Below are 144,179 nucleotides of genomic sequence, written 5' to 3'. Positions count from 1 at the left end.
ACTGGTGGAAAGTTTTGGCAGATTTACAACTAACTTCCAGAAAATAAAATCTACTTTGCGACTACAAATAAATTACCAGTAAAATATTTTCCCATTGATGCCAAAATAACAATAGGAGGTTCTAAACAAAACTCAGCAGAAATGCAGATTGTTAAACAGTGCAGCATTCTCACCCTTTTTCATATAATCGTGGGTTCCAGCACTCCTTAGGTGTAGAATTATTTTCTTGGTAGCAGTACTGACAGAGAGTTAAAAGTACAGAAAGCATCTTTTACTGGCTGACTCTTTAAAAAAATGTCTTATCTGTCTTCATAAAAGGATGCCCTTTCATAACAGTATTCTAAAAGAAACTTATAGTTTCTCCTTGTGTTCTGAGCAATATTACACCAATATGCAAAAGCAGAAGGTCTGTTTATTTATCTCTGTTGTTTCTGAAGCTGTTGTGCTTAAGCAGGCAATATTTTCCAATTACAACAGTAACTCTCTCTCTCACATACTTATTAAATATAAAAATGGAAATTTGTTAAGCAAGTACTCAGGAATACAACAATTTCAGAAATGTTTAAGTGTTGCTTCCAAGGTGTAACATGTAATGAAATTCAGAGCAATTTATGATTGAATATAAACACAAAAGTTTAGGCTGTTGCACTGCATTCTGTGGAAGTGTTTCACTTCTGGAAAGATCTTTTTTCCAGGTGAAACATTTCCCAAATGAGACTCTGTAGAACAGTTCCAATGAGCATTAGGACAGTTATCCCCGGTGTTCTGTCCGATACCTATCTCTCAAACAAGATCTAAACAGCATCTGAGCACTACCTCACTGTGGTTTGTGGAAGCTTGCTCAGTGCACATGGCTACTACATTTTCTGTGTTGCAAATGTAGCTGTACTTCAAAGGGCTTTTTTTTATAAAACTTTGGGCTTTTCTGAAAAGGATATAAAAGATGCCGTACAAAAGCTGGTGGATTGCTCAATTTAAGGCAATCATATAAACATATAACATGCAAAGTATATATTTATGCATTAAGCTAATAATAAATTTAAATCCAGTTATTATACATGATAAGTTTTGTCTTAAATGTAATGGGCAATTTTTAATATCACACTTAGAAGTTTAATTATTCAAAACAAGTTACCTGATAGATCTATAGATCACTTGTATAGATTACAAGGAGGATTTTTTATGGTTATTGTCACAAAAATATATCATCCAGAATATTAATCCCATTTCACTTTTTTTAAATGAGCCAGTTTCTTGCCACCTGACCACTGAATTATGTGAGAAATGCAGACCAAATTATTACAAAATCATATTGTTACTACCAATGCTATACAAGACCAGAAGATATAGGAGCAGAATTAGACCATTTGGCCCATCAAGTTTGTTCCATCATGGCTGATCCAATTTTCCTTTCACCCCCAATCTCCTGCCTTCTCCCGATATCCAGTCATGCCCTGACCCATCACAGGGGCTGGAAGATCGATCCCAGAACAACCTTGCCCACAAAACAGCTAAAAAATTTTACAGCTGTCTAAGCCACGCTTTAATTGACTGTCAAACCTATCAATAACTTTGATGCCGGGGAAATTCAGCCCCAAAAGTAGCCCTAAACACACCATATAATACCATAACGTACACTGTCTGTAAAATTTATTAACCAGTGGAATGGATTTCAAGGGCAAACTGGTACACTTTAGCCCTTTCATGACATTCAACAGTCAATGGTTATTAAAATTAATGTTATGTTAAAATTATTCTAATTATTAAAATTATTAAATACTGATAAAACAAAAAATACAATTTAGAACAGATACAGGCCCTATTTTTAAACTTCATAATACAAAATGATTAACATTATTCAATTACTTAATAATGTAAATTATATCCTGCTCCTTTATTGTTATTCCTGCAACAGGTTTAACGTTGTGTGGGTTCAGGAAGCAGATTCCTTAGCTTGGTTGCTACGAAATTCTTTAACTTTTCGCTCCATCACAAGGCTTCATATTTAGTGTAGAATCCCAAATTTCAATTATATATTTGAAGAACCTCAAGCAGTTTGCACTGATCTGTCAAGAAAGCCCTGCACTGTGGGCTGGTTCATTGTAGGCTAAAGCCCATGGGAAGCTGATGGTTTGGGTCCAGAAATAGCTTGGTAATAAGAGGCAGAAGCTGGTTGTGCAGAGTTGTTTTCCTGTTAGGAAACATGTGACCAGCATGTACCACAAGGATCGGTGGTGGTGTGGATAGCAAGGTAGATTGTCTTAGGCTATAGCATGATATCATATCAAAGAAAGCAAATCAGGGTGTTTAAGGAAGTCTATAAAAGTCTTGCCTTTTCAGCCATGGCACAAAATATAGAGCAAAGATGACAAATTACAATTTTATTAAACACTGGTAAGACCACACCTGGAGGACTGTGTCCAGATCTGGTCACTGCACCAGATGTGATTATGCTGGAAAAGGTATGCTGGAAAAGAGATTCACCAGCGTGTTAATTAGACCAAAACATTTCCGTTATGTGGAGAGATTGAGTAGGCATGAGGGGAATAGATCAGGTAGGTAGTGAGAATACTTTTTCACTTGGTGTGGTAGTGAGAGTGAGAATATTTTTCACTTAAATACGAGAGTATGAGTATAAGATGAGAGGCAGGAGGTTTAAGATGAGATGAGGGGAGTTTTACACAGAGTGGTTGGAACCCAGATCATGCTGACTGAGGAGATAGCGTAGGCAAGTACTTTCACAACATTTAACATGTAGCTAGACAAACAATCGAGCTACCAAGTTGGAAATTTATGGGTCCAAGTGGGGGTAAATGAAACAGAAAAAGCTAAATAAAATGGTTTGTATGGACATGGTGGGCTGTTTCTGTGCTGTACAAATACATCACTCTATGGTAATTCCCAACAATTTCTGACCTGGTTTAGAAGTCACTGGGTTATTTTACTAGTATTCTGCTTGTTTTTCTGTAAACCTGCAAGAATATTCAAGATCAGGATTCAAGAACTTGAATCCCTCCACACCCCAACCACCACTACTTTATCACATAATGTACAGACTCTCCTATGCCTAGTGTCACCCGATGGAGATACAATCAATCTGTGTATAAAAGCTATCTTATGTGTTTATATTTATTGTGTTTTTATTATTATTACTATCTTCTTTATCCTTTTGTGCTTTTTTGTGCTGCATTGCATCCAGAATAACAATGATTTCATTCCTCTTTACACTTGCCTACTGGAAATGACATTAAACAATGTTGAATCTTCAGGAATATGAGTAAAGAATGAGAAAGTGGGTCTGATTGGATTGCTCAGCATAGGAACCATACAAGTCAAAGTCCAAATAGCCTTTTTTAGTGCAAACTATTCTAAGCTTCTACTTTATTTACTGTGTCAATAAGAAAAAGGGAACAAAAAACCATGACCTTTTTATTGGAAAGTTGTACAATAATAATTAGGACTTAATCTGTCTGTTTAGCCTCCCAGTACTTGCTTCATTCAGTTAGAGATATCTAGAAATGCACCTTTTTGTGTTGAATTTTATTATGTTTTCCTTTGTCTCTAAAAATAGAATTAACTACTTCTGAATACTTTTGTGAAGTCAAATATGAAGGTGATACAAAATATTATTTATTTACAAATGTAAGAAATAGTAGAGGTAGACCGTCCAACCACAGATGCTTGCTCTGCCGTTTAGTAAGATCACGGCTGATTTTTCATCTCAGTGCTTCCTTTTTGCATTAAAGTGCCACATACAGACTGTCTTGTAAATTGATTTCAATTGTATTTATGTATAAAACATCCACCTTGCTCTGAAAAGTGTCAACTTCAATCTCTCATCACTTGAAACTACGATGCCTTTCTCTTGTTCCACCAAAGCAGATGACCTCACATTTATCCATCTGCCACATATTTGTTCATTCACTTAACCAATCTACACCCCGTGGCCACATTATTAGTTAAACCTGTACACCTGCACATTAATGTAAATATCTAGTCAGCTGATTCTGTGACAGCAACTCAATGCATAAAAACATGCTGACATGGTTAAGAAGTTCAGTTGTTGTTCAGACCAAAGATCAGAATGGGGAAGAAATGCGATTGAAGTGACTTTTAACCGTGGAATGATTGTTGGAGCCAGATGGATGTGGTTTGAGTATCTCAGAATATGATCTCCTGGGATTTTCAAACACAGCTATCTCCAGAGTTTACAGAGAATGATGCAAACAACAAAAAGCATCCAGGGAGTGGCAGTCCTGTGGGTGAAAATGCCTTGTTAATGAGAGAGATCACTGGAGAATGGGAAAACTCATCCAAGCTGACAGGAAAGGGAAATAACCACGTGTTACAACGGTGGTGTGCAGAAGAGCATCTCTGAAAGCACAACACGTTGAACCTTGAAGTGGATAGGCTACAACAGCTGAGGACCATTGGGTTGCATTCTTGTATTTAATAAAGTGGGCATTGAGTTTATATTCCTCAACCTACCTTTCCATCCACTTCAGGGCCTGCCATGCCACCCAAAGTTGTAACATCAGGATTGTGACTATATTACACTTAATCTCCTCACCCAGGCCAACAAATAGGAAAGTGTCCTTGCAGTCAAACGTGAGTCCTTTTCACATATTCATAACACAACAAAGAGACAGATTTCAATCTATTACACAGGCAGAATCAGAAATTGGTCCGAACAGAGAGGAGTGAAGTCTAAGTTTGATGGGGATACAAAATTAGCCAAATGTCATGCAACCACCCGATTACATATTACCCATTGACTTTAATGGAAAAGAAAATCAAATGATGTCTAACATGAAGCTGTTCATCAGTGACTCCTCAATGAGAACGGATGTGTGTTATCCCAACTTCCCCTTCCTGAAGTATATACTCAGTTCCTTGGTCTTGCTGTTGTTGAGCTCAAGGTTGTTGCAACCATTCGATCTATCCCACTCCTGTAGGATGAGAGGAGACACGATAGAGGTGTACAAGATATTAAGAGGAATAGACAGAGTGGATAGCCAGCGCCTCTTCCTCAGGACACCACTGCTCAATACAAGAGGACATGGCTTTAAGGTAAGGGGTGCGAAGTTCAAGGGGGATATTAGAGGAAGGCTTTTTACTCAGAGAGTGGTTGGTGCGTGGAATGCACTGCCTGAGTCAGTGGTGGAGGCAGATACACTAGTGAAGTTTAAGAGACTACTAGACAGGTATATGGAGGAATTTAATGTGGGGGGTTATATGGGAGGCAGGGTTCGAGGGTCGGCACAACATTGTGGACTGAAGGGCCTGTAATGTGCTGTACTATTCTATGTTCCTCGTCACTATCTGAGATTCTACCGACAATACTGAAGGCACTGCCGATTTTATAGTTGGCGTGTGAGCCACGTTTAGCCTCACAGTCATAAGTGTAGAGAGGGTAGAGCAGTGGAGGTGTTTTATGTTGATTGCACGCAAAAAAGGAATTGCAATTACCGATCCAAACTGACTGTTATCGTCCAATAAGGAATTTGAAGATCCAGTTGCAGAGGGAGGTACAGAGGTAAAAATTTCCTGCTTGGTTATTAGTACTGAGGCAATGATGGTGTTGAATGCCAATCTGTAATTAATACCAACAGCAGCCTGATATATGTTTTGCTGTTGCCTAGATGCTCCAAAGCAGAGGGGAGAGCAAGTGAGGTTGTGTCCACTGTGGACCTGTTGTGGCAGTAGGCAAGTTGCAGAGAATGAAGGTCCTTGCTCAGGCAGAAGTTAATTCCAGCAAAGACATACCTCGCAAAGCATTTCATACAGTAGATGTGAATGCTACTGGTCATTAAGGCAGCTTATCTTGATCTTCTTGGGCACCAGAATAACTGCTGCTCTTTTGAAGAAGGTGAGAATCAGTTTTCATGGAAACATAGAAAAGCTACAGCACAATACAGGCCCTTCAGCCCAAGAAGTTTTCCTCCAAGAAGAAAAAAAGTTTGGATTTTTCTTTCTCAGATCCAAAGTAGCAAATTCTCTCCTCAAAGAACTTATCTGCCATAGCTTTTCCCCATGTACATTTTTTTGGAAAACAACAACTGCGCTATATGTTAAATGTGTTCTTGCGAAAACAGATTCACTGGTCATGAAGAATCACATAGTCTGCTGATTTATCTTTCCTCTCTCTACCCTCTACCAGTACTAATGTATAATAGAGCTCTGAATGTCACCCAATTTTATCTCCAGAAAACCACAAGTAAAATTTCACGTATGCGTATCTGTGCTCCTTTGTTTAAACTGGAAGATTATGTACTAGATAATATTCTGAGAGATAGCTTGCAAATTCTGTACATGGCATTTGGTTTATTCTTACACAAGAAAATGTTCATAATGAGTAATATTCATTCATTGTCAATATATGCTCTAATTTGTACTTTGATTCTATTGAATAAGCAGAAAATGCTTGCACTTGGAACACACAGCTTTGCATTTCCTTCAATTTAATACATTGTGGGGATGAAATCAATATCTTTTTAATGATACAATAATTTTTATAGTATCACGGTTTAAATTGTTGAGTATATGCAGATTATATGTTTATTTGATACTAAAGATCCCATTCTTTCAGATTTTTACTTTTAAGCAACTCAACAAGATTTCAGATAATGAATAAACAGGTTCATGTCTTAGGTTCCTTTCAAAAATCTCATCTGTCTTTTTAGTCTTATGAATTTTGATGTTCTGGCAATGAAGTCACTTTTTAGATTTTGAGATGCAATGGAAGATTTTAATGTGGTCTTTTGTGTGTTTCTTTTTGCATCTGCTAATTAAAAATGCAATCTCAGCGACTTCCAAACACTTCAAATTTTTTAGTAATTGTAGATGGGATAGAGACACAAGGCATGGAAATAGGCCCCAATAAATCCATTAAGCACCTATTTATGCTAATCCAGCAGTAATCGCATTGTATTCTCAAAACATTCGCATCGTCTTTACTGCTCACCCACACACTGAAGGCAATTTACAACGGCCAATTAGCCACATCTCTTTAGGATGCGGGGAGAGATCAAACCATCCAGAGAAAACCCACGTGTCACAGGAAGAATATGATGTTAGGATTGAACCCTGGTCACTGGAGTTGTGAGGAGGTGTTATTTCTAGATGTACCACTGAATCTCACATTGGGGAAGATGGGAGAAGAATCTAAATTGTAAACAGAAATTATATGACTCCAGTCTAAACCTTCATTCAACCTGCAAGAAATAAAGACTACTTATGAGTGGCATTAATTGAAACTCAGTGAAACTTTGGGTAAATAAAGCAGAGCCAATGGAGTGAGGGAAATTTACAGGGGACAATGGAAGAGGTCTATAATTTCGTTCAGATATTTTATGTAGATCTGTATGTGTAAATTTTATATGATTTTATTTCACAATGAATGGATCTAAGTTTTCACTAGAATATGTAATGGATCTGATGATAGATTTTTGCCATAACTGGGCAATTCTCCACAGACTTCCGCTTGAAAGTAGTAAAGCCTCAGATAATATGGACTATCTTGTTGAACTCACCCTGGAGTCCATGATTCACAGTGATCTTCTGCTGATTCCCTAGTTTTCTGTGGATTGAAATCTTGTACCTGGCATATGTGCAGCCCACTGAAACAAATCCATGAAACCAGTTGCTGGGAATAAATGAAGCTAAAGATATTATTATTTGGCTTACTTTCATTCAATTACTTTCACATCTATTTTAATTGGATATGCATTTTACTCCCTAAAGTTTCTTCTCTAATTTTTAACATCTTTTGTAACATTGTGTCATTGAAAATATTTGTGGAGATCAAAACATTTTATGTAGATTGATAGTTTGACAGTTGTAAGTTGGGTCAGGGCCTCATTACTACTGATCTGTCTAGTGTGTTGGAAAGCAGATAGTATTGCTTGCCTTTATTTCAAATGTGTCAGAATTAGAACTGAGATAAGCCATTGGGCTTCTTCAGAAGATTGTGGGTGTTTATTTACTGTTTATTCATGACTGCGATTGATTGATTCTTGGACACTAAGGGAATATGAAAACACAGAATTGGGTGGGAAGTTAGCTTGCAGCACAGGATTAGTCATGATTGTTATAAATAGTTGGGCAGTCTTCAAGTGCTATTCAGCCTGCTTGCAGTGGTGTCGCAGTAACAGCCTTGCACTCACTGTCAGTAGGAAAATGGAACTGATTGTGGACTTCAGTGAGGGATAGTTGAGGGAACACATACAAGTCTTCATGAGTGATCAGAAGTGGAAAGGGTGAATGGTTTCAAGCTCCTGGGTGTCAACATCTCCGAGAATCTATCCTGGGCCCAACATATAGATACAATTACAAAGGAAGCACAAGAGCAGCTTAATTTCATTGGGCCTTTGAGGAAAATTGGCATGTCTCCAAAGACATTTGCAAATTTCTACAGATGTAATGTGGAGAAGATTCTAACTGGTTACATCACCATCTGGTATGGAGGGGCTACTGCACTGAATCGGAAAAAGCTGCAGAAAGCTGTAAACTCAGCTAGCTCCATCATTGGCACTTGCCACCCTACCATCCAGGACACCTTCAAAAGGTGGCATCCATCATTAAGGACCCCCATCACCCAGGACGTGCCCTTTTCTCACTGCTACCATCAAGGAGGAGGTACAGGAGCCTGAAGACACACACTCAGCATTTCAGAAACAGCTTCTTCCCCTCCACCATCAAATTTCTGAGTGGACATTGAAAGCATAAACACCACCTCAGTAATTTTCCTTCTTTTTTGCACTACTTATTTTTAAATATATACTTGTTATTGTAATGTATAGTTTTTATTATTATATATTGCAATGAACTGCTGCCGCAAAGTTCATGACATATGCCAGTGATATTAAAGCTGATTGTGATGCTGATCCTTTTGCTCTTTATGTTCTTATTATATGCTATTAACTCTTCACCAATAAGTAAAGGCAAGATAGTTTAATGTTCTTAACTTTTTATTACATATATTACAATTTATGTAACAAAAATGCATGTTACTACATTTTTATCAATGAATAGAAGGTTTAATTCTTTTCAGTGAAGTGTTTAACTACAAGTTAAGTTTTTGTTGCAGCATTGTCCCCAGCTATCATCTATGAACCCCTCTGTTGGCCAGGCTCGACCACAGACACCATGTCCCAGCTGTCTACATGACGGTGTGCAAGCCAGCTTGGAGCAATATGGAGAGCAATCTACTGGTCTGCAGCAGGCTCCCTCTCTCCATGCAGCTGATGAATCCAAAGGAATGGCAGAGACCGATCCAGTTTTGCAGCAGTGGCATCACAGGAGATGCCAGTCAGCAGTGAACTCAACATAGGACCAACTTAGTGACTCCAGCTCCAGATTTTTTCTTAGGGGTTTACTCCTGAAGCTTTCCCATGCGAGGAAATAGCGGCAGGGCAGCAGAGGTTTGCGATCAGAGTTTTCCTTCTCCTAGATGAGCTGCCAACCTGGCCTGATGAATCTCATCTGCCCAAAGCAACTGGTTTTAAAGCACTAGTAACCCACATTTGCCCCTATATATCATCTATAAACTTTACAATTTAAACATATTCAATATTTTTGCATTCAATTTGCATTGTGGTTAACTAAAAATAAATTAATGTTAAGCAAGATGTAAATAATTATTACAGGTTACAAGCAGTTATTCTGGGGTATTTTAGTGTTATGCGTTTTTGAAATTTTACATTTCATTCCACTGTTTTGATTTTGAAAATAATTATAAAAATGGAGTTCAGATTTTTGCACAAAACTGTTTTGATCTCCTTTATACTTGTGTACTGGAAATGACATTAAAAATCCTGATCTTGAATTAATCTTTTAAATGAGCATTTTTATAAAGCGTAAATGTATAATAAATTGGTTTGCAATACATTATCCAGTCAGTAGTATCATTGCAATTTTTTTTCCAAAAACATTTTGAATATCGATTTCTGATAATGATAAACTTAAAGCTATGTTAGATATTTTATAACCCAAAGTAGCATCTATTATGATTGCAATTGTAATACTGAGGTGGAAATTCATGTAGTTAAGAACTAATGATAAAGCATAATTTTTCCAGTTGATATCCTCTACATAAGAATACACTTGAAACTCTCAGATTTTTCATTTTCCTTGATAGAGAACGGAGACATTTTGACCCATTATGTCTGTACTGGTACTTAGAGCAATCATGTTCCTCTCTGTGATTGCTTGTGCCCACTCCTCTACGCACTAAGGATAATTTAAAGTGGTTAATTAATCTACCAACCCATTTATCTTGGAATGTGAGAGGAAACTGGAGTATCTGGCGAAACTAATGTGGTCACAGGAAAGACATGGATATATTTACAGCAAAAGTTGATAGGTTCTTGCTGAGTAAAGATCTCAAAGGTAGGCCAAAAAAAGGGGCTAAAAGGGAAAATAAATCACGTGATCAAATGGGCCAAAATGCCCTACTTCTGCTCCTACGTCTTACGATCCTATGGACATGACGTTCCTCACTGACAGCAGTGAACATCACGGTTGAACCTGGGTCTCTGGAACTGTGATGCTGCAGTTCTATTAGATTCACCACAGTGCCTTTCATCTCAATTAAGTTCTGTAATGATTTATAGTAGCTCCACATGATCACAAAGTTCTGTTCAACAAAACTTCAACATTTTAACATTTCTGTATAGTGAGCAACAGATGTTGATGGAGTGGGTGGGAATATGCAGAGTAAAGATTATAGGGAAAATGAGTGGGGAATGGGATTGCAGTGAGAGCTGCCATAAACTTAATAGGCTGAAGTGCCCCCTTCCATAACATAAGGAAATACGGAAATAAATTTCAATTAATTATTCATGTGCTCACCTCACTATCACATTGTGAAGTGGATACTAGCAAGTGAAACTAGAAAGAATAATATTAAGAGATACAATATTCAGTCTATCATTTGACATTTTAAAGCTTCTTGTAAAGTCTCTTATAAAATATAGTTTTATGTTAGCACTGCATTGCCTCACTTCCCACTAATTTGCACTTGGTAACGTTATTTTTACAAAACTGGCTTCTTTCTGACTTGACAACATTAGCAGGTTTTAATGAGATTTAAATAATGGTGTGTATTAATTACAAAAGCTGACCTTTGTAATCAGTATATTGCTGTTTATTTGAATAACACCAAAGAAAATCAGGACAGTCTAATTCATTCCTGTAGAGGCATTGACAACTTGTCAATAGATGATTTGTCCAAGCAGCTGGTGATGATATAAGTTTTCCAAAAATCTCTTCGCATTCAAAGCTGAAAATTAAAATAAACATGAAAATACCTTTGCTATAGACTGGATTATTTTGATTACACATACCTTCATCTACAGTTCAATAAATAATTAAAATAAAATTATCTTTGCAGCACAAACACAATGGCAAAAAGGGTCCGAACCTGCCATGTGAACACTGCACAACATAAAAAGATTCTGCAGAACTTAACTAAATAAATCATTATGCATGTTGGAGCTCCTCCAAATAGTTGGTAACACTACCTGCATGAACTTTTTCAAAGTTTTTTTCCTCTGTGGATGTTGCAAGATTCATGTTTGTTAGAAAGCATACTAATTATATTAATATCATGATAAAATAAGCCATTTTACATTTGGGCCAATAGTGTTATTTTTATAGCAATACAATACCAACTCATTGTCAAGATTTTGTTTACTGGTAAATTGGTTTACTATTGTCATACGTACTAAGCTACAGTGAAAAAAACTTACCTTGTATTTCGTCCATACAGATCAATTCATTAAAACGGTGCATTGAGATAAAACAATAACTGAGTGCAGAATAAAGTGTTGCAGTAAAGGGAGAGTGCAGTGTAGGGAGACAGTAAGGTGGAAGGTCACAATGAAGTAGATTGTGAGATCAGGAGTCCCATCTTATCATACTTGAGAAACATGCAATAGACTATTAACAGTGGGACTGAAGCTACCTTTGACCTGTAGTGCATGCTTCCAGGCTTTTGTGTCTTCTGCCCAATGGGAGAGGGGAGAAAAGTGTAATGTCTGAGCATGTAGGTTCTTTGATTGTACCCGGGCTTTACTGAGGCAGCAAGAAGTGTAGACAGAGTCCATGGAGGGGAGATTGGTTCCTGTGACGGGCTGATCTGTGCCCACAACTCTCTTCAGTTTCATGTGGTCATTGGCAGAGTGGTTGCCACACCAAGCCATGATACAAAGGAAGAGGTGGACACCCACGTTTAGAAGTATGGTGATGAGTTTGCACGGTATTATAGTATTGAAGGCAGAGCTGTGGTCAACATAGGTGTCTTTACTGCCCAAATGCTTCGGAGATATGTATAGGGCCAGGGAGATGGCATCAGGCATAGACCAGCTTCAACAGTAGGTGAATTGCAGTGGGTCAAGTTTGTCTGGGAGGATGGATTTATTATGTGTGAGGATCAGTCTCTGATGGTGAATGTCAGAGCCAATGGGCAGTCATCATTAAGGCAGGTTGCTTTGTTTTCATTAAATACTGGAATGATTCTTTTTATCACAAAGATTTTCTCCAGTGGATTACTAATTTGTCAATGTGTATGTTTTCAATTTGGCACTTATTGAATGTTGTATTAAATAAAATTATTGGGAAATGAGAGAAAAATGATGATAAATTAGTACAAACACGAGGAAATCTGCAGATGCTGGAAATTCAAGCCACACACATCAAAGTTGCTGGTGAACGCAGCAGGCCAGGCAGCATCTCTAGGAAGAGGCACAGTCGACATTTCGGGCCAAGACCCTTCATGACGAAGGGTCTCAGCCCGAAATGTCGACTGTACCTCTTCCTAGAGATGCTGCCTGGCCTGCGGCGTTCACCAGCAACTTTGATGATAAATTAGTGGTCTGAAATTAGCAATGACACTTGATGCATGTACTCATTTGATAATCAATCAAGAAGCAAAATTTTGTACAAGTGATGACCATAGGGCTGGAAATTCTTGTTTTAAATTTCACATAGAATATTGCTAATGTGTTCCACAACTAAATAGAATCACTTATCACTCAAAATTGATAGAGGTGTATAAGACGTTAAGGGGACCAGATAGAATGGACAGCCAGAGACTTTTTGCCAGGAAGAAAAGGCTAATACCAGGGAGCATAATTTTAAGGTAATCAGAGGGAAGTATAGGGGGAGGTGTCAGAGGTAAATTCTTCACACAGGGAGTGGTCAGTGCATGGAACGCCCTGCCAGGGGTGGTGGTAGAGGCAAATAAATTAAGGGCAGTTGGGAAACTCTCAGAGACATGGATGATAGAAAATGGAGTGTTATATAGAAGGAAAAGCTTTGATTGATTTTAGGGTAGGTTAAAAGATTGGCCCAACATCATGGGCTGAAGAGCATGTACTGTGTTGTAATGCTTTATGTTCTATATTCTAAAATTGTACTTTAGTTTCCCTTTTTTAGAAATCAAACTATATAGCGTGTGCCCTGCAAAATTTATAAGAGAGGCAAACTATTAGGTAAAACAAAATGAACTCTAGAAATTTGGAAGTCTGTAAGATCTGTGTTTCAGAGCCTTCATGTATCTAATTGTGATTTCCATTAATAGCTTAAGTAGTATAATTGCTCAGTCGTTAGGTACATTAACTGAATGAGACTGGTTATGGGATATGCCGGACAAACCCCAAATAAGTCAAATAAAAGCAAACAAAATAAGTGGTTTCCTTTTCAGGCCCCATAAAATGTCTTGTCGCTTTCTCATGCAGCTACCGGAGATGTAACATCAGTTCTTTCACCTATTCCCTTCCTGATATCTAGGGACCTGAATGGTCTTGCCAGGTAGTGTGGTGGTTCTTTTGCATTTCTTGCAATCTGGTGTACTCCTTTCACTCTTCACATTGTGGTCTCCTCCACACTGGAGAAATCAAACAGGGACTGGATGATTGCTTTCAGTCCACAAGCACGGACCTGACCTTCCGGTTGTCTACCATTTTAATACTCTGCGCCAATCTGTGGCCTCCTTCTGTATTACCCTGAAGCCCAACACAGGCTTGCGGAATAAAACGTTATCTTTAGCCAGGGCATATCAGAACCTTCTGCAGTTAATTTCAAACTCTCTATCTTTAAGTGTCTCATTTCTTCTTTTTACCAATGCCAGATCTGGCCATTTCTACTTGCTTTTGATAAAAGCTGTTTTCACTCACTACTAGTATAGCCAGGCCTGTTTGATATATCTTAAAAGAATCACCTCAGTAGCATTTAGCAGAAGCAGCATAATCTGTCTCAAATTTCCACAGTACTCATTGTGACCTCATATTTTACTGCCTATCCGTATTACACCTCCTCTGCACTGTTATTGTTTTACCTTGTACTACCTCAATGCATCATTGTAATGAATTGATCTGCAAAGCAAGTTTTTTACTGTACCCCGGTACATGTAATTATAAAACAACTTACCAATATATTTACCATAGAACATAGAAGAGTACAGCACAGGAACAGGTCCTTGGGCCCACAAAGTTGTACCGAACCAGCTAAAAACAAAATCAAAAAACTCCCAAAAACTAATCCCTCCATCTTCCTTACATCCATTTGCCGATCCAAACATCTTTTTAAAGCCTCCAATGTATTTGTATTTACCACCATACCCGGTAGTGCATTCCAGGCATCTGTGACTCACTGAGTAAGAAATTTACCCCTCACATCCCCTTTGAACCAATGCATGTCCTCTGGTATAAGACATTTCAATCCTGGGAAACAGGTATTCTCTATCCATTCTATCTACGCCTCTCATAATCTTGTAAACCTCTATCAGATCTTCCCTCAGCCTTCGGCACTCCACAGAAGACAATCCAAGTTTATCCAGCCTCTTGTAATAGCACATCCCTTTAAAACAGACAGCATCCTAGTAAACCTCTTCTGCACCCTCTCCAAAGCCTCAACATCCTTCCAACAGTGGAGTGACCAGAACTGTAGGCAATACTGCAGATGTGGTTTAACAAGAGTTTTATAAAGTTGCAACATAACCTCTTAACTTTTGAACTCAGTGCCTCGACTAATAAAAGCAAGCATTCCATAAGCCTTCTTAACCACCTTACTGACCTGTGTAGCCACTTTCAAGAAGCTATGAACTTGGACCCCAAGATCTTTCTGCTCAGCAACACTGTTAAGGATCATGCCCTTAACAGTGTACTGGCCCCTTCCATTTGCCCTACCAAGGTACTACACTTCACATTTATCTGGGTTAAACTCCATCTGCCATTTCTCTGCCCACATCAGCTACTGATCTACATCATGCTGTATTCTTTGCCAGTCTTCTACACTATCACCATGGATCCCATGCATCTTAATCCTCTGGATTAGCCTCCCATGAGGGACTTTGCCAAACGCCTTACTAAAATCCATGTAGGCAACATCCACTGCCCGACCCTCATCAATCTCTCTCATCACCTTGTCAAAAAGCTCACAGATTGGTGAGGCATAACCTGATGGCTCTCCCTGATTAAGCCATGGGTCTCCAAATGCTCATATATCCTATCCCTAAAAATTTTCTCCAGAAATCTCCCTACAACTGACATGAGACTCTCCAATCTAGAGCTCCCAGGATTTTCCTTTGTTTCCTTCTTAAATAGAGGTACAACATCAGCCACTCACCAGACCTCTGGGACCACACCTGTGGCTAGAGAGGACATGAAGATACTGGTCAAGGGCCCAGCAATCTCATCTCTTGCCTCCTTCAATAACCTGTGGTAAATCCCATCAGGTCCTTGGGACTTATCCACTTTATTACTCATTAGGGGTCACAACACTTCCTCCCCCTTGTACTATAATTATCCTAACGTATTTATACACTCAGCACTGATCTCCATGACCTTTTCCTTAGTAAATATTGAAGTAAAATACTCTCTATGGACCTCACTAACATTCTCCACATCCAAGCAAATGCTCCCCTCTTTATCCTTGAGTAGTTCTCCCCTTTCCCTAGTTATCTGGCTCTTGATGTATGTATAGAATGCCTTGCAATTCACCTTAATCCTACTTGCCGAGGGCTTTTTATAGCTCCTCCTGACTTTCCTAATTCCCTTCTTGAGTTCTCTTCTGGCTTCTTTATAATCCTCATGTGCTCCATTTGATCCTACCTTCCGAAGCTTTTACATACTTTTCCTTTTCCTTTTTGACTAAATTCATCGCCTCTCTGGACATCCAAGCTTCTCTTACCTTTCCATCCCTGTCCTTCCTTCTAACAGGAACATACCTTTCCTGTGCTCAGTGCAAATGAGCTTTAAACACCCTCAATTTAACTCTGTTTTTCATTCTACGGCTGATGCCAGATTCGTTGAATGTTTGCAGCATTTTCAGTATATATTTTCAATTCAGCATTCAGTACAAACTCCCTGAGCTGATATCAGACAGGTCCTGAAGGTGGCGCTCAGCCTGAAATGTCGACTCTTTATCCTTTCCATAGATGCTGCCCAACCTGCTGTGTTCCTCCAGCATTTTATATGAGTTACTCTGGATTTCCAGCATCTGCAGAATTTCTTGTGTATATGAGTTGCTATCAATTAGCTATACATCATACAATAGAGAACATGTGGCATCTATTTTCATTTGCACTATAGGATTCTCTATGCATACTTTCAACTATCAATGCACACTTTCTTTGCCAGAAAATGTTTTAATCTTCTATTCACTGAAAAAGCCACTGAAATGAAAATAAAAAGTCAAATGATTTTTTAAAAATCTTGGAATTAGAGATGTTGCTAACTGAGCCTTTAAAAAGTCAGGCTAAACAATCACGTTTCACCCATGGTAACTTTGGACTTAAAATATTCAATGCCACGTAATTTCTCTTTGATCAATTTACTTCATAAAAAGGAGTAAATCTTAAACTAAAGCAATTAATCTCTGAAGTTACCAGAAGAGTTATAATATGAGGGATGTTGTCCTACAGCTTTTAAGAATCTGCATGAGATCCACAACCTGCTGAGGCATTCAAGTCTGTCGACCAAGAAAGTTACAAATGGTCCAGGTACGATCTCCAGAAAGCCAACTCATTGGTGAAGTGACAATACCAGACTAAACTTCAATCAATGAAGGATGCTTGACAGTTGTGGCAGGGCTTCTGTCTGTCTGTATCTTGTTTTACAGCAGTTGGCATCCAGCTTAATGGTGCATTACCGCCATGCGGCAGGGCTTGAATGCTACCACTTCTTTTACAGTGGTCCCCAACCACCGGGCCGCAGAGCATGCGCTACCGGGCCGCGAGGAAGCGATATGATTTGGTCAGCTGCACCTTTCCTCATTCCCTATCATGGCCACTGATCAGCCATTACACTTGCGAGGTCATGACCCGCGCGTCATCCGTGTCAGGGCGGGAAGGTGATCAACTCCTCGAGCTTGCAAATGACGACGGGCTGAAAAATATGTTTGACATAACATCTCTGTCGGCATTTTGGATCAAAGTCAAGGCTAATTATCCTGAGATAGCCACAAAAGCACTGAAAACGTTGCTTCCATTTCCAACATTTTTCTACGAAGCGGTGTTTTCTGCAATGAATGCAACGAAAACTAAATAGACTGGACATCAGGAACCCCCTTCAAGTATCGATGTCTCCCATCACCCCTCGATAGGACGGTGTTGTTGCAGGGAAACAAGCCCAGGGCTCCCACTGATTCAGCGATATTGGTGTGTTGCAATGATTTTATATATTCATACGGGGAAAATATGTGCTGTGTGTTTAATATCCAAACATTACTTAAAGTGTTATGATGCTATTGACTTATAAGTGACCCATATAACCATATAACAATTACGGCATGGAAACAGGCCATCTCGGCCCTTCTAGTCCGTGCCGAACGCTACTCTCACCTAGTCCCACCGACCTGCACTCAGCCCATAACCTTCCATTCCTTTCCTGTCCATATACCTATCCAATTTTTCTTTAAATGATCATATCGAACCTGCTTCTGCCACTTCTACTGGAAGTTCGTTCAACACTTCAAACTCCCCTGATATTGACTTATTATATCCATGCGAGGAAAATATGCGCTGTGTGTTTAATATTAAATTCGTTAGATAAACCCTTTTAGAAACAAAATTGAGTGTATTACCCACTTATCACCTATATTCCGATAGTGATTAACACCCACCCCCACGAACAGAATCGCCAAAAAAGATTTGCTTGGGGGACGGAGGAATCGGCAGGTCACGACGCGCAAGGCTTCACGGTCATTGTAGTCTTTTGGGTAAACAACGCATTTGACTGGTACTCTTGTTCGTTCGCAACCCTACTCCCCGGTCGGCCGGTCCGCAAGAATATTGTCAATATTAAACTGGTCCGCAGTGCAAAAAAGGTTGGGGACCCCTGTTTTATAAAGTTAAATCAAGTGACGTAGGCGACAAAAGGTCTTTGCTTCCAGATGAGCTCAATGCCTTCTAACAACAGGAATTCTGCAGATGCTGGAAATTCAAGCAACACACATCAAAGTTGCTGGTGAACGCAGCAGGCCAGGCAGCATCTCTAGGAAGAGGTGCAGTCGACCTGAGGTCGGCCTGAAACGTCGACTGCACCTCTTCCTAGAGATGCTGCCTGGTCTGCTGCGTTCACCAGCAACTTTGATGTCAATGCCTTCTAAACTCATTTTGATCACTAAAACATGGAGGAACCATCACAGACTCCCACAACCCCCGATGATCCTGTGATTTCAGTCTCTGAGGCCGATGTGCCAGTAACTTTCAGGAGAGTGAACCTACAGAGAGCATCCGGCCCAGGTGGGGTACCTGGCCAAGTGCTGAAGACTTATGCTGACCAACTGGCTGCAGAGTTCACTGAGATCTTTAACCTCTCGCTTCAGCTGTTTGAGGTGCCCGCCTGCTTCAAGCAGGCTTCAATTATACCAGTACCTAAGAAGAATGTGGTAACCTGCGTCAGTGACTATTGTCTAGTCTAGTAGTACTTACATCCACAGTGATGCAGTGTTTTGAGAGGTAGGTGATGAAACATACTGTGCCTGCGAAGTGATTTGGATCCGCTCCAATTTGTCTACTGGCACAACAAGTCCACACCAGGTGCCACCTCACTGGCTCTTCTGAACAGCAAAGATGCCTACATCACGATGCTCTTTATTCACCACAGCTTGGCATTCACTACTATGATCCCCTCAACACTAATTCATAACCTCTAAGGCCTTGGCCTCAATACCTCTTTGTGCAATTGGATCCTGGATTTCCTTGCTTGCAGTCAGTTTGGATTGGCAACATCTCTTCCACAATCTCCAATGTGGGCTGCCTCAACGACTATCACCCGGTAGCACTCACATCAACAGTGATGAAATACTCTGAGAGGTTGGTTATGACTAGACTGAACTCCCGCCTCAGCAAGGACATGGACCCATTGCATTTTGCCTATCGTCACAATAGGTCAATGGCACAATCTCCATGGATCTTCACATGGCTTTAGACCACCTAGACAACACAAACACCTACGTCAGGATATTGTTCATCGACTATTACTCAGCATTTAATACCTTCATTCCCAAAATCCTAACTGAGAAGTTGCAGAACCTGGGCCTCTGTACCGCCCTCTGCAATTGAATACTCGACTTCCTAACCAGAAAACTACAGTCTGTGTGGATTGGTGATAACATATCCTCTTCGCTGACGATCAACAGTGGCGCACCTCAGGGGTATGTACTTAGCCCACTGCTCTAATCTTTTGTATGCACATGACTGTGTGTCTAGGCAGAGCTCAAAGACTATCTACAAATTTGATGACGATACAACCACTGTTGGTAGAATCTCAGGTGGTGATGAGAGGGTGTACAGGAGTGAGATATGCCAACTAGTGGAGTGGTGCTGCAGCAACAAGCTGGCACTCAACGTCAGTAAGACGAAAGAGCTGATTGTGGACTTCAAGAAGGGTAAGATGAAGGAACACGTACCAATCCTCATAGAGGGATCAGAAGTGGAGAGGGTGAGCAGCTTCAAGTTCCTGGGTGTCAAGATCTCTGAGGATCTAACCTGGTCCCAACATATTGATGTAGTCATAAAGAAGGCAAGACAGCGGCTATACTTTATTCGGAGTTTGAAGCGATTTGGCATTTCAACAAATACACTCAAAACCTTCTATAGTTGTACCATGGAGAGCATTCTGACAGGCTGCATCACTATCTGGTATGGAGGGGCTACTGCACAGGACCGAAAGAAGCTGCAAAAGGTTGTAAATCTAGTCAGCTCCATCTTGGGTACTAGCCTACAAAGTACCCAGGACACCTTCAGGGAGCAGTGTCTCAGAAAGGCAGCATCCATTATTAAAGACCTCTAGCACCCAGGGCATGCCCTTTTCTCACTGTTAACCATCAGGTAGGAGATGCAGAAGCCTGAAGGTACACATTCAGCGATTCAGGAACAGCTTCTTCCCCTCTGCCATCTGATTCCTAAATGGACTTTGAAGCTTTGGACACTACCTCACTTTTTAAATATACAGTATTTCTGTTTTTGCACATTTTTAAATAATCTATTCAAAATAAGTAATTGATTTACTTGTTTATTTATTATGTTTTATTTTATTTATTTATTTTTCTCTCTCTGCTAGATTATGCATTGCATTGACATTGTTAACTTAGCAGCAGCAGTTCAAATTTCATGTCACATGCTGGTGATAATAAACCTGATTCTGATCAGCAGAGATGCACCACAGGGCCGTAGTCTAGCCAGCCCACCACCCCACTCCCGTCCTACTCACTTTGCACTTATGACTGTGTGGCAAAGCACAGCTCCAACGCCATATTGAAGTTTGCTGACAACGCCATTGCCGTAGGCCAAATCAAAGATGGTGATGAAGCAGCATATAGGAGGGAGATTGAAAATCTCTCTGAGTGGTGCCATAACAACAACCTCTTACTCAATGTCAGCAAGACCAAGGAGCTGATTGTTGACTTCAGGAAGAGGAAACCAGAGGTCATTGAGCCAGTCCTCGTCGGAGGATCAGAGATGGAGAGGGTCAGCAGTTTTAAATTCCTGTGTTATCATTTCAGAGGACTTGTCCTGGGCCCAACACACAAGTGCAATTGCAAAGAAAGCACAGCAGCGCTTCTGCTTTCTTAGGAATTTGGGAAGATTTGGCTCCACATCTACACTTCGACAAACTTCTATAGATGTGTGGTGGAGAGTATATTGACTGGCTGCACCATAGCCTGGTATGGAAATACCAATGCCTTTGAACAGAAAAACCTGAGAAAAAAGTGGATACAGTCCCGTCCATCACTGGTAAAGCTCTCTTCACCATTGAGCACATCTACATGGAGCATTGTTGCATAAAAGCAGCATCCGTCATCAGGGACACACCACCCAGCTCATACTGCTGTCATCAGGAAGGTGGTACAGGAGCCTCAGAACTCTCACCACCAGGTTCAGGAACAGTTCTTGCCCCTGAGCCATCAGTCTCCTCAACCAAAAGGGATAACTTCATGCAACTTCATTTGCCCCATCACTGAACTGTTCCCACAACCCATGGACTCATTTTCAAGGACCCTTCATCTCATGTTCTCAATATGTATTGCTTACTTATGTTTATTATTATTTCTTTTTTCTTTTCCTGTTTGCAGTTTGTTGTGTTTTGCAGCTGGCTGCCCTGATGGTGCGGTCTTTCATTGATTCTATTATGGCTATTGGATTTATCGGGTATGCCCACAAAAAAATAAATTTACTTTGAACTAAATGTGATTTAGCTCATTTATTAATGTGACTGGTGGAAGTAAGTCAACTTTATATTGTATCCTGTTCTCAACATATTCTAAATCGCTTCAGTCAATTTCTTTAAACTGTGTTAAATGTTACTAAACTGGCAAATGCAGCAGCAGGATGTAACACACAATAAATGCCATTTAGTAGCTTTGGTGGTCAATTTCTTCTTGAGAACTTGCCACTGTGTTTCAACAAATAGAAACCTCAACAGAAACAACAATTATGCAACACTTCCTCAATAGTTGTTCAGCAAATCTTGCTTAAGTCCTGGTATGCAACTTCATCTCAGATCCCTCAGATTCAAAGTTCACTATTACTGACATCATTCCATATATCTAACAAAACATTTTGCACATAACTTTCCAAGAATGCAACACAGATCTTGTTTGCAGAAGGGGGAGCCACTCTGAGGAAATTTTGTCTATTAGGAAATAATATCATTATACACCAGTCATTGAAAGTGGGCATGCAGGTACAGCAGGCGGTGAAAAAGGCGAATGGTATGCTGGCATTTATAGCGAGAGGATTCGAGTACAGGAGCAGGGAGGTACTACTGCAGTTGTACAAGGCCTTGGTGAGACCACACCTGGAGTATTGTGTGCAGTTTTGGTCCCCTAATCTGAGGAAAGACATCTTTGCCATAGAGGGAGTACAAAGAAGGTTCACCAGATTGATTCCTGGGATGGCAAGACTTTCATATGAAGAAAGACTGGATGAACTGGGCTTGTACTCGTTGGAATTTAGAAGATTGAGGGGGGATCTGATTGAAACGTATAAGATCCTAAAGGGATTGGACAGGCTAGATGCAGGAAGATTGTTCCCAATGTTGGGGAAGTTCAGAACGAGGGGTCACAGTTTGAGGATAGAGGGGAAGCCTTTTAGGACTGAGATTAGGAAAAACTTCTTCACACAGAGAGTGGTGAATCTGTGGAATCTCTGCCACAGCAAACTGTTGAGGCCAGTTCATTGGCTATGTTTAAGAGGGAGTTAGATATGGCCCTTGTGGCTGCAGGGGTCAGGGGGTATGGAGGGAAGGCTGGGGAGGGGTTCTGAGTTGGATGATCAGCCATGATCATAATAAATGGCGGTGCAGGCTCGAAGGGCCAAATGGCCTACTCCTGCACCTATTTTCTATGTTTCTATCAGCATGAATATATCACAGAAAATTTCATAGAAGAGGTTTACATGCTTCAACCACCAACCAGATGCAACTTGGAAACCAAATATGACCAAGAGCATTTTTGATTAGTAAGGATGGCAAATTAGACATATGTTCTTAATACTGGTTTGTTGGTAAAATGAGAAGGTGAACACTAGAGTGCACTGGTTATGGCTTTGTTTTGGTTGCAACTTATTTGTTCCAACAATTAACTTGGACCATCTTCATGCTCAGACAAAAGATAAAGGTAACGATTTACACTGAATGATAGAAAATGTTCAGAAAATATAGACGGATTGTGTGAATGTATGCAAAGATCTTTTGATTAAAATCAGTTCACTTGACTAAAATAGAAGCCCATGACCAAGGCTAGTCATTATTTTTTTTGGTCAACACCATGGCAGTGAATTTGACATCATAGTGAATTTCCAAAATTTAATGTTATTCCCAGATAATGTGTGAAAGATTTATCACCACTGGATGTAGCTATATCTACATTCCAAGTGAACTCCTAGCAACACACACAAAATGCTGGAAGAACTCAGCAGGCCAGGCAGCACCTATGGAGAAAGAGCAGTCGACATTTCAGGCTGGGACTCTTCATCAGGACAAGTGAAATCCTGCTATTTAATGAATTTCAAATAAAGTTGGGGGTGTACAGTTTGACAAGTAGCACAATGTATTCAGATATTAAGAAGTGAAGTGTAAATAGGGGGGTATCAAAAGGTTCAGATACCCTATGGTTGCAACAAGGAGAGGGCATTTCCAGGATGGTAAGAGCCTTTAGTGATGGACGCTGCCTTCTTAAGGTACCACCTCTTGAAAATATGCTGAATAGTGGAGTGGATTGTGTTTGTATCAAAAGTCATTAATACAGAAAAATATGCATCAAAAACACCCTGGGTGTTATTTTTCTTGGGATAAAATTTAGAAGCAGAAATAGTAGAGTCATAGTAGTGTACAGCACCAAAACAGCCCCTTTGCACCGCAATGTCCACGCGGATCATTTTTTCCCCATCTATACTAATTTTATTTTCAAATATTGGGTCTATATCCTTCTATGCCTTGCCTACTTAGTGCTTCTCTATATGTCTCGTAAACATGGCAATTGCATCTTTACCATCTCCTCTGGCAACACATTTCACATATAAACACTCTCACAAAGATCTGTGAAACAATACTGAATTCTAATTACTCTATTTATCTGCCTTTAAAAAAAAGCATTAAAACGTGTAATTTAGCCTTACATTCTTCCACACACCCAAGTCTTTTCTACCTACTGGAATGACTATTTTCCTTTTACATTTGACAATACTTCTCTCCAACTGTACATCCACTCCACGTTTCATTCGAGTTAACAAATTCTCCCCAAGAGCATTAGCAAACTTCCCACAAGGATGTTGATTTGAACTTAAATTTGCACTAGCCGGTCTTACAAAGCATTTCCACACAATTGCAGTATATGCAATACCACTGCTACATCTGCTCCCCTTACACCACTATCCAGTGACATGATGAAACAGCAAATCACTGGTACATCTTTTACTTTAGCACACTACATTCAATACTCATGATGTGATCTTCCCTAAATAGGAAACCTCATAGTGTCCATGACAACTTGTGCATTGTGTCTCCTGACTAATCTAATGGAAGGTCATCAACATGAAATTTTAACTCCATTTTTCACTGAGAGTGAAAAATTGCCTGACCTGATCTGCTAAGCTCAGCTTTTCCAGCATTCTCTTGTTCTTTCATTTTTCCATAAACTGAAGTGATCTGTATCTCCAGCACTGCATTTGCTTCTTTTCCTATTCTCTTTCATTTTCTATTACATCTTCTCCAGGTAAATCGGTTGCCATCAACAGGCTTTCATCATCTCCTTCAGCCAGCATTCATCTTGCTTGGATTTGGCTTTATCGGAGGCATTCCCTTTGCTCCCTCCTCACCCCCCACCTCAACCATTCACTCTCACTTAATTAAAAACATGCTTACTTTCTAACTTTCCATAGCCCTGATGAAAGACCATTAACCCAAAGCATTTAATCCCTTTTCATATTCTGACCCACTAAGTACTTGCAGCATTTTCTGTTTTATTAGATTTCTGCATTGTGTTTTTTTAAATTATTGCAATGTGTTGCAAATAAACTTGTGGAAGAGGGCAGTTTTTAACATGCTAAATGAGTATTAATAAACTATTAAAACTTCAAGGAAAGCCCACTTAAAACAATTTAAGTCATTTTTAAAAAATGTACTGACAGGATTTTAGGATTTCTGCCTGAACGTAAAATGTCTTGAATTTGCTGGCTGACTTGGACTGGCAACTTTCCAGTTGCACTCCCCACTTTATTCTCTCATCCTGTACTTGTACACCCTGATGACACCTTCAAGTACTGAACAATGCTGGAAATGCACCAGGCAACTCCAGACCAGCACCCTCCACCACCCACGGCCATTCTCCTTTTGTAGCGGGAAGGGCTAGAATTGGTTCTTTTGCTGGTGTAACGGAAGATCAAAAATTTAATTAAGAACCATGTAGTAACATTAAAAAGTCCATTAATGCTACTTTTCTAGTCTTTTACAACTACTGTTAAGTAGACTAGGATTTGCAAATGCACAATTTACAAGCCAAGTTTAAATAGGGAAAAATAAAAATTATTTAATGTACTTTTAGAGTATACCAAAATTGAGTACTTCTGTTCTATTATAATCCATTTACTTGTCTACTGTTCTACTAAAAAGATCTCTAAATATATTTGTTACTAAGTATCGTCACAGAAATGAGCTCATTTGGTGGTGCATGCAGTGCTCACAAAATTCACAACCTTCTTTATAATAATTTCTTTCTAATGAACTTTCTCCACATCAGTTTTTCTACTGAGGTTGTTGAACACATTGCCTCCCAGGTTTCTCTATTTGATCTGAACCCTTCATTGAACTTTCACTGCTTATTTAAAGTTTATCATACCGTTATCCTTCAATGCTTGCTATCCAGATCCAACTGTACAACTCCCACGTTTTAATCTAAATCTTTGCTTGAAGGTGCACCAATACCGTGATGACACTTAACTCATTTCACTTAAAATGAGGTCCCCCTCCCCCAAAACTGATTGCCATTAAATCTTCAAGGCATTTCTGTTATGGTTCACTCTCCTCTATCAATTTTCTCCTTGGCCAGTCCTTTATCTTTTTCAACCTATCACCTCCCAGCTTCTTACATCACTCCCCCTCCCCTACCCACCTGGTTTCACCAATCACCTTTGAGATTGTATGCCTTCCTCTCTCCCTGCTGCCTATCCTGGCTTCTTCCCTTTTCCAGTCCTGCTAAAGGGTCTTGGCTCAAAATATTGACAGTTTATTTATTTCTATAATGAGTTTCTACAGCACTTTGTATATTACATTTAATGTTCAAAATCCTTGCCACCACCAATCCTGCTCTTGCTCCTCCAGTTCTTTTACCAAGACCAAACCATTTGTAATAGAACATAGAATAGTACAGCACATTACAGCCCCTTCGGCCCACAATGTTGCACCGACCCTCAAACCCTGCCTCCCATATAACCCCCCCCACACCTTAAATTCCTCCATATACTTCTCTAGTACTCTCTTAAATTTCACTAGTGTATCTGCCTCCACCACTGACTCAGGCAATGCATTCAATGCACCAACCACTCTCTGAGTAAAAAACCTTCCTCTAATATCCCCCTTCAACTTCTCACCCCTTACCTTAAAGCCATGTCCTCTTGTATTGAGCAGTGGTGCCCTGGGGAAGAGGCGCTGGCTATCCACTCTATCTATTCCTCTTATTATCTTGTACACCTCTATCATGTCTCCTCTCATCCTCCTTCTCTCCAAAGAGTAAAGCCCTAGCTCCCTTAATCACTGATCATAATGCATACTCTCTAACCCAGGCGGCATCCTGGTAAATCCCCTCTGTACCCTTTTCAATGCTTCCACATCCTTCCTATAGTGAGGCAACCAGAAATGGACACAGTACTCCAAGTGTGGCCCAACCAGAGTTTTATAGATCTGCATCAATACATCGCGACTCTTAAACTCTATCCCTCGACTTATGAAAGCTAACACCCCATAAGCTTTCTTAACTACCCTATCTACCTGTGAGGCAACTTTCAGGGATCTGTGGACATGTACTCCCAGATCCCTCTGCTCCTCCACACTACCATGTATCCTGCTACTTACTTTGAACTCTGCCTTGGAGTTTGTCCTTGCAAGGTGTACCACCTCACACTTCTCCGGGTTGAACTCCATCTGCCACTTCTCAGCCCACTTCTGCATCCTATCAATGTCTCTCTGCAATCTTCAACAATCCTCTACACTATCTACAACACCACCAACCTTTGTGTCATCTGCAAATTTGCCAACCCACCCTTCTACCTCCACATCCAGGCTGTTAATAAAATCACGAAAACTAGAGGTCCCAGAACAGATCCTTGTGTCGGCACCACTAATCACAATCCTCCAGTCTGAATGTACTCCCTCCACCATGACCGTCTGCCTTCTGCAGGCAAGCCGATTCTGAATCCACCAGGCCAAGCTTCCCATGCCTTCTAACTTTCTGAATAAGCCTACCGTGTGGAACCTTGTCAAATGCCTTACTAAAATCCATATAGATCACATCCACTGCACTACCGTCATCTATATGCCTGGTCACCTCCTCAAAGAACTCTATCAGGCTTGTTAGACACGATCTGCCCTTCACAAAGCCATGCTGACTATCCCTGATCAGACCATGATTCCCTAAATGCCCAGAGATACTATCTCTAAGAATCTTTTCCAACAGCTTTCCCACCACAAATGTAAGGCTCACTGGTCTATAATTACCCGGACTATCCCTGCTACCTTTTTTGAACAAGGGGACAACACTCGCCTCCCTCCAATCATCCGGTACCATTCCTGTGGACAACGAGGACATAGAGATCCTAGCCAGAGGCTCAGCAATCTCTTCCCTTGCCTCGCGGAGCAGCCTGGGGAATATTCTGTCAGGCCCCTGGGGACTTATCTGTCCTAATGTATTTTAACAACTCCAACACCTCCTCTTCCTTAATATCAACATGCTCCAGAACATCAACCTCACTCATTGTCCTCACCATCATCAAGTTCCCTCTCATTGGTGAATACTGAAGAGAAGTATTCATTGAGGACCTCGCTCACTTCCACAGCCTCCAGGCACATCTTCCCACCTTTATCTCCAGTCGGTCCTACCTTCACTCCTGTCATCTTTTTTTCTTCACATAATTGAAGAATGCCTTGGGGTTTTCCTTTACCCTACTCGCCAAGGCCTTCTCATGCCCCCTTCTTGCTCTTCTCAGCCCCTTCTTAAGCTCTTTTCTTGCTTCCCTATATTCCTCAATAAACCCATCTGATCCTTGCTTCCTAAACCTCATGTATGCTGCCTTCTTCCACCTGACTGGATTTTCCACCTCACTTGTCACTCACGGTTCCTTCACCTTACCATTATCTTCCTGGTGCCCTACCAGTCTTTATCTTCCTCACTGGGACAAATTTATCCCTAACATCCTGCAAAAGATCTCGAAACATTGACCACATGTCCATAGTACACTTCCCTGCAAAAACATCATCCCAATTCACACCCGCAAGTTCTAGCCTTATAGCCTCATAATTTGCCCTTCCCCAATTAAAAATTTTCCTGTCCTCTTTGATTCTATCCTTTTCCATGATAATGCTAAAGGCCAGGGAGCGGTGGTCACTGTCCCCAGATGCTCACCCACTGAGAGATCTGTGACCTGACCCGGTTCATTACCTCGTACTAGATCTAGTATGGCATTCCCCCTAGTCGGCCTGTCCACATACTATGACAGGAATCCGTCCTGGATACACTTAACAAACTCTGCCCCATCTAAACCCTTGGAACTAATCAGGTGCCAATCAATATTAGGGAAGTTAAAGTCACCCATGATAACAACCCTGTTATTTTTGCACCTTTCCAAAATCTGCCTCCCAATCTGCTCCTCTGTATCCCTGCTGCTAGCTACCAGGGGGCCTATAGAATACCCCCAATAGAGTAACTGCTCCCTTCCTGTTCCTGACTTCCACCCATACTGACTCAAAAGAGGATCCTGCTACAATACCCACCCTTTCCGTAGCTGTAATAGTATCCCTGACCAGTAATGCCTCCCCTCCTCCCTTCCCCCACCCAATCAAGCACTGAAATCCTGGAATATTGAGAATCCATTCCTGCCCTGGTGCCAGCCAAGTCTCTGTAATGGCCACTACATCATAACTCTATGTATGTATCCTAGCTCTCAGTTCACCACCTTTGTTCCTGATGCTTCTTGCATTGAGGTACACACACTTCAGCCCTTCTACCTTTACACCGTTTATTCTGCTTCTCTTTCCTCAAAGCCTCTCTATATGTTAGATCTGGCTTTACTCCAAGCACTTCTTTCACTGCTCTATCGCTCTGGGTCCCATCCCCCTTGCAAATTAGTTTAAACCCTCCTGAACTATGCTAGCAAACCTACCTGCAAGGATATTGCTCCCCCTTGAGTTCAGGTGCAACCCATCCAATCGGTACAGGTCCCACCTTCCCCAGAAGAGATCCCAATGATCCAAAAACCTAAAACCCTGCTCCCTGCACCAACTCCTCAGCCACGCAGTCAACTGCCATCTCCTCCAATTCTTACCATCACTGTCACGTAGCACTGACAGCAATCCTGAGAACGCCACCCTTGCGGTCCTGTTCTTTAGCCTTTTGCCTAGTTCCCGAAACTCACACTTCAGGACCTCACCCCTCTTCCTGCCTACGTCATTGGTACCAACAGGTATCACGACTTCTGATTGCTTTCCCTCTCATACCAGGATGTCGCGCACCTAGTCAGAGACATCACGGACCCTGGCACCTGGGAGGCAACAAACCATGCAGGTGTCCTCACGTCCACAAAATCTCCTGTCTGCTCCCCTGACTATAGAGTCTCCAATGACGACAGCTCTCCTCTTCTTCGTCCCACCCTTCTGCACCAGTGGGTCAGACTCAGTGCCGGAGGCCCTGCCACCGTGGCTCACACCTGGTAGGTTGTCCCTGCCAACAGTATCCAGGACGGTAAACTTATTATTCAGGGGAATGGCTACAGGGGTGCTCTGCACTACCTGTCTGCTCACCTTCGCTTCCCCCCCTCTGACTGTCACCCAATGACCTGCTTCCGACAGCCTAGGTGTGACTACCTCCCTGTAGCTCTCATCTATGACTGCCTGTTTCTCCCTGTAATGTTTTACAGGTTGACCATCCCTTACCTAAAAAATTTTTGCACTTGCGTGACATGAAATTTTCCATTTGTGATAAGGCACTGGGAAGGTTCCCAGGTGATGCACATATCTGCACCAGAGCTCTGAGAAGTGACCTCACATGTAATAAACACCTAATGAAAAATAAAAACTGAATAAAACCAAAAAAGATCTCAATCTTGTACTTACCGAATGAACATCAAAATAGTGAACATATGCCAGTTAACAGTATGCTGATCATGAAACAAGCAATGATCTATGACAAATTGAAAATTGAAGGTAATTGTGAATATTCAAAAGGCTGGTTGCAGAAATTTAAGGGAGGTTAATTTTTAAAGATTTGTGTCAGTGTCTGCTAATCACAAAGCATCAGAGAAATTCATTAAAGTTTGTCAGAATTGTCCGTGATGGAAATCTAACATGCTGAATGGCTGCATTAGTACACGTGTGATGAATGAGTGTAAGACAAAGACTGCTTACCAGTAGCACATAAATTCAGTCAGGAATGACAGCAATGCAAAACAGCCAGACTGTCAATCTGGCCAGCAGAGGCAGTGATGATTCAATGTACACAGTGCTTCATGTACAAAATTATTAAAAATATAAACCTAACTCTAGCATCTATGTACAAGTTGCATATGTAATGTCCTGTCCCCAAAGTATCTTATTATATGGATGCAAATATTTCAAAATCCAAAATCAAAATTGAACTCCAATTTATTCCTTCATCACATTATGTTCATTTTCCTCTTGCATTTTGTAACCCCTTTGTCTTTGAAGCAGTTGTATGTGCTTTTGCTATTTGCAGAATCAGTTATTCTACTGGAGACACAAGAAACTGCAGATGCGGAAGATCAGACCAACAATCTGCTGGAGAAACTCAGCAAGTCAAGCAGCAACAGGAGGAAAGGCATTGCCCAGGTTTTGGGTCAAAACCCTACATCAGGATTCCCTATAACAATTATTCCTGTGCTCTCATTCTCTTTCACCTCTCTTCATTGTGACGCCAGGCAAAGCTATCGGACGATTGATGCTAATGAGATAAGAAAGACAATGGAGAAACATTCAAAATGCTAATGAGAGAGAGGGATTAACAGAAAAGAAACACAATTCAGAATACTGACAGACCGGTTGCTTTGAACCTGAATCGTTTGAAGTTTGATGGACAGGTGATACCCCAGCAGGGGGATAAAAAGAGCAGGTTTGCTAAGGCACACAACACACCACCAGACCCTGGAAAGAGCAGTGTACCCCCACAAGTGGTGGGAGTTTGGAGGTCCGGTTCACAGGAACCAACCAGAGGCTCACAGGGTGTAAAGGTACAATCGGTGGGAACCTGGGGTGTGTGTCCACCCTTGTCTGGGTGCCGGGTTCACCGTGGAAGAATGATCATATCCGGAACGGAGGGGTCACAGTCGGTGACCACAGCTGGGATTAGAAGACATGAGGGTCTGCCCGAAACCAACTGCGAAGACATCAAAGATCTGTCTGAACCAAATTGCATCTCTCTCTCTCTCCCCCCAACGGTACAACAGCGATTACTGCAAACTGCACTAAACTGAACTGAACTCTGCTTCACTTAAGACTGATCATTTTACCCCTAGACTGCGATAGAACTTGGTTGATTCCTATTACCCTATTTCTGTGTATATGTGTGTATTATCATTGCTAACCTGTTACATTGATATCCTTACGATTAGGGTAGTATTACTTATGTCTTTAATAAAACTTTATTAGTTCCTAGTAATCCAGACTCCAACGAGCGTTCCATTTCTGCTGATTTGGCAACCCAGTTACGGGGTATGTATCATAAACTACAATCAGGCTGCAACCGTTTCTGTTCTAAATCCTATTCTAAATCTAACTGAGGGAAACTAAAATCATAGGGACCAAAAACAGTTCCAAGAAGAATCACTCAACACTTCTTACTACACCCTATTTCAGTAAATGATGAGACCTCATCTTTCCTGAAAGTAGTTTCATTTTTCATTAGTCCAATATTCCACAAATGAAAATCTCTATTGACATACTTGTGCCTCAACTTTTCTCTACCTGTAAATGCTTCAAAATTCTTGATGTGATGCATACTCTGTTTAGAAAAGGACTGTTACTAACGTACTGCTATAGTGAATAAACACAGCAAACAAAGATCGAAATAGATATACAATTTATTGTCCAAGCTGTGAGTAGGAAAAATACACCTGTGCACGGGAACAAGCAGACCCTGTTTATGGGAAATACATCGTGCTATCAACTGCTATTCAAGCCAAAAAGTTCACATAACATTTAAAAAGCTCTCGTTTACCATCCCAAATTTAACTTTAGAGCTGCCTAGGTAGCCGTAATTTTTTTAAAAAATTACTTAGTGCAGATGTCATTGCTGGTTTGATCAGTGCACCCATGAAGAATGGTAAACAAGAGAGTGGCTGCAGTGCATTATATAATGAAATCTGTAGAAATAGGTTTAGCACAGAACTGAAAATGTCCTTCTATCCTGAGTTGTAATCACTAGTGAAATGTGGAGAGGGTTCAAATTCATGTAGCCTACAAGATACCATCAAGGACTCATTGGAATAGACTATGTACGGGGGAGTGCATGTACACAGAAAATAAAACAGGTTTATTGATTTCCTGAAGAGATGTAAAAAGGGGGGCATCTTAATCTTACATAAAATGTACACTTTTTTGCATTATGTAAAAATCAAACATTTCTACATTTGTAGGATTATGCAAAAATTACTGCATGTAAAAATTCCTACAAATATCCTACCAGAGACAAAATGTAATTTCAGTACAGCAATTAAATAATACACATTTTAATCACAGAAATGAAGAATACAATAGCATTTGGATTTGGTCTGTGAAGTAATATCCCCTTATAATTGTGTACTATATATACCAATCCCAAGTGACCACAAAGCTGTAACAATGAGATCAATACTGATAGGTCACTTTTTGCCTAATTTACTTTAGATTGGGGTTTTATGATGTACATTAATAAAATGGTAAAGCAAGGAAAACATGAGCAAACACCTTTTATTCACACTTTACAAAAAGCTACTCATTAAATCTACTACAAACAATACTACCAATAATTAGTTTACTGATTATAAATCGGACATGTTTGCTAATAGTACAAACAAAAATGACTGCAGGTCCCAGACAAGGGTTCAAGATAAATCTATTATGGGTATTTATTACATTTTCAACTTAGCAAGTTAAACCTCAAATTCTCATTGCATCCTGGTTTTGTCTGCACCAATTATTATTTAAGTGCTTTGTCTTTAATTAAATGTTTTAAAATAATTAAAATTTGTCACACTCAACTTAGCTGCATTCCACATTAACTGTAAACCGGAATGAAGACTGGTCCAATTTTTTTTGAGTGTCATGTTGTGTTCTTTTGTCTCCCTGCCTGCAGTCGAAACTAAAGAGCTAGATCAAACTATACCTCTGGCTCATTCAATGCATAATATAGTACAAGCTAATTCCAAAGGCTCCCCCTTAGCACCTTAAACAAAAGCAGAGCAAAAGCTAACCTACTAAAGCTTGCACACTTGGCTTTAAGAATATGCTACCAATGGCACAATGAACAAAGAGGAGAGATATAGCTCTGGTCCAGCTGAAAAACACAAAACCATGACCATTTAAAAATTAATGGATTTGAAACTTTGTCTGGAAGACCTGCGCAGAAAACATAGCTCAGTTCTAAGTTTACACTGCTTCAGAACATTAAAATTCCTACCAAGGAATGCTACTTCTTTATAAGATCAAAGCACACAACATTGAAGGTGTATGGTCTCAAATGATGCAGCTTTCCTTGGTGAAAAGTAGCACTGTGCAAAGAGACAGAAGCAGTGCTAGGATACAAAGGGTTAAAGTTACACTCTGTACCCAACTGTACCCAACCTGATCAACATGTGTGGTGTTCATTGCTCCACAAGAAAAAAATGCCACAGAGCTTATACAAAAGTGTCTTCATAAAATCTCACAAATCTTTTAACAGTTTTTATTTTTTTTAAAAAATCTCAAAGAAGATGCTCAGGATTTCTCCGCGTGCACAGGCAGTGCTGGTTCCAAAAATCCCCTCAAAAATAAAAAAGTTGATGAGGCACATCATGTAAAAAAAATCAGAGGAAGTTGGGTAGTTCAAAGATCATAAGGTTCAAATGCTGATACCAAATCCTGAGGAGTGAAATTCTTGAATTTAAATTAACTGTGTCCTCAACTGTAAAAGTAGTACATGAGTTACAAACCCAGAACAGTGCAAATAATAGCAGAGGAAACCTGTTGCAACTTCTTTTTTTTACAAATGTTTTTAAAGCATGAAACAGATAAAAATTTAGCCTTAGTTTACAATACAATCATTTTTTTCCAAATCTGTTTTAAATCTTTTTAGTACAAAACACCTTAAATCAGGTCTTCTATGGTTCATATACAATCATTAAAGGCTAAATTCAAATTCAAATTTATACAAACACTTCTCAAAAGTGTGGAGTGAAGTATGGAAATAAAGGTCCTCAATGGCTACTACTGGCCTGAAAAGTAGTGCTATACAGATTTTTTTGTGCAACAATACACAGTTGGTTCCACTTTAGCAAATTATTTTTGTCAAGTAGGCGATTCTAAAAAAACTCACAATTCATTTGCACTTGTATATTTTGCTTTCAATGGACATGCGGAAAGGTAGGGTAAGACTACACAGAACTGCCAAACTTTGATAATGTTTTCAAGGATGCTTCTTGGAAACCTAGTATCTGTTTAACTTTGGCTTGAAGTATTCTCATTTCTTTTGAAGGTAAGAATTGAAGACTACTGGACAAAGGCAGAAATGCATTTCTTAACAAAGAAGTGGGATGGGAAATTGTCAATATTTCAAAACCCATCTAATGCAGTGCCTAAATTTAAAATGCATTCAGGAGAATATGGAGTATATTGATTCATCTTTGATATGCCAAATAATTACTGAAAGTACTTTTAAATGTTCTTGGTCCAATTATAGTTCCCTCAGATTTTCATTCATACTGCATTCCAATACACTCCAACTATGTAGACTTCCCTTTGTGTCAGAAAAAAACCGACATTGCCACCTTAACTTGAAATATATAATTAATTGCATTGCAAAATGCACTGTTGAAGTTTGAAATGAGTTTCTATTCTGTGAACATTTCTATACAATAAAACAGTGAATTTCACCTCCTCCCCTAACCATCACACCATCCCAACCACCACTCTGACTCTAAAAGGAATCAACTGTTTAATCTTGCGTAGAGAGACTAGAGACTTTGCTTAATTTTCCACTAAAAAAAATGCTGAAGCATAAAGCAGAACAAGTTTTGTGAAGAAACCCATTTTCAGCATGTCTATAGTATACAAAATAGGAAATAGGGCTCAATTTCATTATCTGTAAATAGCACCAGACTACTATTGTTTATTATTTAGATAAGCTATCCAAGAAACAAATTTAAAACTGATTAAGAACATAATTTTGACAACAATCCTATTGGCCATACTTCACTCCTCAGTACTTTGATTTTACAATTTTACAAGATTAAGAGGCTTCCCTCCAGAGTAAACACACAACTACCTTCTGCCTGGCAGATGGATACCATTTACTGGTGACACAAAAGGCAGTAGAAGCTCTAGTTGTGCAAAAAGTGAGAAATGGTCTGACGGGATGTGTGGATGTGGGCAGCCAGTTATACTGTTTTCGATCAGCCAATTAGGATCCAAAGGTCCAAGAACACCCAGTATGTTAATGTGAGGCTTCGAGTAGAAGATGTAGTCAATAATACCCTGCAGTCAAATGAAAACAAATTAACTTTAAATATTTAATCTTAAAATTCTCCTAAAATTCGTACATTAGGTTAGCATCTTCATTTTGTTAAAACAAGCAGCTGCATTCAAATTAAAATCAAAACAAAAGGAACATCAATTGTAATTGTAATAAATTATCAAGATATAATTGAGTTTCTCAAATTTTCACTACCACATAAACCTTGATTGAATCAATCCATGCAAACAATAAACACACTTATGAATATTTTGAATACCTTACAACCAGAGAATTGAAATAGTAAGTTTGCAGTCAGAGTCTCAACCCAACCTTGGGAGGTAAGCATTAATTAATTAATGTTTACTCAAGCTGAAAACTCCTTTCCCGGATCCAGTCTATCCTCCCTACTCTATTCCAAATAAGACCATAAGACATAGGAGCAGAATTAGGCCATTCAGCCCTTTGAGTCTGCTCCACCATTCCATCATGGCTGATCTCAGATCCCACTCAACCCCATACACCTGCCTTCTTGGCATATCAAGAACCTCAACAATGAGTTGTGATAGGAAAATGGTGCATAAAGGCAGTGTACAAAGAATCCAAGATAGAGACTGGGGAACAGGTTAATGTGACATACTATGTACATACATTGAATAACTGGGATAATGGAAAGTATTCTTACAGGAAGCAGAATAAGTGGAACAACAGTCATGGGAGCCTATGGGATTGCATATAAACTGGTTATTAATCTATCCCCTGAAATACAGGTGGAGAATTTGAAGTGGAGGTGGACTATATGAAGGTTACAGCAGGATGGATATTGGCAGAAAACATATTGAAATTTTCTAATACAATGAGATAGCAGAAAGCAAATACAATGACAATGTACTAGAAAAAGAGAAGAGGGACCAGAGAGTGATAAGAGTTTTCCCACTTATCCCCATACACAAAAGTTAGACCATTAAGGCTGCTGTTTCTACAGCTTTGGTTGGGAATTAGAGAATGGAATACTTATTATGCTTGCAAAGGTGTTGAGAATTTATTCTTTGAACTATCCAGGAATACAAGGGAATTAGGAGTGCAAAAGGGGTTACAAAATATTCCTGGCTGACAAGGTAAAGGAGAAAAAGGTTAAGTATATTAAAAACAAAAGGAAAGCGCATGAGGGCCATTTAAGGATCAGTGTGGTGATGTGTGTGTAAAACCACCGGAAATGAAGGTTTCAAATGAATACCTCTCATCCGCAAGGAGAAAGCAGCTCAAATTAAAATAAGGGAAGATTAATATCCTGGAGCATATTAACATTATAAAGGAGGCAGTGAGAGAGGACTTGCGTAAAGTTGGATAAATCCTTGAGGTCTTACCAGGTGCATGCTAGGATATTATGGGAATCGAGGGGAGATGTCTGGAACCTTGGCAGAGATTTTTATCACTATTAGCCACAAGTGAGGCATTAGATGACTGGACGATAGCTAATGCTGTGCCTTTATTTAAGAAGGGTAGCAAAGACACTGGAAGAGATTCTCATTGAATGGTAATGATAAAGGACAGTCAGCATTGCTTTGTGTATGAGAAATCAAGTCTCATGAATTTGATAAAAATTTTGAAGAGATGACAAAGGGCAGGGCAATAGCTATTGTCTACATGGACTTCAAGGCATTTTCCTGCATAGCAGATTGGTTTGCCACAAGAGATCAGGATTGGGTTCCCCCATTGTGTGCCATTTATATTAATGATTTGGATAAACATGTAAGTGTCACAATGAGCAAGTTTGCAGGTAACACCAAAATTGATGATGTGATGGACAGTGAAGAAGGTTGCTGGAGATTACAGCAGGACATAGATCATCTGGGAATGTGGGCAAGGGGAGCGGCAGATGGAATTTAACTTAGACAAGTACAAAATGAGGGATTTTAGGAACTTAAACCAGGGCAGGACTTGCACAGTGGGTGGCAGGACCCTGGGGAGTGCTGTAAAGAGACACTGTGGGTATAAGTACATAGTTCCCTGAAAATAGGAACAGAGATGTGGGTGGAGGCAGCATATGCTTGCTTTGATCAGCTGAAAAAGAGTAGCACAGTTGGGATGTCATGTGACAGTTGTATTAAAAAGCTGGCTAGCCACTTGCTGATACTATGAAGTTAGAGAAGATGCAGTAAAGATTTACTAGGATGTTGCTAGAATTGGGTTTTGGTTATCAGGAGAAAAATAACCTCTTCTTGCTCCTCCTCCCAATATAACTGAATATTGCTCATCTGTCATTAATCATAATTAATCTGTCGTAAGGGGGTCATCAGAATCTAATACAGAAGATAGGATACATATTATCATTGAACTAAAACCAGCAGGATAATATACATTTACATGAAAGGAATAGGGGAATAAATAACATTAAGATATCACCAAAGATGTGGGAAAAACTGAAATAATTTGCTTTACTCTATAAAGATTGTCCCTTCAAATGTCAAGATAATTCAATATAAAATTTAAACCGATAACTTAACAATGAACACGTTTCCTGATTGTGTTGTTAAACATGTAACAGTGACATACATACTTTGAAATCAAAGGTGTAGTTTGTATAAGGCATCAGACCATTCTCATAGGCACTCTTCAGGTTAAAGCCATGAGTGATCCTTGCAGTTGGAGTCCCATTTTTTCCAATATTACTGAATTTCATTAGACAGTCACTATATCTTAGCTCCTTGAAATCCTTATGGTTTGTATCAACTCCTCCAGTAGTCAAGTATTCCACAACACCTGAAGGAAAATACAAATCAATCTGAAACCAGTACCATCTTGTGCAAAAAGAAAATGTAAATGACTATGTCTTTGCTTTCAACATAAAAAAATACACAATTACAAAATACGACAGGTGAGCCAGTGTGAGAAGGAAAACTGGCTGGTGTGACAAGAGATGCAGACTTCCAAAAGTGAAGTACATTGTAAGTGAATTAGTACCAAAGCTTTCATCAGAAATGTCAGCCAATTTTTGTTTTGCGATTTAAACAAGATGCATTTAAGTTAAAATAAGTAGATAATAGCAAAAGACCATTTGGATAGCTTGCTCATAATACCTCCTCTATGATACACCAATTCTTAACTATCATTTTAGTAATTCAATACTATTCATTCTGTTCAAAAATTATGTACAAGTTTAACCAGCATTTGGCCAACTATGAACACATGTTCCACTAATTTAAACACTTGTATCTTGAATTTGCCTACAGATGCAACAGACATACGGAAGACCTACAGGCTCAACAGATTTCCAATGGAAGTATACAATTAATCGAATTTTATACGATCATAACACCTGGGAAAATATTCGAGAGAAATGACACAGAATAAAATATTAACCAGTGAAATTACTGTTAGAAAAAAAGAATGACATTTAATTTCCCCGGATATTGTTGATTATGATTTAACACCTCCTGATTTCTTGAAAATACCACATTAAAAAGTCAAATCAATACAGGGTGCAGTGAAGTGAAACTGAATTTAAAAAACCATAGTACGTAGAAACAAAACTATTATATTTTGAATTTTTTTTTGCACCACTTTGTTCTTATTTGAACATTTGTACTGGATGGATAACACGTTCAAAGCCACAGCTGCACCATTGTGGCCACGCATCTGACAGATGTTAAATGTTAAATTATTTAAATTAATAACACAAAACTCATCTAGACAATTGATAAAATTTCTGGGTAAGAAGTAACCCAATTTGAATTAATGGACATAATATTTGAAGCTATAAAATATTACAATTAAAAGGCAGATTTGTCCTCCTTACCCGAATCTGGCAGTGAATTGAGATCTGCACAAAGCACAAGTGGAATGACATTATGATCTCCTGAGACGGCACCTGGTCTGAGTGTTCGAGAAGCCTTTTCAATTATATTTTTCACTTCAGATAGGAACATCATGGTTTGTATCAGCTTTACATCAGAATACTCAGGATCCCAATGCATATGTGCATTTGCAACAAGAATGAGCTGTTTTTCTATTCCATGAAACGACTTCCCAGCTAGGAATTTTTAAAAAAATTATAACGGTTTAAAAAGTAAAAAATAGTGTATATTAAATTGATGGATTTCTCAGATATATCTAGAATACAAAAATATTACATCTGTACACATTTCTAACTGACACACCTTAACACTACATTCTATTTTTACATAGAAAATACAGAACAATACAGCACAGTATGGGCCCTTCAGCCCATGAGGTTGTGCCAACTTATATAAACCTACAACATGATCAATCTAACCCCTCCCTCCTACATTGCTGATAACCCTCTATTTTTTTTCCATCCACGTGTTGGTGTTCATTTAGGTGTTGTGAAATACTGCCATTCATTCCTAAGTCTCTTAAATGTTCATGTTTCAACCTCCCCCACCCTCAGCAGTGCATACCAGACACTTGCCACTCCATTTAAAGAAAACATCTCTGACATCTCCCCAAAATTTCCCACCACTCACTTTAAGGATGTCCAATGGTATCAGCCATTACAGCCCAACGAAAAAGGCATTAGCAGAGCAGTCTCTCAATGCCTCCTATAACAATTGTGTTTAGTGTGGTCAACTTTATCTCAAACACCTACATTCTCAGGAGTTTTTGCACTTCATATGCAGTCAAGTTCTGCCAAGCTCAGTGGTGAAGCAGCACTTTTATTTTCTGAGTAACATCTATGCAATGTAACTCAGTTGTATTCCAAATCAACAGTACTTTACAGCTTTCCCACCATATCAAGCTGTTTACATGTCACATAAGGTAGACCTTATATTAACACATGTAAATGCTGGAATGTGGAATTCTTTAGAATACAGCAATTCAGTATTTATGTTAGGCACCAGGTTTATAGCAGAACACACCTCATACAAAGGGCTACAAACAGTCCCATGGTATGTCCCAAATCTGAGAGGGACATCATCTATTCTTCATGACAGCAATGCAATGTATAAATTTTGTCATACATCTAATAGAAGCTGGAGGGATCAGAACCTCCAGGAAAGTTACAACTTCAAGAGGAGTGACCACTGACATCATCTCCCAATTTACACCAATGACCAAAGACTGATGTCTGCACTGAAAATTTCTGTAGGCTTTCACAAATAAAACAAAGTGAGGCGTTTTATGTTTAAGGAAACCTGTAAAACATTTTATTGAACTCCAAAACCTATACACAAAAGCACGCTAAAATTCCTTAAATCAGACCAACCTCTTAAAATGAAAACCCAACTCAATGTCGGTGGTTGTGAATTATGTACGTTTCTCCCAATTATGTTACCCTACACAGGACCCTCCCCGCCCCCCCCCAAAAAAAAACAGAATTCACTGAAACCAGCATTGTGAGCCCGTCTGGAGCCCAGATCCTTCATTCCATGGGTAGAGGAACAGCAGGTGCCTCTGGCTTTCCAGTGGTGCACTGACATGCTCGTGGTCATTTGAGATGCCAGGGGCATGACAGCAGAACACTTGAAATCTTGGTGGGCCAGCTTAAGGCGATCTGCCAAAATACATTCAGGTTTACCCCTCGTAACTATGACAAGTTCCAAATCGCAGAACGGCCATCATAAGGGCCTAAAAGGATGCTGGCGTGCATCACGTCGGACGAAAACAAACGAGACTTAATGTAGGTGAACAGAAACCCAACAGTACTGTATGCCATGTTGGGAGACAGGAATTGAATCCACCGAGGAGGGTGGAACTGTGTTCAGAGCCAACCAGGTGGTTTTAGTGTCAGGAATGAAACCACCTGACACTCATAACAGCTGCCAGTCTACTAAATCTTTAGGTCCTCTTCTGCAGCAGTTCTGAGTCCCAGCAAGACTCATGGGAGATGATCATGCTAATACTCATCCACCAGGGAAGCCCTTAGAGCAGCTTTTAAGGAGCAGTGAAACCACTCATATAGGGCATTGGACTGTGGGTGATAGGCCATGGTGTGATGTAGGTTCTGGGCCATCGCGGTCCAGAGGTCTGAAATGAGTTGGGGTCCGTGGTCAGAGGAACTATCAGATGAAGTGCCAAATTGAGTAACCCAGGAGTTAATGAACACCTGAGCCTGCCTGAACATGACGGTTAATTTCTGCCTGCTGGTACCCTATCAGGCTACAGTCCAATCACACACGTCACTTCTGAGGCTGTGGCAAACAAAATTTAGTGCAACCAGTTTCTGTGAGGCCTTCTGGCCTGGATGCAGGAGGTCACGTATGGAGCCAGTTTGCGGGCACAGTGGAGCAAAGGCCACTGGTTGACACATCACACAGGAGAGAAACCCCAGCTTCCCTGAACTTACTATCAGCCAACTGCAGGCCCTTGACTGTTATTCAGTAAGCCCGGAGCCCTAGGTCAGTAACTTAGTTGGCTGCCGTGCCAGCATTGTCAGCCCTTCTGTGTACAGCCTCAATGGCTGGCCGTGACAGACAATCAACCACAGCATTATTTTTTCCCTTGATATGATGTATTTATGTTTGAAGTCAGATATGTAAAAAATGAAGATGGTGGACAGCCAGATAGAGATCAAGAAGCTCACGGTCAAACGCGCTGTACTTCCTTTCGAGGGGATAGAGCTGTCGGCTGAAGGTGACCGGCTGCCCCTGGCCTCCAACCAACTGTTTGTGCACAGCCACACCACATAGTCCGAAGTATCAGTAGTAATGGCTATGGGTGCATTGGGTGAGGGGGTGTGCCAGGATTGTCACATTAGAAAGAGTTCATTTGGTATCATCAAATTCCCTGGTCATGCCACTGACCAGTCAAGCACTTGATTAGGGGCATTTCCTTTAAGCACACTATACAGAAGTATAAATTCAGCAGCTCGCAGAATGAAGCGGTGAAAGAAATTCATCATGCCTGAAAACTCCTGAAGTTTCTTTTAGTAGTGCAGGGCGGTAGGAAATCCATATAGCAACTACCTTCGATTGGAGGGGTTTTATAGCTTCTGCGGAGATGTTATGGCTGACAGAGTCAGTGGTTAACAAAAAGAAAATCAGTCTTTTAATAGAGTCCATCAGCCATTGGAAAGTCTGTGCTGCATTTTTCAGTCCAAACGATATGCACAGAAACTCAAAAAGGCCAATCACGGGACTTCCGCCTGTAGCTCAATGGAGTAATACATAAATTCTGTGGCTGCCTTTAATTCTTCCTTTTCCCCAGTCTAAACCTTGAATTACTCAACTTTTATTTTTTGAATCTTGGAGGGAAATAGCGGTCATTATGTCGTATCCTTTAAGAAGTGGAAAACAGCATTTTGAACCTAGCAATAGAAAGGGAAAAACTTCAAAAGAAAAATCTGTCTGGGCTGAGCGTTTGGAATGTGCATTGATGGTTCTCGATAACAAAATGGACAATAACACTTCTGAGTTGAAAGTCGTTCCGGCAGAGTTTACGGACTATTGAGGAAAATATTCTTTCCTTGAATACTGAGTTTAAAGAATCGAAACGTCAGATTGCGGATATTTCAACCTGATTGGAACAGGCTCAATGCAAAATTGTCGATTTAGAGGCAAAGTCTCGTCGGAATAACATTCGTATTCTGGGTCTTCAGGAAGGCTCCGAAAATGGGAATTTATTGGATTATTTTGCCAATCTGTTGCAATCTCTGTTCCCGGATATTCTATCTCAGCTTCCCGATATTGAAAGAGCTCACAGAATTTTCACTTTGTCAGGTAAAGCTCGACCAATTTTAGTCAACTTTCTTCGCTTTAAAGTTAAAGACCAAATCATAAAATGTGCAAGAAAACAAAGTTTTTAAATTTAACGGTTCCGAGATCCGTTTTTATGAAGATTATCCACGGGAAGTTATGGAACAACAGATCAAATTCATACCCGGTCATGAAGATCGCTTACAAAAAAAGTCTTTTTCCATCCTTGAGATATCCAGCGAGACTAAAGTTATTTCCTAAAGATTCTACCCCTCGTGTCTTCTTGGATCCCCAAGCGGCATCAGATTTTGTCAATTCTATTGTGGAATCGGCTGATGTATGAAGGATATTAGAGTCTCTAAATAATTTTCTGAAAGAAAACAGGTTTTGAAGATTTTGGTATGCTGAAGATATCTTTTGATCGATGGATTACTTAAAGAAGAGATGGTCTTCTTGGTTTGACTAAAGGCCAAACACAGCATCACATGTGTTTTAGAAATGTCCTTCGAGTACACAGGCAGCTGATGGTAGCCCCTAACTAGATCAACTTTGGGAAAAATTAACTTTCTGGCTAAGCGTGCCGAAAAGTCTTGAATGTATGGGACCGGGTAATGATCAGAAGTGGTTGTCTTGTTAAGGTGTCTGTAATCGCCACATGGGCAGCAACTTGGGGACCATATGGAGGGGTGAAGCCCAGGGGTAATTTGACCGGTATACAATTCAAAGTCTTTACATGTTAACATACTCAGCCTTCACAGTTGCCAGCTTTTCTGGGTCCAGTCTATGCGCACAGACATGGACCAGCGGGCCAGTTGTGGGAATGTGGTTCTTAATCCTATGTTTTGTGACTGTAGTGGAGAATGTGGGCTTGGCGAGGTCTGGGAATTTGCTTAGTAGTCAAGTAAACTCACATGCAATGGTGCATGCGCTTGACAGGGTCGTCGTGGGGAACTTATTGGGAGAGCAAGGTTATGACCCGAAGTCCTTGATGTCTACAAGTCTAGTCCTACAGGAAGTCTGCACCCAGCAGAGTCTAGCCACTTTAGCGAGGACTAAGAGCTACCTTTAATGTCACCCGCTGAAGCAGAGTATCACCTGTCATGTCCCGCAAGTCTTTAGCCTGCTGCCATTGGCAGCCTCCAGCACACTCACTTGAGCACCCGAGTCAAACAGGAATGTCACCCTGAAAGGGTGTCTATAATGAACAGTAGATGACTCAGGCAGCTGGAAGCCATGATGTTCACAGACCGCTGATATCCTGATGCACTAGCACCGAAGCTGCAAGGCAGTTGGTATTTCCTAGCATTAGTAAAAGCACAGGCCTGGCATTGCCTGTTTTGCCACCTGGGATTCCTTATGTTGGGGGCCTTGTGGACTGGATTTATTGAGATAGAGAGAGAAGGAATGATGCACCACTGCCCGGCTGAATGCAGCTATCAGCCATTTTAGCAAGCTCCATATAGTCGACCACAGGTGCATTCGCGAGGGCTATAGGAACTTGATCAGGTATTTGCTGCATGAAGAATTTTAAAAATAAAACAAGGATGGTGATTTCCCAGGTGAGACAGCATGTGGTCCATTAGCTCTGAAGGCCCAGCAATACAGAGACTGGGTAAGGAGAACAACTGTTTGACACACCCAAGATTCCAATAGTACAGAAGTCTGTAAAAAGTGAGTTTTCAGTGATTGGTATTTATCACGTTCAGGCTGGTGTTCTAGTAGACTCACCACTCTCACAGCCGTTGAATTGCTGAGTGACGCTACCACATAGCGGAATTTGGTGTCATCCGCCGTGATTTCTGCAGAGCGAACTGGGCCTCAACCTGTACGAACCAAGAAACAGCATTTTGCTACCTAAACTGCGGCAGTCTTTGTTGGCCACGTTCAATAATTCCGGAATTGTCCCAGAGCATCGAGGTCACCAATGTAAGTTTTCACAAATAAGGTGAAGCGAGGCGTTTTATATTTAATGAAACCCGTAACACAGTTTATTAAACTCCAAAACCTACACACAAAGACGCGCTAAAGCTCTTTACATAAAAATCATCATGTCAGACTAGCTCTTAAAGTGAAACCCCTACGCAATATCAGTGGCTGAGAATTATGTACGTCTCCCAATTATGTTACCCTACATGCCAAAAGACCCAATATATCCCTCAGTGTCTGACCTCATCCCAGTTCACAGCTGCATCTTCTGGTTAGAGTCCTGATAATGAAAGAAGTTTTCTTAAATGCACTTATCGATACCTTCATTGACATGGATGAGTAAAGCCAAAACTTGCAGTACTGCAGAACTATGAAAAAACCTCAAACTATCCTGCTTTAAATCCTCTCAAGTCTGAGTCAAATTGCTGCAGTTGCTAATATTTATGTATCTTCATCACTGATGCCATTCTGGAAAAATATCTTCTGAAAATTCTTCAACTTAGCCAACTGTCTAAGAGCCTTAGAACTGACTACAAAATGGCAACTGAGATACAGCTGGGGATTTTTATTGGTTTAGCATAAGATTATAAAAGAAAATAAAGTTTGTTTAATTATTCAAAGCACACCTTTAAAATTTATTGGTGACCCAATTAATTCAACTACCACTATCAACTGCCATTTTGTTGCCATCATTTATCTCACAGCTGTAATTGCTACATTACAAAAAAAAATGCCCATGAACAAAGAATAACTTGCAAAGTCTAGACTAATAAAGTAACATCAGCTATTCCACTTCCACCTCAAAAGCCATCCTGAAATTAGTGGGTACATACAATAATTTGCCAGAGAAGGTGGTAGAAGCTGAAACAATCACAGCTTTTAAAAAGTATTTAAACAGGTACAAGGATAGGAAAGGAATAGAGAAATATTGGCCAAATCCCTGTTATCTGACCACAGCCTGCAAACTCAACAAGGCACTAAACCTTTGAGATGCAGTGCTACAACATACATCTATAAGCAGCACTACACAGAACAAAATAATTCAGCCAAGTCAGCAAATACGAATCCACATTCAAAATCAAGAGGCAGCAAGTTTTTACATGTACGGAGTCCTAATATCTACACCAGCACATTAAATAAGCACTTTAACATTTAGTTCACATTGACATCCATTTGTCAACTACAGTGAGATCCCATGTGATTCAAAAAGCATTCTTTTATCAGTCAAGACTTTGGTTTGGCAACCTGACTAAACCATACCACAGATTTCCCCCAAATCATCTTCCCCTGAGCAGAATTATTCTATTCTTTTTAAGTATAGATATAGTTATACAAGGCTTCTGGGAACTGTCTTCAAACCAAAGTTTCCTATGTCAGAAAAGCTGTTGGCTGAGTTAGCAAACATTATGCTGGTAGGTTACTTACATATAGGTTAGTACAGATATTAGTTAAACTGAGATCTAACTTAGATCTTAGTTAGAATTAGTTAGTATGGATCAGATTCAAAATATGCTGAACAATGACAGTTCCAGACTAGAGTTGCAACCTGTATCATTATGTTCTGTCCAATTGGAATCAAAACTACATGAAGGGGACAAAAACATTACTTTAAAATGAAGTACATAATTAACTGTTAAAACCTTAAAATAATAATTTTCCATTGCGGTAGACAACTGAAAATATCACTTAGGTTTGAAGGCGCAAGAAGAGACAACTATAAAGAATCCAGAATGCAGCAAACTAAAAGCACAAAGGAAAAGCAGAGATCAACACAACAGCACTTGTTTCTGAAAATAAGGGAATGGGTAAGAAATTCTGATTCTACTTCATCACAGGGAAATGGTTTAATATATGCATTAAAGAGGAAGGACGTAAATGGTACTTCAGATTAGTTACTAGTAGCAATACGCAATAAATAGTTTAGAGAGAAATACTTACGGGATAGTTCAAAAGAATCCTTCTGCAATTCCAAGAGTACAGCAACACCAATGTTGTCTTTTGTCATAACTCTGTTCAACATAGCTTCTGAGCCATCAGAGTTTGCCATGGCCAACTGGTTGAATTCGACTGTATGGTTCTGAATCAGACTAAATCTAAAACAGTAATATTACAATAGAGTAAAAATAACTAAAATATAATTCTAGCTATCCCAAATAACCAAATTTCTAAGTATCAACCAAAGTATGGATTATTTCCATTGTAATCTCTTCTAATCAAATTGAAATCAATAATCCACAAATTTACATCCCACTAAAAAAAACAAAGGGCAAGTTAGAAGGACTATTTCCATAGCTGACTTTTGCAACATGGAATAGTATGATGTTTTTTTTCAAGAAATTACAGAACAAAATTTAGATAGGCACTTGACAGGAAACATTAGAGGACACAGTGAAGATTAGCAAAACTAGCTCACAGAATTAAATTTCTTCTGTGAATTAAATTCTGACCATCATAGTCCATCTCAAAACTTGTTCTGATGCCAAGGTTTTCTAGAACTAGTTTATTGGAATGAAGAATAAGAAAAAAGATACAAAGAAAGCTTTTAGGCCATTAAAAACTTACTTTTCAGTTTTATAGAATATTGCACAACCATCTACATGCTTTCGATCAGATTCTGACATTGTCCGAGCTCTCGATTTAGGACTAAAGAAACCATCATAGCCATGCTCTTTAAGTTCAACCAGGAAAAAGGCGAAGTACTGTTCAGTCTCAACTTCCTGCAGAGAAAAATAAATTGATTAAAATAACAAATTACTTTAAACATTTCCTTACAACATGTGAGGCAACTATTGGCTAACTGAGTCTGTATTTGCTCTCGGCAGCTCTCATTCCTGCACCCATTTCACTGGAACTTATTCACGCACAAGCTTATTTACATTCCCACAAGCCCTCCCTCCACACACTTCTCCCACATCCATCCCACCAGGCAAACCTCCCCACCCCCCACCAATACCACTCCACACTGGGAGTAATTTACAATACTCTAATTCACCTAACAACCAGCACATCTTTGGGATGTTGAAGGACACTGAGCAGTCACAGGAAGAACATACAAGCGCCACACTGAAGGTCAGAATTAAACTAAGTCACTGCAACAGTAAGAAAACTGCACTTCCTGCAGCACCACTGTGACACTGCTCATGTTCCATTGCAAGTAGATGGTATCTAACTGGTATGGAAATGATTCCACAATCACTGCACCATTAATTGGGAGGATGCAATTAGGAGGCGGGAGGAGAAGATGGTGGCGCGGCGCGCGTGCGCAGTTCTCCAGTGAAAATGATATCGTATTCATTAAATAGGGGCCGTGGACAATTCTGATTTGATGGAGAATGGACGTGAAAGTACAGAGGAACATCTGGAGAAATTTCTGAAACACCCGTTCGCTGCTGTCGTTACTGTGTGGTCGTGAATCTTTTGGAGGGTAGGCCTCAAAATCCCCGGCCTTGCCTGCTTCTGGCGACTGAGAAGGAGGTCGAATCACTCGGACAGAGATGGCGTTCAGTACTCGGAGTCGGAGAGCTGATCGGAGCTCGAAGTTTTCCGATGACTCAGAGTCAGATTGTGGTCGGCATAGCAGGGAGAGTTTTTCTTCCTTCTCCCATCTGCGTGAGATGTGGGACATTTGAGAAACTTTGAACTTTACTGTGCTCACTGACTTCTTCATCAAGTTATGGTATTGTGCACTGTTTGTAACTATATGTTATAATTATGTGGTTTTGTCAGTTTTTTCAGTCTTGGTTTGTCCTGTGTTTTGTGATATCACACCGGAGGAAATAATGTATCATTTCTTAATGCATACATTAGTAAATGACAATAAAAGAGGACTACCTGTCTTCATAATCATAACTTCAACTCATACTGTTCATTCTCGATACATTTGGAATGTCATTGAAATGAAGGAACTTATTAGAAATTATGCAGGTTCTGCAATTTCAAAACCTCCATGGCAAGTATACTAAATGATAGTGTACAAATAAATAATTTGCAACCTTAGGACACCAAATTTTAGTCATAAAATACCTCACCTGAAGACTGATGATATCTGCATTGCAATTCAAAATTTCTTGCATAATAGATTTTTTCCTATATTCCCAGTTCAACGCCCACGGTGGACAGTACCCATACAGTTGTCTCGTGGCATATTTGTCACATAGTACGTTGTAGCACATGACTGAGAATAAAGCTGTTTTAATTTAAAAAACACAGACAATTCAATCATTTCAGAACAACTGCAAATGCTGAAAATAATGCAAAAAAAAGGCTAGAATTACTCAACATGTATGGCAGCATCTGTGCAAAGAGAAACAGAACTAACTTTCAGGTCCAAGACCTTTAATTAGATTGGAAATGTTTTAAGTGGCTTGGAGAAAAGAAACAATTAGAGATTAAAATAAAATTTAACCTAAGATATTTTCATTCCATTGGCAAGTTAAAATGATTCCCCAACTCTCCCCCCACCACCCCAACTACTTTGGGCACTGCCTCTTTTCTGAAAGCCCACTTAGTTTTGACCTCTCCAATTTCTTTCCCTTTTTTAAAAAATATAATGCAAGGACTTCCCAGCATTACTGTATTATACTGATACACCATCCCAAAACATTTCTACCGTCTAAAGCCCACAATACTCTCCAGAACCCAGAAGACTGCAAGTCTCAACTTCAAAAACCTCATCACTAGGAGTATGACATTATTATTATTAGAAATATGCAAATGAGGAAGGGAATAACCATCCTCAATAGTTATTCCCTTCATCACCGAGCAGAGTGCCTGCAATGTGTGACATTGCAAAATCTACTGCAGTTACACATCTACAGCAACAGATCTTCTGTAACATGCCACCTATTAATATGAAGAGGGATAATGGTTATAAGGGTACAGCAACACTACCATCTGCACTTCCCCTCCAAGTTGCATGTCACTCTAACCTGAAAATACATTGCTACTGCTCCGTTGCTGGTCTAAATCCTGGCCAAAACCATTGTGGAAGTACTTCCACCAGAGGCATTGCAGCAGCTCAAGGTGGTGGTTTATCACCACCTGCTCAAGGGCAATATACATCGGTCTTGCAATCACCTAGATCAAAAAAAATTTAAATTGATTCAATGCAGGTTCTAAGCTTGCAGAATAAAAGGCAAAGTAGAATCCATTTTAAAAAAAAAGTATTAATTCTATTTCCTTGAGTGTTTATAATTAACTTTATTTTTTAATTCTCTTCAAATTGAAGTATTAATGTCATGATGAAACTTCAAAAGGCATTTAATATCTGATAAAAGCCATGACAAATTTGATAAAGGTACACTAAGCTTTCACTGAACAGGTGGTGTTCAGGACCTTTGTTCTGGGCCATCCAGAGATAAACTGCCATCTAGACAACTGTGGATTCTGCAAGGATTTTAACATTCCGCTGCAGTTGGTATGATATCAAGGATCTCTCAAGAAATTTCATATTACTAGTGTCATGTTGGTGACCCTCAGACAGTGTTTTGAGCTGTCAATTTGGTGCTTCTCTTATATGTCAGCTCTTCACTGTTCATCTAAAGTTCACTTGCTGAAATATTGTTCATTTATTCTGTTTTATCCAAAATCACAGATAGCATTGCTTGTTTCCAGGTTGGTTGAGAAATATTGCACACTACTGAAACTCTTCCAACTCTTTTTCACTAATACTTTCCTGTTGTATATTTGGATCATTATTTTTGACATTTTTCTACATTCTATTTGCAGATTTCCTCTGTATCTTCCAATCACTTCCTTCTTAGTGACACCAATGTTGCACATTTTTTGGATCACCAGATAGACAGCCCTAAACTTTGCTTGAGGGCCACTAATGTGAAGTCTATAACGTTCCAAGTGATTCTCACTGCTGTCATTCCAACTGCATTCTTATTTTAATAACTTGTGCAGTGATGGAATGCCACCTTCCCTCAGTTATAATGGAAATCTAAGGCCAGTGCATTCTGGGTTAGATCTAGTGCGAGTTCAATAATTCTATTCTCTTGGACAGCAATGCCTCAGAAAGATTAATTAGTGTGGCAGTCATTTAATTTTTTCCAGCGGCTTTAAGAAATAGAGATATTTAAATGCAATTACTCAATCATTTCAGTCTTAAATTTTTAAGTATTAACATTAAAAGTGCTTTCAATTTATGACTAATCTTTTTGGTATTTTTGGATGCTGGCAATTGTCGGCATGCCTTAGAAGGATGGGAAACTTCTACAGGGACTCGCTGATTAGGGCATCTGACATGTTGGAATTACTCTTTGTCCATCCAATAGCAACTGCACTATGACCTCCCTATTCAGAATGTGTTGTAGTTAAATATGTAGTATTAGCAGCAGCATGCTCGGATGTCTTGCAATCTCATGTACTGGTTTTGTTCATGTTGTACATCAAAGAACACATTATCAGAATAGCTGAATTATTTCTAACAATTACCATGACATCAATGCAACAGTCTCCACTCTTGAAGATATGGACTACGGTATGGTAGCATAGTGGCTAGCACAACATTTTACAGCACCAGTGATTAGGATTAAATTCTTTCCCGTCTGCAAGGAGTTTGTATGTTCTCCCTGTGATCACGTTTCCTCTGGGTGTTCTAGTTTTCACACACACTCAAATGTGTACAGATTAATAAGTTTTTAGCACGCTATGTTGGTGCCGGAAGCTAGGCAACCCTTGCAGGCTGCCCCAAGCACATCCTCAGTCTGTGTTAGCTGTTGATGCAAACAAATCTTACTACTTTGACATATATTTGACAAATAAATCTAAATCTTTAAATGATTCATCTGACTGAACTTGCATTGGGTAGACACATTTCAATTTCTCAAACTGACTACACTTATGTGCTATCCACTGCCTAACCTTACTCATAGACCCTCTACACGTCACATCTACCTTTCTATGAACTGCTTCATACAGTGACCCATCACTCTGGTTCCCATCCCCCTGTCAACCCAGTTTAAAGCCTCCCCAAAAGCTCTAGCAAACCTGCCCGTAAGAACATTGATCCCTTTGGAGTTCAGGTGTAACCTGTCCCTTTCATACAGGTCATACCCTCCCCAGAGATCACAATGGTCCACATCTTTTTGAAATTATTTTTAATTCCAATTGCTAATTACTCTTACTCCACTAAAATTCAACATTTTACATCAAGTTAAGACAACTCATTTACCTGAGGGGCGTGTCCGTTCTGGTTCTTGTAAGACAATCCATGATCGAGGTGGCGGCTGGTCTGGCTGAACTATTAAAAAAAGAAATCAAGCAACTCAATTCAGTACCATTTGTAAGTAAATCAAATAAAATCTCCAGGTTTTGTTACTTACTTCTTTTTGAAGTACCTGACAAATTATCAAGTAGGTAGCTCAGCAGCCTGCGTGTCCCATCTGGTTCCTGATGGATGCTAAGGATTTCTTGTGCCAGAGGGTTGCCTATAAATCATATTAAATTTTCAGATAAATGATTCACAAATTGACTGTGTACAGCAACTTCATTCACTTTCGCTGAAATTAATGTTTTTAACCACACAGGTTTGTAACCTTTTGCTTAATCAAAAATGTAGTTAAGTAATACTCTATTTCAGTTCAGGCAACCACAATACATTTTACTTTACTATATTGTTTACTATTTTATCATAGTTCCAAACTGCCTCCATCTAAATAAGAGTTGCACTAATTGAATCACCTGGACTTGAAACGGTCAACTTCAAAAATTTATTTTAAGTAATGAATTAACGCATTCTCTCTGGTCTGAAGCACCATCTACTGGAGCTCCATCATACTTCAACTTTAATAAAGGCATCATGAACCCTGGCGTAGCGATTTGAAAATGCCCATCTTGTACAGATCACCAGACTAAAGGTTAAACAGTTTAAGCCTGTTTTCATTATCAAACAAAATGTGGAGCAGCAAATGAAGGATCATCACAATTCACTTTGTGCTGATGGTAGAAATGGACTTGGGCAACAGATCCTGATAATCTTGGCAGTTCCCCTTTTCCCTCAAGCAACACACATCAAAGTTGCTGGTGAACGCAGCAGGCCAGGCAGCATCTCTAGGAAGAGGTACAGTCGACGTTTCGGGCCGAGACCCTTCGTCAGGACTAACTGAAAGAAGAGCTAGTAAGAGATCCTACCTCCACCATATAGTTTCATATAGTTGCTGATCAGACTCGCAAAACAGCGAGAGGAATTTTAGACCATTTCTCCGTACAAAACTGTTTCAGTTCATCAATATTTCTGAGATACCTTGTATGAACAGCCCTCTTTCAGGTCATGCCATAGCATCTCAATTGGGTTAAGGCTGGACTCTGACTTGGCCATTCCAAAATACAAATTTTCTTCTCTTTTAAACCATTCTGTTGATTTACTCTTGTGTTTTGGATCATTGTCTTGTTGCATCATCCAACTTCTACTAAGCTTCAGTGATAGACTGCTGCCCTGACATTCTCCTGTAAAATGTCTTAATATGATTTTGAATTCATTGTTCCCTCAACGACTGCAAACTGTCCACACCCTGAGGCAGCAAAGCAGCCCCAAACCACGATGCTCCTTCCACCATGCTTCACAGTTGGGATGAGGTTTTGGTATTCATGAGTGCCCTTTTTCCTGCAACATGACAGTGTATTCTGTCCACAGAATTGTGCCAGAAGTGTTGTGGAACATTCAGGTGGCCTTTTGCAAATTTGAGGTGGGCAGCAATGTTTTTTTTGGAGAGTAGCTGTTTCCTCTGTGGTGCCCTTCCATGAACACAATTCTTGTTAGTGTTTTTCTTATAGTGGACACATGAACAGAGACTTCAGCAAGTTCTAGAGATTGCTGTTACCCTTGGGTTCTATTTCACCTCCTTCAGCATTACACATTGTGCTCTTGGAGTGAACTTTGCAGGACACCCACTCCTCGGCAGAGTAGCAACAATACCAAGTTTCTTCCATTTGTGGGGATCACGTGATGTCGTGCCATTGATCGGGCGCTTCCCTGAATAACTCCTACAAAAACTTCTTCACAACCAGTTTATAAGGCTCACATATAACCTCAATAAAAGCAATGGTTAAAAGGAAAAATCGTGGAAATCCTACTGGCGCTATCGCTGCCGGCCTTGCACTCCCGGGAGCCTCTGGAGTTGAGGGACGCAGGAGCAATGGTGAGGAAGTCTGCTTGTCGGATGGTTCCTCTGAGCCTGCGGAAGGTCCGAGGGTGGCAGCAGTGCAGCGCGGTGGTCTTGCCGCCGCGATTCATGAGTTGGCCGATGCAGTCCGGACTTTAACCGGCAGGATGGACAAATTCGAGAGTCATTTAGACCTTATCATGCAAGAATCTAAGGAAATGAAGCAGACTTTGGAATCTTTAAATTTGTGAACTTGGGATTTAGAAAAAAATACGAAGGATGTTGTGAAGAGATTACAAAGCCTGGAAAAAGAAAGATTCCTGGAGGACTGAGAAAGTAAAAATAATGGATAAATTGAACTCCCTTAAAAACTATAGCAGAAGAAATAATATCAAAATAGTGGGTCTAAAAGAGGAACACACATAAAAGTTGCTGGTGAACGCAGCAGGCCAGGCAGCATCTCTAGGAAGAGGTACAGTCGACGTTTCGGGCCGAGACCCTTTGTCAGGACTAACTGAAAGAAGAGCTAGTAAGAGATTTGAAAGGGGGGGGAGGGGGAGATCCGAAATGATAGAAGACAGGAGGGGGGAGGGATGGAGCCAAGAGCCGGACAGTTGATTGGCAAAAGGGATATGAAAGGATCATGGGACAGGAGGCGTAGGGAGAAAGAAAAGGGGAAGGGGGAAAAACTAGAGGATGGGCAAGGGGTCTAATGAGGGGGACAAAAAGGAGAGAGAGAAAAGAATGTGTGTATATAAATAAATAATGGATGGGGTACGAGGGGGAGGTGGGGCATTAGCAGAAGTTAGAGAAGTCAAGGTTCATGCCATCAGATTGGAGGCTACCCAGACGGAATATAAGGTGTTGTTCCTCCAACCTGAGTATGGCTTCATCTTCACAGTGGAAGAGGCCGTGGACAGACATATCAGAATGGGAATGGGATGTGGAATTAAAATGTGTGGCCACTGGAAGATCCTGCTTTCTCTGGCGGACTGAGCGTTCCCCCCCCCCACCCCGCCCTTTCTTTCTCCCTGGGCCTCTTGTCCCATGATCCTCTCATATCCCTTTTGCCAATCAAACGTCCAGCTCTTGGCTCCATCTCTCCCCCTCCTGTCTTCTCCTATCATTTTGGATCTCCCCCTCCCCCTCCCACTATCAAATCTCTTACTATCTCTTCTTTCAGTTAGTTCTGACGAAGCGTCTCGGCCCGAAACATTGACTGTACCTCTTCCTAGAGATGCTGCCTGGCCTGCTGCGTTCACCATCAACTTTTATGTGTGTTGCTTGAAATTCTAGCATCTGCAGATTTCCTCATGTTTGTGGGTTTAAAAGAGGGATTGGAAGGAAGAGACGCAGTAACTTTCTTTCAAGAATGGATCCCCAAACTTCTGGGGGGAAAAGTATTTTGATGAAGAATTATAGAAAGGGCCCACAGGACTTTAATCCCCCAACCATCTCCAGAGCAAAGGCCACACTCTATAGTTATAACGCTTTTTGAAGTATCAAGATAAGCAAAAAGTATTACGAGCTGCTGCAATTGAGGCTAGAGAGAGAAATGGGCTACTAGATTTTGAAGGTGGAAAGATATTCTTCTTTCCGGATGTTAGTGTGGCCTTGTTAAGAAAAAGGAAAGACTATGACTTAACAAGGAGGTTATTAAAGAATAAAGGTCTTCAATATTCTTTATTATATCCAGCAAAGCTGAGAATTACTCTGTCGGATGGAGGGAGGAAATTTTTTACTAACCCCCAGGAGGCGATAAACTTCATTCAAAAAATATCTGCGACATTGTGATTCAGAATATTCTTCTGGAACAAGAGGCCTAGAAAGATGTATCTTGGTCAAAATATATGAAGTTATTTGATTTTCTTTATTAATATAGATTAATTATAACAACATTATAATCTTGAACTTCGAATCTGTATGATTATGGATGAAGACTTATCATTTAAAATATTGATCATGGATAGTCTTTTTGAATTATACTACTTAGGAACCATATAGTTCATCTAATTTTGTTATAACTAGTATGAATAGTTTTGATTATATAGATGTCATCTTTTGATATGTTTAATTTTTGGTATGCTGGATAAGTATTCAGTTACAGTATTTAGGGTTATATTTAGGAAGTTTCTTTGAATTCTATTCTTTATTCGGATATATTGCTATATTAATGATATTTACTTTCAATATTATAGATTGTTAGATATTTAGTAATAACGGGTGTGGAATATAATTTATTTTTACAGGTGTTTAATTAAGGAGTTATTGGGGAAGTGGATAATTTTTTTGTCTCTTTTTTAAAAAAAAGATTAATTATGTTATATGTTAAAGAATGTCCATCTTTAGTGCTATGTTTATCGGACCCCACAGTAAGAGGGGTTAAGGCGCTGTGGACTTGGAGCACCAATTGGGATGGTTTTTCTCCCTTTTTTTTTCGTTTTATTTTCTTTCCTCTTTGGTTTCCTTTCTATTTTCTATACTCTATTGAGAATGGCACCAAATATCTCAGAGTCACTCAAAGAAGTGGGATTAATTTATACTTTTCTGTGGGCAGGATTTATCAACTAATAAAATCTAACTATGAATAGAGCAATTAAATTTTTAAGCCTTAATGTTAATGGGATAAATGACCAATAAAAAGGAAAAAGGTACTGGCATATTTAAAAAAAAATCATCTTGATATTACCTTTCTTCAAGAAACTCATCTTACAGTGACAGAACATAACAAATTAAAGAGAGGATGGGTTGGTCAAGTAATAGCATCCTGCTTTAATTCTAAAGCCAGAGGAGTGGCAGTAATGACAGGGAAGAATTTGCCAGTGAAGGTGGAGGGTACTACCACAGATCCGGCCGGGAGATTTATTATGGTCAATTGTCAAATATATTCAGAATCCTGGACACTTGAATTTATATGCCCCCAATTATGATAATGAGAAATTTATCCGAAATATTTTTTTGAAAGTTGCTCAAGGATATGAATACGAGGGCAGCAAAAACCACCCTGGCCTTCATGAAGGACTTGAATATAATAGATGCTTGGGAGATGGCAGCATCCAAAGGAAGAGACTACTCTTTCTATTCAAAACAATATGATACCTACCCTAGAATTGACTTATTTTTAATATCAGCTAAATTAGAAAGTAGGATCATTCAAACAGAATATGCCGTTAGACTACTATTCACCTTTAATTATCAATTGAAATGCCTGATAAACAAAAGACATTATATAAACGGCATTTTAATCCTTTGCTGTTGAAAAGACCAGAGTTTCGCAGTTTTATTAGAGCTCAAATAGAATTGTTCTGTGAGACAAACTCACCCTCTACTACCAGTCATTTCTTATTATGGGACACATTAAAAGCATACTTAAGAGGACAGATAATTGGATAAGTTAAGGTTATAAAAATAAATATGTAACAGAATTAAATGAATTGGAGAAAAAAATAACACAATTAGAAAAAGATTGTCAGAATTTAACAGAAAAATTATAAAAAATTAATAAATAAAAAATTTGAGTATAACACAAAACAAACCTATAGAATAGAAAAAATGATACTAAAATCAAAACAACAAGATTATGAATTAGGAGAGAGAACCCATAAAGTATTATCTCGGCAAATGAGGGTGGAAGAAACCTCCAGAACAATAAATGCGATTCAAACAGGGGAAGGTAAGATTTCATATAAGCCAAAAGAAATAAATGATACTTTTAAGCAGTTCTGTTAGGAACTATACAAATCAGAATCAGTGGATGACTCACTGAAAATTGATGATTTCTTGTCTAATTTACAGCCTCCCAAATTGAGTCAACAAGATCAGGAAGAATTGAATGCCCCTTTTTCTAGGGATGAAATTGAATGAGCCCTAGGCTTATTACAGGCTAATAAATCGCCGGGAGATGATGGTTTTCTCCCTGAATTTTATAGAGAATTTAAGGATCAATTAATGCCCCTTTTTATGAGGGTTGTGACTCAGGTTGAGGAGACCCATACTCCACCGGAATCCTTTTCAACAGAAATTATTACGTTAAAAGTCATTGAAAGTGGGCATGCAGGTACAGCAGGCGGTGAAAAAGGCGAATGGTATGCTGGCATTTATAGCGAGAGGATTCGAGTACAGGAGCAGGGAGGTACTACTGCAGTTGTACAAGGCCTTGGTGAGACCACACCTGGAGTATTGTGTGCAGTTTTGGTCCCCTAATCTGAGGAAAGACATCTTTGCCATAGAGGGAGTACAAGGAAGGTTCACCAGATTGATTCCTGGGATGGCAGGACTTTCATATGAAGAAAGACTGGATGAACTGGGCTTGTACTCGTTGGAATTTAGAAGATTGAGAGGGGATCTGATTGAAACGTATAAAATCCTAAAGGGATTGGACAGGCTAGATGCAGGAAGATTGTTCCCGATGTTGGGGAAGTCCAGAACAAGGGGTCACAGTTTGAGGATAAAGGGGAAGCCTTTTAGGACCAAGATTAGGAAAAACTTCTTCACACAGAGAGTGGTGAATCTGTGGAATTTTCTGCCACAGGAAACAGTTGAGGCCAGTTCATTGGCTATATTAAAGAGGGAGTTAGATATGGCCCTTGTGGCTACGGGGATCAGGGGGTATGGAGGGAAGGCTGGGGCGGGGTTCTGAGCTGGATGATCAGCCACGATCATAATAAATGGTGGTGCAGGCTCAAAGGGCCGAATGGCCTACTCCTGCACCTATTTTCTATGTTTCTAATTCTTAAGAAGGATAAGGATCCGCTAAAACCAGCACCTTATAGGTCTATCTCACTTTTAAATGCGGACTATAAAATTATAGCAAAGGCATTGGCTAATAGACTAGCTCGATATCTGCCAAAATTGATTAAATCCGATCAAACAGGATTTATTAAAAATAGACAATTATCTGATAATATTGGCAGACTATTGACTATATTACATTTAGCTAGGACGAAGGTGGACCCAACTGTAGCAGTGGCTTTAGATTCTGAAAAGGCCTTTGATAGACTGGAATGGGACTTCTTTTTATTTAAAACAACGGAAAAATTTGGTCTAGGCCAAATATTCATAAATTGGATAAAAGCACTTTACCATCAGTCTAAGGCCAAAATAATTATGAACCGGCAGATTTTGCCAGTTTTCTCTCTACATAGATCCAGTAGACAAGGTTATCCACTATCTCCAGTTCTATTTGTTCTGGCAATAGAGTCATCGGCTGAGGCTATTAGACGGGATCCAGAGATAAAGGGGTTTAAAGTGGCCCAGGAAGAATATAAAATTAATTTATTTGCTGATGACACTTTAGTATATTTGGCTGACCCGACACACTCTTTGGTAAGACTTAGGACCTTGCTGGACAATTATGGTATAGTCTCGGGATATAAAATAAATTGGAATAAAAGTGAAATTTTACCTTTAGGTAAAGGAGACTATGCCCAATAACAATATAGCACTCAGTTTAAATGGGTTAAATTCAACATGAAATATCTGGGGATTAAGTTTAATAGTAACTTGGATGATCTTTATAAACTAATTATCTCCCCTTGCTGCGGAATGTCGAGGAGGACCTACATCGGTGGATAAACCTTCCCATCACACTGATGGGCAGGGTAAACTGCATAAAAATGAAAATAATGTCAAGACTTCAGTATTTTTTTCAGTCTTTACCATTACCCATTACCCAATAATTTTTTTAAGATTCTCAATGGACGTATTCATTTATTTTTATGGTCGGGTAAAATATCTAGAATCTCCATGGAAAAATTGACCTGGGACTATAAATTGGGAGGGTTAAAATTACCAGATTTTAAAAAATATTATTTAGTTGCACAAGCATGTTTTATTGCTTCTTTTTTTGATGAGACAACTATTCCTTCTTGGGTTACAATTGGCTTACATATGGTAGGAGAAAAGATGGCAGAAAATTTTATATATAAATGGGATTCTAAATTAATTAAAAAGAAAACAAATAATCCTCTACTGGGGAAAAAAATTAAACAATTTATGGGTCTAAAAAAAAGGAATATCCTCAAAGACACCTCTATCTCAGAACAGATTAATACCCATGACTCTGGATAATAAATTTCTAGTCACCTGGTATCAACATGGTATCAGGCGCATTGAAGATTGTTATAATCAGCAGAAGCAATTTATGTCTTTTGAGGGACTTAAAAATATAATTTATCTAATAACCGCTCTTCTGCTATCTCCAATTACGATCTTTTTTGAGGGACTGTTTGGATCCATCACTGGTCCTACCAAGGTGCTCAGACATGGAGGTTCTAATTCGAAAGGGGAATACAACTAAATTTATTTCTAATATGTATTCTTTATTCCGGGACCAATGCCCAAAGCTAGGTATACACAGATCGAAGGAGAGATGGGAGTCGGATTTGGGCATTGTACTTGATCATCAATGTTGGTCACATCTATGTTTGAATAGTGTTACCACTCTTATCAACTCTAGATACAGAATGATACATATTAATTTTTTTTTACATCAGTTGTATCTCACACCTGAAAAAAATACATAAAAATAAACCAGAAATTTCTGACGTGTTTCAGGTGTGGCATAGATGTTGGTACCTTTTTGCATTCCACCTGGCTATGCATGAAACTGAGATCTTTTTGGATAGATTTGGGGGAAGTACCGGGGAAGATTTTGGGGATGGATTTCTCTCTAGACCCAGAATTATTTCTTCTGGGGAACTTAGCAGTTTTGAAAGTTAACCTCCCCAGGAATAAATCCAATTTTATTAAAATTGCATTGTCAGTGGCCAGGAAATGCATAGCGGTAACATGGAAATCCGATTCCCTTGTACATATTGATCGTTGGAATAAAGAAATGCAAAGTTGTATGCCCCTTGAGAAGATTACTTATACCCTTAGGAATGGATACACTATGTTCATTGAGAATTGGCAACCATATTTGGATTACTTAAATGCCCCGACTGTTTAATTTATTTATTTTAATTTTTAAAAAATTAATATATCCCTTATTATAAGCTAGTTTCTTTAATTTGTATTTTAAACTGACTGAGAGCTGGATGCCTACTCTTTTTCTTTTTTTCTCTTTTCTTCTCTTTCTTTCCTCTGTCTTTTATGTTTTTTTTCCCTTCCTTTTTTCAAATGAGGGGAAATGGTGTTGGGATAGGTGTTTTTTTTCCTCGGACTTATTAATGTATTTGAACTTTTTTTTTCATTATGTATTAATTGAGTCCTTATATTTCTTCTTTAAAAAATTAAATAAAATATAAAAAAAAAGTTTCTTCCATTTGTAGACAATCTCTCTTGCTGCGGACTGATGAACACTCAAGTCTTTAGAAATGCTTTTGTAGCCTTTTCCAGCATCACGCATCTCTACAATTCTTTTAAGGTCCTCTGAAAATTGTTTTGAGGCATGGTGCACTTAAACAGATCTTTCTTGAGAAGAGCAGCCTCTGAAAGTAACCTGACTTCGTATGTCTTTTTCATAGGGCAGCCACACCTCCAATCTCATCTCTTTGATTGGAACAGTTGACTCCAAATAGCTTTTGTAGAAGACATTACCCCAGAGGTTCACACCCCTGGACTGTGATTGCTTGAATGGTGTACTCAATATTGATGAGTAGTAGTACAATTGTTTGTGTTACTAGTTTAGGCAGATTGTGACTTAGATGAAGGTCAGACCACAATTTATGAGTAATTAACGCAGAAAACCAGGTAATTCCAAAGGGTTCACAAAACCTTTTCTTGCAACTGTACAATTGATATACAATTTTCAAAATCAGAATGAGCACTATTATCCTACCCAACTGCAAGTAACAAATACAAAGCATAGTTACCACTTGTAATCTGCTGGGCAATGTCCAACTTTGTCCAGATTATAACATCATTAAAATATTTTAAAGATACAACCTTACATTTCTGAACCCCTCACAATGCAAGTATCATTCCGCTTATGATTTTATTCTATTTAGGTGCAAGACTAACTTTTGAGCAAGGCATTCATTTCTTTCTTTACTGGCATTCCTCAACCAAAAAAAAGTCTAGAAACAGGCTCTATCCCTTTAGCCAGAGGTCCCCAACTTTTTTGCACCACAGACCGGTTTAATATTGACAATATTCTTGCAGACCAGCCGATGGTGGGGGGGGGGGGGGGGGGAGGGGTGTTAATCACAACTGGAATATAGCTGATAAGTCAACAACAAATCACTTCTAAGTGGCTAAGACACTCAATTTCATTTCTAAAAGGATTTATTTAATGAGTTTAATATTAAATACACAGCGCATATTTTCTTCGCATGAATATAGTGATAAGTCAATAGCATAACATTTTAAGTAACGTCTGGATATTAAACACACAGCGCACATTTTCCCCATATGAACATATAAAATCATTGCAACACACCAATATCGCTGAATCAGTGGAAGCTCTGGGCTTGTTTTCCTGCAACAAGGCGGTCCCATCAAGGGGTGATGGGAGACAGCGATACTCGAAGGGGGTTCCTTATGTCCAGTCTATTCCGCAATTTAGTTTTCGTTGCATTCATTGCAGAGATACATTGGAAATGGAAGCAACGTTTTCAGTGCTTTCATGGCTGTCTCAGGATATTTAGCCTTGACTTTGATGCAGAATGCTGGCAGAGATGTTATGTCAAACATACTTATCAGCCCACCGTCATTTGTAAGGCTCGAGGAGTTGATGATCTTCCTGCGCTGATATGGATGATTCACTGGGGACATTCACAAATGGGTCACGGACCCATTTTTTTCCATGTCTTGGGTCATTTGCATCTTGGGTCACTGATGACCTCACGTGCATTCAAGTTCAACAGCGGACGTGACAGGGAATGAGGAAAGGTGCAGTTGACTCATATTGTTTCATATCGCCAAATCATATCGTTTCCTTGCAGCCCAGTAGCACATGCTTTGCGGCCCGGTGGTTGGGGACCACTGCCTTTAGCATTCAAGAGGAGACCTTAACTGTAGCTTTTTCCCTGGAACCTTCAACACAACTGTACCAAATTTCAATACATATTTCAGAATAAAGTTTCTGATCCTTGGAATGCAATTCAGTTATTGACAGCTCCTTATTGTTTAAATAACCAAAATGAGGAAAGGGCATGCAAAGGGACAGCAGATTAAAGATCAACTTTATCTGTCACACGTACAAAGAAACAAACATCGAAGCATACAGTCAAATACATAATTTGCATCAATAACCACAGTCCAGGATGTGCTAGAGACAGTCTGTGTCACCATCCTTCAGTGCCAACATAGCATGTCCACAACTTACTGACCCTAACCCATGGTTCTTTGGAATGTGAAATCAGCAACAACTCAGAATGCACTCTGATCTTTCTCACAAGTCTGCAACTGACTTTGAAAAACTGTTGAAAAGTAGATCTGTTCCAAAGTTGCTTAAAAGCAGCTGCAAGAAATACCGTGGGGAAGAGTTGTTTTAGGTCGGATTGAAAATAAATAAGCCAATTCTATTTTGGATGTCCTAAAAAGGCAATAGGGAAGCTTTGTTGGGTTGTCAGTTTATTTCTGAACCATCTGCTAATAGAAGCAGCTGCTTTCTTGTTCACTTATCTAAAACAATCGTGATCTTGTACGCATTTATCAAAACATCCATAATAGAATTGACCAGGGATTTTGATCAATTTAACTGAAGAGTTTTTATTTGTGAATCACATGCCCCTTTTTTCACAGTAGAGTGCAAAAGAAAAAGGAAAATTGTGAAGTATGAAGAATTAAAAATTCAAAAACTCTAACGTCAGCAATTCAAAAGTATTCATCCTCCCCCTCTGCTCAGCACTTAGTTGAACCACCTCTTGCAGCTATTACAACCAGTAGTCTTTCTGTGTAAGTCTCCATAAGCTTTGCACTATGTGATGCAACAAAATTTGCCCATTCCTCCCAGCAAAATTGCAAGCTGTGCCAGGTTGGTTGGGGGGAGGTGGCAGTGGACAGAAAGGTTTTGCCAGAGATGTTCAAATGGGTTAAGATCAGGCCTCTGACTGGGCCAGTCAAGGACATCAATTTTCTTCATTTGAAGCCACTCCATGGTTGCTCTGGCAGTGTGCTTTGGGTCATTATCTTGCTGAAGGACAAACTTCCTAGTCAGTTTAAGTTTTCTGGCAGAGGCAAGTAGGTTTTAAAATCAAGGATGTCTCAATATTTAGCAGCATTCATCTTCCCATCAATCCTGATCAGATTTCCAGTCCCTGCTGCTGAAAACCATCCCATAGCATGATGCTACCTCCACCACACTTTACAGTAAAGATGGTGTTACACCTCTCATGCACAGTCTTAGATTTACGCTACACATACCACTTACTGTTGAGTACAAAAGATTCCACTCTAATCAAGGCACTGTACATCTACATCATTAGGTCCTCATGTTCTTATAAGCAGGTTTGGCTGCCTTTTCATGCAATTCCATCTTGTTCATTCACCCAGACTATCAGGTAGCCTGTCAACAATCATACTATTCACACTTTCAAAACAATCATTTCGCAGATTCCAGAAGCCAAGTAACAACAGTGGGCTTATTCTACACTGACAATCGATGAAACACAGAATGAAGGATACAGATGAGGAAAATAAGGAACGAATATTTATAAAGAATATATGATTAACTTTGCATTTATCCTCTTACCTTTCAAACCCAGGGTCTGTAATTGAAACAATTTTCCAAGCTCAAATGGTAGAACCCGTAACAGGTTATTATTCAATAGCAGCTCCCTGAAAAAAATGAAACAGGTTATTATTCAATAGCAGCTCCCTGAAAAAATGAAGATTACACAGTTTTTTTTAAAAGACAATGTGTGTAATTATCTGCAGCTTAATGTGAAAAAGACTAAGGAGCTGGTGGTAGACCTGAGGAGAGCTAAGGTACCGGTGACCCGTTTCCATCCAGGGGGTCAGTGTGGACATGGTGGAGGATTACAAATACCTGGGGATACAAATTGACAATAAACTGGACTGGTCAAAGAACACTGAGGCTGTCTACAAGAAGGGTCAGAGCCGTCTCTATTTCCTGAGGAGACTGAGGTCCTTTAACATCTGCCGGACGATGCTGAGGATGTTCTATGAGTCTGTGGTAGCCGGTGTTATCTGTTTGCTGTTGTGTGCTGGGGCAGCAGTCTGAGGGTAGCAGACACCAACAGAATCAACAGACTCATTCGTAAGGCCAGTGATGTTGTGGGGATGGAATTGGACTCTCTCACGGTGGTATCTGAAAAGAGGATGCTGTCTAAGTTGCATGCCATCTTGGTCAATGTCTCCCATCCACTACATAATGTATTGGGTGGGCACAGGAGTACATTCAGCCAGAGGCTCATTCCTCCAACATGCAGCACAGAGCATCATAGGAAGTCATTCCTGCCTGTGGCCATCAAACTTTACACCTCGTCCCTTAGAGGGTCAGACACCCTGTGCCAATAGGCTGGTCCTGGACTTATTTCACAATTTACTGGCATAATTTACATATTACTATTTAACTATTTATGGTTCTATTACTATTTATTATTTATGGTGCAACTGTAACGAAAACCAATTTCCCCCGGGATCAATAAAGTATGACTATGACTATGTAAAACTAAAATATTTCCTTCTATCTACCTTAGTGGGGAAGGTAAACATCTGTTGCTTAAGGTTTCTAGATGTGAATAAAGCAGTACTTCTGTCCGCCAGAGAAAGCAGGATCTCCCAGTGGCCACACATTTTAATTCCACATCCCATTCCCATTCTGACATGTCTATCCACAGCCTCCTCTACTGTAAAGATGAAGCCACACTTAGGTTGGAGGAACAACACCTTATATTCCATCTGGGTAGCCTCCAACCTGATGACATGAACATCGACTTCTCTAACTTTCGCTAATGCCCCACCTCCCCCTCATACCCCATCTGTTATTTATTTTTATACACACATTCTTTCTCTCACTCTCCTTTTTCTCCCTCTGTCCCTCTGACTATACCCCTTGCCCATCCTCTGGGTCCCCCCCCCCCGCTCCAGACCTCCTGTCCCATGATCCTCTCGTATCCCCTTTGCTAATCACCTGTCCAGCTCTTGGCTCCATCCCTCCCCCTCCTGTCTTCTCCTATCATTTTGGATCTCCTTCTCCCCCTCCCACTTTCAAATCTCTTACTAATGCTTCCTTCAGTTAGTCCTGACGAAGGGTCTCGGCCTGAAACGTCGACTGTACCTCTTCCTAGAGATGCTGCCTGGCCTGCTGCGTTTACCAGCAACTTTCATGTGTGTTGCTTGAATTTCCAGTATCTGCAGAATTCCTCGTGTTTGCAAAAAAAAACTATCATGGTTTGCTACTAATCAGGCAAAATAATAGGAAAAGTAGGTGTGGGAGACTTATCAAACCAGCAGGAGATAAGTACATGATCAAGGATACTTTTCAAGTTTCAAAGAAACTCTTCCAAGACAGCAGGTGAAAACTCTGCCTTAAAAGTCAAGACAAAAGGAGCTACACAGTGGGAGGAAAAAGACCCGTTACACAGACATGGATGGGTTTTCAATTTGCTCTCTGGAAGCAGAGTAAGCAGTATACATAAATATTTTATTTTATCATCAATCTGCTTACAAAGTAAATGACAGAGTTCAACAGATTTTTTGAATATTAGTGGCAATTTTGCCAATGTAGAACAGGAAATTTGAAAGGCACTGACAAATACAGAAATGAAAACATTTGTTTGCAACCAAAATTAATTACTGATCTAAAGCTCTAAATACAAACTCACTTATTCATTGAACCATGTTGACTTTTGGTCTGGATTTTTTAAATCCACATTAACCAGTCTTTCCAGAATCTCCCATCTTTACAAATTCTTTTATCCCCAAGTCACCATCTAGTCCCGATGACATGGTGATGCACAGTTAAACAACAAATGAGAGGAGACAGTTCTCCAAACATCAATCTTAACACTGAAAGGGTCCAACCTGCTCGAGCCAAGCAGTTGAACTATGAAAATTCCATTAACAAAAATACCTTTCCTCACAAAGAACAATGTCTGTAATACATTGCAGTATTCACTGATGCGTGCATTTATCAAACCTGTGAGCTACACAAAGAGAGCAGGCTCAACAACAAAACTGACTGCATGTTGTTCAGTCTAAATACAGGAACTATCTACAAGACCATAAGATGTAGGAGCAGAATTAGGCCATTTGGCCCATGGAGTATGTTCCACTATTACATCATGACTGATCGATTTCTCTCTCAGCCTCAATCTCCTACCTCTCCTGGTAACTCTTCATGCCCCGAATAATCAAGAACTTATCAATCTCTGCCTTAAATATACCCAATGACTTGGCCTCCACAGCCCTCTGTTGCAACCAATTCCACAGATTCACCACCATCTGGCTAAAGAAATTCTTCATCTCTGTTCTAAATGGCACATTCCTCTATTCTGGGCTGTGCTCTCTGGTCAGAGAATTCCCCAACATAGGAAACATCCTCTCCACATCCCCTCTATCGAGGCCTTTCAACATTCAACAGGTTTCAATGATATCCCCCTCATTCTTCTGAATTCCAGTGAGTAAAGGCCCAGAATCAAACACTCATGTGATAAGCCTTTCAATCCTGGAATCATTTTCATGAACATCCTTTGAACCATCTCCAACATTAGCATGTCCTTTCTTAGATAAAGGGCCCGAAACTGCTCACAATACTCCAAGATGAGGCATCATCAATGCTTTATAAAGCCTCTTCATTACATCCTTGCTTTCATATTCTAGTCTTCTCAAAATGAATACCAATATTGCATTTGCCTTCCTCACCACAGACTCAACTTGCAAATTAACCTTTAAGGAGTCCTGCACGAGGATTCCCAGGTCCCTCAGATGTTTTAATTTTCTCTCCACTTAGAAAATAGTCTGTGCTTTTATTGCTTCTATCAAAGTGCATGATCATACACCTCAACACTCTATTCCATCTGCCACTTTTTTTGCCCTTTCTCCCAATCAGTCCGAGTCCTTCTGAGACTCCCTGATCCCTCAACACTACCTGCCCCTCCAGCCATCTTTGTATCATCCACAAACTTGGCAAAAAAGCCATGAATTTCGTCATCCAAGTCACTGGCATAAAACGTAAAAAGTGGCACAGACAGCACAAACCCGTCACTGGCAGCCAAGAAGAAAAGGCTCCCTTTATTCCCACTTTGCCTCCTGCCAATCAGCCACAGCTCTATCCATGCTAGTATCTTTCCTCTAATACCATGGGCTCTTAACTTGTTAAGCAGACTCATGTGCAAAACCTTGTCAAAGGCCTTCTGAAAATCCACCAATTCTTCTTCTATCCTGCTTGTTATCTCTTTAAAGAATTCCAATAGATTTGTCAGGCAAGATTTTCCCTTAAGAAAACCATGCTGACTTCCATCTAGTTAGGGTGGGTTTAAACTAATTTGGCAGGGGGATGGGAACTGGAGTGATAGAGCAGAGGAGGGGGAAAAACAGAAATAAATCTAAGATAGTGAGCAGTAAAGATGTCAGGAAGGACAGGCAGGTGATGGGGCAAATTTGCAGCCGTTGGGATGAGTTGCAGTGCAATTAAAGCAAAAAGTACCAAATACTGGTCTTAAGGTGTTATACTTAAATGCATGCAGCATAAGGAATAAGGTGGATGATCTTGTCATACAGCTAGATTGGCAGGTATGATATTGTGGCCATCACTGAGACGTGGCTGAAGGATGCATATCTCTGGGAGCTGAACGTCCAAGGATACATGGTGTATCGGAAGGATAGGCGTGTATCGGAAGGATAGGCAGAGGGGGTGGCATGGCTTTATTGGTAAGAAATGATACTAAGTCATTAGAAAGAGGTGGCATAGGATCAGAAGGTGCAGAATCTTTATGGGTTGAGCTAAGAAATCGCAGGGGTAAAAGGACCCTGATGGCAGTTATTTATAGGCCTCCAAACAGCTGCAGGGATGTGGACTACAAATTACAACAGGAAATAGAAAAGGCTTGTCAGAAGGGCAGCGTTACGCGAGTGGAATGGGAAAATCAGGTCAGCACTGGATCTCAAGAGAGAGAATTTGTAGAATGTCTGCGAGATGGCTTTTTAGAACAGCTGGTTGTTGAGCCCACTAGGGGATCGGCTGTATTGGATTGGGTGTTGTGTAATGAACCAGAGGTGATTACAGAGATTGAGGTGAAGGAACTCTTGGTGGGGGGGGGGGGCGGGTGTGCAGTGATCACAACAAGATTGAGTTCACTGTGAAGTTTGAGAATGAGAAGCTGAAATCCAATGTGTCAGTATTTCAGTGGAGTGAAGGAAATTACAGTGGCATGAGAGGAGAACTGGCCAGAGTTGACTGGAAAGGGACACTGGCGAGAAGGACGGCAGAGCAGCAGTGGCTGGAGTTTATGCGAGAAGTGAGGAAGGTGCAAGACAGATATATTCCAAAAAAGAAGAAATTTTCAAATGGAAAAAGGATGCAACCGTGGCTGACAAGAGAAGTCAAAGCCGAAGTTAAAGCAGAGGGCATACAAGGAAGCAAAAATTAGTGGGAAGACAGAGGATTGGGAAGTTTTTAAAAGCTTACGAAAAGAAACTAAGAAGGTCATTAAGAGGGAAAAGATGAACTATGAAAGGAAGCTAGCAAATACTATCAAAGAGGATACTAAAAGCTTTTTCAAGTATATAAAAGACAGGTGAGAGTAGATACAAGACCGATAGAAAATAATGCTGGAGAAATTGTAATGGGAGATAAGGAGACGATGGAGGAACTGAACGAGTATTTTGCATCAGTCTTCACTGAGGAAGACATCAGCAGTATACCAGACACTCAAGGGTGTCAGGGAAGAGAAGTGTGCGCAGTCACAATTATGACAGAAGTACTCAGGAAGCTGAACAGTCTAAGGGTAGATAAATCTCCCGGACCAGATGGAATGCACCCTCGTGTTCTGAAGGAAGTAGCTGTGGAGATTGCGGAGGCATTAGCAATGATCTTTTAAAAGTCAATAGATTCTGACATGGTTCCGGAGGACTGGAAGATTGCAAATGTCACTCCGTTATTTAAGAAGGGGACAAGGAAGCAAAAAGGAAACTGTAGACCTGTTAGCTTGACATCGGTAGTTGGGAAGTTGTTGGAGTTGATTGTCAAAGATGAGGTTACGGAATACCTGGAGGCATATGACAAGATAGGCAGAACTCAGCATGGATTCCTTAAAGGAAAATCCTGCCTGACAAACGTATTGCAATTTTTTGAGGAAATTACAAGTAGGCTAAACAAGGGAGATACAGTGGATGTTGTATATTTGGATTTTCAGAAGGCCTTTGACAAGGTGCCACACTTGAGGATGCTTAACAAGATAAGAGCCCATGGAATTACGGGAAAGTTACATACGTGGATAAAGTGTAGGCTGACTGGCAGGAAACAGAGTGTGGGAATAAAGGGATCCTATTCTGGTTGGCTGCCGGTTACCAGTGGTGTTCTACAGGGGTCTGTGTTGGGGCCGCTTCTTTTTACGTTGTACATCAACAATTTGGATTATGGAATCAATGGCTTTGTGGCTAAGTTTGCTGATGATACAAATGATATTGTCTCTGTTAAATAGGGGCCATGAACAATTCTAATTTGATGGAGACAGACGTGAAAGCACAGAGGAACATCTGGAGAAAGTTCTGGAACTCCCATTCACTGCCGTTGCTACTGCGCCATCGAGAATCTTCCAGAGGGAAGGCCCCAAAATCCCCAGCTTTGCCTGCTGCTGGCGACCGAGATTGAGGTCGAATTGTTCAGATAGAGATGGTGCTCAGTACTCGGTGTCGGAGGGCTGATCGGAGGCTCGAAGTTTTCGGACAACTCAGAGTCAGACTGTGGTCGGGCATGGCAGGGAGAGTTTTCTTCCTTCTCCCGTCTGCGTGAGATGTGGGACATCCGAGAGACTTTGAACTTCTTACTGTCCCACGGTCTGTTCTTCATCAAGTTATGGTATTGTTGCACCATTGTAACTATATGTTATAATTATGTGGTTTTGTTAGTTTTTTCAGTCTTGGTCTGTCCTATGTTTTGTGATATCACACTGGAGGAATAATGTATCATTTCTTAATGCATGCATTACTAAATGACAATAAAATAATCCTCAATAGCCCTCAAAATCTAAAATATAGGTGGAGGGGCCGGTAGTGCTGAGGAAACAGAGAGTCTGCAGAGAGAATTGGATTGACTGGGAGAATGGGCAAAGAAGTGGCAAATGAAATACAATGTTGGAAAGTGTATGATTATGCACATTGGCAGAAATAAACAGGCAGATTATTATTTAAATGGGGAGAGAATTCAAAGTTCTGAGATGCAACAGGACTTGGGAGTCCTCGTGCAGGATACCCTTAAGGTTAACCTCCAGGTTGAGTCAGGGGTGAAGAAGGCGAATGCAATGTTGGCATTCATTTCCAGAGGATTAGAGTATAGGAGCAGGGATATGATGTTAAGGCTCTATAAGGCACTGGTAAGATCTCACTTGGAGTACTGTGGGCAGTTTTGGGCTCCTTATTTAAGAAAGGATGTGCTGACGTTGGAGAGGGTTCAGAGAAGATTCACTAGAATGATTCCGGGAATGAGAGGCTTAACATATGAGGAACGTTTGTCCGCTCTTGGACTGTAATCCTTGGAGTTCAGAAGAATGAGGGGAGACCTCATAGAAACATTTCAAATGTTAAAAGGCATGGAAAGAGTGGATGTGGCAAAATTGTTTCCCATGGTGGGGGAGTCTAGTACAAGAGGGCATGACCTAAGGATTGAAGGGCACCCATTCAGAACAGAAATGTTTTTAGCCAGAGGGTGGTGAATCTATGGAATTTGCTGCCATGGGCAACAGTGGAGGCCAAGTCATTGGGTGTATTTAAGGCAGAGACTGATAGGTATTTGAGTAGCCAGGGCATCAAAGGTTATGGTGAGAAGGTGGGGCAGTGGGACTAAATGGGAGAATGGATCAGCTCATGATAAAATGGCAGAGCAGACTCAATGGGCCGAATGGCCGACTTCTGCTCCTTTGTCTTATGGTCTATGGTCTTATTTTAAGTTGTTAAGTTGTGCTTCCAAGTACCCCAAAACTTCATCCTTAACAATCAACTCCAACATTTTCCCAACCACTGAGGTCAGACTAACTGACCTATAATTTGCTTTCTTCTGCCTCTCCCCCTTCTTAAAGTATGGAGTGACATTTGCAGCCCTACTAATTCTTTACTAATGCCTCCACAACCTCCTTAGCAACCTCCTTCAGAACGCTGGTGTGCACACCATCTGGACCAGGTGATTTACCTACCTTCAAACCTTTCAGCTTCTCAAGCACCTTTTCTACCTCTCTAGTAATGGCAACTTCACTCACTTCTGCCTGCTGACACTCTTGAACTTCCGGCATACAGATACAAATTACCTATTCAGTTTGTCTGCCATTTCCTTGTCTTCCATTATTACCTTCCCAGCATCATTTTCCAGTTGTCCGATATCAACTCTCACCCCTCTTTTACGCTTTATATATCTGAAGAAACTTTTGGTATCCTCTTTTAATTCCTATTCCATTACTTTCTCCTTTGACTTTTTAAAATTGCCGTATGTTGGTTTTTAAAAGCTCCCCCTCCCCCAACTTCCCACTAATTTTTGCCTTATTACATGCCTTTCTTTGGCTTTGACTTTCCTCGTCAGCCAAAGTTGCACCATACTGCCTTTAGAATACTACTACTTCTTTGGTATGTATCTACTCTGTGCCTTCCAAATTGCTCCCAGAAATTCCAGCCATTGCTGCTCTGCTGTCATCCCTGCTTGTGTTCTTTTCCAATCAATTTTGGCCAGCTCTTCTCTCATGCCTCTGTAATTCCCTTTACTCCACTGTAAAACTGAAATATCTGACTTTAGATTCCCCTCAAATTGCAGGGTGAATTCTATCATTTTATGATCATTATCCCCCAAGGGACCCTTTATTTTAACCTCATCAATTCCAGTTCATTGCACAACACCCAATTCTGATAAGTTCATCCCCTAGTGGGCTCAAGCATGAGCTGCTCTAAAAAGCCATCTCAGAGGCATTCTATAAATACCCCATCTTGGGATCCAGCACCAACCTGATTTTCCCCAATCTACTTGCATATTGAAATCCCCCCCCCCATGAATATAGTAACATTACCCTTTTGACATGCTTTTTCTGTCTCCTGTTGTAATTTGCAGCCCTCATCTTTGCTACTGTTTATAACTCCTATCAGGCACTTTTTACCTTTGCACTTGGTTAGCTCTATCCACATGATCCTACATCTTCCAATCTTATTTCACCGCCAAGGATATGATTTTATTTTTTTTTTTAACCAGCAGAGCCATCCCACCCCCTCTGCCTACTTCCTGTCCTTTCGATAAAATGCGTCTCCTTGGATGCTAAACTCCCAGTTATAATCATCCCTTAGCCTTGACTCAGTGATGCCCACAATGTCATACCTGCCAGTCTCTGTGCTACAGGTTCATTTACAGTGGTGCTAGAAAGTTTGTGAAGCTTTAGAATTTTCCTTACTTCTGCATAAATATGACCTAAGATGTGATTAGATCTTCACGCATGGCCCAAAACTAGATAGAGAACCCAATTAAATAAACATTATACTTGTTCATTTATTGAGAAAAATGATCCAATATTGCATGTATTTGTTGGAAAAGGTATGTGAACCTCTAGGATTATCAGTTCATTTAAAGGAGAAATTAAGAGTCAGATGCTTCAATCAATGGGATGACAATCAGATGTGTGTGTGTGGGAGGCCCTACCCTATTTTAAGAACATAAACCTGGGGCTTCACTATCAAAGTCGGATCTTCACCACAGGTTTTTGGAAGTACACCATGCCTCAATCAAGGGAGATTTCTGAGGATCTCAAACAAAGTTGTTGATGCTCACCAGGCTGGTGAAAACCATTTTTAAAGAGTTTGGGCTTTACCAATCCATAGTCAGATGGATGGTGTACAAATGAAGGAAATTCAATACAGTTGTTACTCTCCCCAGGAGTGGTCGACCAACAAAATCACTCCAAGAGCAAGGCATGTAATATTTCAGGAAATCTCACAGAACCCCAGGATAACATCTAAGGAGCTACAGGCCTCTCTTGCATTGGCTAGTGTCAGTGTTCATGAGCCTACCATCAGGCAAACACTTGACAACAATGGCAGGATTGCAAGGAAAAAACCAGTACTCTCCAAGAACAATGCTGCCTGTGTAAAGTTTGCTAAAGACCACGTGGATAAGCCAGAAGGCTATTGAAGAATGGTCTATGGATGGATGAGTCCAAAATAGAACTTTTTGCTTAAATGAGAAGCGTTGTTTGGTGAAAAGCAAACTCTGCATTCCAGCATAAGAGTCTCATCCCATCTGTGAAACATGGAGGTGGGAACGTCATGATTTGGGCTTGCTTTGCTGGCTCGGGACCAGGATGGCTTGCCATCATTGATGGATCTATGAATTCTGAATTTTACCAGCAAATTCTACAGGAAAATGTCAGGGTATCCATCCATGAACTGAAGCTCAAGAGAAAATGGGTCATGCAGCAAGACAATGACCCTAAACTCAAAGAATGGCTAAAGCAGAAGAAATTTCACATTTTGGAATGACCAAGTCAAAGTCCTGACCTTAATCCCATAGAAATGTTGTGGGAGGAACTAAAGCAAGCAGTTCACGTAAGGAAGCCCACCAACATCTCAGAATTGACGCAGTTTTGTAAGGAGGAATGGCCTAAAATTCCTCCCAGCTGATGTGCAGGACTGATCAACAGTTACTGTAAATGTTCGGTTGAAGTTATTGCTGACCACACAGGGGTCACACCAGTTACTTAAAGCGAAACATTCACATACTTCTTCCCAACAATATATCAAATATTGGAGATCATTATTCTCAATAAATAATTGACCATGTATAATGTTTTTTGTGTTATTTAGTTGGGTTCCCTTTATCTAGTTTTAGGACTTAAGTGATCAGATCTTTATGTTTTAAGTCATATTTATGCAGAAATAGAGAAAACTCTACAGGGTTCACAAACATTCAAACACCACTGTACATTATTCCATCTACTGCCTGCATTCAAATATAACACTGGAAATTTGTCATCCTTTTCAATTTTGTCCCTCTTTTACATTGCAACTCATCGTGCTGACTGCAAGTCTGCCTATCATCAGCCTGTCCTTGTTAAAAGCCTCTCACTACACACTGCTTGTAAAGCAACTGCCCCATCCTCAACCATATCATTCTGGTTCCCAACCCCCTGACAAATTAGTTTAAACCCTCCCTAGCAGCTCCAGCAAACCAGCCCACAAGGATGTTGGTCCCCCTCAGGTTCAGGTATAACTTTTCCCTCTTGTACAGGTCGTACCTTCCCCCAAAGAAATCCCAGAGATCTAGAAGTCTGAATCCCTGCCCCCTCAGCTACACATTTATCTACCAAATGCTCCCATTCTTACTCTCAGGAGCGAGGCATAGACAACAAACCAGAGATTACAAATCTGGTGATCCTGCTTTTCAGCTTTCTACTCAACTCCCTAAAATTCAGGACCTCCTCACTTTTTCTACATATGTCACTAGTGCCAAATGTACCAGGACTTCTGGCTGCTCCCCCTCCCCTCCCCTGGAATGCCATGGACCCGATATGAGACACCCCTAAGCCTGGAACCCGGAAGGCAACTTATCATTGGGTGTCCCTATCGCATCCACAGAATCTCGTCTCTGTTCCTTTAACTATGGAATCTCCTATCACTACTTCAGTGCTCTACACCTCTCTTCTTTTCTGAGCCAGAATGCCAGACTCAGTGTCAGAGAAACAGTCATTGTGGACCCCCTCAGCAGCTCATCCACCTCCCCTCAGTGGGTTGTCTACCTCAACAGTATCCACAACGGTATACTTATTGAGGGGAATGGCCAGGGGTGTACTCTGTACTGGTTGCCCATTTCCCTTCCTTCCCCTGCCAGTCACCCAGTTGCCTGCATTCTGCAACTTAAGGGTTACTACTTCCCTGTAGCTATCTATCACTTCCTCAATGTCCCATATGAACCAAAGATCATTAAGCTGCAGCCCCAGTTCCCTGGGGAGCTGCAGCTTGGAGCACCTGGTGCAGAAGTAGTTATCTGGTAGGCTGCAGGTTTTCCAGAATTCCCACGTCTTACACAAAGAACATTACACTGCCCTGGAGTCATTCTCACTGCTCTAACTACGCATTAACAGACGAGGAATGAAGAATAAAGAAGAAACTTACCTCACCCAAGCTTGATGAGCTAAAGCCTTCCCAGTCTAACACTGGCCCACTCCAACGATGGCCCCAGCCTTATTTTTATTTGCCTTTCCTAATGAATCTACCGGAGTATTTACCAGAAGTACAGCAACAGTGCAAGGCCATGAGTCACTTCCACATTTAAGGGCAGCAAGGGAATAGCAACAAATAAGTGCACAGCACACACAAAATGCTGGAGGAACTCATCAGGTCATGGAGCATCTTCACAGAGGAATAAACAGTCAACATTTCAGGCAGAGACCCTTTATCAGGGCTGGAAAGGAAGGGGGAAGAATCTAGAATAAGAAGGTGGAGTAGAGGAAGGAGTACAAAATGGTAATTGATAAAACCAGGTGAGAGGGAAGGTGGATGGGTAGTATAGGGGATGTGAAGTAAGAAGCTAGGAGGTGATAGGTGAAAGAGGTAAAGGGCTGAAGCAGGAACCTCATAGGAGAGACAGTATACCAGGGAAGAAAGGGAAGGAGGGGCACCAGAGGGAAGGAGTGAGAGGAGAACTAGAATGTGGAATGGAAAAAGAGAAAAGGGGGAAGAGAAAGACATTACCAGAAGTTAGAGAAATCAGTGATCATGCATCAGTTTGAAGGCTACTCAGATGGAATGTGAGGTGTTATTCCACCAGCCCGAGTGTGGCCTCATTACAGCAGCAGAGGCGGCCATGGACTGCTAGGTTGGAATCAGAATGGGAATGGGAAGTCGAATTGAAGTGTGGCCAGAGAAAGCCCACCATCTTTTGGCGGACAGACCAAAGGTGCTTGAAACACATTCAGAAAATATACAAAACATAAACAAGTATAATTTGAATTTGGTTTGAAATCCTTCAGGCTATTTCCAGAAATGCATGCAATTTGTAACTCACAGATCAGAACAGATTTCTGGATGTGAAAACAATATGTAAATAAAATACACAGAAGTACACTGTGGCCACTTTATTAGGTACACTTGGTCATTAATACAAATGTCTAACCAGCCAATCATGTGGTAGCAACTCAATGCAAAAAACCATGCAGACGTGGTCAAGACGTTCAGTTGTCATTCAGACCAAACATCAGAATGTGGAAGAAATCTAATCCAAGTGACTGATCGTGGAATGATTTCTGATGCCAGATGGTTTGAGTATCTTAGAAACTGCTGATATCCTGGGATTTTCACTTACCATCTCTAGAGTTCAGAGAATGGTGCGAAAAACAAAAAGCATCCAGTGAGCGGCAGTTCTGTGAGTGAAAACGCCTTGTTAATAAGGTCAGTGGAAAGGCCAGAGTAGTTCATCTTTTATCTAACTACATTTCAGGAACCATGAGACTGCACATGGATTTTTTTTAAAAATTTACTCCACAGGCATCCCACACTGCTGTATCCCAAGCCCCTCTAGTTTAAAATCAGCATTCCTCAGTATATCAGAGAGTCTGGAAAGCCATACTTCATGATTCCAATCTTTTACAAAATGTGACCAAAGTAATTACTTATTAGTTACAGGGGGCCCATTTAATCCTTAACTCTTGCATCAGCTAGGCCAAAAGGCTGTGCTGTACTTCTCTATGAAAGATCTATTCAAATTAGTTTCCTATTCTTTCCATAAGATCTTGTGAATTCATTTCCTTTCAAGTATTTATCTAACCTGTTTTTGCAAATTACTACTGAAACTCAACACACTGAAGCTCTTTCAATTGGTTCTGGCCTAGTAAAATCTTACAAAATCTTTTTGAAACACAATTTTTCAAGAGTGATGACCTGGTTTAATCACCCAACATGTAAGGACTCATTTATTTGCAACAAAAGTCTTCTATCAATCCTCAGCCCAGATACGCAAGGGATCAAGATCCTCCTGTAATTTCATAATCTGCTTCGCGATCTATACCACCACCTATTTTAGGTATCACATATAAACTTACTAACCATGACTTACAGATTGTCAGTAAGTTACAAGTAAAAGGTCCCTGCACCAACCTGTAGCACCCCACTAGATACAGACTCCCAGTCTGAAAAACAATCCTCAACCATCACCCTGTTTCCTTCCACCAAGCTAATCAAAAATCCAATCTGATATCTGGCCCTGAATCCCATGCAATCTAAACTTTGACTAGCTTGCCAGGAAGGACCTTGTCGAAGGCCTTGCCAAAATCTATATAGACCACATCCACTGCCCTACCCATGTCTACCCTTTTGGTTACCTCCTCAAAGAACTCCCAAGAGACGCCACGCACAAAGCCATGCTGAAAGGTCCAAATCAAACCCTAACCCTCCCTTTCCAAATTTTGGTAATCCTGTCACTCAGAATAATAAGCTTAAGTACTTTGCTTTTGCAAAGTATTTCGCAAAAAGGGAAAGTTCTATCCTATAAACAATCCTCCAATTCCACTGAAATTGTATTTAGTTATTATCGCTCACCTTCCTTCCAACTTATAATTTTTATTGTTTTTGTCTTGCTAATGGCTTATTCCATTATACTATAGCCCAATCACTAGAGAAATAATGTGTACTTTCTTACAGAAACTTTGGAAACACACAGCAAATCAGGTAGGATCTGCAAAAAAGAAAATGAAGTTAATATTTCAGGATGAAGACCATAATAAGTGGGGTAAAGGAGAAAGTGGTTAAAAGAGAGTTGGAGAGAGATGGGAAGGACAAAGGGAATATCACTCACTCAGAGGGGGCAAAGGTTGGAACGTTACGGGGATATGTGAGACTAAGAGAAATATAAATAACACATTTGAAATGAGGGCAGTTAGAGGATGACAACATATACGAACTTAAAAATTATGAAATGCAGTGCTGTGAGCATGCCGAACAGATCAGTCTAATGTTGGGCAAGTGGAACAAAATTCTTAAGGCAGGATGGGAATAACATAGGGTCAGGATAGCTGTGAAGAGTTTAGTTTGTAAACGATGCTTATTGCATGCCTACTGAGACAAACGCAAAAAACAAGAAAAAGTCAGAAGGATAAGGTTGGGTGGCAGAAATCATGGAATTTGAGCTCTGCCAGCACAGGAAGCAACAATGATGCAGTTGCTTATGTGCCAGTAAAAGAATTGACAGGAGACCACAGTATGTCTGAAACAGTCCATGTATCCCATGGAAAAGACAGGGATAGCTTTGGCCAAAACTGAATTACCCTTCCCACAGTCCCCCATCCTACATCCTGTATGGAATCCAATCTGTTGTCCCATTTCTTCCATCTGTTGCATTTTCTCCATAGAACCATAGAAACTACAGCACAGAAACAGGTCCTTTGGCCCTTCTTGGCTGTGCCGAACCATTTTCTGCCTAGTCCCACTGACCTGCACACGGACCATATCCCTCCATACACCTCCCATCCATGTATCTGTCCAATTTATTCTTAAATGTTAAAAAAAGAACCCGCATTTACCACCTCGTCTGGCAGCTCATTCCATACTCCCACCACTCTCTGTGTGAAGAAGCCCCCCCAATGCTCCCTTTAAACTTTCCCCCCCCTCACCCTTAACCCATGTCCTCTGGTTTTTTTCTCCCCTTGCCTCAGTGGAAAAAGCCTGCTTGTATTCACTCTATCTATACCCATCATAATTTTATATACCTCTATCAAATCTCCCCTCATTCTTCTACGCTCCAGGGAATAAAGTCCTAACCTATTCAACCTTTCTCTGTAACTGAGTTTCTCAAGTCCCGGCAACATCTTGTAAACCTTCTCTGCACTCTTTCAACCTTATTTATATCCTTCCTGTAATTTGGTGACCAAAACTGAACACAATACTCCAGACAACATACATCAAAGTTGCTGGTGAACGCAGCAGGCCAAGCAGCATCTATAGGAAGAGGCGCAGTCAACCTTTCAGGCCGAGACCCTTCGTCAGGACTAACTGAAGGAAGAGTGAGTAAGGGATTTGAAAGCTGGAGGGGGAGGGGGAGATGCAAAATGATAGGAGAAGACAGGAGGGGGAGGGATAGAGCCGAGAGCTGGACAGGTGATAGGCAAAAGGGGATACGAGAGGATCATGGGACAGGAGGTCCGGGAAGAAAGACAAGGAGGGGGGGTGACCCAGAGGATGGGCAAGAGGTATATTCAGAGGGACAGAGGGAGAAAAAGGAGAGTGAGAGAAAGAATGTGTGCATAAAAATGAGTAACAGATGGGGTACGAGGGGGAGGTGGGGCCTTAGCGGAAGTTAGAGAAGTCGATGTTCATGCCATCAGGTTGGAGGCTACCCAGACGGAATATAAGGTGTTGTTCCTCCAACCTGAGTGTGGCTTCATCTTTACAGTAGAGGAGGCCGTGGATAGACATGTCAGAATGGGAATGGGATGTGGAATTAAAATGTGTGGCCACTGGGAGATCCTGCTTTCTCTGGCGGACAGAGCGTAGATGTTCAGCAAAGCGGTCTCCCAGTCTGCGTCGGGTCTCACCAATATACAAAAGGCCACATCGGGAGCACCGGACGCAGTATATCACCCCAGTCGACTCACAGGTGAAGTGATGCCTCACCTGGAAGGACTGTTTGGGGCCCTGAATGGTGGTAAGGGAGGAAGTGTAAGGGCAAGTGTAGCACTTGTTCCGCTTACACGGATAAGTGCCAGGAGGGAGATCAGTGGGGAGGGATGGGGGGGAACGAATGGACAAGGGAGTTGTGTAGGGAGCGATCCCTGCGGAATGCAGAGAGAGGGGTGGAGGGAAAGATGTGCTTAGTGGTGGGATCCCGTTGGAGGTGGCGGAAGTTACGGAGAATAATATGTTGGACCCGGAGGCTGGTGGGGTGGTAGGTGAGGACCAGGGGAACCCTATTCCTAGTGGGGTGGTGGGAGGATGGAGTGAGAGCAGATGTACGTGAAATGGGGGAGATGCGTTTAAGAGCAGAGTTGATAGTGGAGGAAGGGAAGCCCCTTTCTTTAAAAAATGAAGACATCTCCCTCGTCCTAGAATGAAAAGCCTCATCCTGAGAGCAGATGCGGCGGAGACGGAGGAATTGCGAGAAGGGGATGGCGTTTTTGCAAGAGACAGGGTGAGAAGAGGAATAGTCCAGATAGCTGTGAGAGTCAGTAGGCTTATAGTACACTTCAGTGGATAAGCTGTCTCCAGAGACAGAGACAGAAAGATCTAGAAAGGGGAGGGAGGTGTCGGAAATGGACCAGGTAAACTTGAGGGCAGGGTGAAAGTTGGAGGCAAAGTTAATAAAGTCAACGAGTTCTGTATGCGTGCAGGAAGCAGCGCCAATGCAGTCGTCGATGTAGCGAAGGAAAAGTGGGGGACAGATACCAGAATAAATACTCCAGATTCGGCCTCACCAATGCCTTATACAACCTCATCATAACATTCCAGCTCTTATACTCAATACTTCGATTAATAAAGGCCAATGTACCAAAAGCTCTCTTTACGACCCTATCTACCTGTGACGACACTTTTAGGGAATTTTGTATCTGTATTCCCAGATCCCTCTGTTCCACTGCACTCCTCAGTGCCTTACCATTAACCCTGTATGTTCTACGTTGGTTTGTCCTTCCAACGTGCAATACCTCACACTTGTCAGTATTAAACTCCATCTGCCATTTTTCAGCCCATTTTTCCAGCTGGTCCAAGTCCCTCTGCAGGCTCTGAAAACCTTCCTCACTGTCTACTACACCTCCAATCTTTGTATCATCAGCAAACTTGCTGATCCAATTTACCACATTATCATCCAGATCATTGATATATATGACAAATAACAATGGACCCAGCACTGATCCCTGTGGCACACCACTAGTCACAGGCCTCCACTCGGAGAAGCAATTCTCTACCACCACTCTCTGGCTTCTTCCATTGAGCCAATGTCTAATCCAATTTACCACCTCTCCATGTATACGTAGCGACTGAATTTTCCTAACTAACCTCCCATGCGGGACCTTGTCAAAGGCCTTACTGAAGTCCATGTAGACAATATCCACTGCCTTCCCTTCATCCACTTTCCTGGTAACCTCCTCGAAAAACTCCAACAGATTGGTCAAACATGACCTACCACGCACAAAGCCATGTTGACTCTCCCTAATAAGCCCGTCTATCCAAATGCTTGTAGATTCTGTCTCTTAGTACTCCCTCCAATAACTTACCTACTACTGACGTTAAACTCACCAGCCTATAATTTCCCGGATTACTTTTCAATCCTTTTTTAAACAACGGAACAACATGAGCCACTCTCCAATCCTCCGGCACTTCACACGTAGACAGCGACATTTTAAATATTTCTGCCAGGGCCCCCACAATTTCAACACTGGTCTCCTTCAAGGTCCGAGGGAACACTCTGTCAGGTCCCGGGGATTTATCCACTTTAATTTTCCTCAAGACAGCAAGCACCTCCTCCTTTTCAATCTGTACAGTTTCCATGGTCTCACTACTTGATTCCCTCAATTCCATAGATTTCATGCCAGCTTCCTTAGTAAATACAGACGCAAAAAACCTATTTAAGATCGCCCCCATTTCCTTTGGTTCCGCACAAAGCCGACCACTCTGATCTTCAAGAGGACCAATTTTATCCCTTACAATCCTTTTGCTCTCAATATACTTGTAAAAGCTCTTTGGATTATCCTTCACTTTGACTGCCAAGGCAACCTCATGTCTTCTTTTAGCCCTCCTGATTTCTTTCTTAAGTATTTTCTTGCACTTCTTATACTCCTCAAGCACCTGATTTACCCCGTTTCCTATACATTTCATACAACTCCCTCTTCTTCTTTATCAGAGTTGCAATATCCCTTGAGAACCAAGGCTCCTTATTCCTATTCAATTTGCCTTTAATCCTGACAGGAACATTCAAACTCTGCACTCTCAAAATTTCTCCTTTGAAGGCTTCCCACCTACCAATCACATCTTTGCCAGAGAACAACCTGTCCCAATCCACATTTTTAGATCCTTTCTCATTTCTTCAAATTTGGCCTTCTTCCAGTTCAGAACCTCAACCCTAGGACCAGATCTATCCTTGTCCATGATCAAATTGAAACTAATGGTGTTATGATCACTGGAACCAAAGTGCTCCCCTACACAGACTTCTGTCACTTGCCCTAATTCGTTACCTAACTGGAGATCCAATATTGCATCCCCTCTAGTTGGTCCCTCTATATATTGATTTAGAAAACTTTCCTGAACACATTTTACAAACTCTAAACCATCTAGACCCCTAACAGTATGGGAGTCCCAATCAATGTATGGAAAATTAAAATCCCATACCACCACAACTTTATGTTTCCTGCAGTTGCCTGCTATCTCTCTGCAGATTTGCTCTTCCAAGTCTCGTTGACTATTGGGTGGTCTGTAATACAATCCCACTAATGTGGCCATACCTTTCCTGTTTCTCAGCTCCACCCATAAGGACTCAGTAGACAAGCCCTCTAATCTGTCCCGCCTGAGCACTGCTGTAATATTTTCCCTAACAAGCAATGCTACTCCCCCACCTTTCATTCCTCTGCCTCAATCACATCTGAAACATCAGAACCCTGGAATATTAAGCTGCCAGTCCTGCCCCTCCTGTAGCCAAGTTTCACTAATTGCTACATCATAATTCCAGGTGTCAATCCACGCCCTCAACTCATCCGCCTTCCCTGCAATACTCCTAGCATTGAAATATATACACCTCAGAAGATTTTTACCACCACTCACAACCTCATAAACTCTCCAATGGTGAGACTTTCTGCACAGAAGCCTCTATTACCTGTCTTCTTTCTGAACATTAATGTCCCTTCTACCACAGATGACCACATCCAATTTATTTCCCACACCTCCGCTCTCAGCCTTTTCCTCCTGAACAAGAGCAAGGACGGAATTCCCCAATCTCTCCACTCAGGTTTAACGCAAGTTTGCCGCAATACATTATACAGCAGTTAAGTTAAAAATTGATGGTGGACTCAAATGGAATATTATCAAACCAGATCATCTCAAGTACCTTTCCAAGATTTTGCAATAGCATTGTTTTATGTTAATAGGATGGCTGTAATTGAACAGAACCATAACATTACACCAATGATTTCTATTTACAACTATTCCTCTTGCATCCTTAAATTGCAAAACACATACATGCAATCTTAAATTAAAAGATAAACAAAGATAATCAACTGAACATCTACCTGAGTGATACGATATTTCCAAGCTCTGATGGTAAACTCCGTATTTTGTTACAAGATAGGTCCAAGTAAACCAGGTTATGCAGTTTGGCGATATCAGGAGGAATACGTGAAAGGGAATTGTCACCAAGATGCAAGGCAGTCAAGTGTGTTAGTGACCACAAGGATGAACTCAAACTTCTAACTCTCCCTGCACAACATAAATAAAAGAATGTTAAAGTGTCTCTCCAGTTTTTTCATGTATCTGAATAAAATAAAATCCTAAAAGGCCATGAGTTCATGAACATTATAATTTTGCTGCTGCTACATAAACACTGTATGCATTACTTAAATACATCATCTACAAATTCAAAAGGCAGAAAAATATACACATAATAATATAGAATTTGAAAGCAAAATTTTAATTTGTGAATAAGAAAGTGGCACACGTATTAGTCTGTTACCAATATTGAAACAAAAGGAGGAATAACTTAAGTTTAAATAATACATTTGATTTCGTGAAATATCCAAGTGTTTCATAGAACTGTAGTCAAATCATATTTGACACAAAATAAAACCAGATCAAACTGCAGAAATTTATAATCAAAACATAAGCAACTTAAAGAACAGGTACTTCAGCAACTGGCCGTTACACATTTCAAACTCAAATTATTCAATTGCAGAAATCAGAGCTTTAGAATACAAGAAAATAATACAAGGTAGGCCTGACAGGAATTAAACATAATGTAAGAATTTTTAAATAAATTATGCTTCTGAGACTAGTATTCAAAGTAGGCCAGCAGGCACAGAGTTGGGTAAACAGCAATAAATAGGACTATTGTTTTACAGTTACTGAAGGTCAAATTCTATTTTAATCAATACTTTGAAAATGCAACCCCATTGTTTATAATCAGACATTATTTTGTGGTGACAAAGTTGTTCAAATTCAATTACTGTTCTTATATTTGAAAGGGTATTTAAGTGGACCAATAAATGAATGCATGGAAGATCAGATTACCTGACATTTAACATGATAAAAATTATATTAAGATACAAGTCAAAATTATCAGATATGAAAAGTAATTGATAATGTTGGACCAAAATAGTTGGATGCTATTTGAACTTTGTTGGAATCAGCAGCACATTTTAATGTTTCATTGTCTGGAATAAATATCCTCAAGTCATCTCAAATAAAGCCTTTCATGAATTTCAAATTATGTTTATTGTAATCCTCATCTCAGCTTAATACCTACTACATTCAAAGCTTTCTCAAATGCAGTGAATTCCTGTTATTTAGGCATTAATCAGGGCAACTATTTACTTGGGACAACTCAAAGAACCAAATCTAATCGAGAAAATAGCCGAGGTTCCCTTCATTTATTTGAGACACCATGCCACCTAACTGGCACAGAAGACTGTTGCCAAACTGCAGTAGTATTGCTCGTGTTCTAATTTGTTCTGCATTTCATTTAAAAGCACAATTCGTTACTCAGTTAAATGACCTCTTGCCTTTGTTATGCCTTTTAACTACTCCCATTAAACTTTAACAAACTGAGACTACCACTTAATTGGGCCAAAATGTACTGGTCCCAATGTGTCCCGATTAACTAGAATACACTGTTTTAATAATTTTAATGCATTTTTAAAAACATAATTGCTACCATTATAATTCAACTTCATTTCCAGGCACAGCACTTACCACTAATCTCCAACTCTGCCCAATACGATTTCTTTCCATTTGCAGCTTCTTCTGAAGACATAATTGTATACATTCTCCGCGGATCAGGCGGATCATATTTTTCCTTGGGCATTCCGGTTACACTGAAACGATACAAATAAATTCTGAAAAAATACAGATACAATTACTAATTACTATTCAATATCCAAAGGATTACAATGTGCAGAGCTGAAATCATGATCCATGATTTTGTCCTTTTATGTTCTATTTGCTAATACCTACTAGTGCATAATAGGCTCACCTTGTGGGATGCGAGTGCAGAAATTGCAGAGGCCCTGGCAGTGGTATTTAGAATGTACTTAACCACGAGTGAGGTGCCCAAGGAGTGCAGGATAGCAAATGTAGTTACATTATTGAACAGAGGCTCTAAGAACGTCAGGAAATTACAGGCTCATGGATAAATTTTTGAAAGGTATTCCAAGGGACAGGATATAAGTATTTGGATAGACAGGTCCTGATTAGGAATAATCAACATGGCCTTGTGCATGGTACATTGTGTTTCTAACCATTAAAAATTTTGCGAGGAAAGTTCATGAAGAAAAAGCAGTGAGCATTGTTAAAGGCCTTGCCATTGTTAAAAGACATATCCAGTCCAGAAGGGTCTTGGCCCCGAAATGTCGACTGTACTCTTTTCCATAGCCTCTTGCTGAGTTCCTCCGGCATTGTGTGTATGTTGCTTTGATTTCTAGCACCTGGACATTTTCTGTTGTTAGTCACGTATGGGAGACTGGTCAAGAAGGCTCAGTTGCTTAGTATTCAGGATGAGGTAGTAAATTGGATTCAACATTAGCTGTGCAGGAGAAGCCAAAGAGTGGTAGTAGATGGTTACATCTCTGACTGGATGCCTATGACTAGCGATGTTCTGCAGGAATCAGTGCAGGGTCTGTTCCAGTCTATCATCTATATCAATTATCTGGATGATAATATGGTAAACTGAATCAGCAAATTTGCTGGTGTCACCAACATCTGATGTGTAGTGGACAGTGAGGAAGACTGAGAGCTTGCAGTGGGATCTGAACCAGCTGGAAAATAATGGCAAATGGTATTTAATGCAGGCAAACCATGGTAGGACTGGCACAGCAAATAGTCGGGCATTGAAGAATGTGGTAAAACAAAGGGATCTGGGAAACAGGCCATAACTCCTTGAAAGTGGTGTCACGGGTAGGTAGTGTCATAAAGATAACTTTTGGTACATTGGCTTTCATAAATCAGAGTACTCAGTGCAGGAGTTGGAATGTTATGTTGAAGTAGTACAAGATGCTGATGAGGCCAAATTTGGAGTATTGCATGCAGTTCCAGTCACCTACCTACAGGAAAGATGTCAACAATCTTGAAAAAGTGCAGAGAAATTTACAGGGATGTTGCCAGAACTTGAAGACCTGAGTTATTAGGACTTGTTTTCTCTGGAGTGTAGGAGAATGAGGGGAGATTTGACAGAGGTATACAAAGTTATGAGGGGTATAGATAGTGTAAAAAGCCTGCCTGCATTTACCCTAAGGTTCGTTGAGACTAGAACTCAGTCATAGGTTAAGGGTAACAAGTGAAACATTTAAGGGAGCAGGAGGGGAACTTTTTCACTCCACGGGTGGCATTGAACAATTGAACAAGCTGCCAGAGGAAGTGGTGGATGCGGGATTGATTGCAACATTGAGGAGGAGTTTGGATAAATACATATATCGGTGAGGTTTGAAGAACTATGGTCAGGGTGCATGTTGATGGGACCAATTCAGCACAGACTAACTGGGCCAGAGGGCCTGTTTCTGTGCTGCAGTGCTCTTTGACATCCTGGTCAAATACAAGGATGATTTTCTTACATTCCAGCTAACAATTTGTCACTTATCACGTTCAGCCCCAATTCCCATTCAGCCTGGATTCATTTAGTGAACAGACCACACAATTCAAAAGCTGAATGTAATAATTATAATTACCAAAATTTATAACCTTCAAGATGTGACTAGTCAATGTTAAGAACCCTATATAAAAACCGAAAGGGAAATGATTTCACAATATACAACAGTTATCCATGTGTCATGTGTCTGTTAAGTAAGAGGTTACTGATGTTGCAATTTAAGGGCCCAAATTTAAATAGAGGGAAATGAAAGATGAATAGAAGTAGAATTTATGAATCACCAATAATGGTTAGATTGATGCATGCATGTAACCAAAACTATAACCAATTTTTTGATTAGATTGTATAAATCAAGATACTTTATACAGAAAAGATGGCCATTAATATTTAACATGATTCTGCACATGATCTTGCTTTTAAGTTTATAAATATTTCAAATTTTCTGGTCAACAATGCAATTTATCCATTGCATTGCACTGGTTTCTATAGTTGAACCGATACTCAAAAAACTCTAAGCTTAGTCACAGCAATTTGATAAATTGCATGAAATTTAAAAAATCTAGTTAAAAATAGCTCAATACTGGCAAGGGTGCCCAAGCTAATAGATTTGTAAATATCCAATTTCAAGAAAACAAATCAGCTATCTTTGTAATTATGCACAACATACAAATCCATGAGCTATTTCTAGCCCTGGGGATGATTCCATCCAGTAACCTTGACAAGTTGCAAGCCACTAGTATTCACTGCTCAACTTCACACAGATAACAATGGTCAGAGATACAGATAAACAGCAACAGTTAGTCACAACCCCAAACTGGTGCACTCAGGCTGTCAGCAAGTTAAAGCAAACATTAAACCTCCCAACATCTTTACTTCTGCTGAATGAAATCCTCTCAGACGGGGGAAAAAGAACTGCTTTTTAAAGTAATCAATTTGTTAATTTACTGCTCCCAACCAGACTTGTCATTGTTGCTTTTACTGGTTACAGATCACAGAAGGTACTGTTTCTGAAACTCCTTGTAATGCAACTTGCCAACAAGCTGGTGTTCCACTCAACTTGAGCCAGAGTAACATGGCATGGAACAAGCCCAATTTGTTCATGCTGACTTCATCACCCACCAAACTAGTCCCAGATTTCTCCAAACACCTCCTAACATGTATTTATCCAAATGTCTTTTACATATGACATGACATCTAAAACTTTGATAAACTTTTATAGATGTGTAGTGGACAGTGTATTGACTGGCAGCATCACGGCCTGGTATGGAAACACCAATGCCTTTGAAGATCCACAAAAGATAGTGCATTCGGCCCAGTAAATCATGGGTAAATCCCTCCCAAAATAAAAAAAACTACATGAATTGTTGTAGGAAAGTACCATCTATCTTTTTGAGATTTCTCCCCTTCCCCCCACCACCGAGGCCATGCTCTCTTCTTACTACTTTTACATTCAATGCTTGCAAAAAATTAAACCAGCATGTCTTGTTTAATTTTTTTTAAATGGCCTTGCCAACATATAGCAAAATCTTTAATGATTGGAGCTTTCCTTCATACAGGTAGATTTGCACTTGACAGTGATCTCACTATTCATCCTACCAAAGTAGAGCCAACTTGACCAGTAATTGATTTACCATTTTATGAGTTAACAACAGAAGTTTGAAAAAGATTTGTGCTGTTGCTGAAAAGGCCCAGATTCTAATCTCTTGGTAGTACAACAAGCATAATCTCATTGTTTTGATGCCTCGTCCTATTAAAAAAAAATCATATGATCCTCCAAGTATAGTTACAAACCCCTGAAAATGGAAATAGTGCAATTTTGATACAACTTGATGGTCAGGTTCAAATTGAATACCTGCATATGTTAAACTAATGCTTACCCAATTTCTTTTTTAGTGAAATGTGATCACATCCGCAATGTCAGAAATTGTAATATAATGAAGTATGCTTATTAGGAGATTGACAGGTATCTAATTAGTCAGGGTATCAAGGGATACGGGGAAAAAGCCGGAAATTGGAACTAGATGGGTGAATAGTTTAGCTCATGGGGGAGCTGCGGAGCAGACTCGACGGGCCGAATGGCCTACTTCTGCTCCTTTGTCTTGTGATATGAAATTAGTGTACAGATTATCTGATTTAAGATTTGTTCTTCAACTGGTGTATCTGGACATAGTACTTTACTTACTTAATGCTTTACAGCAGGGGTCCCCAACCCTTTTTTTGCACTGCGGACCGGTTTAATATTGACAATATTCTTGCGGACCGGCCGACCCGGGGGGGGGGGGGGCGGCGGGTAGGGTTGCCAACGGACAAGAGTAGCAGTCAGATGCGTTGTGTTTACCCAAAGAAAGACTACAATGACTATGAAGCCTTGCATGGACACCAGTGTGCATGCCTGACCTGCGCATGTGTGTACCTGCCGATTTTTTTTTTCTGCAAATCGTTTTTAGTGATTCTGTTCGGGGGGGGGTGTTAATCACAACCGGAGTATCAGTAATAAGTGGCTAATACACTCAATTTCGTTTCTAAAAGGGTTTATCTAACGAATTTAATATTAAACACAGCACATATTTTCCTCGCATGAATATAGTGATAAGTCAATTATCAGGGGAGGACAGGGGAGCTTGAAGTAAGTGTTGAACGAACTTCCAGTAAAAGTGGTACAGGCAGGTTCGATATTATCATTTAAAGAAAAATTGGATAGGTATATGGACAGGAAAGGAATGGAGGGTTATGGGCTGAGTGCAGGTCGGTGGGACTAGGTGAGAGTAGCGTTTGGCACGGACTAGAAGGACAGAGATGGCCTGTTTCTGTGCTGTAATTGTTATATGGTTATACAAGTCACTTATAAATCAACAGCATCATAACATTTTAAGTAACGTTTGGAAATTAAACACACAGCACGTATTTTCCTCGTATGAACATATAAAATCATTGCAACACACCAATATCGCTGAATCAGTGGGAGCTCTGGGCTTGTTTCCCTGCAACAACATGGTCCTATCGAGGGGTGATGGGAGACAGCGATACTCGAAGGAGGTTCCTAATGTCCAGTCTATTCCGCAATTTAGTTTTCGTTGCATTCATTGCAGAGATACATTGGAAATGGAAGCAACGTTTTCAGTGCTTTCGTGGCTGTCTCAGGATATTTAGCCGCAAGAGATGTTACGTCAAATATACTTTTCAGACTACCGTCATTTGCAAGCTCGAGGAGTTGATCTCCTTCCCGCACTGACGTGGATGACGTGCGGGTAATGACCTCGTGTGCGTTCAAGCTCAACAGTGGTTGTGACAGGGAATGAGGAAAGGTGCAGCTGACTCATATCACCAAATCAGATTGTTTCCTCGCGGCCCAGTAACACGCTTTGCGGCCCGGTACTGGTCTGTGGCCGGGTGGTTGGGGGACCGCTGCTTTACGGCACCAGCAACTGAAATTTAATTCCCGCCACTGTCTTTGGAGTTTGAACATTCACCCCGTGACTGGGTGAATTTCCTCTAGTTTTCTCCCACATTCCAAATACTTGCAGATTAATAAGTAAGTTGTGGGCACATTATGATGACACTGGAAACACGGCGACACTTATGGGCTACTTCTAGCACATCCTCAGACTTTGTTGGTTATTGATGCAAATGATGCACTTCACTTTATGTTTTGGTATTTTGAAATATGATAAAAACTTAAAGATCTGTATCTTCTCAAAGAAAATACAATTTATCATGCGTGAGAACCAGAATACAGGTGGCCCCCGTTTTCCGAACGTTTGCTTTACGACACCTCGCTGTTACGAAAGACTTACATTAGTTAGCTGTTTTCGCTAACAGAAGGTGTTTTCACTGTTACAAGAAAAGGCAGCACGTGCCCGAACAGCCAAGCTCCTCTCCCGGAACTGCATTCTATCCGCCATTGCTTAAACACGTGCTTTATCTCAATTTATCTGGCGCATCCATTAGCAAGATGAGTTCTAAGGTATCGAAAAAGCTTAAAAGAGCTCGTAAGGGTGTTACACTTAGCATAAAACCAATTAAGTCCTTCGATCGTGGTGAACGAAGTAGGGGCATTGTCCGCGCGTTGAACTTGCCTGCGTCCACCATTCGCACTATTTATACACAGAGAGAAAGAATTTTGAAAGCTGCCGATGTTACTATTGGTTCTGCTCGTAGCAAAGTGGTCTGTCTTAGTCGGCATACATAATGGATAAAATGGAAAGTCTATTGCTTGAGTGGATTGATGGGTATACAAAGCGTGGTGTTCCGTTAAGTTTTCTTATACTTAAGGAGAAATCAGTCAGTCTTTTTCATAAGCTGAAACGGAAAGCACTGGACAATGGTGACGAAAGTGTTGCGAAAGTGGAATTTAAAGGTAGTCATGGGTGGTTTGATCGGTTTCTGAGGCGAGGGCAGCTTCACAGTTTAACGTTTACCGGAGAGAGTGCTTCGGCTGATACCGAAACTGCCGAAAAGTTCCTAGTAGAACTGAAGAAAATAATTACAGCAGGTAGTTATTTGTATAAGCAAATGTTAAACTGTGATGAAACTGCAATTTATTGGAGTCTTCCCGATTCCAGTAAGTGAATCTACACTGTACATACATTATTTAGGCTTTATATAGGCTGTGTATTTTTATGTGTTACTTGGTATGATTTGAAAGCTTCATAGCTTAAAGGTTACTGGAGAGAGTGTTTCTGCCGAGCGCCCTTGTGCCGTGTTTCTGTCAAGAGCGCTTCCGCTGAGAGTGCTGCTGTGAGATTTTCGCTGCGCTAGACAATGCTGCAGAAAAGTATTTCTACTTTATATAGGCTGTGTATTCATCATATAATTCCTGCTTTTACTATATGTTACTGTTATTTTAGGTTTTATGTGTTACAGATGTCCCCTACTTTTCGAATGTTCACTTTACGAAACTTCACTGTTACGAAAGACCTACATTAGTTACCTGTTTTCGCTAACAGAAGGTGTTTTCACTGTTACGAAAAAAGGCAGCGCGCGCCCCGAGCAGCCTCCTCCCCCGGATTCAGAACTGCATTCTCACCGGCATTGCTTAAACACATGCCTGTGAGCAGCTGTTAGCAAGATGAGTTCTAAAGTATCGGAAAAGCCTAAAAGAGCTTGTAAGGGTGTTACACCTAGCATAAAACTAGACATAATTAAGCATTTCGATCATGGTGAATGAAGTAAGGACAAAGTGAGCTTGGCTTGTGGAAGTTGATGAAAATGATGTTGAAGAGGTTTTGGCATCCCATGACCAAGAACTGATAGATGAAGAGCTGATGCAATTGTAAGAGGAAAGGATAACAATCGAAACCAAATACAGTAGCCAACAGACCGAAAGTGAAGACATCCAGGAACTGAACGTGATGCAACTGCTTGAGATTTTCGCTGCAATGATAAAGTACAACTTTAATTTTGAAAGGGTAAGTCGGTTTAGGGCATATTTGCAAGATGGTTTGAGTGCTTACAAAGAACTGTATGATAGAAAAATGCGCGAGGCTAGCAGTCAAGCAAGCCTTCAGCAGACGATGAACCTCGACCTTCAACATCGAGGCATGCAGACATAGAAGATGACCTGCCTGCCCTGATTGACGATGAGATGACACCCCAGTGTCTCACCACCCCAAACCTCGGGCCGCGGACAGATATCGATTTGTGGAGAATGCAGCGGTAGCTGGGATGCACTCAGCGCATCTTTAAGAAAAAAGCCGAAATAAACAAGTTAATTAATTAGGTGCCACCCGGCATGTAAATGTCGGTCCAGATCAGAGGCGATTGCCGATTGCGTCGCCTCTGATCTGGGCCACCGTTTACATGCCGGGCGGCACCTAATTAATTAGCTTGTTTATTTCGGCTTTTTTCTTAAAGGTGTGCTGGTGCATCCCAGCCACCGCTGTACCCAAGCATGCTTCGCAGATCTGTATCGGTTCACTGGCCAGAGGGTGGGGGCCACTGCACCACCCCAACCTCCGACGACTCAGCCTAACACACCATCAGTGTGCTCGATGTCTTCCCGATTCCCGTAAACGATATTACACTGTACATACATTATTTCTACTTTATATAGGCTGTGTATTTTTAGGCGTTATTTAGTATGATTTGGCAGCTTCATAGCTTAAAGGTTACTGGAGAGCGCTTGCACCGTGTTTCTGCCGAGAGCACTTGCTTGAGATTTTCGCTACGGAGAACAGTGATTATAGATAAGAATTTCTACTTTATATACACTGTGTATTTATCATATCATTCCTGCTTTTACTATATGTTACTGTTATTTTAGGTTTTGTGTGTTATTTGGCATGATTTGGTAGGTTATTTTTGGGTCTGCGAACACTCACAAATTTTTCCGATATAAATAAATGATAACTGCTTCTTCGCTTTACGACCTTCCGGCTTACGAACCGTTTCATAGGAACACTCTACCTTCGGATGGCGGGGGAAACCTGTATTTGGCATGATTTTGTAGGTTATTTTTTGGGTCTGGGTACGCTCAAAAATTTTCCCCATATTAATAAATGGTAATTGCTAATTCACTTTACGACATTCCGGCTTACAAACAGTTTCATGGGAACGCTCTACCTTCGGATGGCGGGGGAAACCTGTAATGCAAAGTGAGAACGGCTTACTTTGACAAAATTGTACAAAACAGGCCAATTCTCGTCATTGGATTTTTAGAAATTTTTTACTGACAAAGATCTTGATTTGATACCAAACAACTTGCTCCAAGCCACAGATGTAACAAATGAAGGCTCAAGTGCTGTGCAAATGGAACCAACTCACTTAAGCCCTAACTTGGCCCATTTGTTCAGTCATTATGTGCTGTGTCATATGACATGGGTAATCATGGTCTTTGACCACGATTGTTCTTGGCAAATATTTCTACAGAAGTGGCTTGCCATTGCCTTCTTCTGGACCCATCCATTATCAATACTCTTCTGAGTTTGTCTGCTTGAAGTCAGTGGTCGCATAACCAGGACTTGTGACATGCACCAGCTGCTCACTTGATCATCCATCACATGGCTTCACGTGACCCTGATCAGAGGGGCTAAGCCAAGGGTCAGCAACAATTTTGCCTCTGTGGGCCGGATTGCGTATTAATGAGCAGACGGTGGGCCAGATAAATGCCATAAAAAATTTGAAATATGGGAATTATCCATTTAAATACATCTAGTTATGTTTTGCCTCAAAATAATGATAACGCATGCTAGAAAATCATTTGTGCTTAACCAAGGATGCCAATTAGTAATCAAAGAACTCAGGTTAGTTGCAATTTATTTTAATCAAGGCATCTTTTGAATCTATTAAAAGGACACAAAGAATCTTTAAACATAAACGTATGAACATGATGCATTGAATGGTGGTAAATTAAGTATAATAAAAAAGAAAATTTTAATGCAAACAGTCGATAAATCAATGTGAAACTTGATGCTGTTTGTTGCTCAAAAGCTTCTCAATATTGGGTGTCAGACTTGTTGATGCCAAGAGCAAGAAATTATCCAGATGGACATCAGTCAATCTTGTTCTCAAATGGTTCTTGGTATGCTTCATTTTTGAAAATAATTGCTCACACAGATAAGCGCTGCCAAACAATGATGCCATCTATTTTGCATGGTCCACTAAGTTAGGATACTTCCCACTTGGATGAATATATTTTCTATAGAAGTCAAGCACTGACACATCTTCAGAATGAAATTTCGATCTCAATATGTCATTACACTGCATCTTAATCAATTCCATTTGAAAAATTTCTGATGCAGTGTCCACTTCCACATCAAATGGAGCAGCAAACAGCTTGAACTCATTTGCATGCAAGTGAAAATCAGCAAAACGAGATGAAAACTCTTTCCTCAATTCTTGGACCTTTGTCTCATTTTCTAGGCAAGTGAGACAAACTGGTTTCCGAGCTTGCTCAATGAAGAAGTAATCTAGTGTCCAGTGTCTTGGAAATTTCGGCACTCAGTGTCTACCCTCCTACGTTTTGCATTCATTACCATTGGAATTTTTTTTCTTCGATTTTATTTCGAAACGCAAGTTATTCAACAAGTATAGTAGCACATGTAAATATCTGGATATTTAGCATGGATTTCTTGTTAAAACACAGTGACACTGTTTCTGTTTACAAATTTGAACGATCCCATCTGAAAACCTGGGCGTTCATGAAGAATATCTAATACATATTAATAAGGTAGTCTGCCTTCCCGTCATTTGAATATACCAGTGTTTGGTGTGGAACAAAACAGAACCTGGAGCCAGTGTAACAAGACGTCATGCATGTCCATCAGTGTGGTCGCGTGAAACACTCAGAATAAGGAGAGAAAGAAAAATAAATAAATAAATCGCTCATGGGCCGGATAACCATAGTGTCGCAGTATTTGCTCGGCCTGTCAAAATACCTTCGCGAGCCGTAGGTTGCCTACCCCTGGGCTAAGCAAATGCTACACCTTACCCAAGGGTATCCTGCAAGCTAGCAAAGAGAATGAGCACCTTACATCTCCTTCGACAGATACGCATCTCCACCCGCCACCCCAAAACTTGTTCAACTGGCAGCCGAGATACCCAAAAGGCGAGAGAGAACCACTAAGTTAAACCCAAGCTGGGCCCACAGAAAACAAGTCACTACTAAACTCAATGACAGGGTGGAGTGATACTGAATCCCCAGTAAACACTGTCAATTTAACCCATGCAATCCCAGACACACAGATGACAGGTAATGATGTTTAAATATATAATTACCCTCAGAATTACATGCCTCTCATTATCTTGGTCCATGGAATAAACACAAGCCAGGCCTGGTCAACCCTGGCTGGGTCGCCTCGGACAGGATGTCTAATGATTAAAGACCCGAAACACCCAATGACCCGTGGTTGCATTACTGATGATGTGTCCCAGTGCTTTCTGATAAGTAATTTAATTGGCTTGGCACAAATTTGTGGGCCAATCAGCCTGTTCCCGTGCTGTTCTAAAACATTAAACAGAAACCACCAAGGTACAAGTAGACTAAAGTACACAAACACATAAGCATTGCTATTACAGCAGCAACAACTTGGGTTCAATTCTGCAGTATGTAAGGAATTCGTACATTCTTCCCATGACCACACATTTCCTCTGGGTGCTCCAGTTTCCTCCCACATTCCAAAGGTGCACCAGTTAGTAGGTCAATCGGTCATATGGGTATAATTGGGCACCCTAGTACTTTGCTGTATCTCTAAAAAGGAAAATACCACAGTCTATCCAAACCACAAAGTTTAATAATTTTTCAAACAATTGTACCTCATGAAATTTACAAACAAATTGCCTGCTAGGAATGGCTTTCTCGTTGGTGGACAGTGCTCCCATCCTCACCAATGTCTTTCGCATCAGAATACATGGAACAGGACTTTCAACCCACGACATTGTGCCAAACTAATTACAATAATCATTAAATTGCTAACTAAACCTACGCAAAGCCAATATTGCTTTGAAAGTTCATATGCAGATCTAGAGCCTCTTAAATGCATTGATATTTGCCTCCACCACCATCCCTGGCAGATTCCAGGTGCCCATTACTCTGTTAAAACAAACCTTGCCCAACACGTATCCTCTCTCACCCTAAATGCACACCCTCTAATATTAGACATTTCAACTCCGGGTAAATTACACTGGCCATCTATTCAATGTATGCCTCTCATGATCTTAAAAAAATACAACCAAATAAACAGAGAATATTTAATGATAGAAAGTTCAGTACAACACAAACCACATCTTGCCATTTCATCCCCACCCCAAAGAACTATCACCATTATTTTAGTAAAAAAAACATTAAATATGCACTTGCCATCTCCATTCTAATGGCATTTCATTAAAGTTTGATAACTAAAAATGTACCTTTTCACTGTCTAAATAACAAGAACATTCTAATTCCTATTATAGCAGCATGCAACAAAAAGTAGAAACTGCATTGTCAAAAATCAAATATTTTCCTCAATTACATTTCAAGACTTACAGCACCTCCATCAATAATGCATTACCTTAATCAAATTTAATGCTTAGTTATAAGAGGCTCCAAAATAAAAGTAAACTGTCAAAATACTCAGAACTGTGTCAACATTTCAAGTTCAGACACTGATTAAAGTTAAAAGTACACAGAAAAACAGAACTAACAGGACTAGCTCATTTAATCCCTCATGCCTAATCCACTCTGCAATAAAACTAAGCCTCATCAAGTGCCACCTTCCTGTAATTTCATATGCCTTCATTTCCTTAATATCCAATATGTTTGGTGGAGAGCATTCTAACTGGTTGCATCATAGCCTGGTAGAGGCTCCAATGCACAGGATTGCAAGAAACTGCGGAGGGTGGTAGTCTTAACCAGCTCCATCACGAGTAGAATCAGAGGCATCTTCAAGGAGGCGGTGCCTGAAGAAATCAGCATCCATCATTAAGGGTCCTCACTCATTATTACCATCAAGGATGATATATAGAAGCAAGACAACCCACAGATGATTCAGAAATAGCTTCTTTGCCAAGTCATCCAATTTCTGAACAGTCTGTGAACCCAACAATACTACTTTGTTATTCCACTTTTTGGCACTATTTATTTTGTAATTTATGGGAATTTTATGTCTGCACTATACTGCTGCTGCCAAACAAACCACATTACATAATACAATGATATTAAATTTGATTCTGCTTCTAAAATTCACCTCTCATGAAGACATTCGCCAATTTGCACCTCCACAGCCTTCTTGGGAAGAAATTTCTAAACATTCACTATACCCTGGATGAAATTTCTTCTCTCCTCAATCTTGAATGGTGTTCCTATGACAATGTGACCCTGGCCCTAGGTATTCCAACAGAGAAAAAAGACATTGTCATTAAACTCCTATTGAGCCTCTTAAGAATGCTATTTTCAATGCAACTGGTCCTCATTCTTCCATACAAGCTCAATTTACTTAATCTTTCCACCTGAATCAGATACTGCCCATCCTAGAAATCAATATGGTGAACTAACTTTCTTTTTCAAATCAGATTAATAAACATAACACTAATGATACAAAGAGATCAGTGCGACATTGATAATGGTTAACATATACAAACATAATTCAAGTAAAATATATAACTCAAGCCTCCCAATCCCTGAGTAATTGAACATGAAAAAAAGTGTTTTATAAAAAAACCTCCTAAACTTAAAAAAAACAATATGATGAACTTTCATTGCACTCCCTTATTTTTCCTTAGTTTGAGGAAACCAGACAAACAATATTGTGAGTGACTTCCTGGTCACCTAATCCAACAGAACAAATTAAAAAATTAAATTGGACACATGACAGATGTTAGGATAATTCAAGGAGTGCCAAGCAGAAGGAGTGACAAAGTTACAGAAGAGTGAGGAGGTAGCAAAAGAACTGACTGGCTGTCAGCCCAGGACCACCCCTTACTCCTCGTCCACTGTTGCAGGAAGAGGAACACCATCAAATGTCAGCCCTGTCCTGCTCTTGCGCTTGGGTTCGTCAGACTGATACACGGTTGAAAATAAATCAGGATGTTCATGAAAGAAGACAAAAAAATTACAAGAAAAGACTGAGAGCAAATAATTTAAAGGCAACAAAAGGCAGCACTATTAGGAAAAGTAACCAGTAGTAATGAATGAGTTAAGTTTTATGGAGCATCTTAAAAAGCAGCAAGAGGCTGAAGAAAGGAATTCCAGAGCCAAGTGCTTTAGGGATTTCATAGCACAGCCAACTCATGAAAATCAAACTGGGAAAATGCATAAGAAACAAGCTGAAGTGACATCTTGTTTGTGTTTGGTAGCACTGGTAATGGGACCACTTAATGATGTCCATAGGACTAGAGGAAGTTACAGAAATAGGGGAAGCTAACAAATCAGATGGATTTGAACACAACAATAATCATTTTAAAACTGAAGCACTGACACCTGCTGATTAATTTGGAGGTAATCTTGGCCACCTAATAAACTGGATACATGCCACAGGTGTCCCCCGCTTTTCAAACGTTCGCTTTTCAAAACCTCACTGGTACAAAAGACCTACATTAGTTACCTGTGTTTGCTAACAGAAGGTGTTTTCACTGTTACGAGAAAAGGCAGCGCGTGGGAAAAACAGAGTGCGAAAAAAAGCAGCGCGCGCCCCGAGCAGCCACTCTCCCCGGGATTCGGAACTGAATTCTCACCGGCATTGCTTAAACACGTGCCTGTGAGCAGCTGTTAGCAAGATGAGTTCTAAGGTATCGGAAAAGCCTAAAAGAGCTCGTAAGGGTGTTATACCTAGCGTAAAACTAGACATAATTAAAGCGTTTCGATCGTGGTGAACCAAGTAAGGACAAAGTGAGTTTGGCTTGCGGAATTTGATGAAAATGATGTTGAAGAGGTTTTGGCATCCCATGACCAAGAACTGATAGATGAAGAGCTGATGCAATTGTAAGAGGAAAGGATAACAATCAAAACCAAATGCAGTAGCGAATGGACCGAAAGTGAAGTTGTCCAGGAACTGAACGTGAAGCAACTGCTTGAGATTTTCGCTGCAATGATAAAGTACGACTTTAATTTTGAAAGGGTACGTCGGTTTAGGGCATATTTGCAAGATGGTTTGAGTGCTTACGAAGAACTGTATGATAGAAAAATGCATGAGGCTCAGCAGTCAAGCATACTGCCGTTTTTCAAGCCTTCCACATCAGCCACAGCAGACAAAGAACCTCGACCTTCGACATCGAGGCAGGCAGACATAGAAGGAGATGAGCTGCCTGCCCTGATCGACGATGAGATGACACCCCAGCGTCCTACCACCCCAACCCCCGGGCCGCAGACAGATACCAATTCGCGGAGGATGCAGCAGTAGCCGGTCAGCAATTGCCTCTGATCTGGGCCGACAATTACGTGCCGGGTGGCACCTAATTAATTAGCATGTTTATTTCGGCTTTTTTCTTAAAGATGTGCTGTGTGCCTCCCGGCTACCGCTGTACCCCTGCGTGCTTCGCAGTAATGTATCGGTCGGTGGCCTGGAGGGTGGGGGCCACTGCACCACCCCAACCTCCAACGACCTAGCCTAACACGCCAGCGTGCTCGCCATCTTCCCGATTCCCGTAACTGATACTACACTGTACATACATTATTTCTACTTTATATCAGCTGTGTATTTTTACATGTTATTTGGTATGATTTGGCAGCTTCATAGCTTAAAGGTTACTGCAGAGAGTGCTTTTGCCAAGAGCACTTGCGTGAGATTTTCTGCCAAGAGCGCTTGCGCCGTGATTTTGCCGAGAGCACTTGCATGAGATTTTCGCTACAGAGGACAGTGCAGGCAATGATTGTGGAAAAGTATTTCTACTTTATATAGGCTGTGTAATATCACATCATTCCTGCTTTTACTATATGTTACTGTTATTTTAGGTTTTATGGGTTATTTGGCTTGATTTGGTAGGCTATTTTTGGGTCTGCGAACGCTCACAAATTTTTCCCATATAAATAAATGGTAATTGCTTCTTCGCTTTACGACATTCCGGCTTACGAACCGTTTTGTAGGAATGCTCTACCTTCGGATGGCGGGGGAAACCTGTATTCTGTAAGAAAGGAATAATACTCCAAAAGTAAAGAAATAAAAGCTTTCACACTTGCTATGTCCTTGACTGCCTTGGATATTCTAAAGTCAATAATCCAACTGATACTAAACACAAGATAAAGTAATGAACAAGATGAATCAAGGTCTAACATTAATAATAATGCATAAAACAGTGCACACCCTTAGGCCTACGATGTCGTGCTGACTTTTTAAGAACTAATGCTTCCTTTCTGCAGAGCCCTCCATTTTTAGAAACAGAAAACAGGCACAATACAGGCCCTTCGGCCCACAAAGCTGTGCCGAACATGTCCTTACCTTAGAACTACCTAGGCTTACCCATAGCCCTCTATTTTTCTAAGCTTCATGTATCCATCCAGCAGTCTCTTAAAAGACCCTATCATTTTCGCCCCCACCACCACCACCGGCAGCCCATTTCACGCACTCACCACTCTCTATGTAAAAACTTAGCCGACATCTCCTCTGTACCTACTTCCAAGCACCTTAAAACTATGCCCTCTCGTGCTAGCCATTTCAGCCCTGAGAAAAAGCCTCTGACTATCCACACGATGAACACCTCTCATTATCTTGCACACCTCTATCAGGTCACCTCTCATCCTTCATCGCTTCAATGAAAAAAGGCCAAGTTTACTCAACCTATTCTCATAAGGCATGCTCCCCAATCCAAGCAACATCTTGTAAATCTCCTCTGCACCCTTTCTATGGTTTCCACGTCCTTCCTATAGTGAGGTGACCAGAATTGAGCACAGTACTCCAACTGGGGTCTGACCAGGGTCCTATATAGCTGCAACATTACCTCTCAGCTCTTAAACTCAATCCCACGATTGATGAAGGCCAATGCACCATATGCCTTCTTAACTACGGAGTCAACCTGACCCCAAGATCCCTCTGATCCTCCACACTGCCAAGAGCCTTGCCATTAATGCCATATGAGAGTCTCTTAAACATCCCTAATGTATCTGCCTCTATCACTACTTCCAGCAAAGCATTCTGTGCACCCACCTTACTGTGTACTTACCTCTGACACCCCCCCCCTCCCAATACTTTGGTACAATCACCTTAAAAATAAGGAAGTAGGTTACAATATTGTCTATACACTGTTATTGGTGAATTTGGCCAGTATTGCAAGTTAGATTTTAGAAGCAACTTCTCAGCAGGGATTATTCAAATTTTGGACAGATGTGCTTATTGAGTTGAATCTTGGCACAAAGGGAGAACACAATACTCCTTGGAAACAGAATTAACAATTAAAACATGAGAATTCAATTGAAGTTAAAAAAAAATCAAATATAAAGGCCTATGGGTGAAACCCAATCAAGAGAATCTGTGATTAAAAAAAAAATTCGTCCAAAGAAATAAAAAGATATTTCATTGCTTTATTGAAGGCCATGGTATCATGATAAAGAATGACAAACAGTGTAGCAAGAATGAGTAATCCAAAATAGGTTGACAAATGCACAGTGTGGTCATAGCATTAAGACTTTATTGATGTTTGTGCAGGGCATCAAAATAAAGATGCAAACTGTGAACTGCTGACAGCCCTAGAGGATAGCAAATCAACTGAAAGGTCACAAGAACCACCCATGACCTTCTATTCGAGAAAAAATTAATATTGAATATGCAAAGCTATGTAATAGTAACTTGTTTGTGGGGGAAAAACCTCTTACAAAAGATCAAAAGAAAAGTTACAACTGCCAACTTGACAGCAGGTAGTACTGCTGCACTGGTTAGCTCCAGTGATCTGGGTTTTTAATCTTGTTCCTGGGTACGGTGTAAAGTTTATACATTCTTGCTGTGACCAGTTGCATTGCCCCTGGGTGCTCAGTTCATGCCAAATAACAATTAACTAAAGTGGTGTGTGTGTGTATGTGTGTGTGTGATGCAATCAGTGAGAAATTAGGTCACAGTGAAACAGGTGGGTAACATGATGGATGGGAAAATTCTGACAGTCAACACATGCTGTATGCCCCCTTCCAGATCATGAGAAAAACTTCTTGGAGACATGAAATGCAAGATGACTGTATTAACTGACAGTGGTTGGGGATCAGCTACACATATAATCTATGTTAATGATTTAGATATATGATTAGGACCCATAATCTAGATTTGATGACATAAAAAAAACTTAGCAAAGACAATGCAGAAACATAAGTGAAACTTGAAGACAAGGTGGTGGCAGATGGGGCAGATAGGAAAATGTGACACCATTTATTTTGATCATAAGGATAGGAACAACCTTGTTAAATAGCAAGAAACACAAAATGGTATTCAGATTTAGGTGACCTTGCTAAAAAAAAAACATTACTGTGTGGTACTGCGAACAACTAGGATGTCCAACAACTTGGCCTTAATTTCATGGGATCCAAGCGTTTTTCTGCAATTGTACAGGCCTCTGAGAAAACCATATGTGGAGACCAGATCTCCAGAATTGAAGGGCAGATTTGTCTTAAGGTTCACAAGATTAACCGGCTGAACTTCACATCAAAACTACATTGCACTGAATATACGAACTTTCAAAAATGTACAGAAAGTTTCCTCACCAGAAGCAGAAATACAAAATTGATAGCAGACCAGAGAAAGAGGAAGAAATTTGCTCTATTTTGTTGGAAGCAAGATTTCTAAAAAGCCACACAAAAGCAATCAGGAGTACTCCCATTAGTACACAAGCCTTCTTACCAACCACTAAACTGCTGGTGATGCCACTGACATTAATTAGCCACAAAAAGCATTCATCGTGAATTAAAATGACATGTTTTCAATCTTAACATGATAAAACTTATATTAAGCAAACAGTTCTCAAACTCAAACTACTCCAGAGTAATCATGAAGTGCAGGGATAACCACCTCTGACATCTACTCTCTCTCCTCACCAAATGCTTTAATGCAAACTGTTTCCCATTTTCTCCAAGCAGTTGAAGAAATTCATGATAGCCAACTGCCTTTATTACTCCTTCATCCCAGCCTTGGCACAAGTTTTCACTTTTTTCTTTCAACCCTGCTTCAATGTCTCCTGGTACCTGACATCCTGTCCCAGCTCCTTTATTTCTTTTTGCACTAACAAGCCCTTCTTGGCAGGCTAGCACATTGTATTAACTTTTTGCTTGGAGGTCCAAAGTCCTTTTCTTCTTATCTACCATCAGAACTTCTTTCCCAAAATTCACCTCTACACTTGTAAACAACTACCTTTCTCTTTCTAAACTGATTGTATATCCTACAGCCTCAAATTTATTGGACTACCAATCAGGGTTAATATTCTAGATAAAAGAATTCAAAACATGGTGTTAAATGTAGGAAAATGACACTCAGTTAAAAGATCAGATATGATCTTTGAGGGGCTGAATGATTTACTCCTGCTATTTTAGTTCTTATGTTCACAGTACACACACTAAGTTTTCTAGCATTTCTATTATTACAGTGGATTCTCGTTAATTGGACCATTGGTTAATTGGGGCATACTCTTTTTTTTCGAACAAAAACAAATCGAGAAAATTGCTGGGATTCCCTTCATTTATTTGGGATACTGTGTTGCTTAACTGGGGCTGGAAACTTGCAGAACAGGTTCTAAATAGAGTCATTCATGCGCACTTGTGTGGCCGTTAAGACGCCACTCCGTCCGTAAAGCGGATAATTTTTAAATGGTGTCAGTTGCGTGTGCTTGTGTTCACTGATAGTTGGCGAGAAGTAAGCAGCAAGACTACTCTGAACTGTTTTGCTCACTGCATTTTGAAGGATTCAAGGCTTGGAGATGCCAGAAACAACCAGGAGTGAAAATGAAATACTTTCACTACCATACATTACTTCTACAAGTTAGGAACTACAACAATCATCTTGAATGTTACAATGAAAATGAAGTTTTGGAGGATGCAATTATCAAAGCATTGTATGAAAAAAGTCCATTATCTGCACTAGGTTTCTCCACTGATTTTGTTCATTACATACATTGGATGAATTCCTCCATCAATGACCATTAGGAACTAAAACAAAATTTTTTTAAGTACTGTAGGACTATTGGCAGAGCTCTAATTTGTTCTGTATTCCACTTAAATACATGTTACTCAGTTAAACAGCAGTTTCTCTTTCTTTATACCTTTTTAACTATTTCCATGGAACTTCAGTTAATTGGGACAGACAGAATCCACTGTATTTCATATTTCGGCACTAAGCATTTTGCTTTGGAAAACGCTTGCTAAAATTTTTTTTAAAAATCACTGATCAGATCCTTTCTCAATGTGGCAAAAGTTACAAATTCTTCATCTTAATCCAAGAGCAACGTAACTTGCTGATCACACCAACTTTCTGTAACACCTCATTGCAGTCAATTTTGCTGGTTAAAACCTCTGACACCATTCTTATTTATACAAGTATTGCTGGGAGGGGGAAATCACAACCGTGTTCTTTTCCCACAGTACCTCTGATAACTCCCCATCAATTATTACATGCCTCCATTTCCCATTCATGTGATTCGCCGCGGCAACGTAATCCAAAATCACTATGGATTTATAAGATGACACCATGCTTTACCATGTTCAACTGCTTAACTAAAATCTAGTGCTGAATAAATATCAATTTCTTCCAATTTTCACCAAGATTAAAGACCTCATCTGCTACATCTATCATAAATTCTGATCTCTAACCAACTCTCTAAAACTGAGGATACAACTAATCTGGTTCAATGTTATATTAGTGAGGCTCCCAAATTAGGTTTCAAACCACATATATCACGAAGACTTCATATTTCTGCTTCATAGCATCACCAACATTCCCTGTCCCAGTTCATTTATTGCCAAAATCCTTATGCAAATCCACATTACAACCAGCCTCACCTATTCTATAACACTTGACCAGCCTCTCATTTCACCACTTGTAAACAAAAGGCTGTCCAAACATTCCTACTTGTATCCTAATTCACAGTAAATCCCATTTACCCATCAGACCGGTACTTGCAGACTAATATATAAACCAGATCTTGATTTTCACTCAAATTTTATAATTCTTTCATTGTCTTGTCTCTAAATGGTCAGTCCAACAATCCATTCAACCCTTAGCCATGCCCAATTGCAACTCTGACAAAATTGGAAGAAATATCTCTAGTTATATTCCTCTCTCCTTTTCTTATTCATTTAAAAAGCTCATCAAAATAGAAATCTTTGACCAAGCTTCTTCTGACCAACTTCATACTCTTTGCTTATTTTTATTTGAAAAGCATCTAATAATTGTCCTATGTTTAAAGTCCTAAACAAATATCAATTGGAAATATTCACGTTCATTTACACAAGACTTAATATTTCAGGTCCATGACCACAGGATACTGAAGAATTAGGCCATTTGGCCCATTGAGTCTGCTCTGCCATTCCATCATGGCTAATTACTGTCTCTCTCAACCCCATTATCCTACCTTCTCCTTGTAACCTTTGATGCCTCAACTAACCAAGAACCTATCAACTTCCAGTTTAAATATAGTCAATGAGTTGGCCTCCACAGCCATCTGCAGCACGAATTCCACAGATTCGCTGCCCTCTAGCAAAACAAATTCCACTGTGCCCTCTGGTCCAAGACTCCCCCATTATAGGAAACATCCTCTCCACATCCACTCTTTCTCAGCCTTACAATATTTGATAGGTTTCAATGAGATCCCCCTTTTCTTCAAAACTCCAGTGAGTACAGGCCCAGAGCCAAACACTCTTCATACATTAACACTTTCATTCCTGGAATCACTCTAGTGAACCTCCTCTGGACCCTTTCCAGTATCAGCTCATCTTTTTTCTTAGACAAGGGGCTCAGTACACCAAGTGCAATCTGACCAAAGTGTTGGCATTACATCCTTGTGTTGATATACTAGTCCTCTTGAAATAAATGTTAGATTGTATGTGCATCCCTACCACCAACTCAACTTGCAAGCTAACTTTTAATGAATCCTGCATAAGTACTCCCAACTCTCTTACCACCTCGGATTTCTGAATTTTCTCCCCGTTTATAAAGTAGTCTACACCTTTATTCCTTCTGTCAAAGTGCACCACCATACACTTCCCAACACTATATTTCATCTGCCACCTCATTGCCCATTCCCTCAATCTGTCTTCCTGTTTCCTCAACACTACCTGCCTCTTCACCTCGTTTTATATATACGCAAACTTGGTCACAAAGCCATGAATTCTACCATCCAAATCATTGACATATAACATGAAAAGAAGCTGTCCAAACACCGAACCCTGTGGTAGACCACTACTCACCAGCAGCCAACCAGAAAAGGCCCCCTTTATTCCCACTCTTTGCCTCCTGTCAGTTAGCCAATCTTCTATACGTTAGTATCTTTCCTGTAGTAGCATGAGCTCTTAACTTGTTAAGCAGCCTGATGTGCAGTAGTTTGCCGAATGCCTTCTGGAATTCCAAGTACACATCACCGATTCTTTGTCTATCCTGCCTGTTATTTCCTCAAAAAATTCTAATAGCTTTATCGGGCAAGATTTTCCCTCAAGGAAACCAGGCTAACTTTGGCCTATTTTATCATGTGCCTCCAAAGACCCCGAAACCTCATCTCTAATAATGGACTCCCAATATCTTCCTAACCACCAAAGTCAGGCTAACAGGCCTATAATTTCCTTTATTCTGCCTCCCTCCCTTCTGAAAGAGTGGCAAGGCATTTACAATTTTCCAGTCCTCCAGAAACATTCTAGAATTTAGTGATTTGTGAAAGATCATTACTAATGCCTCCACAATCTCTTCAGTCACCTCTTTCAGAAACCTGGGGTATATTCCATCTGGTCAGGTGACTATCTATCTTCAGACTTTGCAGTTTCCCAAGCACTTTCTCTTAAGTAATACTGCTAATGTCTTCCGCAGTGAAAACTAAATGAAAATACTTATTAAGTTTGCTCATCATTTCTTTGTCCCACATTAGTACCACTCCAACGTAATTTTCCAATAGCCACTCTCCCCCCTATTTTATTCTATATACCTCTGAAAAGCTTTTGGCATCCTTTTTCATATTATTGGCTAACTTACCTTCATATTTCATCTTTTCTCCCAGAGCTTTTTTTTAAAAAAAATTGCTGTTAGTTTTTTTTTTAAAAAAGCTTCTCAACTCTCCAACTTCTCAATAATTTTTACTATATTATATGTTCTCTCATTTGCTTTAATGCTATCTTTGACTTCTCATTAGCCATAGATGTCATTCTCCCTTGAGAATACTTATTCATATTTGGAATGAATCTATCCTGTACCTTCCAAATTACTCCCAGAAGCGCAGTTACTGCCGTTCTGCCATCATCCCCACTAGTGTTCCTGGAATTTGGAGACTGCCTGTTCCATTCCATTCAACTTTAACCAGCTCTTCTCTCATGCCCTTTACTCCAGTGTAACACTAATACATCTGATTTTAGTTTCTCCTTCTCAAACTGCAGGGTTAATTCTATCATTTTATGATCACTGCCTCCTAAAGGTTCCTTTATGGTTCGTTAGAAGTGAAGGTCCATTGGTCTGAAATGTTAGCCATTTCTCTCTGGACAGATGACACTAGGCCTGTTGAGTACTTCCAGAATTTCCTACTTTTCATTCATACTTCCAGCACTTGTAGCTCTGCCTTCCAAAAGATATTTTTGCAATCATTGAAAGCATAAAAATTAAAAATACATTTCCTCTGTCAGCCGTACTCATAAGAAAGCTTACTATTAATTATGAAGAATGTTTCCCAATAACATAATTCCAACAAAAATTGTGCAGATAAAATTTTACTAAGGGATAAGTGGTAGAAGTTATAACTGAGATGGAAGAATATAGCCTCTTTATTGCTAAAATCCAATCAAACAGTAAGTGCATGTACAACACTTTCCAGCCACTGCAACTTTCTGCCTTGTTTTCATTAGGCAGTAAGAGAGCCAATTAAAGCTGTTAACATTTGATATTTTGATAAACAATTTAGCTTACTCTTTAGTGAAACTATAGACATTGAGTACAAAATGAAAAAAAATCACTGCCTTAAAGAGTTAGGAATTTGTTGTCGATCCATATGCACACAAGTGCATTGAATTCAAGCACCCAATCAGGAATATTAATGGAATAATGATAACTTTAAGTAGATAGATATTTAGTGGTAGGAGGGATGGAACATATGAAAATGGACAAAGAATTAGCAAAAGTGAGTAGTGACAGTACATTAAGTTCATTAGTGAAAAATCCAATGCTTCTGATTATAAGCTTGAACTTTGTTTGAACACATGGGGAACAGAAAACAACATCACTGAAATGTCCAATCTATAAAGCAAACTCATGGAAGGATGGCACTTTATGCTTACACCTCACAAGGTTAAGTATTTCTTGCATATTACAAGTCTTAAATTCTGAACAGCTATTTCGATCTGTAATTCACGTTTCCAGAGCAGTTCAAAAGAATATTGAGCAAATGCACGTGGTAAATAAACATTGCGGGGTTTGATTTTCCTTAGAATAACCATCAAAGAATACTGTGAATTACAAATAAAGATTACTACTGTAAAATGCACACACAGCACAAGTTCTTCTTTGTATTGGTTATCTAATTCGAAGTCCGCGTCTATGAAGCAAACACGTAATCTTAAAAACTTAACTGTTATACTAAATCAATACACAGTATAATAAAAACGTGGTAGCAAAGTCAAAGGCTGGAGAATTGAACGGGAAAACTATTATTTTCTCCCAAATGTAATGATTTCTTTTATCTTTCTTTTCTAACACACCAACCGCATTCACTTACCAACCGATGGTATGAAGTGCAATAGCAAACACAGAAAAATATAATAATTTGCTGCCTGGTTGATTACCAACAAATCACGCATCCCTAGTATTACCATTATTAAACTGGGACGCAACAAAAACTACGTTCGAAATCAACCTACCTTCATTGCGGATGTCCTGCCCCTAAACTACAGCCATTGGTGCTGAAAAACCCGCCGCTCACCGCATTGGCGAGCGACCTGCCTTGGAGTGGCATATACGCCTGTCAATCAATCCAATACACACACTTCCGCCACAAAGCTAGGTCACTCTGTCGTTCAAATAAAAGCTCCCCAGTACCAACAACGTGTAGGCCTCACGTTTACTACATAAAAGAAGCGACTTAGTTTTTCCATTGAACCAAGACTCTACAGACTTCTAGAGAAATATAATACTCTAATAAAACGAATGAGGTTGACGATCTTGAAAAAAAACTAAGTTATTTTTAAAAAAAAACTTGAGTTGGAAGTTCTGAATTTAAATATAAAATCTCGCACGATTCAGAGCTCATATGTTTACATACTACAATAAATACCTTTTAATTAAGCAAAGCAGGGAACTAATGAAACCGTATTCCAATAGGTTGGAAGTAAAGAAGAAACATTTTTTGGTACCTGCGAACACATAACAAAAGTTCTAGAGCTTTCTTGCTTTCGCCTATAAACCCAGCAGCGAGCCCGTTCTAAAAGCAAACAATCATCATGGCGCCCGCTTTCCATTATTTCCCGGAGAGTTTCCCCCCACCTCGGGGCGCGCTGATTGGCTGCCGCGCGGACCGTACCATTCGGCCTCGCGTGAAGGAAAACAAACGGAGCGGCAATGGGAGAGCTCGCCGCGCGGTTGTTGGCGGCGCGTGCCGCGGTCACGGCGCCAGTAACCGATGGCGCGGGCGCACGCTCCGCGTTCCCCGCTCGCTCACTCGCACCGTGCTCATCCGGAGGGCACCGAGAGAGTGTCCGCACCGCCGCGCAGCTTGTGCAAGTTTTGAATGGCACCACGACCGGGTGCCTGCCGGAGCAAAATGTCTCGCCAATGCTGCAACGGCCGCGATGCCTTCTGTTATATTTGTGGCGAGTATACACTTAAATCTCAAAGGCGGAGCATGACCCCGCTCATCAAGAAAGCCTATCAGCTCTACTTTGGGTGTAAAATTGGCGACCAAGACAAAGCCTGGGCTCCTCGCGTTTGTTGCGCAACCTGCGCTGTCGTTCTTCGAGCTTGGCTCAGAGGGACTCGGAAGTCAATGCCGTTCGCTGTCCCGATGATATGGCGAGAACAGAAGGATCATGTGACAGACTGTTACTTCTGTCTGACGAGTGTGTCTGGTTTCTCTGCTAAAAACAAGAAATCCATTGACTACCCCAATCTCCCTTCAGCCATGAGACCTGTGCCGCATGATAATAATCTTCCAGTACCGAAGCCACCAGAGACGTGGAGTCTAGAGGAGACAGATGAAGATGCCATGATGCACGAGCCAGGAATAGAAAACGACACTAATACAGGTGCAGATTTTAAACCTGTTATATCAAGTGAGCCTCATTTGTTAACTCAATCCGAGTTAAATGATCTAGTCAGAGACTTGGGTTTGTCAAAGCCAAAAGCAGAATTGCTGGGTTCAAGATTGCAACAATGGAATCTGCTGTCACCAGGTACAAAAAATTCTGTGAAAGATTTCAATACTTGAGACAGAAGTTTCGCAGAATAACCGAGGCCAAGATTAAGGAAGGCATTTTTGTTGGTCCACAAATCAGACAGGTCATCAATCACAGACAATTCGGCGAACTATTAGTGGGACCAGAGAAATTTGCATGGAGGGTATTCGAGGATGTTATTGACATTTTACTTGGCAACTACAGAGCACCAAACTACATGCAGCTGGTTGACAACATGCTTCCAGCATTCAAAGCCATGAAATGCAACAAGTCACTTTTCATTTTCTGCATTCCCATTTAGACCTTTTCCCTTGCAAATCTTGGTGCTGTCAGAGACAAGCATGATGAAAGTTTTCACCTGGACATTACAGTCATGGATAAATGGTATCAGGGCAACTGGAATCGAGCAAGACAAACTAGAGAAAATCTGCAGATGCTGGAAATCCAAGTCCTGATGAAGGGCCTGGGCCCAAAACGTCAACTATACTCTTTTCCATATATGCTGAGTTTCTCCAGCATTTTGTGTGTGTTGCTTGGAATCCATCAATGCTGGCTGATTATTGTTGGACACCTAAGTGAGAAGCTTCAGACACTCTGAGTACAAATGAAAATCATCAACAAAACACTTTATCTTAGATGAACTATTGCAAAGCGTCAGCATCATTATGCAATTAAATGTATTATATTCAATAAAAGTTAATTTATTGTTTCTCCAAATTCCTACGTGATACATGTAGTCTGAGATTATATTTGTGTTCAGCTTCAAGTGACCGATCAAAACCACAAAAAAATTCTGAGGAAGCAACACTTTGGAAAAAATTTGCTGTACAGTGTAATAGGTGACAGACTGTGAAATTTGTAAACAGATTTATAATGGTTAATCTGGTTAATGGTGCTGAAGGTAAGTAAAATACAGGGAGCAGCATTGGTTGCTATTAAATTATGAATGTTTTACCAACAAACAACTGTGAGTTTACAAGCAAGGAAGATCAAAATACAATTAATTTGGCTTCTGTAATTCCAGTCCAAAACTAATCATACCCATTATTCGTGACACTATACTCTCACTGTGACCCACTTGCTGTAACAGCAGACTTAGCGGTACTTCCCTCTGTATACTCTTCCCATGTCTGCGGCACCAAAACTCCGGGTCAAAATAAAGTCAGAAAATGCTGGAACTCTTAAGCAGCTCACCAGCCTGAAACGTTGCCTGTTTCTCTCCCCAGATGCCCGCCTGACCTGCCGAGCATTCCCAGTGGTTAGATCTCCAGCATTTTTGCTGAACTCTATTTGTTGCTGAAGACCTCGCTCCACATAAGTGTGTTAGGTGAAATAGCTGAACATCCCTTTTCATTCCCACTATGCCTTCCAGCTCTCACCACCTATAAATAGTATCTTTGATTTCTGTAAGTCTTGACTCTTACAAAGCAACCCTAATTGATATTTCCACTGCCGCCATGGGAGTTTTTGCCTTTTAGACTATTGATTGTTTTAATTCACATGGTGCCACTTCCCATCCACCTCGCTGGTTTAGATTAAGCAGACTGCAATTTCCCAGGCTTGTGTTTTAATCTATGTCATTACCATATTTGCTATTTTTCTGACCAGTGAAAATTATTTTCCTGGGTTGGTGGAGCACTTCCACAGTACAGTAACTGTTGCTGTCTGTCTTTTCCTCTCCAATATCCTCTTAATTTATTCCTTTTTCCCATCCTTTCACTGAAATTACTTCTGTCTCCAGCATGGTTTTAGAATTACGAAGCTTTGTCCACATGATGTTTTTTGCTTAAGCATATGTGTTCTTCCTGTGATCAAGTGGGTTTCCTTGCACTTCCCAAAGATCTGTGGATTTGTAGATATATTGGTCATTATAAATCGTCCCTTGTGTTTCAATAGGTTGGAACTTTTCAAGGGTGTTGTTGGGTATGTGAGGAAAATAAAATGGGTTAGGGTAGGATTAAACTAAAATTGGGTGCTTGATATAGACCAAAAGGCCTCTTTTCCTGCTGTATGAACTGATGATTTCTAAATAAGGCTTTTGTTAACCACAGCCCTTTCTGTAATAATATTTCCACATCACTTTTACCCCCCTCAGGGTTTCTGTTCCTTGCTTTATATGATTGTTCCTCATCCAATTGTCCCAATGGTAGTGTAGGGTAACGTAACGGATGACAGATGACACATATTGTTCATAATAGAAACTGTTCTACATAATTCACAAACACCATCATTGAGTTGTGTTCACTGTAAGATATGGTGTCTGACGTAATAATGTTAAGTGTAAAGCAACTGCTTTTGGATTGTTCATAATGGAAGTTAAGGGCTGCGGCTTTTAAGCACATCGAATGACTCCCGCTTGTTTTATTCACAAAATCCTACACTGGTGACCCCTTGCTCTCAGACCTTTCCAGAGTTAATTAACAACATGTCGACCAATGCAGTTGCTTCGAAGCTGCCGGAGTTTTGGGAGCAGCACACTACAGCATGGAACACACACAAAATGCTGGGGGAACTCCTCAGGCTAGGCAGCATCTACAGAAAAGAGTAAACAGTTGACGTTTTGGTTTTCGTGTTTTAAACGTCCAGCATTTTGTTTGTGATGCTTGGATTTCCAGCATCTGCAGATTTCTCATCTTTGCGCCACAGTGTGGTTTGCACAAACAGAAGCCCAGTTTGCGCTCAGAAATCACAGCAGACAATACCAAATTTTATTACATTGTAGCATCGCCAAGTACTTCCACTACATCCAGAGTGTTGCGTCTACTAGAAGACCCACCTACACGTACTAAATATGCCACTCTGAAAACTCACCAATTACAGACTTTTGCACTGAGTCTGAGCACACCAAACAGTTGCTTTCCTTGCCCAGCCTGGGTGACGCTAGGCCTTCAGAAGTAATGGATCATATGCTATCTCTCTTGGGAAATCACCATCCTTGTTTTATTTTTAAAGAATTCGTTAGGCAACAAGTGCCTGATCAAGTTTGCATAGCTCTCATTAATACACATGTGAGGACTATAGGGAGCTTGCTAAATTAGCCAATAGTCTACATTCAGCCAGGCAGAAGTGCATTGTTCCTCCTGTTTTCCCTGTCTCAACAAGCCCTGTCAGTGGAACCTTCAGATAACTCATGCCCAAGGCTCCGAACCAGACACCGCCAGGTCTATGTTTTTCCCACGTATGCTTCGACATGAATGGCAAGAAGCAAGGGTTCAGTGCTAATTTTTTAGGTGCAGGAGCTGACAAAATGCTTGCCATTTCCTGAATCCATCCATTCTCATTCATTCTCTCTCTCTCTCTCTCTCTCTAGAGATATATATATATAAAATGTCACACCCAACTTGTGTACCTGCTCATTGGATGTACTGAGCAACTTCTTTGCCCCATGCATGTAATGAGCAGGTACACAAATTGGGTGTGACATATATATATGAATACGGCTTCTTATAATGTCCAGCACTAAACCAAGATGAAAGAAATATATGAATTCCAGAGCTCCACATAAATATAGTGATAGTTAAGACATTACAAGATTATAGCCTATCACTACATTTCAGTGTATAACTGGTACAATAAAACGTATAATACTTAATTTAATAATATGACAAAGTATTGCACGGTTGCATTCACTAATTATCATAAAATATAATTATCATGCAAGTAAAGAAAAAGGTGGTAGTCATGTATTTTACCAATTTAAAAGTAATTACGTACTTACTAAATGCCACCAATGAGAAGTTTCACAATAATTTCCACAAAGAGTCAGGTGTAATATGTGTTCGGGGGTCTGAAGCAACTCTTGTCCTGGTGTCATCTGCTGATCTGTGATACCGCAGCCATAATGTGACATATAGCTCAGGATTCCACTGAACTAGAGGAGGTCCGTGTAGTTTAACAAGCGTAAGTGTTGATACATGATTTATGAGAATTTTGAGCGTGTTGTGTTATTATCAAGTTCATATGACTGAATGCTGTCTCACACTCAGCAGTACTAATAGGAATAACTTGTGAACAGCTCAGTAATGGGCGTAGATCTTGGGGGATGCGGCATCCACAATCCTCCACATAATCTCTGAAGGCATTTATTACAGGGATAGAAGAAAGCTTAAACCTCTTATGTGATGGCTATGTGATGAATTATCTCTGTAGCACCAGTACAGGCATGCAGTCCAATTCCAATGTCAATACCATTTTTTTTGAAGTTCCAATAAGCCAAAGTGACCAGAGTATGGTCTGTCATTCTGAGCTAGATAATATGCAGAATGAAAAATTGAACAAGTTGCCTTTAGATGCGAAGCATTCACGATGTCACATAATTTTCCAAGAGCATCTTCACTAGCTATATTTTCAACACTTAGAGCAGCAGTGTGAGCTTTTGATAGTTTGTGATCAACAATTTTTTTTCTGAGAGACTTCAAGCATGTACTTCGATCGGCTCCATAACAGGATACTTGGTACATCTGCCGTGCCGATTCTCCGTGATCTTTACGCTCTTGAGGCTGCAGCACTTTACATAGCTAGCTAGCCATCCCTTACTAGCCTTAAGCTCCTTCCTCTCACTCTCCTCAACCCCCTCACAGTAGTGCTCATAGAAGCTAAGTGCTTTTTCATGCATAATTTTGCCATCAACAGGGATATGCTTCTGTGACATGTCCTCTAGCCACACACTTAATGCTTTCTCAGTCTTTGTAAGCACCTTATCACGAACCAGAGAGACTATTTTTGCCATTGTAGGGGGTAGCACTAACACTTCCATGAATTTCATCTTCTTTCTGCTTTATTGTGCAAAAGATCAATTCGTTCTTACGGCCCACTTCGGCAAGTGACATGCCACTTTTCAAAAGATCTAAGATTTTTATTTTCTCGGCAAACAATGCTCAAACAACGAGTGCTGGAGAGAGACTGAGGGTCTGTGAGATGGCGGGAGGCTACAGCAGGGTATGCTGGGACAATGAGTCGAGCGAGGAGAATTTCACAAAACAGCCACAGCTCCAGGATTTCACCAAAAACGATCAAATATCCTAATGTTATTAGTGGTATTTTCCCCACCAGCCACCACCCCATCTCCCCAACCCCGCTTCCGTAGAATTCCCTCTATGTAATATGCGGCCGTTGTTAAATTCCCTGCTTGTTTATTATGACTTTTTTTTACAGAGGAGCCGGAGCGGTGCTCCGGTGAGCTCTGGCAGCACTGCACCACTGCCAAAAAGTGCCAACCACCATACAGCTTTGACAATGCCACACATCAGGACATCAGAGCTCTGTGAACACAGTGGGTTCCGGCTGCCAGGGTTGCCTATTGTTCATTACAGACACCCTTTCGGGGCGACACTTCCTGTGTGACACAGGCACTCAACTCAGTGTTCTGCCAGCATCGCCCTTTGATTGTAAGTCAGAGAGTGACGGACCCTCGCTGGAGGTTGCCAATGGCAACAGGATCCAGACTTATGGGGCACAACACGTGACACTCTGCTTCAGTAGATGACACTGCACATGGGACTTTGCCTTGGCTAAAGTTGCTACACCACTGCTCGCTGCAGATTTTCCTGTGCGTCAAAGGACTGTTAGTAGATCTTAAGAACTGCTGGCTAGTGGACACAAGGGACTTTGGGTTGCTTCCCTGTACCCCCAGTAAGTTCCCCATGACAACTCTGTCTAGTGCAGGAGTTCTTAACCTTTTTTATGCCATGGACCCCTTCGGCAGTCCAGTGAAGCCTATGGACCCCTTCTCAGAATAATGTATTTAAATATATTAAAAATAAAATACATAGGATTACAAAATAAACCATTTATATTGAAATCCAGTTATCAAAATACTAAAAAAAACAAATCTGTGATATAGTAATTTATGTGCTTCTTTATCAATGCATTAAATAACAAAACTTAATTTAAAATATAGCTAAGTTTAAATTAAATTTTATTTTCTAAAGACATCAGTGTGAAAGCTGCTGTTGCTTAGCTTGAATAAGAACGTTGAACTGGGGGGTGGTTTTGACATCCAACCAATTCTGGTTTTTTCATTTTAATGGTTACAAATGTTGAAAATCCTGATTCACAAAGATATGTTGTTGCAAATGGAATTAAAGCTTCCATAGCTCACTTGACAAAGCAAGAATATGCTTCCCTCAAGGAACACCAGAATTCTTCAAGGCTTTGTGAGTTAAACTCCCTTGTAGTTAAGTTTTTTGTCCAAAGATCAATGAGTTCATTTTTGGCTAGATCAACATCTTTGATACAGTTTATATCAGAAAGTAAAGGATTGTGGATCCCTGGTTCAACTTTAATGCCATCAAGATGGAAATAACTTTTGAAAGAGTTCTTAAGTGTTTCCAGGTGCTTACAGATGTCTTTTTTCAAAGAAATTGACAGAATTTTCCATCTCAGCTCCATCTTGGTAGAGCACTTCCTCCAGCAGTTGAAAGTTTGCAAAGATGTCTGCCTCTACTCCTATCTCCCATATTGGCAGCTTAGCCAAAACAGCTTGGAATTTTTCAGTAGCATCCATAATGGCGACTTCAACACCTTGAATTGAAAGATTATTTTATTCATACGGTTAAACATATCTGCCAGGTAAGCCAACCCATTGATGCAATCCTTTATTTTCAAACTGCTTCACGAGTGGGTTTTCTTTTTAGAGCATAAAACAGTACAGTACAGAAACAGGCCGTTCGGCCCATCGTGTTGTGCCAAACCAGCCAAAATGCAAATCAAATCCCCACCAAAAACGAATCCCTCCTACCTACATATTCCTCCGTTTCCTCATATTCATGTGCCTATCTAAATGTGCTGGATATTAAAAGCCTTTTGATGTATTTGCCTCTACCTCCATACCAGGCAGCACATTCCAGGAATCCACACTACGAGTAAAACATTTATCCCTTACATCCCCCTTAAACCTGCCCCCACTCACCTTCAAGGCGTGCCCTCTGGTATTAGACATTTCTACAATAGGAAAAAGAGTCTCCATGTCTACTCTATATATGCCTCTCATAATCTTATAAACTTCTATCAGCTCTTCCCTCAGTCTCTGCCTCTCCAGAGAAAACAACCCAAGTTTGTCCAGCCTCTCATGACAGCACATGCCCTCTAAACCAGGCAGCATCCTGGTGAACCTCTTGTGCACCCTCTCAAAGCCTCAACATTTTTCCGATAGTGGAGAAACCAGATCTATAGGCAAGACTCGAAATGTGGCCTAACCAGGGTTTTATAAAGTTGCAATGTAAACTCTTTGACTTTTGAACTTAATGCCTTGACCAATAAAAGGAAGCATTCCATAAATCTTTTTAGCTACCCCATCTACCCCTCTTTCAAGGAGCTAAGAACTTGGACCCCAAGATCTCTCTGCTCAGCAACACTGTTTCCTTGCATTTGTCCCACCAAGTTGCAATAACTCACATATATCTGGGTTAAGCTCCATTTCTCAGCCCATATCTGCAACTGATCAATATCCTGCTGCATTCTTTGCCAGTCATCTGCACCATCCACAACTCCACCAATCTTGCTATCATCCACAAACTTACTAACCCACCTATCTACATTTTCATGCAGGTCATTTATATTCATTACAAACAACAGAGGTCCCAGCACAGATCCCTGTGGAAAACCACTAGTTACAGACCTTCAGCTCAAATGTCCCTTCAACAACTACCTTCTGTCTTCTGTGTACAAGCCACTTCTGAATCAAAGCAACCAACTCACTGCGGATCCCACGCATCCTAATCTTCTAAACTGGTTTCCCATGAGGGACCTTGTCAAACGCATTACTGAGTCCATGTAGACAACATCCACTGCTCTACCTTTATCAATCTCTCATGTCACCTTGTCAAAAAACTCAATCAAGCTGGTAAGTCACGACCCGCTGGGCACAAAGACGTGCCAGCTCTCCCTAATTAGCCCATGGGTTTCCAAATGCTTATATATCCTATCCCTAAGAATTTTCTCCAGCAATTTCCCTACAACTGACATGAGACTCACCAGTCTGTAGTTCCCAGGATTTTCCCTTTTTCCCTTCTAAAAAGTGGTGTAGCGTTAGCCACTCGCCAGACCTCAGGGACCTCACTTGTCCTCAGGACACAAAGATACCGGTCAAGGCCCCAGCAAACTTGCTCTTGCCTCCTGGGGTAAATCCCATCAGGCCCTGGGGAATTATTCACCTTAATCTTCATTAGGAGATCCAACTCCTCCTTGACCTCTAAACTGCCTAACATATTTAACACTGAGCACTGGTCCTCATTAAGTACTTTACTCACATACTCTGCATCAAAGCAAATATTCCCCTCTTTATCCTTGAGTGGTCCTACCCTCTCTCTAGTTATTTTCTTGCACTTGATGTATGCATAGGATGCCCTAGGATTCACCTTAATCCTACTTGCCCAGGACTTTCCATGGCCCTTCCTTGCTTTCCTAGTTCCCTTCTTTAGTTCCTTTCTGGCTTCAATATGGCCCTCATGATCATAACTTCTGAAGCTTTACATACTTTTTCTTTTTGACTAAATTTTTCACCTCTCTGGACATCCAAAGTTTCCTTATCTTTCCATTCCCGTCCTTCCTTCTAACAGCAACATACCATTTCTGTACTCTCTGTAATTGATCTTTAAACACCCTTCACATGTCTGATGTGAACTTGCCAGAAAAAGAGGAGTTCCCAATTAACGAGGAATTCTGCAGATGCTGGAAATTCAAGCAACACACATCAAAGCTGCTGGTGAACGCAGCAGGCCAGGCAGCATCTCTAGGAAGAGGTACAGTCGACGTTTCAGGCCGAGACCCTTCGTCAGGACTAACTGAAGGAAGAGCTAGTAAGAGATTTGAAAGTGGGAGGGGGAGGGGGAGATCCAAAATGATAGGAGAAGACAGGAGGGGGAGGGATGGAGCCAAGAGCTGGACTGGTGATTGGCAAAAGGGATCTGAGAGGATCATCGGACAGGAGGCCCAGGGAGAAGGAAAAGAGGGAGGGGGGGAAACCGAGAGGATGGACAAGTGGTATAGTCAGAGGGACAGAGGGAGAAAAAGGAGAGAGAGAGAAAGAATGTGTGTATATAAATAAATAACAGATGGGGTACAAGGGGGAGGTGGGGCATTAGCGGAAGTTAGAGAAGTCAATGTTCATGCCATCAGGTTGGAGGCTAACCAGACGGAATATAAGGTGTTGTTCCTCCAACCTGAGTGTGGCTTCATCTTTACAGTAGAGGAGGCCGTGGATAGACATATCAGAATGGGAATGGGATGTGGAATCAAAATGTGTGGCCACTGGGAGATCCTGCTTTCTCTGGCGGACAGAGCGTAGGTGTTCAGCAAAGCGGTCTCCCAGTCTGCGTCGGGTCTCGCCAATATATAAAAGGCCACATCGGGAGCACTGGACGCAGTATATCACCGCAGCCGACTCACAGGTGAAGTGTCGCCTCACCTGGAAGTGGGGCCCTGAATGCTGGTAAGGGAGGAAGTGTAAGGGAATGTGTAGCACTTGTTCCGATTACAAGGATAAGTGCTGGGAGGGAGATCAGTGGGGAGGGATGGGGGGGGGACGAATGGACAAGGGAGTTGCGTAGGGAGTGATCCCTGCGGAAAGCCGGGGGGGGGGGGAGGGAAAAATGTGCTTAGTGGTGGGATCCCGTTGGATGTGGCGGAAGTTACGGAGAATTATATGTTGGACACGGAGGCTGGTGGGGTGGTGGGAGGATGGGGTGAGAGCAGATGAGCGTGAAATGGGGGAGATGCGTTTGAGCTCTTAGCTCCATCCCGCCCCCTCCTATCTTCTCCTATCATTTTGGATCTCCCCCTCCCCTCCCACTTTCAAATCTCTTAGTAGCTCTTCCTTCAGTTAGTTCTGACGAAGGGTCTCAGCCCGAAACGTCGACTGTACCTCTTCCTAGAGATGCTGCCTGGCCTGCTGCATTCACCAGCAACTTTGATGTGTGTTGCTTGAGTTCCCAATTAACTCTTCTTAGCTCCTACCTAATGTCCTATTTTGACCTATTCCAATTCAAGACTCTCCCACAAGACATACTATCCTTACCTATAACTATCCCGAAAGTTAAGGAGTTGTGGTCACTGTTCCCTAACTGCACAACCACTGAAAAGTCAGTCATCTGGCCAAGTCCATTACCCATCACCAGGTCCAGTACAGCCCCTCCTCTCGGTGAACCATCCACATATTGATATGATACCCTCCCGGATACCCTTAACAAATTCTGCCCCATCACTAAGAAGGTCCCAGTTTATATTAGGGAATTTGAAATCCCTCATGACAACAACCCTACTATTTTTACACATCTCCTTAATCTGTTTACATATCCATTCCTTAAAGTCCCAGTGGCTATTGGGGGGGGGGGTGGATTTGTAGTACAATCCCATCAGTGCATCTTTCCTATTCTTGAGTTATACTAAATAGACTCAGTGTCTGAACCCTCCATTATGTCTCCCCCGAGTGCAGCTGTGAAATGTCCTTGATTAATTGTGCAACTTCTCCTCTCCCCTCTTTTACCTCTTTTCCTATCTTTTCCAAAACTTTGAAATCCTGGTACATTAATCACCCATTCCTACCCTCTCCCAGCCTAGTTTCAGTAATGGCCACAACATCATGGTTCCATGTACTGTTCCCTGCTCTAAGTTCATCACCTTTACCCATAGTACTCCTAGCATTAAACTACTGATACTTAACACTATCCAACACAACATATCTGTTATTTCAATTTTGCCTTTCAGTATTTTCCCTGACATCTATCTTCGTGTCTGATCCTTCACTTTCTGACCTGTTGCTCCTGTCCCAAGCCCACCGCAAAACTAGTTACAACCCTATTATGTAGCAATAGCAAACCTCCGGGCCAGGATATTGGTTCCCCTCCAGTTCAGATGCAACCCGTCTCTCTTGTACAGGTCACCCCTTCCCCCAGAAAAGGATCCAATGATTCAAGAACTTGAAACCCTGCCCCCTGCACCATCACCTCAGCTCATTCCTACCTGCATTAGCCCGTGGCACCAGGAGTAATCCTCAGATGACTACTTTGGAGGTCCTTTAGGTTCTTGCCTAACTCGATATACTCACTGTGTAGGACTTCTCCTTTTCCATGTCATTGGTGTCAAAATGCACCACAACCTATGCTCCCTCTAAGCTGTGCGCATATGCGCGCACACACGTTTTTCAACTAGCGCACAAAGGAAATTGTGTGCACAAAAGGTTAGTTACCTAAAATAATGTAGTAATTAATAATTATACTTATTGAAAATAATCTTTTAGCTAAATGTTTCTGTTAACCAGTTAGTCGGTTTTTCAAATACCACAATGCACGTCACTAAATTACGTCACCTCACCTTTCCTGTTCTGGTTTGTACAGCTGCATCACGATGGCAGCCATCTTTGGCGGACAGTGTTCATATCGTAAAGTTTACAAAGATCGGTTTCAAATCCTGTAGATAGCTTGCTAAGTTTTCATTGAAACTGGAGGTGCTGGAGGTTTACCGTCTGCGTGAGATGATGGGATTTTCCAGAGACTTTGAGACTTTTACCATGCCATGGTCTGTTCTTATCAAATTATGGTATTGCTTTGCACTGTCGTAACTGTATGTTATAATTACGTGGTTTTTGTTAGTTTTTAAGTCGGTTTGTCATGTGTTTCTGTGATATCGTTCTGGAAAAACATTGTATCATTTCTTAATGCATGCATTACTAAATGACAATAAAAGAGGACTGTGTGTCCTCATAATCTAATCTAATCTAATCTAAAAGATCAGTCAAATAACCCTGTGGATAAATCCGGTCACAAGAAATTGATAAACATCACATACAAAGTAGCTTTGAAGGTTTTAAGTGATGTCTTTGATGAACTGGCTGCACTGTGCAAGATTCTGCAAAAGAGTGGCTTGGCACCAATTGATTCACTTCATTTTGCGCGAGGCAAAATTAACAAGATAAGAAAGCAGTATCTGGGACACAATGTTTCGTGGAGTGACAAAGTTTTGCTAAACCAACAATGTGAAGAAAACGTCACACTAGATACAAGTGTGCTGTTGACTTTTATAAATAGTCTTTCTGTTCATTTAGAAGAAAGGTTTCCTGAAGATGAGGTACGAGAATGGTCAGCTTTTGATTTCTCCGCAATTGCAGATTGTGACTTCACATTTGGCGATGAACAAGTTAATGCCTTATGTTTAAAATATCATGATTTTCTAGCTGAAAATACTGTAATAGTTAGACAGTTTAATGATTTCAAATTTTCCGTGCAAGAAAAAATTAATCCAAACTGATATCAAACTTTGCTCAAATGGTGGCATTTGTACTTCAAAATGAACAGTTTTGCGACCATGCACAGCTGATGGACATTGGGGGAACCTTTCTTGCGTCTAGTGCGGACTGAGAGCGAGGGTTTAGCCTAATGAATCAACTCAAAAACAAGCTGAAAAACCGTTTAGGTGAATGTCATTTGGATATGTTAATGAGAATCAAAAGCTATCAATTGAATGCAAGTTCTATTAGTCTAGATAGAGTTTACAAAGAATGGGTAAATGCCAAAGACAGGAGAGAGAAAAAATAACTGAGTGATTTAAATATGTACGTTATATTGTTGTTACTCTGTGCAGTTTTATGTCAAATATTCTGTAAACCTACATAAACTGTGCCATGTGTGTATTCAGTGTGCACATACTTTTGTCACAGGAAAAAAATTTGTACAACATAAGATTTTTGCGTACACTGACTACTAAAAATTAGAGGGAACGTTGACCACAACCTTTGGTTGTTCACTCTCCCCCTTGCGAACATCTTGCAGCCACTTTAGTACACTCTGGACCCTAGCCAGGAAGCAACGGACCATCCTTCTGTCTCTTTCGCAGCCACAGAAGCTCTTGTCTTTCCCCCTGACTATTGAGTCCCCCATCACGACCGCACTGTCTGATTTTACCCTTCCCTGTTGAGCCTCAGAGCCAACCACAGTGCCACCAGCATCTTCCCAGCGGTATCCAAAGAGATATACTTATTGCTGAGGGGGATGGCTCTGCTTAATCCCCTTACCTCTCCTGGTGTCACCCATCTACTGTCTGAAGCCTGTACTCTGGGTGTGACCACCTCTTCAAATGTCTCATCCATAATATCTTCAGCCTCCTGGATGATGCTGAGCACATCCAACTCCAGCTCCAATTCCATAACCCGGTCAGTCAGGAGCTGAAGTTGGGTGCACTTCCCACGGATGTAGTCATCAGGAATCCAGAACTCCCACATTTGACAGGAGGGCATTCCATCCTGATTACTCTATTTAAAAAAAAGCTTACCTCTTCTTATCTGTGTCTCCGCCTGTTCACACGGGAGCCTGTTAATTTAAAGCCTTCCTACTCTATCACCGGCACACTCGGACAATGGCCTCTCCGCTTGACCCTACCTTCCTTTTATTTGCTGCTGAGTTTAGGCCTTTGATGCTGACACTTACCACGCTTGTGCAGCTGAAAAAGACTGGCCTGCTGCACAAAGCTCACTCTCTCTCCCCAAATCTTCAGAAGGGCAATAACACCGACACTTACCGCACCTGAGATGCCGAGAAAGGACTGGATTTACCCAAATCTGCTCTCTTTATATTCTCACTCCTGCCTTCAGTAGGCCTCCGACAGCAACACTTTCCACGCTTGTGCAGCAGAAAAAGAGCGGCCTTACCCGAAGGTGCTCCTTTTTCATTTTCTCTCCCAACCTTCAGTAACACCAACGCTTACTTTGCTTGAGCCAATGAAAAAAGAAAAAGTGATACTTCTGGCCTTAGTTTGAATAAGTACTTCAAGACCTTCCTCTTGAAAGCCAGAAAACTTCTGTGTGGTAGAGAAGCACCTCATATTCTGCACCCATTTCTTGACAGTCTTTTAGAAATGTGATTACTCAGAGACCTGCTACTAATAAATTGATGACTTTTATGGTTGTTGACAGAACTTCTTCCAGAGTCGTTGGATGACTCTTTGTTGACAGTGCATAGCTGTGTAAAAAAACAATGAGTAACGATGACGTGAGGAGCTTCCTTTATCACTAAAGTAGCAACACCAGATGTATTACCAAACATCACAGGAGCTCCGTCTGTGCAAAGACTATGAAGTTTTTCTTACCAGTCAAAGGTTTGTTTGGAAAAACTTCTTACCATTTCCAAAACCTTAGCAGCCTTCGTAGTTTCCAAAAGGATCTCACAAAATAAGAAACACAAACACAAGGAATTCTGCAGAAGCTGGAAATTCAACAACACACATCAAAGTTGCTGGTGAACGCAGCAGGCCAGGCAGCATCTCTAGGAGGAGGTACAGTTGACGTTTCGGGCCAGATGAAGGGTCTTGGCCCAAAACGTCGACTGTACCTCCTCCTAGAGATGCTGCCGGGCCTGCTGCGTTCACCAGCAACTTTGATGTGTGTTACAAAATAAGAATTCTTAGGTGGCATCAGCATGTGCATAACAGACAAAAACAAGGAGCTAACTACATTGAGAGATCATACTGAATGGGAATTGTGAGGCTGTTAATTCCTCATTGACCTGCTTCAAAATGTTAAAAGAAATATCAACTATTCTAGAAGGTATCACATTATTTGATAAGGGAATCACTTCCAGTTTTTCCCTCTTTTCCACTCCACAAACTAGCTCAACCATTTCCAGTGCACATGGCTTTACTAAAATCTCCCTGATAGCATGGGGCTTCTCTTGTTTGGCTATCTGGTAAGCAACTTTATACGATGCTTCAAATAAAAGGTTTTTGTGAAATGGCAAATCCATGATTTGGAAGTGTCCCAAATTTTTTGAATTGAGCTTACTTTGCACAATAAAAACCCACATCTTTAGATGCACTTCCAGGATGGATAGACATGAGGTGCTCTTTCAGTTTTGCTGACTTCATACTTCCATTCACAAAAATTTCTCTGAACAGAAAACACTGGCTTTTATGTCCCATCCTGCCATTAATGCATGTGAAACCGTATAATATGTAGTTTTCATCGTACTTCCTTTTCTTCAACTTTTCAACTTAAATTGGGTCTGCAAAAAATACAAAATAAATAGTTAAAATTAAAGCAACACACATAAAAGTTGCTGGTGAACGCAGCAGGCCAGGCAGCATCTCTAGGAAGAGGTGCAGTCGACGTTTTGTGACGAAGGGTCTCGGCCTGAAACGTCGACTGCACCTCTTCCTAGAGATGCTGCCTGGCCTGCTGCGTTCACCAGCAACTTTTATGTGTGTTGCTTGAATTTCCAGCATCTGCAGAATTCCTGTTGTTTGAGTTAAAATTAAATATTTGATTAAATTGTCATATTTTAAAATTCAATATTTTATATTGATTTTAAGTAATTTGTTTGGTAAATCTGCAAAGAAGTAAATAATCAGTATGTTAATTATGTAAAATGTAAGATATTCAAGAAATTTGTACGCCAAGTAAGTAAAATAAGGCAGCTTTTACAATTTATCCAAAGTTTTAACACTTATTGGCTTTTACGTATACAGATAGACATGAGGATTACAGCAGTAACTCAAGCATTAAGTCCTTCCTGGAATTTGGCTATTTTTGCACATGGGTCACGTGGTATTACAAAAGGCCGTGCGGCCTTACGTAGAGTTAAAATCTCTCATTTGAACTGTCCAGTTTGGCAAAACTTTAACTAACAGTAAAACCGACTCACCTCCTTCTATGCATTGATCAACAAGCAATTGTAGACAGGGAATAATAGAGAACAACGTAGATGTCTGGGTCACAAATGCGAGAATACGCAACTTCAGTGGTGGCTGAACGACTACTAGGTGCAGAGCTGCCCGATAGTTGGCCACCATCCCCTATGGTTATGTAGCCCCACATATTCAAGACTTTTCAGCACATTTAGGTGGGAAGATAATATTTTCTAAAGAATACTTAGTCAGGGGCTACCATCAGGTGCCTGTGTGCACTGAGGACATTCCCAAAATTGCTATTACAACCCCATTTGTCCTACTAGAATTTCTGTGCATGCCATTTGGGCTGAGAAATGGATCACAGACTTTCCAGCAACTAATGAACACTGTGATAAAAGATTTTCTTTTTGTTTACCTGGATGACATACTTGTCATCAGCACACCCAAAACCGAACACATATCACATCTCTGCACACTCTTCAAGCACTTAAGCCACCATGGGCTGATTATTAACCCCTTTAAATGCCAGTTCAGGGTGTCTCCTACGGACTTTCTTGACCATTGCATCTCCACAGAAGGTGCAACACCCCTGCTGTCAAAAGTTGCCATTATTATGGACTTTCCACTGCCCCGCACTACCAAACCACTGCCAGAGTTTTTGGGTATGGTGAATTCATAGAATTTCTATCATCGTTTTGTTCCAAGAGCTGCTGAACTTACACTCCACTCCTATAGTGCCCTTAAAGGCAGTGCCCCTAACTGCATGCTTGACTGGTCAGCGGACATGACCAAAGCATTCGGCACCAGACGAGCTCTCTCAAACGTAACCCTACTGGCTCAGCTACTTCGCAACACACCTCCAGCCATTACTATTGATGCCTCAGTCTACGCCATGGGTGCTGTGCACAAGCAGTTGGTTGGAGGTGTGTAGCAGCTGCTTACCTTTCTCAGTCAGCAGCTCCGCACCACCACCCCCCCACCCACCCTCGTCCCCCCTGAGAAGAAGTACAGCACATTTGACTGCAAACTTTCTCTGTCCCTATCTGGCTGACCACCATATTGTTTTCTACTGGAAGGCCAGCATTTCACAGCGTTCGTTGACCATAAACCCCTTGTGTTCGTGATGGCAAAAGCATCAGACCCTTGGTCTGCACGGCAGTAATGCCACCTGGCCTACGTTTCGGGACTCACAACTGGCATACAGCACATCAAAGGGAAAAATAAGGCTGTGGCTGATTGCCTCTTGCTGCCTGCCAACGATGCCGTACCCATTGGAGTTGACTATGCCGGCACAGCAGCAGGCCAAGCTCCAACCAAGAGGTCCAGGCTTACAGAGCAGCAGTCATGGGCCTATGGTTGGCTGACGTCAAGTTCGGAGATGCAGGAGCTTCTCTCATGTGTGATGGCTCAACCAGTCGCCCTCACCCCATAGTGCCTGCAAACTGGAGGGCTACCTTTTTTAACTGCATTCATGGCCTCTTTCATCCAGGCAGGAAGGCTTCACAGGAACAGACTGCAGTCTAAGCCTGTTAAACGTTCAAAGTACATTCATTATCACAGTGTGTATACATTATACAACCTTGAGCTTTGCCTCCCAACAGCAGACATCGCACCCTGCAAAAACTCATTTCAGGGAGGTGGCACCACCACTCCTGCCCCCCGCAACCCCACATCCCACCCCCCCCCCACCCTCGGTCGACATCCAAGGGTGTATGTAGAGAGGACATTTGATTATGAAAGAACACAACAATTTATTTGATCACATATTGAAACTATTTACACACACCCATATACATATTCCTTGTTGAGTATTTTGTTGGCAGTCTCTATGCTAATAGCTAAATGCTAATGCAAATAGCTTTTCTATTTCTTTTGCAAACTTTCTTTGTACTGTGACGCGGCTTGCTTGGCAGATTGGAACATTCTGCGGGAAGTCTCAACCTCACAGCAGTCTGTGTCAATGAATTTGTTAATTTTGCAAGACATCAGATTCACAGTGCTTTGTGAGACAGCTGACTTCTGAATTCTGTCTCAATGTGATGCACCATGCTGAATGCCCTTTCTACATCACAATTAGAATTTGGCAGCACCAAAAGCAGCTTCATCAATTGGCAGAGCTCTTTGAATCTCAACTGCCCTGTGCACACAGATGGACAATGAAAGAGAGAGAGAGGTCATAGAAACATAGAAACATAGAAAATAGGTGCAGAAGTAGGCCATTCGGCCCTTCGAGCCTGCACCGCCATTCAGTATGATCATGGCTGATCATCTAGCTCAGAACCCTGTACCAGCCTTCCCTCCATACCCCCGATCCCTTTAGCCACAAGGGCCATATTTAACCTCCTCTTAAATATAGCCAATGAACTGGCCTCAACTGTTTCCTGTGGCAGAGAATTCCACAGATTCACCACTCTCTGTGTGAAGAAGTTTTTCCTAATCTCGGTCCTAAAAGGCTTCCCCTTTATCCTCAAACTGTGACCCCTTGTTCTGGACTTCCCCAACATCGGGAAAAATCTTCCTGCATCTAGCCTGTCCAATCCCTTTAGGATTTTATACATTTCAATCAGATCCCCCCTCAATCTTCTAAATTCCAGCGAGTATAAGCCTAGTCAATCCAGTCTTTCATCATATGAAAGTCCTGCCATCCCAGGAATCAATCTGGTGAACCTTCTTTGTATTCCCTCGATGGCAAGAATGTCTTTCCTCAGATTAGGGGACCAAAACTGCACACAATACTCCAGGTGTGGTCTCACCAAGGCCTTGTACAACTTCAGTAGTACCTCCCTGCTCCTGTACTCGAATCCTCTTGCTATGAATGCCAGCATACCATTCACCTTTTTCACTGCCTGCTGTACCTGCATGCCCACTTTCAATGACTGGTGTATAATGACACCCAGGTCTCATTGCACCTCCCCTTTTCCTAATCAGCCACCATTCAGATAATAATCTGTTTTCCTGTTTTTGCCACCAAAGTAGATAACCTCACATTTATCCACATTAAATTGCATCTGCCATGAATTTGCCCACTCACCTAACCTATCTAAGTCACCCTGCATCCTCTTAGTATCCTCCTCACAGCTAACACTGCCGTCCAGCTTCGTGTCATCCGCAAACTTGGAGATGCTGCATTTAATTCTCTCATCTAAGTCATTAATATATATTGTAAACAACTGGGGTCCCAGCACTGAGCCTTGCGGTACCCCACTAGTCACTGCCTGCCATTCTGAAAAGGTCCCGTTTATTCCCACTCTTTGCTTCCTGTCTGCCAACCAATTCTCTATCCACATCAATACCATACCCCCAATACCGTGTGCTTTAAGTTTGCACAGTAATCTCCTGTGTGGGACCTTGTCAAAAGCCTTTTAAAATCCAAGTATACCACATTCACTGGTTCTCCCCTATCCACTCTACTAGTTACATCCTCAAAAAATTCCATGAGATTCGTCAGACATGATTTTCCTTTCACAAATCCATGCTGACTGTCCGATGATTTCACCGCTTTCCAAATGCGCTGTTGTCACATCTTTGATAACTGACTCTAGCATTTTCCTTACCACCGATGTTAGGCTAACCGGTCTATAATTCCCCAGTTTCTCTCTCCCTCCTTTTTTAAAAAGCAGGGTTACATTAGCCACCCTCCAACCCTCAGGAACTAGTCCAGAATCTAAGGAGTTTTGAAAAATTATCACTAATGCATCCACTATTTCTTGGGCTACTTCCTTAAGCACTCTGGGATGCAGACCATCTGGCCCTGGGGATTTACCTGCCTTTAATCCCTTCAATTTACCTAACACCACTTCCCTACTAACATGTATTTCCCTCAGTTCCTCCATCTCACTAGACCCTCGGTCCCCTACTATTTTCGGAAGATTATTTATGTCCTCCTTAGTGAAGACAGAACCAAAGTAGTTATTCAATTGGTCTGCCATGTCCTTGTTACAAGTCGACTGTAAAGCCTGCCCACAGAGAAAACTGATAGGCCTACTTAGCACAATGAGAGACCAATCAGGATGCTCTTTTTGTCACTCTCTCGCTACGTCTGTCACTCGCGCTCTCTCTCTCTCTCTCTCTCTCTCTCCCTCCCTCTCGGTCACTCGCTCTCAAAAAATCAATTTCCGGGATATTGTATATAACTTGCAGGTGTCAGGGAGCCGCTATCAATATGTGGGAGACTCCCGGAACTTCCGGGAGAGGTGGGATATCTGTAACAGGCAGCCACGAAACAAAAGACACCCAAACATAAAACCACACGCACAAACACAAATAAATATATAAAAGAATAAAATAACCCAAATAGAAGGCCATTGAACACGCAATGTGCACTAAAAACAAAACAGCAAGTAAATAGTGACCTCAAGCAAATAGTGTTTCTGAAATGAAATCTGCAAAGAGAATCCTGTAGTTCAGCACAGAGTTGAGTAAACGTTGTGGGGCAGCGACCTGAACCAGCCTGTATCTTCCCTTGGGCCTCGACACCCTGACCTTTCCAATCTGGTCCAGCACTTAAATGTCCGTCTGAACAACGGATTCTGCTGTTTGGATACGTCGGACTTCGCCGCCTCGATTCGGCCTGTAAATCTCCATCCGAACATCGTGTTCAGTCACGCCGATATGCTCTGGGGGCCTGTGCCCAACCTTTCGCGCTCTTCCATGCTCTCAGCGATGGGCCTGCTGCCTCAACTTGCCTCAGTTTGGCCACATCAATTTGCCTCCAAATCCGAAGGGAAGTTACAGATAATTACTTGTCATGACTGTTTGCCAGAAAAAGTGCGAAGAACAAAGTACTTAGTTACTACCCTTGTTTCGTTAGCCACCAGCCAGAAGTCACTGAGGCTCACCAATGCCATTAGCGGGCGAAAATTAACCACCACGTTCAGGTACTACCAGCACCTTCCAAGGTCTCTGAGCAACGGATTGACCATGTTAATGAGGACATGGTTGATCCTCTTCCCCCCGCTCCCCACAGCTTTATGGACCATATCGCCAGGTGGCCGGAAATTGCCCCTCTAGCATCGACGATGGCTGCAGGCATTCTGCTCCATCAGTGTGTCGGGCATTCATCAACTCCTAGGTAACCCGGTTTGGCACCCCATCTGACCGCAGCCCCTAATTCATGTCAGACCTCTGGACCGCCATGGCCCAGAACCCCAGCGTTAAATTGCATCACACCAAGGTGTTTCACCCACAATCTTCTGCCCTGTGTGAGTGTTTTCACTGTTCCTTAAAGGCAGCTCTAAGGGCTTCCCTGCTGGATGAGTGTTAGCATGATCATCTCCCATGAGTCCTGCTGGGGCTCCAAAAGAGGACCTGAAGACGACAATCTATGGACAGCTGCTACAGGTGTCGGGTGACTTTATTCCTGACGCCACAACCACTTGGTCAGCGCCTCAGCAGCACTCTGCCCTCCTCAGTAAACTCAATTCTTTTACACCTATTTCTAACTCCCACCAGCTCTCTTGGTTTTCAGCTGACCTACGTTCTACCTCGTTCATTTATGTTCACCACGATGCACGTCAACACCCCCTTAAGCCCCTTTCTGATGGCCCGTTCTGTGTTTTGGAACGGGGTGAAAAGACTTTTATTGTAACTAGGAAGGGTAAACTTGAAAATATTTCTGTAGATCACCTTATACCGGCCCACCAAGACCTGGATGGTTCTACTAGCATACCCCCTGCATCACAACATGACTATATCTGTGTCAGCACACCCGTGGATGAACCAGAGGCACCTGTTGTTACTCCAACTAAGGCACGTAGGACTCGAACCAGGCAGCTTGCCCAACCTCTAGTCGTACTCTCAGTGTCTGGTTTGGTCATTTCTGGAAGGGGCCCTGTGCAGGGTTATGTAATGGGAGACAGATGACACTTATTGTTCATAATTGAAATTGCTCTACATAATTCGCAAACACTATTGCTGAATGTTGTACTCACTTTAAGAGATGGTGTCTGACGTGCTCATGTCAGTATCAGGCAACTGCTTTTGGTTCAAAATGGAAGTAAAGGGCTGCGGCTTTTGTTAAGCACTTAAAATGCCTATGGTTTACTCACAAAATCCCACAGTAGTACACCACTCAGTCTGAGATCATGCCTTTATGTTTGCCTTCAATTCCAACAACTCCCTCTCTGCCACACTCATTTTTAATGGTCTTGCCATTTATTCCTTTATTCCAATTCTTTTATTAAAATTGCCTCCCTCTCCAGCACACTTTTAGAATTATATAACGTTATCCACATTATGTGTTTTTTTTATTGTTAAGCAGCCATGTTGCAGCTTCATCTGGTCTGCATATTATTTTCAGTTATGCATGGTGTACACGCTTGAATACTTCATGTTACTTTAATTTTATGATGAGACAGACTCTTGGCATCACAATCTTCCTTGTCATGGCCTTGCATCTTGTCTGCCTCTCTGTCCTTTCTCTGTAACTGTAGCACCTCATCCTGCATTTGGTAGAACACATGCTAATGTTGGAAGAACTCAGCAGGTTACGCAGCATCTATGGAAAGGAATAAACAGTTGACATTTTGGGATGAGATCCTTCATCAGCATCAGAGCAGAATCTTTTTTGTTTATCATTTTCTGATTGATTATTGTTTTTAAGACAATAAGATACAGGAGCAGAATTAGGCTATTTGACCCATCAAGTCTGCTCCACCATTTCATCATGGCTGATCCATTTTTTCTCTCAGCACCAGTTCTCTTACCTTCTCCCTGTATCCCTTCATGCCCTTACTAAACAAGAATCTATTAATCTGCCTTAAATATACCTAATGACTTGGCCTTCACAGCCACCAGGGGCAAAGAATTCCACAGATTCACCATTCTCTAGCTCAAGAAATTCCTCCTCATCTCCGTTCTCTATCCCTCTATTCTGAGGCTGAGGCTGTTCTCTCTGGTCTGAGACTCACCCACCATAGAAACATCCTCCCCATATCCACTCTATCAAAGTCTTACAACATTCGCTAGGTTTCAATGAGACACATCTCATTTGTCTGAATTCCAGTGAGTACAGACCCAGAGCCATCAAACAGTCCTCATGTGACAAGCCTTTCATTTGCAGAATCATTTTTGTAAACCGACTTTGAACCCTCTCCAGTGTCAGCTTTCTTCGATAAGGGGCCAAAACTGCTCTCAATACTCCAACTGAGGCCTCATCAGTGCTTTATAAAGCCTCAACGTTACATCCTCGCTTTTATATTGTAGTCGTCTCAAAATGAATTGCTTTTCCTTTGCACTACCTTGATGTGATAAAACAATCTGTATGGATGACATGCTAAACAATGTTTTTTCACTCTACCTTAATATATATGGCAATAATAAACCAATTTATCAAATTAGTTATCAGGTTTGGTCATAATGGATAAGCATGTGATATTTAAATGAGAGGACATGGAATTTTTAACTTTTCTATCAAATCCAGCAGATCTCTACATATTCCCAACTCTTTTCAGTATTCTTATCCAAATATATAACTCAAAGTTGAATTCCTGAACCACGTTGTCTCTAGCATTTGAACATTTCCATGATATTACCTTGTTTTTCTGGTTATTAAATACTAAACCAAGCATGCCAGTATAACACCAGATATAGTAGTAAAGTAGATTAAGGTACAAGTTGAGAAATTAGTTTGTTGTATCTAAAACAGTTATGTAGATGTCAGTATAAGGATCAATAATTTCAGTGTATTTTTGGTTTGCCTGTGGTTTAACTCTCTGCATTTCATATAACGTAGAATAGTAAAGCATATTATGGGCCCTTTGACCCATGATGTTGGACCAACTAATAGAAACGTACTTCATTATCAATCTACTTCCCCCTCAAACAGTCCATAACCCTCCATTTTTTGTACATCCATGTGCCTATCCATGAGCCCATAAGTCTTTTAAATGCCCCATTTTATCAGCCTCTACCACCATGGTCCAGCAGTCCACCACACTTTATGTAAAACAAAACATTTCCTTAACCAGATGTCCGCTGGTACTGGCAGTTGCCAACCTGAGAAAAACATGCCGGCTGTCCACTATTCAGTTGCTCCAAAAAGAAAAGCACTATCTCTCTCCGCCTTTGCTGATAAGACGTTCTCTAATCCAGGCACAATCACAGTGAATCTCTTCAGCACCCTCTCCAAAGTTTCCACATCCTTTCTATAATGAGACAACCAGAACAGAACGTAATGCTCTAAATGTGGGTCTAAGCAAAGATTTATAGGGCTGCAACTTTATTTTGAGGCTCTCGAACTCAATTCCTGAAGTAACGAAGGTGACCATACACATTCTTAACGACCCTATCGACTTGTGCAGCAATTTTGAGGGACATCTATGTCATTCTGTCCCTCCACACTGTTAAGAATCATGCTATCAACCCATAAACTGCCTTCAAGTTTGATCTTCCAATTTGTCTCATTATACACTTTTCAAGATTGAACTCCATCTACTACTTCTCTATCCAACTCTGTAACCTGTCTATATCCCATTGTAACCTATGATAACCTTCTACACTCTCCACAACACCACCACGTCATCTTCAATCTTACTAATCCACCCCTCTATTTCCTCAGGTCCTGAGGAAGGGTCTCGGCTTGAAACGTCAACTGTTTGCTCTTTTCCATAGATGCTGCCTGGCCTGCTGAGTTCCTCCAGCATTTTATATGTGTTGCTTGGATTTCCAACATCTGCAGATTTTCTCGTTTTTGTACAACTTCCTTATCCAAGTCATTTATTAAAAATATCACGAGCAGGGGCCCAAGATCAGATCCATCCACTAGTCACCAACCTCCAGGCAGAATAGGTTCCATCTACTACCACCCTCTGCCTTCTGTGAGCAAGCCAATTCTGAATCTGTGCAGCCAATTTTCCAATGATCCAATGCCTCATGACTTTCTCAATGTGAACCTTGTCAAATGCCTCACTAAAGCCCATATTCACTTCATTCATCACTCTACCTTCATCAACTTGTTTTGTCACCTCCTGAAAAAAAACTCAGTTAGACTAATGAGTCACAACCTGCCCCTCGCAAAGCCATGCTGGCTATCCATAACAAGATGATGCTTGTGCAAATGCAGTGTCTAGGGATCATCTCCAATAATTTGCCCACCATTGACATACACGTTGGTCTATATTTCCCAGAATTATCCTCATTTTCTTTCCACATCAGAGGTTCCACTTTAGGAAAGCTATATACTTCTGTGTACCAGCCATCCATTACTCCTTGTCTATCTTCTGTCGTTCTCCTTCTCTTTCTCCTTTTAGAATAATTCCTCTTGCCAAACTCTTGATCATTCATTAAATGATTCCTTATATGGTTTTTTGGAAATGCTCCTGTTTAGCTCTATTAAAAATTCTACATAAATGGAAGTTGTATTCTGGTCCTTGAAACCAACATTAACATTCTTGAAATTAACTGCCTTTATGTTCTTACCTCTTTCTTTTTCTCCAACCTCTGACAACCCTACATTCCTAGTACTCTCCATTCCCCTTTAATCTCTCCATTATATGCCCACATTCCCTCAACTGTCTGGACCTCTGCCTGAAAATTAATCCCAGAACCTCAGCACCAGTTTTGTCCATCAAGACTTTACACAAAAACTATCTTTTTGACCAGAATTTTGGTTATCTGTGATCATACGTCCCTGTCCAGCTTATCAGTCAAGTAGAGTATTTATTTGTTGAAGGTATGACATAAATATATTCTGCGGTATTCATGCAGTTCATCTGCAGGCTCAATGACATTGCTTGCTCACCACATTGTTGACACTTCATTCATTCAGCCACAAAAACTTTAATGCTTTTGACCTTCGGCAAGAAAAACTACAATGATTTTAATTTAGTAAAGTGCCCTAAATTAGATTCACGAGAGTGTTATGAAACAAAATTTGCAAATTTGAGAATTGCAAAGCTGCTAATGGAGTTAGAGAGGGGTAAGACACAATCTCTCTTTTCCCCAACCACCCCTCCCATTCTCCCCTCCATCGTCAGTCACACTTTCCTCTTTTATCCTTCTCTCTCTCCTGAAACCACACTCTCTCTCTCCCTGTCTGCCCTTCTTTCCCTCACCACCCGTCCTCCAAGCCCCCCCCCCACCATCCCTCTCGACAATTGTCTGGAAACAGACTGACACCAATAAAATTCTGACAGTTTCATATGATCTGAGTTATTTCTGTTCAATTCCAGAAAACAAACTAAAATATTGTAGGAATTTTGCATCATATAATCCTTACATAATTTTACAGTAATTTTCATCTTGTTGAATGCAGTGTGGAATTTTTGCAATTCTAAATAGGCAGCATGTGTGAACACTGAAATAGAGGTAACACTTCCTGTCTATGATCCTGCATTAGAAATGAAAAAATAAGAAATTAAGGGTGTTGTATGCTGCAGAAAAATGATGGATAGAACAGGAGGGGTGATTGTGAAGGTTGACAGGGAAATCATTACTTTAAATACTGGTGATCGGCTGTGCTGGATTGGGTGTTGTGCAATGATCCAGAGGTGATAAGAGTGTTTAAGGTTAAGGAACCCTTAGGGAACAGTGATCACAATATGATTGAGTTCACATTGAAATTTGAGAGGGAAAAAGTAAAATCCAGTATGTTGGTATTTCGGTGGAATAAAGGAAATTACAATGGCATGAGAGGGGAACTGGCCAAAGTTGACTGGAAAGGGACATTTGCAGGAAAGACAGCAGAGCAGCAATGGCTGGAGTTTCTGCGAAAAATGAGGAAAGTGCAAGACAGATATATTCCAAATAAGAAGAAATTTTCAAAGGGAAGAAGGACACTACTGCGGCTGACAAGTGAAGTCAGAGCCAAAGTAAAAGCAAAAGAGAGGGCATACGAGGATGCCAAAGCCAGTGGGAACACAGAGGATTGGGGAGCTTTTAAAAACTTGCAGAAGGTCGTTCAGAAGGAAAAGATGAATTATGAGAGGAAGCTGGCAACTAATATCAAAGAAGATACTAAAAGCTTTTTTAATTATATAAAGGGTAAAATAGAGTCAAGGGTAGATATAGGATGAAAACAAAATCACGCTGGAGATATTGTAATGAGAGATGCAGAGATGGCAGAGGAACTGAATGCGTATTTTGCATCCGTCTCACAGTGGAAGACATCTGCAGTATACCAGATATTCAAGAGTGTCAGGGAGGTGAAGTGTGTGCAGTGAAAATTACGACTGAGAATGTGCTCAGGAAGCTTAATGTTCTGAGGGTGGATAAATCTCCTGGACCTGATGGAATGCACCCTTGGGTTCTGAAGGAAGTAGCTGGAGAGATTGTGGAGGCATTAATGATAATCTTTCAAGAATCGATAGATTCTGGCATTGTACTGGATGACTGGAAAATTGCAAATGTTACTCTGCTATTTAAAAACGGTGGGAGGCAGCAGAAAGGAAACTACAGACCTGTTAGCCTGACATCAGTGGTTGGGAAGTTGTTGGAATTGTTTGTTAGGGATGAGATTACGGAGTACCTGGAGGCACATGACAAGATAGGCCAAAGCCAGCGTGGTTTCCTGAAAGGAAAATCCTGCCTGACAAACCTACTGCAATCCTTTGAGGAAATTACAAGCAGGGTGTGATGTTGAGGCTCTATAAGGCACTTACAAGACCATACTTGGAGTACTGTGTGCAGTTTTGGGCTCCTTATTTTAGTAAGGATATACTGACATTGGAGAAGGTTCAGAGAAGATTCACGAGAATGATTCCAGGAATGAAAGGGTTACTGTATGAGGAATGTCTGGCAGCTCTTGGGCTGTATTCCCTGGAGTTCAGGAGAATGAGGGAGGATCTCATAAAAAACATTCCAAATGTTAAAAAGCCTGAACGGATTAGATATGGCAAAGTTATTTCCCATGGTAGGGGATTGCAGGACAAGAGGGCATGACTTCAGGATTGAAGGACGTCCTTTTAGAACAGAGATGCGGAGAAATTACTTTAGTCAGAGGGTGATAAATCTGTGGAATTTGTTGCCACGAGCGGCTGTGCAGGCCAAGTCATGGGGTGTATTTAAGGCAGAGATAGATAGATTCTTGATTAGCCAGGGAATTAAAGGGTATGGGGTGAAAACAGGGGAGTGGGGATGACTGGAAGAATTGGATCAGCCCACGATTGAATGGTGGAGCAGACTCAATGGGCCGAATGGCCTACTTCTGCTCCCTTATCTTGTAGAACATAGAACATAGAATAGTACAGGACATTACAGGTCCTTCGGCACACAATGTTGTGCGGAATTTCAAACCCTGCCTCCCATACAACTCCTCACATTAAATTCCTCCATATACTTGTCTAGTAGTCCCTTAAACTTCACTAGTGTATCTGCCTCCACCACTGACTCAGGCAGTGCATTCCACGCACCAACCACTCTCTGAGTAAAACCCCTTCCTCTAATATCCCCCTTGAAGTTCCCACCCCTTATCTTAAAGCCATGTCCTCTTGTATAGAGCAGTGGTGCCCTGGGGAAGAGGCACTGGCCATCCACTCTATCTATTCCTCTTATTATCTAGTACACCTCTGTCATGTCTCCTCTCATCTTCCTTCTCTCCAAAGAGTAAAGCACTAGCTCCCTTAATCTCTGATCATAATCCATACTCTCTAAACTAGGCAGCATCCTGGTAAATCTCCTCTGTACCCTTTCCAATGCTTCCACATCCTTCCTATAGTGAGGCGACCAGAACTGGACACAGTACTCCAAGTGTGGCCTAACCAGAGTTTTATAGAGCTGCATCATTACATCGCGACTCTTAAACTCTATCCCTCGATTTATGAAATCTAACACCCCATAAGCTTTCTTAACTACCCTATCTACCTGTGAGGCAACTTCCAGTGATCCGTGGACATGTACCCCCAGATCCCTCTGCTCCTCCACACTACCAAGTATCCTGCCATTTACTTTGTACTCTGCTTTGGAGTTTGTCCTTCCAAAGTGTACCACCTCACACTTCTCCGGGTTGAACTCCATCTGCCACTTCTCAGCCCACTTCTGCATCCTATCAATGTCTCTCTGCAATCTTCAACAATCCTCTACACTATCTACAACACCACCAACCTTTGTGTCATCTACAAACTTGCCAACCCACCCTTCTACCCCCACATCCAGGTCATTAATAAAAATCACAAAGAGTAGAGGTCCCAGAACAGATCCTTGTGGGACACCACTAGTCACATCCCTCCAATCTGAATGTATTCCCTCCACCACAACCCTCTGCCTTCTGCAGGCAAACCAATTCTGAATCCACCTGGCCAAACTTCCCTGGATCCCATGCCTTCTGACTTTCTGAATAAGCCTACCATGTGGAACCTTGTCAAATGCCTTACTAAAATCCATGTAGATCACATCCACTGCACTACCCTCATCTATATGCCTGGCCACCTCCTCAAAGAACTCTATCAGGCTTGTTAGACATGATCTGCCCTTCACAAAGCCATGCTGACTGTCCCTGATCAGACCATGATTCTCTAAATGCCCATAGATCCTATCTCTAAGAATCTTTTCCAACAGCTTTCCCACCACAGACGTAAGGCTCACTGGTCTATAATTACCCAGACTATCCCTACTACCTTTTTTGAACAAGGGGACAACATTCGCCTCCCTCCAATCCTCCAGTACCATTCCCGTAAACAACGAGGACATAAAGATCCTAGCCAGAGGCTCAGCAATCTCGTCCCTCACCTCATGGAGCAGCCTGGGGAATATTCCGTCAGGCCCCGGGGACTTATCTGTCCTAATGTATTTTAATAACTCCAACACCTCCTCTGCCTTAATATCAACATGCTCCAGAACATCAACCTCACTCATATTGTCCTCACCGTCATCAAGTTCCCTCTCATTGGTGAATACCAAAGAGAAGTATTCATTAAGGACCTCGCTCACTTCGACAGCCTCCAGGCGCATCTTCCCACCTTTATCTCTAATCGGTCCTACCTTCACTCCTGTCATCCTTTTGTTCTTCACATAATTGAAGAATTCCTTGGGGTTTTCCTTTACCCTACTCGTCAAGGCCTTCTCATGCCGCCGCCTTGCTCTTCTCAGCCCCTTCTTAAGCTCCTTTCTTGCTTCCCTATATTCCTCAATACACCCATCTGATCCTTGCTTCCTAAACCTCATGTATGCTGCCTTCTTCCACCTGACTAGATTTTCCACCTCACTTGTCACACATGGTTCCTTCACCCTACCATTTTTTATCTTTCTCACCGGGACAAATTTATCCCTAACATCCTGCAAGAGATCCCTAAACATCAACCACATGCCCATCGTACATTTCCCTGCAAAAACGTCATCCCAATTCACACCTGCAAGTTCTAGCCTTATAGCCTGATAACTTGCCCTTCCCCAATTAAAAATTTTCCTGTCCTCTCTGATTCTATCCTTTTCCATGATGATGTTAAAGACCAGGGAGCGGTGGTCACTGTCCCCCAGATGCTCACCCACTGAGAGATCTGTGACCTGATCTGGTTCGTTACCTGATACTAGATCTAGTATGGCATTCCCCCTAGTCAGCCTGTCAACATACTGTGACAGGAATCCGTCCTGGACACACTTAACAAACTCTTCCCCATCTAATCCCTTGGAATTAATCAGGTGCCCTTAAAGACAGAAACGGGTAAATTTATTATGTGGAACAAGGAAATGGCAGACGAGTTGAACAGATACTTTGGATCTGTCTTCACTAGGGAAGACACAAACAATCTCCCAGATATAACAGTGGCCAAAGGACCTAGGGTAATGGATGAACTGAAGGAAATTTATATTAGGCAGGAAATGGTATTGGATAGACTGCTGGGTCTGAAGGCTGATAAGTCCCTGGGACCTGATGGTCTGCATCCCAGGGTACTTAAGGAGGTGGCTTTAGAATTCGTGGACACATTGGTAATGATTTTCCAATGTTCTATAGATCCAGGATCAGTTCCTGTGGATTGGAGGGTGGCTAATATTGTCCCTCTCCTCAAGAAAGGAGGAAGAGAGAAAACAGGGAATTATAGACCAGTTAGCCTGATGTCGGTGGTGGGAAAGATGCTGGAGTCAATTATAAAAGATGAAATTACAACACATCTGGATAGCAGTTACAGGATCATGGATTTACGAAGGGGAAATCCTGCTTGACTAACCTTCTGGAATTTTTTGAGGATGTAACTATGAAAATGGACAAGGGAGAGCCAGTGGATGTAGTGTACCTGGACTTTCAGAAAGCCTTTGATAAAGTCCCACATAAGAGATTAGTGGGCAAAATTAGGGCACATGGTATTGGGGGCAGAGTACTGACATGGATTGAAAATTGGCTGGCTGACAGAAAACAAAGAGTAGCGATTAATGGGTCCCTTTCGGAATGGCAGGCGGTGACCAGTGGGGTACCGCAGGGTTCAGTGCTGGGACCGCAGCTGTTTACAATATATATTAATGATTTAGATGAGGGAATTAAAAGTAACATTAGTAAATTTGCCGATGACACAAAACTGGGTGGCAGTGTGAAATGTGAGGAGGATGTTATGAGAATGCAGGATGACTTGGATAGGCTGCGTGAGTGGGCAGATGCATGGCAGATGCAGTTTAATGTGGATAAATGTGAGGTTATCCACTTTGGTGGTAAGGACAGGAAGGCAGATTATTACCTAAATGGAGTCAAGTTAGGAAAAGGGGAAGTACAACGAGATCTAGGTGTTCTTGTACATCAGTCACTGAAAGCAAGCATGCAAGTACAGCAGGCCGTGAAGAAAGCTAATGGCATGCTGGCCTTCATAACAAGGGGAATTGAGTATAAGAGCAAAGAGGTCCTTCTGCAGCTGTACAGGGCCCTGGTGAGACCACACCTGGAGTACTGTGTGCAGTTTTGGTCTCCAAATTTGAGGAAAGACATTCTTGCTATTGAGGGAGTGCAGCATAGGTTCACAAGGTTAATTCCCGGGATGGTGGGACTGTCATACGTTGAAAGATTAGAGCGACTGGGCTTGTATACTCTGGAATTTAGAAGGCTGAGAGGGGATCTTATTGAAACATATAAGATTATTAAGGGATTGGACACGCTGGAGGCAGGAAGCATGTTCCCGCTGATGGGTGAGTGCAGAACCAGAGGCCACAGTTTAAGAATAAGGGGTAGGCCATTTAGAATGGAGTTGAGGAAAAACTTTTTCACCCAGAGAGTGGTGGATATATGGAATGCTCTGCCCCAG

The 144,179-nt window shown here is 40.9% G+C and overlaps 1 protein-coding gene across 6 annotated transcripts; it reads right to left on the bottom strand.

Annotated features, from left to right (window-relative positions):
- Positions 1 to 32,293: 32,293 nt before the first annotated feature.
- On the bottom strand, positions 32,294 to 129,495 carry LOC134349297 (CCR4-NOT transcription complex subunit 6-like). Of its 6 annotated transcripts, XM_063053387.1 has the most exons (13): positions 110,739 to 110,753; positions 99,122 to 99,258; positions 86,570 to 86,691; positions 84,895 to 85,081; positions 65,235 to 65,320; positions 52,820 to 52,924; positions 52,669 to 52,737; positions 49,520 to 49,677; positions 48,054 to 48,208; positions 47,430 to 47,584; positions 39,710 to 39,943; positions 38,471 to 38,673; positions 32,294 to 35,933 (listed from the first exon to the last, which is right to left on the bottom strand). In XM_063053387.1, the coding sequence occupies exons 3-13, from the start codon at positions 86,679 to 86,681 to the stop codon at positions 35,721 to 35,723; spliced, it is 1,677 nt and encodes a 558-aa protein (XP_062909457.1). In that variant the 5' UTR covers positions 86,682 to 86,691; positions 99,122 to 99,258; positions 110,739 to 110,753; the 3' UTR covers positions 32,294 to 35,720. The 6 variants fall into 6 exon arrangements, with proteins under 6 accessions (XP_062909457.1, XP_062909458.1, XP_062909452.1 ...); XM_063053388.1 differs by lacking the exons at positions 99,122 to 99,258; positions 110,739 to 110,753 and adding an exon at positions 129,477 to 129,495; XM_063053382.1 differs by lacking the exons at positions 99,122 to 99,258; positions 110,739 to 110,753 and adding an exon at positions 111,373 to 111,523.
- Positions 129,496 to 144,179: the final 14,684 nt, after the last annotated feature.

The sequence above is a fragment of the Mobula hypostoma genome, chromosome 7 (assembly GCF_963921235.1).
Source record: "Mobula hypostoma chromosome 7, sMobHyp1.1, whole genome shotgun sequence".
Taxonomy (NCBI): Eukaryota; Metazoa; Chordata; class Chondrichthyes; order Myliobatiformes; family Myliobatidae; genus Mobula; species Mobula hypostoma.
Note: the sequence above shows the minus strand (reverse complement) of the source record. Positions and strands in the feature narration are given on the sequence as shown.

Coding starts and splice junctions, on each gene's coding strand:
- LOC134349297 (XM_063053388.1), bottom strand. CDS start 86,681: ATGCCCAAGGAAAAATATGATCCGCCTGATCCGCGGAGAATGTATACA. Junction 65,321..84,894: donor GGAAATATCGTATCACTCAG/GTAGATGTTCAG, acceptor CATTTTTTTCAG/GGAGCTGCTATTGAATAATA. Junction 47,585..48,053: donor ATATTCTATAAAACTGAAAA/GTAAGTTTTTAA, acceptor TTACTGTTTTAG/ATTTAGTCTGATTCAGAACC.